Here is a 144,179-nt window from a genome sequence, read left to right on the forward strand (position 1 = left end):
CCGACTATAGCCCTTGATAGAAAAAATGTTCTGCACCTTTTACTCTTCTGGGTCTAATTTCAAAAACCACTCAAGAGAAAAATAAGATTCTGCCATCAATCATATTTTCATTCCGTTTTATTTATATCATCAATTATTGTTGCTGCTACAGCCATTTATTAGCACAAGTAGTGCAAGTGTGTGCCCTTCATACACAGTGTGTAGTAGACCAGATCAGAACTGTAGTCCTCAGGACAAAAACTAATCCTTTAGACAGCAAAATCTCAACAGGACCATCAATGTTTCACGAGTGCTGTGTACCAGAACAATGTAATATGAGCAGGAGATCTATGAGCCCCATGTTGAGGTATTGTCCCGAACACGTCTGGACTAATGGCACATGTCTTCATGTTTCACTTCATCTTTTTATACACACGCTCTTCTTCTTGCGGCACAAAACGTTTCTAAATTTGCCCTCCCAAGACAGATTTTGGAAACTGCCGGTGAATATATTATTATTACAGTGCCCACAATTACAATTTGTGTGATTGAGCAGTGACTGGGTGTGGGGAGGTGGGTCCATATTGACTCGCTGTGCCTCAGAGTTGATTTTATGAACTTCATTACTGTTGACCCTGATGAAGAATCTTGACAGTACATCATTTCTAATCAATATATTATGATTGATGTCAGTGGATGTCAAATTTTGTTCCATGATCGCCTAACTGTTTCAGACGGACACTGAAAATTGAAGATTAAGCTTATAATCAGATTATTAGCATCCCAGATGAGCCGACTGGCTTTTGGTAGCAAGTAAAAAACATGATTTTAACTCTGCATTAAAAAATTTATTCCATATTAACTATACATGAAATTACTATGTCTTGTATTAATGAAACCACAAAGAATAATCACCCACATATGCAATTCCCCATAGCTCTGCTGTGCTTGTTAGCCTCTTTTAACTCATCAGCAGGAGGCCGCTGTCATAAAGCCACTTCACACCACCCGCACAACACCGAGTGACAGATACAGTTATCAGCGCGCCGGGGAAGAAAATCCTGCTGACTCAAGTGCCAGATATTGTTCTGAGGAACTGTTAAAGACCAAAAAAGACAAAATACATATTTTTAAAGAATACTGGACTGACTTCAGAACACATCTTTAATTAAAAGCTAATGTCTGCTGGATGTTAAAATTGTTTGCCTTTTCCTTTGTTTCCTCTCCTTCTTCCCCTCCCATGTATGCCTCTTTGTGTTTTGCCTTATAGACTGTATTTAAAATTTGACACAGACTCCCGAGTCCAGAAAGTGAAGCCACTGCAGAAGTGTCTGAACCCGGTAGTCTCTAGGATGACCAGCAGGGGGCGACTCTGTTTGCCAAAAGAATTCAGTTCTGTCGAAGTCAATGAGGCAGTGACGCTACTTGTCACTCGATTTATAACGTATGCTACCATGTGATTGGCAGCCCAATGGGTGCAAGTCGCAGGTTTAGGTGAGCCGTGCACTGTCCTCCAGCCCTCAATCAGACACACCCCTCACTTCTCCCTAGCTCCGCCCTCTTGTCCAGATTTGGTAACTTCCATCCATCCATCGTCTACCGCTTTCTCCATTTAAGGGTCGCGGGGGGCTGGAGCCAATCCCAGCTGACATTGGGCGAGAGGCGGGGTTCACCCTGGACAGGTCGCCAGCCTATCACAGGGCCACATACAGAGACAAACAACCATTCACTCTCACATTCACACCTACGGTCAATTTAGAGTCTCCAATGAACCTAACCCCATTCTGCATGTCTTTGGACTGTGGGAGGAAGCCGGAGAACCCAGAGAGAACCCACGCATACACAGGGAGAACATGCAAACTCCACACAGAAAGGCCCTGGTTGGTTTGAACCGGGACTCAAACCCAGAACATTCTTGCTGTGAGGCGAAGGGGCTAACCACTACGCCACCGTGCAGGTAACTTCTAGTTTTTTAATAAAACAATATGGCGTGGTTCCGTGGCTTCCCGTTTCCTTCCAACTCACCTGCAGACCTGTGCTCAATCCTGAAATCAAGGATCCAGTTACTGCTGCTTAAAGAACTGGTTCATTCTCCAAGACTCCACCAGATTGTCAGTAACCCAACGTGATACAAACACTACAGCAGCTTCTCTGCTCAGTCTTAGAAGTATATTCTGTGCTTTGCTTCTTCATTCATACCTGCTCTGATAGCCTGTCTGGAAACCAGTCGTACACGCTCAGATCACTGGATCAGCAGAATCTCTGTCAGTATCAGAGCCCTGGCCTGGACCTGAACTTGATTGGTGACGGGGTTTGGGTTAAAACAGTCAAATGAGGAATAACATCACATGACGGTAAAAATGTGCAGTTAGTGGTCTGGAACTCTGCTCTCCTGCTGTGTGTGCTACTTCTCTTTCTGCCAACAATGTATCTAGCCATCAACGACGCCCACCGCCTCCAAATCCACATGGACGAGAGAACAATTAGCTTATCACAGGCATTTGGACTTAAACATTTGGGTTTTTTTCAATGCAAATTAAAAGTGTGAAGTCATGTTATTTGTATGCAGATATAAGTAGGTTGTGTTTATGAGCTGGATCGAACTGTCTCGCGTTCAGCTACGGTTCTGAGGTTCCGTAGACCGGAGGACTTATGCTCGTGTTGCATAATTCTAACCACAGGTGGGACTGTGGAAGCAAACCTTGGTGTCTGGTGTGACAGTCGTGTGCTTTGTGCACCCGCCCACTGTGCACCCCACCCGCCCGGTGACTCTGCTGCCATTGATAAATACAGCATTCCATTCATTCATTAAAAATGCCACCTCTGACCATAATCCAGTCAGCAATTTCCCTGCTGCCACAACGTAATTGTGAAAACAGTTTAGTTGGTTATGAATGAGGATATGAACGGGATTTCTAGGGGAAAGGGTAGCAGATGGGTTTTCAGCTCATCTTGCTGCCTTGCAAGTAGGAAAAACTTTTATTTAAATTCTAATATTAGATACATTTCATGTATTTGAAAAGTCAATACATTCATACAGCATATATTTTAGTCCTGTATCAATAGTTCTTTGCGTTACGTTTTAGTGAAAGACTTTTACAGGCAGAATGCAGTAACACTGAGCTCGAAATTTGGTCAGTATAAATCCTTGCATTACTTGGCACTTGACAGATCCCTCTGTGCGTTTTTTTCTTTCTGGCGAAGCGTCTGTGGTGTGCCAGCATGTCAAGTGTTATTAATGTCTGACTCGGGGAGGGGGGTTAGAATGAAGACCACAGCTGCAACTGTCAGGGCAGGCAATGTCGAGGTTATTACACACATCAGGGGGAAAGGGCAGCCTTCCCTGCTCGCCACGAGAACCTGTCAGTCCTCACCCAGCCGCGAGGAGCCACACGTGTACTGAAGGATTCTGCGAGTGACTGGCTCTTACTCTCCACTTCAGTTCGGTCTGTTTTCATCAACATAATTTGAAAGGGCAGAGGTCAAGTGGTTCACCATCTTGTGTTGGTTTGCACTTTGCACTGACCTGGAACTGCAGCTTTAAACTTGCAAGGCACATCCATGCTCCCAGGAGGAACCGACTGTTTAACTTTGGTGACCACCAAACTTTTTCTATCTTCACATACGTACGTCATTAAGGTGGTGCAGTAATATGATACAATTTACTAATAAAGGTAGACAGCAGTGGGGTAACTTATTAGGAATAGGACGAGGCATGCGGTCCATTTAATTTAAAACATGAGTTTTCTCTCTTTGCAGGGCAACTGAACAGCAGCTCAAAATCTTGGTTAGACCTATCTCCTCGCAGCAGTGATTACAGATTGCACTCCAGGGATTCTCACTTCACTGTGACCTTACAAATCAGGGATCGTGTACACAAATCATGTGTCATCTCATTCAAAGAGAAGAGCTGTGGTGCACTGGATTTGTGTGGATCTGTCTGTGTCCCCAGTGGGTCCTGTTTATGTGTGTGTGTGTGTGTGTGTGGAGCTGGGCATGGCCATGCTCTCCTGGAGGCAATCAAGCCTGCACATCTGCTGCCAATCCTGCCATCATCTCACTTCCAGTCTGCAGTATTTAAGACCGGCTCATTCTCCCACTCGGGGCCGGATCGTACAGTCGCCAACAGTGGTACTACGTCAGGTCTTCTGCTATATGCTCCAATCAAGTCTCCATTTTTTTTTCTGATCACTCACCTCGATATCTGTGTGCTCCAGGTCCAGCTTCCTTGACTGTAACACAAATTCCCTAACTTACCTTAAACAATCCTCCCGTCTTCTGTGCATGAGAGTTCTGCGTTTGGGTCCAAGCTTCTTTGTGAGATATCATAGCAGGATTCAGCTACTGGCGGATTTCTCTCTGCAGTTTGGTGTGGTAACCTCTGAAACACACTGTGAAACACTGCTTTTCAATCTGCCTGTTGCACTCGCACAAAGGTTCTGTAATATCAGTATCGTGACCTGTGTGTTTAGTGCTGAGGTGGAGTCGGGACATTCTTCTTCTTCTTCTTCTTCTCACTTCTGCATGGGATCAGGCAGTTTTCATACATAATGTGCATTTGGTCTTTGGATCCAAATGTCACCCAGAGATTCAGCCGTATTTCGGTAAAACGTTAATGACGTTTAAATGATACAAAAGGTGTTCCTCATTCTGTCCTATGAAAGGTAGGTCGAGGATGAATGTGAGAGACTCACCATAGAGAGGAGATGAGAGGGTCGGGGTGAAATGGGTGGGATAATTATGCCCGGCTCATATTTAATTGCTGTACAGTGTGAAGGCACCTTTATCAGTGGTGCAAGTTTAGCTGTGGTGTATGAGTGAACAGCATGTGTGCCTTCGCTCCAGGTGGCTTTTTACAGTTGCATCATACTAAATAGTTACCATTCAATGAGTCTAAAAATTTGCTTTAGATCTGGTATGAGGCTTGCTTACAGCAAATCACAGACGCTTTATTTGCAACTAACTCAGTGTTGTTGCCTTCGGTTTCTGTCTATTACATCATGCTGATTCAATTGCTAAGAGGAAAGCACCATGTTGAACTATCTTAGGGATATTGTAGAGATTTGAGGTAAATATACCGGTTCTCAGTAATTCAGCCCAGGTTTGTCTTAGAAAATCACACGATAAACTACCAAGCCCCATTAGCAACCAGCACAGGCTGCAATATTTCTTACAGCATGTCATGTGTGGAACTGAACATACAAAGTAATGTATGATTTGCCAGTGGCAAGGATGTAGTGTCAATCTGTCAGTCCAACGCTTTGGTTGAGAATGAAACTTTTTCCAGAAACTTATAGAGGAATTACCATTAGATTTTTGCATAGACTATCATGGTCCCCAGAGGATAACTCCTAATGACCCCCTGACTTTAACTTTATCACCATGAACAGGTCAAGGTTTTCAAGCATCCTCAGAAATATCTCGGACTATCATGTACTTGATGAAATGGCACAAATCTGTGCATAGACCAACGGTGGAGCAGGGAGGCAAATCTTTTGGGTTTATCAAATAACATCACATTTGTTACTTTCCCCCTCAGTGGCAATATGCCTAGATGTAGAGAACCCCCAGGAGAACAGGGTTTAGGACACAAGGCACAGTCCAAAGGATCATACACAAGATGTCAGTCCAGACAAAGCAGTCAAAAACAGTCCGAAACCACAAGGAATGGTCATACACGGAGAAGCAATTGTATTCTCCTGTTTCTGCGCTGGAATGTCTGAACAATCTGGCACAGATCAAAGGGAAGGGTAGACTATTTAAAGGGTTTCTGGGTAAGAAAAACAGGGAGGAAATGTTACCAATGTTCGAAATAAATCTAATGTGATGTTCTATTCTCAGGAATCATTGTTCGCAAGTCCACTATGACAACATGTTGTTCACAATTATTTTCAGGGCAGACACAAGTTTATATGAGATTTTGACAGACATGAAATTTAACCAAACCAATGTTTTATGAAAATATCTAGGATGATGGGTGTATGGGGGAATCCCAACACTTTTGGTGGGATCACATTTTTGTCATCTGTTTTATTTGGATCCAGAGACTTGAAAATAAAAAAGAGGGCCACAATATTGACAGCAGGCAATTAAAAAGTTGATCTAAAAGGGCATTACTTCGTTTACAATAACAAACTCCTTCAACTAAACTGTTCTTACAGCTTTCTTGCTGGAAATTCAAACTATAGTGGTGGTGCCCATATGTATAAAAAAAAAAAAAAGAAAAAAAAGAGCTGCCAAAAGGAGATTGCCTCTGGGAGGGATAACCAAGGGAGATAATGGATCCGAAGTTCTTGGAAATGAAAATGTGCAAATGAACCCTGGAGCCAACTAGCACAAGGTTCTGTCGTCACAGAGGTGGATCCCACGCGGCCGGAGGAGAGCAACCGCAGCGCCTGACCCGCTCCCGTGAGGTTTTAACATCAATGTGATGTTCCGCAGTGCCATCTAAAAGTCCGACAACATTTCTAACCAGCATGCATTGCTTTAAAGTCCACCCCTGTGCATAGCTGCATTCATACGATTGCACCTAATGAAGACTGGAAGACACTCAAGATAGGAGGTGAAACACTCATTATCTCTGCAGGAGGAGCATGTACTGTATTTGTGCTCAGCTCTTTTTCTGAGAGGTCATGAAGTGGCCACGCTGTAGTGCTCCTTCCAGAAGTGAATTGAGTCAGTGTAGTGAATATAATAGCAGTCGGACCATTACATCTACACCTTCATCAGTCTTAAGCGCAAGAGAGGATTTTTGCCTCAATGGCACAAGACGAAAAGGTAAGAGGTCACCAAAACATTGGGGTTTGTTTTTGTGAAGTCAATGATTCTCCATAACAAAGGGTCAATGAAACCTAGCCTTTGGGTTTTGAAATACCGGAGCCGGTGAGGAACCAAAGTGTTGGTAGTGCTCAACAAAAGGTCACGTGGAATCTCGTGCTCTGGATCAGAGAGATGAATGGGCAAACTGAACCGATGGATCAATAGGTAGGTATGTAGATAGATAGATAGATAGATCAATTAATTATTCCCTGGAAAATCTGTGAAAATGTCTATATAAAAAAGCTGTCTGCGAATGTTAAAGAAAGTGATAAAGTTTTGTGGAACTGTCCCTTTGTCAAGATCTGCACCAGAATTCAATGGGTTCTTTTTTGGCCCATGTTCCATCCTCCCACCAAGTTTGGTGAAAATCCATTCTGTAGCTTTTATGTAAGATGCTGACAAAGAAACCCACCACCCAACGAACCAAGGAACAATTGCACAGGGGTGAAAACATAACTTCCTTGGCCGGAGGTAATGAAACGTATCTATAAGTGAACTTGGCCTCATGAATTCAATTTTGTCTTAATCTTATTTGAGCAAATATTTAAAAAAACGAGGACATGCCCTCTCCGATGACCGCCAGTTTCAAGAAATCCCTCCACCTGTGCGCCGCTGTCAAACACTCCACCATCCCTCTGCATATATTGACCACTGAGCTTCTCCTGACCTGCTGCACCCGAGCAGCTGACCTTTCCATGAAAGCATCACAGATCGATAGAGCTTTCTTTGATTTTCATGTTCAAAGCAGCGGCGAGGGGCGACTGTACATTCCACAATGATTCATGAATGATTCATGAGTGGCTGATGTCCCTATAAGTGTTGCCTCTGTCAGGTTCCTGGGCATGTAAATATTTGCAAAGATTACCTGACATGAAGCTGTGAATGACGATATCCTTTTGTGTCATCCGTGACTTTTGTACAGGAAGCATTGTTCATGCTTCACACCAGGTGAGTGGTATAATGAGCTGTGTATTGAGCGGATAAAAAGCCTCTTAAGCATTACGCTTCCCATTCCTCTGACTCCTTGCATCACCATATAGTTCTATATATCTCCGGCATACAGGAAGACTGACCACTTAGCAAAGTCCGGAAAGAATCACGATCTTGTTTCCTGTAACTTATGCAGAATTAATGGGTTTTGTCCTTCCATACGTCGATGGGAAGACTTTGATGGAGTCTTGGGGGTGTACTGGATACGGGGTGTGGGTCCTCGCACTCCAAGATAATGACTCATCTTGTGCTAATGAACCTTTTTGGAGACGTACTGTCATAATAAATGTGCGGTTCAAGCCGAGCGAAGTCGGTTTCTCCTGACAATAGAGTTGCCATGGAATTCAAAAAGACAACCAAGACTCATTATAACCTATGTCTGTTATCTCATGTCTCCTCCTTCAGCGATAATCACAACAATAAGAACAAGTGTAATGATTGGTATTGTTGGTATAATTGGCTGGTTTAGTTTTCACCTTGTCCTTTATAAATCAGGGATCATGTACACAAATCATGTGTGCCTTGTGTTTGTGTGTGTGTGTGTGTGTGTTGTCATAGCAAGATGTGGTCCTCGTGACAACTACTCCAGTGGAAACTACAACAGAATGGATTGTGAGATCTTTGAGCAGGTGGTCAGGTGACTGGGACAGACCCTGCTTTCTGGCACCTCACGTCACAGAACCGTTTTTTTAAAATGTCGTTTTTCATTCATGGTCACACCACACGTATCCCTCGAATTCAGGTTTGTCTGGTCAGCAGGTAAAGTTAGCATCAATGAACTACAATCAAATCACTGTCGCTACTCATTCAGATGTCTGGCAACAGACAATAATTAACCTAGAAGAGCTGAACTCTGCGTGTATTAACATACAGTAATGTTAATAATGAACGGAGATTTGTCTGTTGCACTGTTCAAACATACGCCGAAAGTCATCAGCGTATGCGTTTGGTTTCTGAACTGAAGATGAACATGAAAGAAAGAGAAAAACATGTACTGTAGCCGCTGCTGAACGCGCTCGCCTTGCCCTGCTTGTTCTGACGCCGTGTGAAGAATGACGGGCTGACAGGCAGCGGGCCTGGATTGGCAGGAATGTTCGCTGCCGTGACCTGGTTCCTTCTGAGTCGTCGTGACCTGCTGAAAGACCGGGACACTTGCCTGAGCATATACACAGCACTTACCAGTGATATAGTGTATGTCCACCCCAACAACAACAATGATAAAGCTAATATAATATAATATAAAACAATGATCAAAATCTAAAAAATTATGAATTAAATCACAGTTATTACAAAATGTGTTATCATTGACACACATACACCTACACAAACACACATGCTATTAGCTGTCTGCCAAATCATGACTTCCCATTCATTTTATGAATGCTGTCTACATGGTGAACATCATACCTGCATCAAGCTGCTGCAGTTAGCCACAACAGTGGCCGGGAAACCAGAGAGTGTGCCTTCAAATTAAAAGCAGCATCTGGGCATCAGACGTTCATTCACACTGGCCAGAGGAGCTCGGTTTGCCTGCCTGAAGACACAGTGAAGAGAAGGAACTGGATAAGTCAGTGCAAATAAAAGCCGTACAAACAGCTGAAAGTTGTCGTGGGACAAGGTTCTCGGAATCCAAAATGCAGACGTGAGACGCGCAGACAGGTGCAGTGGAGAATATTTGATTTGAGTAAATACACAGGCCCACTGGGTCTCTGGTTGGCAGGCAGGAACACAAAGGAAAAACCGCAGGGACAAAAAAAAGGAGCACAAAGCAAGACCAGCAAGACAAACAGACAGACTGACAAAGAGGACTGGGAGCACAGAGACGAAAACACACCAGGGAAGCAGAGATTATTGGACAGGGATCGATAATTGGGAAATTAGGCATTAGGTAGATCAGCCAGAGACACAATGTAAGACATATCAAAACAAAACAGGATATAATAGGTAAAAACAAAATGTAAAAAGTTAGTGGATAAACAAATGAAAGCTAAACGTTGTGGATATGGTGAAAAGACTAAATATAGTGGATGGATAGTTAATCAATAGTTCATAGTGAGATTAGCAGCTAAATGCCACAGATAAATGTTTGAACTCATCAGCTAAAAGTAACAGATGATATCATCTTAAAATGCAATCATCATCTTTACTACTAGTAAAGCTAAACGTCATAATAGGAAGAAGTGAGTTCAACCGTTCATATGATTGTATGCAGCACAAAAACATGATGAGTCAGAACCATCAGTGTTGTCAACAATGTCCATCGACTCAAAGAAAGTATAGTAAATGTGGTGGTTTGCACAACATCATTTTCTGAAATTCTTCATGATGTCACATATCTTATGATATCATATGATGGGGAATTACTTTACGATCAATATTAGTTTTAGATTGTCTCTATGATTTTGGAAATATCTTATTATTATATTGTTTGTTGACCTTGACCTTTGACCAATCAGTTCCAAAAGTAATTATGGCAAATTTGGAGGTTCTTGGAGATGCTTAGAGCACAGCGCTGTCCAAGTCAAAAGGAGGACACACACAGAGAGGATGAGGACAGACGAAGAGGAGGTGTGGACAGGACGACAGCAGAAGGAGGGATGTTTAGCACGAGCTAATCTCTAATTTGCTGTTGGGGACTCAGAAATGTGACCTTCGGCACCCAAGGTACAGGCAGTGCGGCGGTATGTAATGAAGGAAAAGGAATCGCGCTCAAGAGCAACAGCCCAGGAGCTCCTGAACGCGATGATGAACTGATGAACCGAATTCCGCTGTTCCTCTCCACACTGTGTGTCCTACATTTCTCCTAGTTTCATCATTTCCAGTTTTTCAATGCATGTCAGTGCTTCTTACCAGTACCACACTCTTCTGTTCAGACCCACCCACACAGAGGTAACAGGAGGCGACTTGGTCGGAACAGCAGACGACACCAACATGACAGATTCACTCTGGTCCGGGATCATTTGATTGATTTTGGGCACTGAAGCACACATGATGTCAAAATAAGACGCATTCATTAGTATGCTGTCTTTTGCATATACATGAAACATAAAAGAGAATCCTTTATTAAGTCTCACGACGGGGAAAACTTGGCATGTTACAGCCAGAAACTTATTTACTTAAAAATACTGTATATAAACATAAGAGAAGTATAAAGATAGCAATAATATATACAATGTAAACAGGAAGGATATGTGTTATGGCCAAATGTACCTTAAAAAGTTAGTAAGTGTGTTCTCATGGTCAAGGATGTAGCTCCTACTTACTCCATATTATGTTAGATCAAATAATATTCAGGATTTTTATTTTTCAATTAAAACTAATGGAGACAGAAAACCTTGAGCCAGGTTCTTTTAATTCAGTCTAGGAGAGCTGGGTGGTTTCTAGATGCCATGCACTGGCGGTGTGTGCATTGTAATTGCTGCGAACTTCACTGTGCACAATGCAGCTCCTGAGTGTCTAATGTTTACCCTGCGGCCTCACAACCGGTCGATCTGGTCCTGCATGTGGCGACAAGCTTAACAATGCTGATATAGTCCGGTCCGGTTTAGCGGGCGACCGCCTCTGTAGTGGGCTCTGTCACCAAATTTACGTGTCACCCATTTCTAACACAGGGAGAACTTTCACAGCCTCCGGGTTGTATGGGGGCACTTGTGACGTAGTCCAGAATGAATGGGAGCCAGTGGAGCTGTATCCCAAACCTGAAATGCTTTCCAATTTTCTTTGTTTGCAAGTGGTAGAACCAATAGATACAGTTGCATCTGACTCAATTTGGACCGTTTCTCATAAGTATTCGTGACACCACGCACAACATGCTACTTTACCATATCCGCCGTGGGGGGGGGGGACGTGACGATCCCCGGCGAGGCTGCGCAGATCTGCGTGGGGGGCGACGGACCAAGGGACGGGAGAGGAGGCGTTGTGGGGTCTGCGGGGGCAGTTCACCTGAATATTCAGAGTTCGGTGAAACTCGACTCAGACAGAACCGTGAACAGGAGAACAACGCGCCTTTGTCGGCGATTGACCATTGGTCATAATTTGGCCTAGGGCGCCAAAAATGCCTAGTAAGCCCAGAATTTGTCGCATACACCCCTGCATGTGGCTGTAGCGCAGATCCACTTCAGTTTCTCATCCAGAAAGCCACACCCACAGGTGTCCACCTCTTCGTCTCGGGTGGGTGAGAATGCATGAGTCCATCCAATAATGTAAAAACGCACGGGGCACTTACATCAGCGCGCGTAACCTGCGCGCCAACTGCGCCGGCCGGTTTTACGCTGAAAGCGCGCGGCGGAAGCGGCCGCGGCGCCCCGTGAGCCGGCGCCTTCACGCGGCGAAACCCCCCCCCGCTCCCCGCCCCTCCTCCCCTCCCCTCCCCTCCCCGCCTCGCCAGTCGCTCCGCGCCGCTCCTCTCCTCTCCTGCGCGAGGTGAGCATGCGAGTTCCCACTGCGACTTGTGCGTCAGCGAGCGGGTACCCGAGCGGACGGGTCTCCACGCCGGCCACGGGACATGACCTGCGTGGCTGCAGCCGATCACCGTGACTGCCGGTGAGCGGACGTGTGTGTGCGTGTGTGTGTCTGTGTGTGTGTGTGTCTGTGTCTCTGTGTGTGTGTGTGTGTGTCGCGCCTGTTGCTCTCCTGCGTGATGCTCGTGCCGATGTCTGTCCACCGCTGCGGTCGCTGCCGTCATATATTCATTGCGTGAAGGAATGTGTTTTTTTTTCTCTCTTCTTCTTCTTCTTCGATTGAATTCGTGATTTAAACGTGGGATTTTTTTTTTCTTCCAAATGTAGACTTTTTATCAGCCGACAAACGCAAAGCTTCTTTCTTTCTTTTTTTTGGGGGGGGGGGGGGGGAGGTTCGGTGTCTGTCGGCAGCTCAGGTGTTCTGGTGCGTGATGTTTTCACAGGCGACGTCCCGCCGGACGCCATTGCGAAAAACGCAATTTGACGTGTCTGCTGGCCATTGCCGAGACGACGCGACGTGTGAATGGTGAACAAACCAGACACGTCGAGCGATCAAAAGCCGCACATTAATTCGGCGTGCAGTAATTGCCCCCCCCCCCAAAAAAAAATCGCAATCACAGGTGATTTTCTTAATTTTGTTTGTGTGCAATGTCCAACTTTCCTCCTGCTTCTTCCGCCTGCGGGTCTTCTTTGGCACCCTTGCCACAGCGCAAGGGCTGCCGGCAGCGACCAGTGCGATGGATTCATGAAAAGTTGAAACATCATTGGACCACGGACCTGTCAAATTGAGAAATCAGTCGAGGGACTTTTGGGTGACGTTCTCTTTGCATTCATTTTTTTTTCTGTTGTGTGAAACGGGGCCCCAGTCCCGAGGCCGTGCCACATGGAGGCTGATTCAGGAGCTGGTGGTTGTGCTGTCTGCCGCTGTTGGTCCTGGTCCTGCAGGACGGACAGATGCTGTGTTCAACGGAGCCCCGATTGTCTGTGAAATTCGCAAAGCGGCGGTGAAATAGTCGGTCCAGCAGGCGACAGCTGGATCTTCCAGGGGCCCTCGGTGTGGCCCTCGGGGTCAGGAGGAGCGGAGCCCGTTCAGGTTTGATCATCTCATGCCTCCCCGGCCACATTCACAGCAGCCACACTCCATAGTCTCGCCTGATCGGGGACCTGAATGAGAGACGGGCCCAGTTCAAATCAATCCATCTAGTGCTGTATTTTTCCAGACACAGTGTAAGTAATTATTCAGAGCCAAACGGCATTTCAATAACTTTGGGACATAGCTTGTTTTCAGAAGGTGCCTGCCCCCCCCCCCCCCTCGAAGGACAGGCTCAGGAGGTCGAGTCGTTCGGCCGAAGGTTGGCGTTTGGATCCCAACCTCCCCCAGTCCACATGCCGTTGTGTCCTTGGGCGAGACACTTAGCCCTTACTCGCCTCTGACGGCTCCTCCGACAGCGTATGAATGTGTATGCACGTGGCAGAAAAGTGCGCGGTAAATAGCAGCGCTGCGTGAAAGTGTGTGAATGGGTGGATGGGACATTCCTGTCAAGCGCTATGAGTGGTCTGTGTGTCTAGAAAAGCGCCATGTAAATAAAGTCCATTTACCATTGTTGGAATAACAGGGGAATCTAAAAGCTTGGATCCAAAGGCATAGAGTCAAATCTCATTCAAAACTATTGAGCATATTTGCCAGTGGGAACTTCACATCCGTGATACAGTTTGTACAATAGTGTGTTCATATTAGAATTCTTGAATTGACTATTTGCAGAGGAGAGGAGCCATATCCGAGGTTTCACGGTCAATTATTTTCTTGTTTAACCGACCACTTGTTTTTATCTATAAAATGTCCGAAAAATGTTTTAAATAATACAAAATAAAAAAGCCCATCACAAGATCCCAGTCCAAAGTGACGCCTTCAGTCTTGTTTGATCCGGCAGGAGGTCCTCAGTGACAATCCTCTGCCAATGTTGATCATTAAAAATGATTGACTCAATTAATCTGCTATCAAAATAGTTACTGTAACTGTCTGCAGACGAGGAGACCTGCGGAACAGAATTGATCTATGAATGATGATCTATTTATTAATAATTTATTCAGTTCAGTTATATGCTTTATTTCTGTAAATTTAATTACCCAACATGAAGGTCAGAATGTTTTCAAAGCCCTCCACCAGGAATATAACTGACAAAATGTTATACCGTCATGAGCTTGGTGTCAGACCTTAATACTTCCTTTTGTGCCAGATGAAGTGTTTTCATAGCACTGACTATCTTATTCTGAGCCTTCTTTTGTCTTCATATCTTGATTTGTTGTTTCCGTGTTTGAATCAGTAAAGTTGTGTGATTCTGAGACTGTGCTCGATTAAGGAAAAGCTTCTAATGTAACATTGACCCCCCCCCCCCCCCCCCCCCCCCAAACCCAAACCCAGTTTGGATGAATCCACACTTACTTCTGTACGACCAGAAGTCCCTACCCTAATCCTGAGCGCGTGGGCCGCATCAAACATCCGACAGACCTGAAGATGACAATCCACAGACGCTTCGCATTCAGTCTAATTGAGTTCGAGAGGTTCTGCCAGCAAGAATGAGATAAAACTGCCCAAGTCTGCAAAATGGGCTTATGGGTCTGAATATCGTTTATAAGCCTACTTCAATTTTTCATTTTCTAATATATTACAAAACAAAACAAACAAATTTTTCGCTTTATTATCGTGGAGTATTGTGCAGAGATTGATGGGCAAAAAAGTGGATGGTAGCCATTAAAAATGAATTTTTTTCTCTACCACACAGCTTTGTGAGGGAAAGGTTCTGAATACTTTATGAAGCCACTGTATAATACTCATCCTGTCTGGTGGTGGAATATGTTGTTGATGTTCATTAAAGCTGCATTCATCGATTATCTTTGTTGTCTTGGTCGCTCAGGGTAAGCGGAACCAGCTGTAAACACAACATTGTCAGTGTCACCTTTTAAAGTTGTTACCGCAAATGCATAAACAGTTGACAGCTGACACAGAGCAACATTAGCATTCAGAGCCTCGTCTTGTCTCAACGTTTAATATTCACCCCCCCCCCCACCCCCCACCCCCGCGCTCGGCGTGGTCTCATCAGAAGAATATCAGGCTCTTCAAATGCTCCACTGTGTTCACTGACTTTGTCTGCCTGATGCCGTATCGGCGCCTTTTGGGCTGAAAACCGCCGCCTGCTGTGACTGGAAATGACGGCGATGATGAGCAGTGCGATAGAACCAAAACAGTGTAACAGCAGATCATAAAACACTGAGCTGAAAGAAGAAAAGCCAGAAAAAAGCGCTGCGGGGAAGCGCAGACCCCTTTCACATTATACATGCTCATTAATAACATACAGATAATCATTAGTGTAGCTTTCTCCTCATCAACTGAAACTATATAATTACTCTTTAAGTGATCGTTTCAACATGTTTGACCAGAGTAGCTGCCTTAACTTTAATCTTATTGGCCTTTCCACCGATGTCTCAAATGCATTCACTGGTATACATAAAAACAGTGTTGTCCATTGACATGTCAGCCTCTCTGCTGATAGACAGCATGTAATCCCTCATCCTTAAAGGCGAGGGAAGAGCGGTGAAGCGGCTTTGCAGATTCTAGTGTGTTCCTGCCGCCAGTGAGGCCTTGTAATCCATCCCGCTGGGGGGAAAAAAGCCAGTGGTGAGCAGAGGGACAGTAAATGCCTCTCATTGGCAGGCTAATCATCCTTTGATTGCGATCTCCTCCCATGGTTGGGAAAAGCACAAACATACTGATTGCAGGCGACTTTAGGCGCGGGGCAATTGCTCGTCCGCTATTACACAGTGGCAGACTGTGTTTATTGATGTGTATGTATATTCATTTTAAGTTTGCACAATTGCATATTGACAGGTTGATGCAATAATCTTGCTTTCCTAAGCCCTGCTTACTGTTCCATCCAATGCAGGGACAATGTGTTACAGTAATGTGAAGATTGATTCTTTAAAGCAACATTGATTGATTTTTCTACTTGGGAACGGCAGAACAAGCTGTAAACACAACAATGAATATTTTTCACCTTATTAACTGATCCGTTTCCATATGGAGGACAACAAGTGACATTAAAATAGCAATAAAGCATTTCAATTAATTACTAACTAATTGTACAATAAAAGGGGGCACATCTATTTATTTATGAATTATAGGAATCTAAATTTAACGTAATGCATTATTTTATCATTATTATTTGATTGAATTATTGTTAAGAATTTACAAATGAAATATGAATCTGACAATAAATTAAATAAAAAAGCCATGGCAAAACAGTCTATATGTACACTATATAAAGCCCCATTGTGTAATTTTTGTAATATTCTGGCGGCATCTGGTGGTAAAGTTGCAAACCGCAACCAACTGAGCACCCAACAGGGGACACTCTATGGTGGCGCACTGCTAATTCCATTTCTGGTTTCTGGCAACCCTGAAAATTCAACGTGACGTATTCTGGACCGTTTTGTGCTGAACCCTATTCAACACGACGTAGAAAACATGCCAACTTACACGGAGGTTGGGTCCACCTCATGTAACTATATTTAACTCATTCAGAGTTGAAAAAGATTGGTTCTGTGTTGCAGGTGATTATACATATATGAACACATAGTTATCGACAATATATTAAATTTATGTGAATAAGTTCTTCTAAATATCAGACACTGTAGCATTAAAAATACATCAAATAATTTATAATAAATAAATTCTTGAATTTCCAAAATCTATTGATTTTTGAAATACAGTAGAGATTTGAATCAGGCGTTTAAAAGGACAATTGCCTTTTCCCATTTGCATTTTAATTTCCCTGCTGCTTTTCCTTTTCCTTTTCCTATTACCTAGTCGATAAGCCATTTAGGTCCTTCTTCTCCGACAACATTTTAATGACTAATTTTCAGTTTGTAGTGAAAACCTGCTTCACACTGAAATATAGTCTTTAAAAGGCTGTGGAAACAACGACTAAGGACTTCGGTGTGCTTCAGCGATCACCTCCAGCTCACACTGTGGTCTGCCAGCTGTGAGGGGGGCCCCATCACTTCTTATGTGTGCAACAGCACAAGAGTTCGCACCATGTTCCCCATTTGAGTGACTCTTTGCTTTAAAAACTACAAAGGCATCTACAAGAAAGCGTTCTTGGAGAGACCTGGGAGGCAGCGCCACGCGGTCACAAGGCAATTGTGCCACTATGCCTTCAAGTCTGCCAAGAACATATAAAAACATTTTGGATTTTAAATGTAGTGTTTTTCATGCAAACAAGTTCATATGAAGCACTCAGCGACCCCAAGATGCAACCTATCTAATGTGAATGAACTTTCTTCACAAATGTAGCGAGATTTAATGAAAATATTAAGATGACTTATAACCTACAAATCACCAAACCAGGGCTTACTGATCAACAGTCTTTTTTACAACTACACGTCTATATAATCTTTTTCTATGGCCATGGATTTGCTGCCAAAACTCATATTAATAATTAATATTCCAGATGATGTTTCAAACCTTACTTTAACTGTAGCGTCTATAAGTCAGGTCTATCCAGCATTAATAGACTCCAGTAAAAACAGGTTTGTTTTTTTCTCCTTTTTTTCCCCGTTTTAAATTGAGTGTGACTCGTTCTGACACCCCTTGGTAGCTTTCTTTTATTACTCTCTTTCACCTTAATTGACTGGTGTGTAATCAATAAAGAAGTGGGAGGCGTTGCCCGAGAACCTCTGACCTTAGACAAGAGATGTCTCAGTTGCACATACTGATCGAAATTCAGTGTAGATACTTTCCACCTTCTAAAAAAAATTTGAGTTCGTAGAGTTTTATACAAATCCCCATGTGTAAGGAATCCACTGGCAACCCTCCTGTGTTCAATTTGGGTCTTAACCAAATGCAACATAGAGATTTACACATACTGAACTATGGATTAGTTTCAAATATAACAGATACTTCCGCTGGAAATGAGGGAATGTAACTACAGACCTGAAGGTTATCTGCAGATATGCCTCAGGAAGGAAAAGAGAACAGAGAACAGAACATTCTGTGTCTGAAATCAAGAAAGGGCTTCATTAAGCCAGCACAGCACAGCAGTTTTGGTGGCATAACATCAACTGCACAGAACAAGAACAGAACAGAAGCTGTCAGTCCCTCTCACGATGGGCAGGGTTTTGAACTTTCCCCAGCTGTGCCCTTCCTGTTTCACACCAACTCGGTTGGAGATTTTTATGTGCATGCATTTTATACAATTTAGTAATATTTGAAGGACAAAAGACATCACAGCTGAACAAAAGAAACACATATGTAATATAAAGGGACATTTGTCAAATGGCCATCCAAAGGCAACCAGCAGGACTAAAAATGGTTCACATGCGCTTTTTTCTATACCTTAAGTTTGGTTAAGGTTGGATGACTAAAACTAACTACTTAGTTAAGGTCAAGACAAGACTGTGATAGGGTTAGGGTAGCGTTGCTGTAGATATTGTCACTTTTGGTAGTTTACAAAACACAGAAACTGGAGCAGGAGCAGACCCCAAAACACAATCTACACTAATAAGACGAAAGAGCTTCCAGGGCATGCCTGCAATGCATTTGTTAGCATTAATGCACTGGACCAAAGATGCTCATACACTTGTCAGAAAATTCAAGATTTAGATCAAAATATCTTTGGCAAACATGAGTTCTAGATCAGGAGGAGTATCTGTGCCCAGCTTACTGTAGGCTAAAAATACAGGTATGATATTATTTTGCATTTCCAATATCTTAATGCACAAACATAGTTGAACTATTTACAGTAATTTTGTGGGCCTGATCTACAATTTAGCACACACTGACAGCTGCTGTACTGGCTGTGTGAAGAACTTTGAACTCTATTGAGAAATATTATTTAATAATTGGGGAAAAAATGTCTCTGTTGGCCTCAACATTTTATATGGATTTTTGGGGGGACTGCATTTGCTGCCAAGGTCAGAAATGGAGATGTTAGACTTTCTACGTTTCTTTTTGTCCATTTCACTGCCCTTTTAGATGAACTAACTTAGATTTGTGCTGTATCATTCTGATATAATGCAGATCTGTAACAGATTAATAAAGTTGACCCGACCAATCCACTTTCCACTATTTATTTTCAGCTTTTATGTTTGCTTGGTTAAATGCCAATCCTTTATTTTTGATAAACTTGAATATACAAAAAATTAAAGCATTACTTGTTCTAACTTGTTGTTGATCCAGCATCTCCCAAGTTACATGTTAATCAGTCAGAGCCCCCAGCCCCCACCTGCAGCAGTGGGTGGATTGTGGACTTTGACGCCCCTCAAGGTTCCGCTATTACATTACATACATTCGACTTTAAATGGCATCTTCATAATTAGCTCAGAGACCAACCAATGCTCCTATGTTAGAAAACTACCTGCCCTCAGGTTTTCTATGTTTTCAGTTAACTTTAGTTTGTTGAAAATTGACAGCAAAAACCACACAACGGAACACAACCTATATGCACCATGTGAGCACAATGTAAAGTCCAAAATAATCAAAGCTATATTTTGAATAAAGTCCCATTAAAAATTAAGACTAGTACTGTGTGTGTCTTTCATCCTATGACCTCATCCATATTCTGTGTTTGGCACACATAACCATTTAGTTCCCACCTAAATATATAGATTTAGTTTTGGAAGGAAAGACTCCACATGTGGTGCTCCAGTGGGCAATGTGTGAGTTAAAATTAACTACGGCATGTGTCTGGTCACGGTAATGAACATGTCACCAATTGCAATGGTGTGGATTGTTGGTGTATTGTTGCAGTCTTTGAACAATTATTTCTCTCAGACTTGAGATGTATCAGGCTTTAGATATACCCCCACAATACATAATTGCTAGTTTTTACTACATGTTCAAGAATATGCATCACAGGGGCACAATATGACTTGCAATCTTAAGGTCTTAAAACCCTTAAACAAGGCTTCTGGTTAAGCAGATAAAAAAAATAATGACTTAAACTTTAGCATAATATTCATGTCATCTGAAAGAGCCCTCACGCTAAAGGCGGCCAATTCCATTTGACAGCACTTTTCTTTTTGTTAGTCACGGTGGCTGTGTGACTCCAAGGGATGGCTGTGTCAGTCAGTCCATCACTTTGGTTGAGACTGGAATGTTTCAAAATCTAATGGACTCATTCTGTAAAGACATTCATGGCGCTCTGGTGCTTTCCCCATTTTCCATCAAGCGCCACCAGCAGGTCAAAAAAAAGAAGAAGAAATATCCTGAAGACCAAGTGACTTTTCCCCTAGTACCACCATGAGTTTGACATTTGTATTTTACAGTGAAATGTCTTAACCCATGTTGGCACTGTTTGATGGCTTTGCATGAAATTTGGTTCGGATTCTGGGCTCTTTGTGCAAGGAGCAAGTTCATCAAGGGCATATCCAAATCCATGTTTGTTAGTTTAATGGTGGCATTAAAGGTTGTTGCGCCAGCAGCGTGGTACAAAAGGTTTAACAACCTCTTCATTAGTCATGGGTGTGTTTTTGGCACAACACACAATATACTAGTCAGTGCCATCTCCCATTCACATTAAAAAGGGTGGATTGCTAGTTATTATAATAGCCTGGTAGTAAGAGAAAAAGTCATCTGTCACTTGAGACAATCTGTGTGCAACAATAGTGTGTATACGTGATGAGCACGGGCCTATATAGGTGCATATCTCAATGATGCACCTTAAAATGATAGTGATAAACTGCGTCACTGACTTCTGACCAGGTCTTTATTGGTCTAAGAGCATTTGCTTTCCACCATCTCATCATGGCAATGCACCAACATTGCAGTGCATTGCATTTTTCTGCCACTTGAGCTGTGCTTAGAGCCGCTTTCCACCGGATGTAAGATAGGGCCCATAATGTTCCCCCTTGGCAAATTTCTACTGACCTTTCATCTACTTCCATCATCTGGTTACAATTTTAATTTATCTGTTTAGGATAAAATGCTGGCAAAACTAATGACATTCCCATCAGCACCAGCTGTAATTTGTGGGGGTTTTTGTGCTGATAAATTGTTTTATGTTTAACTAAGATTGTGAACACGAATTGCCTTCTAAACATCAGCTTTTAACGCTATCATCTAGGCATGGTAGCATGCTGAAATAAGCATTTAACTTTAAAGTTAGAACCGTTGAGATGCCAGTCCTGTTTGGCATTGGTCCTCATTCATCACAGTAACGGAGCGAAAGACACCAAACAAACTGCTGTTCTATCACGGACAATGCCCACCACCCACTGCACAGCACCTTCACTCGGCAGAGAAGCACATTGAGTAGCTGACTGCTGTCTCAGTCCTGCTCCACTGACAGACTGAGAAAGTCGTTTGTCCCCCAGGTAATAAGATGTTTCAATGCCTCCCAGCGATGACGGGGTGATGGCGACTGAACACTCACCTGTATTCTGGTACTGCTGTGTAGCTGTCAGCCAATCAGTTACTGGCTCTTGTCAGGCCTTTTCGCACAATTACATTTTTTATAATTATCCAATATATATTTGTTCTTATATGTTTGTGTTTATATATATGTATATATATATATATTTGCTTTTACATGTGTGCTCTATGTCAAACAAGGCTGAACAGAGTAAGATGCCACAGTGCCCGATGTTTATGATGGTCACGGAGTATATCGTGGCAGACATACTGAAGGACTCAAGGTCTACTTCACCTTGAATTGCCTTGTTGTTGAAATGTGCTCTACAAGTAAATTTGTCTTAAGACAACTTAAGATGGTTGTACCATTACTGAGGTGGTAATGGAAGCCAAAACAATACTGGGAATTGACAATATGAAACAATATCCATTCAATTTGTCTTTAATTGCCATGGCTGTGAGTGTTCGAGTGTCTATTTCCCGTGGTCCTGGCCTTAGACTTGGAAACTGGTAATTACGATAATTAAGCTATGACATGAATGTTGCATCAACGCTTCAACATGAGATTGATATTGATCTTTTCAGCTCTGAATGGCAATAGATATTAATATGGTGTTTTGTTCCAAAGACAGCTCTTAAAAAGCCTGGAAGAAATTTGAAAAAAAAACTTAACCCCATGATGTAGTTTTTGCCTTTTCCAAAGATGAGTTAATGTGCTTAATTGGATATGAAAACAATTTTTCCAAATATATTTTAATTCTCATAATTCTCTTGTTGGTGGCAAATGTGACCAATTTCATTTTTTCCAGCTTGCAACCTCTACTTCCACTCTGTTTATCAAGGCCAAGTAGATTTTAACATTTACATTTTTTTTAAAACATACAGCTCCTATGCAGTGAACCTGTGAAATGTGCCTGTCAGTTGTCAATTCAATTCAAGCTAAAGCGTTTATCCACATTTGAAAGGCCCATGATAGTGACACTTAAGAACAGAACAATTGAATTGAGTTTTATAAGAATTAAAACATTCATGGCTCAACTTGTCTGTTTGATCTTGTTTCAGGCCTGAAACCGGCATGATGATATCAGTTCACACATCAGTGTCTCCAGAGAGCAGACTGTGAGGACCAGCCGCCACTATGCGATGTGTGTAAGGGACCAGTGGAGGAGTTGTGACCCCAGGCGGGATGCTGCTGAAGGCCAGTCAGTATGAATCTGCTGGACTTGTGGCTGTCGCGCTCCATCCCCATGTGCCTGCTCCTTCAGAGCCTTGTCCTCATGGCCCTGTGCTTCCCCTCGGCCAGCATGTGTCCAAAGGGCTGCATCTGCCAACGCGACCCCCACCTCCACGGCCTCAACGTTACCTGCAGCCAGTCCCGCCTCAAAGAGATCCCCCCCAGCCTCCCTGTTGACACCGTCCTTCTAAGGCTGGATCACAACCAAATAGGAGCGGTGCCCGATCAAACCTTCCATGGACTTAGGCTGTTGAGGGAGCTCAATCTTTCATACAACGCGGTGGAGACTTTAGGGGAAGCAGCCTTCAGTGGTATAGAGGCGACTTTACAGGTGCTGGACCTCTCCCACAACCGTATTACTAGCGTACACAAGGATGCCTTTGCTCGGCTGAAGGCCCGCGTCATTGTGGATGATAACCCCTGGCATTGCGATTGCGCCCTCCAGCAAGCTATCAGTGGAATGGCCCACAACCACGAAGCTGCTGCCCGGGTTCTCTGCAGGAGCTCAGAGCTACGCGACCAGGAGGGAAGACCTTTCTTGGCGGTGGATACTGACCTCTGTAACCTGGCCAAAAGGACCACAGACTATGCTATGCTGGTGACCATGTTTGGTTGGTTTGCCATGGTCATTTCGTATGTGGTATATTATGTACGGCAGAACCAGGAGGACGCCCGCCGCCACCTGGAGTACCTCAAGTCTCTTCCTAGCAAGCCCAAGAAACCTGATGAGGCTGATGACATTAGCACTGTTGTCTGAAAGCTGTGTCACAGTGTCCACCACAAACCTAATGAACACCAAAATGTTTATGTAACATGACCCACTTTTAAAGTGTTTACTATTTGTACGACTCGTGATGTGAGCATCAAACTGCTGATAAATCTTTGTATTTTGGAAATGTTGTTCTATGTCCTTAACCAGGGTTTGCTCATGACTGATCTGAGGTAAGACGAGAAGGGAGGCCAAAAAGTAGTCCAATACCAACTTTATCTTTTCTACAGAAATTGATTATGGAGTTATGAAAAGTTGAATCTCAGGTTTAAATAGGCATGAAAATGGCTGTTTTTAAATGAAAATTTGGAATTTTTGAATATATTTTTAAGATGTGACACCCTATACTCCCATTTCCTAGAGCCCTTATTTTGGTAAATAAAATCACACATGATGTGCATTGAGTTTTGGAACCACTTATTAAACTAAGTGCATCTTCAATGCCCCATAAAATCAAAACGTAAATTACAACATACAAATTGTAGATATTACCGAGATGCAGAAATTTCCCCATCGGAATTCAATGTGTTTCTACGGAGACTAATGATCTATACATTGTGTAATATTTTAGTCTATTAAAGCTTTGAATGTGGGAAATGCAGATGCTGATCTGTCTTCACAAATTGGCAAAAGAGACAGATTTCACTGAAATACTCTCTGTGGCTAGAGAGAAAACTGGATTCTATGGAAGCCCATTTTTGCGAAGCAAAAAATAAATTTTGTGTTAAGAAATATCAAAAATATGCGATACTGATGATGAATGATGTGATATTAAGCAAGCATTTTCACTCTTGAGGGGACATGAATGACATCAAGAAATCAAGTTTCACAGCCATGGCAACAATAAAATAATAATTGAAATTTGCAATTGTATTTGGGCGATGGATTGAAACCCACATATGTAACATATAATCACAAGTTTATTGACATATTAACAAAGTTTCATTTCATACAAGAAATGGTTCGTATCGGAATGGAATATTTTGGTATGTAGCAATGATAAAAAAAAATACGTTATAAGGTGAAACGTTTAGCATTTCGTATGTGGAAGCATTTTCATTATAATGACAAACAGACCTTTTGTCATGGTGACGACAATAAATTGCCATACCAAAAACAACGTCAGACCCTGAATCCTTCCAATTGATATCCATATGACTTGCCACAAGAACATTCATGTGCAAAAGTACAATAAGAACTTAAAAGCCCTTAAACTTTAAAAATTTGGCCCTGACAAACACATCAAATCTGCGACCCACTAATATTTTAGTGCAGATAAATATGTAGATTATGTGGAAGAAAAGTCAAGCTGTGCATTTAAATTAGTTCTGGATATGAATATTGGCAGAAACTATAGTATTTGTTTGGTAATTGTGCTGTAACTGATGAAGACCCTGATTGTTTTGAAACATATATGTATTAGACAGCAGATATTCAACAGCATTTTAAGGTTTCCTAAAAAAAATCTCCTTCTTTACCACCAAAACAACATTAACTCAAGGTCCAATTACTAACTTTCTCTGAGCTATTGTTTTTATCCCACAGTCTTCATGAGTGTATGGAACTTTGATCAGATGACAGAAATTGGTCATATACTGGATCTACTCAAAAGGAGTCGGATGAACAATGCTAAATCAACAGGGACAGCCAGAAGCATCCTAGTGGGACTCACTTGCATGGCTCGACAGGACAAGGCTGCCTCCGGCCTCCTGTGCAGAAGCTATGGGGGACAGCACAAATTGATGCAGTAAGAATACAAGACAACTGTGTACACTTTGTACACTAAAGCCAAACTGCTCACAGCCTTGACTGGGAATGGGTCCAATCATCAACCAATTTTCAGTAGATGGCTGGAGAAAGATCAAGGAGGCAATTTGCGTCCAACACTAGAGACCAAATTTTTGAACCAGCCCAGTGCCAATTTACATTGGTTAATTCTGCAAGTCACTCTTTTACATCGAATGCCAACGTTCAGCGACAGTAAAGGACGTAGTATGCCCTTTGGGTAGCAAGTCGACAAGTAAAATCTGTAGGTTGGTGTGATGGAAGGTTATGTACCATGTCTGTCTATGATTTAGGAGACACGATTTGAGTCCCTTGGGCATTTTATTAACCCTAACCATGAGCTTTCCCTAACCATAACCAAGTGTTGTAGTCACCTAACACTATGCCTTAGCAACAAGCTTTCTCTAACTTAAACCATACCAGGCACAGATATTGAAGAAAGCAACTGTTGGCATAGAGAGTAAAGAACTTTGCCATTCCAGGATATTGCAGACAAGTCTAATATTGGCCTTTTGTCTGGTGTTTTTAATTTCTTAATTTCTTGTAGGTCATGATGATACTCCTGGATAACCGAGCAAACTCAATCTGCGGAAAAAGACTTGCATTGCAAGTGAATGCTCTGGAATAAGCTTTAAAGGGTCACAGCAGACTACACAATTTTTGCCAATATCAGTCCGCCCCAAACAAATTTCTTAGATAAGAGACAAAAACCCTGACGACCGTATGAAATATGCTCTGCCATCTGTCAGAAAAGGTCCTGTAGTTTGAAGCAGTTCTGTCCTGATCATGACATGAGCTCCATGACTTCTCACGTGTTCATTAGCTATCACGGTCATTTGCTCCAAAGTCATCTTGTGATCAGCACATCTTGTCTGAGATCAGTTGTGTTGCTTGTGCACCCCTCACGCCTACATGACAACAGTCAGGGACAAGTGCGGCTTGAGCAGCACAGCAACTGTGAGATGTTCAAATTCTGGTTGTGTGCACTAAGTAGACCTTGAGTTGAGATTGTTTGTCAAAGAAAAATTTGTGTCTATAATGTCTGACGTTTGTACCTGTTGTCTTTAGTCAGTTGTTGTCAGTGTCAATTGTATATGTACAGTATGTCTGCACAAATCAGAAGAAAGAACAGGACTAAATGTCCTTTTCACCCGACTTCTTGTTGGTGTTTTGAATCAGTCCTTGAAAGTTAAGATGGTAATTGTTAATTTTTGCTTTGCCATTACACACTCAAATATCTTTTTCTTAACAGACCTTTTTCAAGTGGAGAACAGATTTGTCAAACATGGAGATTGCAGACTACAGTATGCAGTCATCTCAGTCATCGCAATCTTATTTCAAGTCAAGCTGCCAATGCATCGATCATTTCCCTTTAATAACACCGTGGACGGTGATGTTCCCGGCAGCGGGCGAAGAGAAAATTGATGCGGTCATTTTCTCAAATGGCTTCTCTCTCATCTCAGTCACTGAAGTCCACCAAAGCATAGGATTAGAAAAAGACAATGAAAGCTACACGAGAGACAACATTGACGTGTAAAAGTACAATACATTTTATTTTCAATTAACAAGGTTATTTCAAAAATACTTCTTACTTTAGATAATAACCTAAAGAAATCCTGCATGGTTGTTGACATGTTGGATAATGGGTGTTGGTGGTACCTTGTGAAATTTCCTTTCAGTTCACGTTTGAGTTGTTTGTCACAGAATTTGTACTGTACAGTAATGGTTGTTAAAATGACGTCTTAGGGGATATGCAATGGGAATATGTAGGTAGAAAACATTAGGATCACATGTAAATAGGAACGTCCATGTTGTGTGAAATACTTGAAATCCCTTTAATTGGTTGTTCTTGAATGTGCTACACCCCTTAGCCTTGTCTTGTAGAGGCAACTTCATACTCCTCATGACAGGATCAGGATAGTCTATAAAATGCATGTACAATGTACTGAAGCACAGTGTAGCCAAGGACCCGAAAGTATAAGTGCCTGAATACTTGTCACAGTTATTTTTTTTTTCATTATATTAGTTATCCACCTCTGGTCTTTGTTTCTGAACACTCCTTTAGAACTTTTTTGTTTCATGTATTTGTCAATTAAGGTTTATTTTGCAAGTTGGAAAAAGACGCTGCATCAACTATGATGTTACAAGTTATTTAACTGAGTTATATTCTACCATGTTAGTTTTCTGTGCACAGACAGAGCGGCGTGTGTGATAGACTGATTAACAGTAAAGAATGGAAATGTTCGCCCTGACTATAATGGATTTGTTGTAATGGCATGACATACAGCACATTAAATAAAGGCATTGGTTCATGGTATGTTTTATTTCTCTGTTGATTAAAAAATACACAACCGCTGAGAGCTTTTTTTATCAGGAATGAGCAGCATAACACAGGTTGTGTTTATCAGACGTGTTATGTCCCGCGAGAATACAGCCTCCAAAGATTGTCTTCATTGTTTTTCCTCAAATAACGACGTGGCAAATGTGGCAAATAAAATATATGTTTGGTCATGGTATTGAGAGAATTACTGCATTCTGTTGTAATTGTGTTAACGTTGTGTCAAATGCCTTGTCCCAAAGGAGTTCGAATCTAGTGTCCATGTAGCCACTTGTGACATGAACATATTAATATTGCAATTATGTGTGTAAAACATGCATAAGTCAGTCAGATAATACTGCGTTGGAAATACATTGTGTAAATAGCAGGTGAGACATTGCCATCTGACATTCACACAGTATTGTGAATGTCGAGACAGTCTATGTCTGTCTCGACAATCAACCGTCCAACAAAGACAACAAAATGTCCAAATGTCTAATTTACACAAGTTTTGTGTTATGGTTTTGGGGTTGATTCAGTTGACCTTACAAAACAGTTCAGTATTCTTGAAAGTTGTGGTTATTGTATGCATTTTATGTCAAAGCAGGGACAATTGACTTCTGTTGAGCAGAGACTGTGTGCAAAGAGTTTTGAAAAAGGACTCAGCGATGTGATGGTAAAAAAAAAAAAGATCAAACACAGATTTCTGGTAAACTTGATGAGGTGAAGATGTTGGGAGTGGAGCCAGATTGGACAACGGAGTGAGGCGGCCAAGGAAATCCAAGTCCAGTGGCGAGGAAGATGGAGCAGGACAGGCCGGCGGACGGGGAATAACTGGAATGGCAGACAGACAGCAGAGCTGGACATATAATAGGCATAATGTAAGCTGAAATGATTTATTATCTATTACTGAAAACATTCTCTGTTGGCACAGACAAATTCTTACCTAATGAACATTTCATTCCACAAATATATTTGAGCCCCCGTAAAGCCTTGTACAATTTATTTAACAATCTGCCTTTGATTGAAACATCCATCAAGTGGGAGAAAGCAGAACATTTTCATTCAGTGTTTTCTTTTCTCATGGCGTTATATTCGATTAAAACAATATTTACCTTGTTGTCTTTTTCAAAGACATGGCTTCTGAATGAAAAGAAAATGAAAATGAATGTGGCCTCAAATTCCCTCCATCGTAGACTAATTCTGATTGAACAAAAGGCATTCAGTCTGCAGGAGCGGTGACTGTGAGAGGGTAGAAATAATGACCTTCAGGGCCGGAAAAAGTTTTCTCCGCGTTCCGTGGCATCCACAGGTTTACGTTTAGGTACATGTTCTAGTCATTGTTACCAGTCTTTAGTCCATACTTCCACCTACCTCTCAGGAGAAATTGCACTCCTGTTTTAATTTTCTTTTGCGGATAGTCACAGGAAACACAGTATGCTCTGCTATCGTTTCTTAATTGCACTTTATAGTATTACTTCATATGCAGCCTCGCCAGTAAATTCCCCTGGGACTTGTTTACCTTTGTGTCAACCCAAACCTGGACTTTGAAAGTCTAGTCTAAAAGCAGCAAAAATGGAAACTGAATGAGGAGAACAAGAAGTAGAGCGTGATAAAATGTATGGACCACAACATTTTAAATTGTGTCATTGAAAATTTTGGTCATGTTATTGGTCCAAGACTTGAGTAGGGATTATTGCTCACATCACCACGTCCTCTTGCACAGGTCCAAAAATAATCAATCAACAACAAAAAAAACATAGAACAATAGAAGAGGATGGTAGCCATCTGTGAAGCTGCGTCAATATTATTATTGAAGAATTCACTGACTAGCGAATGAGATCATAAACTCCTCAGGAAAATGTTTAATGAATTATAAATCAAGCGAAAGGCAGAGTCATTTTCTCATAGACTTCTATAGAAACAGACTTCTTATTGTAACCAGTGGAGTCACCATCTGCTGGACACTCCAGAGAATGCAGGCTTAAGGCACTGCTGCATTGGCTTCACTTTGTGGATCGGGTGACTACCTCCATTGTTAATTACAGTCTATTGTCTTTCCTGGCTAATGGCTGCTAGCTGTAAGCCGCTGCTTCATCGTTGGTTTGGAACAGTCACGTGCGATTCCTATTTCTGCCCACATATGTTGTATGTGGATTGACGACACAATTGCTTTTTACACTTGTGTAAATGTACACGTACTCGTGTTCAGTGTGGTCACAATGTGTCCCTGATCACCTCTGGAGGTAGTTTGGCCCAAAAGATCACAATCCATCCAAAAGAATGGCTTTTATTTGACTGCGTAGATGGTGCTTATTTACAGTAAATCCTTCAGGTTTCTGCAATAAGCCTAAATTCAAGCAATTCAAACTCATACGTGTTCACTATATAAACTGTGTACATGAAAGCTACAGATATAGACACACATCAGTGCTGGTAAACCCTGCCATATGCATTTGACCACAAGTTGTCTTTCTGCATCCCTGACCCATACCTGGTTCATCTTAGTATGGTGGAAGGTCAAGTGATGACATCACGGGAGAGGCTGTACAACACTGTGTGACTGGACAAGAAAGGCGAAGTCTTTAATATTCTTTCGAATTTCGTTTTCTGTTGAAGATGTTGGGTTCGTTTTTTTGTGACCACACAGTGGCCAATCACTGTCATTTACCTCAGGTATTTTAGTATTTGACAGAAGATTCACAGAATGTTAGATTGAACACATTGTTAAAGATTCGTCATCCTCTGAGATGAAGAGGAAAAAAGTCAGTAAAGGAAAAGAGCTGGTGAAAGCAAGGAAGAGGCCGGGGGGGCAAAAATGACTACTAATTTAACAGTTAACAAATGAAATAGTACGAAGAAGCCTTGAGATGAGTCAGTATCAGCAGTGTGCAGAAGATGTATGAATGCATTGGCATGTGTGAGGCATGTGCTGCAAATGCTGAACAAAACCAGAAGGTTAAAGCAAACTGGAAGACGACGCTTGGCACATGGAGGCTCAGTGAACCTGTGGGCAGGCAAGCAGGTTAAAAAACCCTGACAACCCTGGCCACGTGTTTCCAGTTAGAGCTGGAGTTTCCTTCAAACGTGCAGCGCAGACAAAGACGCGGCATCAAGGCAAAAAGCCGCCAGGGCCGTCACACAAGGTCAGCAATGACCAGGTCCTGATGATGGGGTCAGACATCACTAGAATAAAATAGAAAGCCCGAGGGACTGTCAGCAGCAGTAGCAAACAGAGAAAAGCCTTGATACCCGTTTGAATGTGATGCCTCAGTCATTATTGATTTGTGAGGACAATGTTACAGGTGTAGGCAGAAGATGACCAACGGCCCAGATGTTAAAGGTAGTCAGATAAAATGGCTTGATTAGCATTTTGATATACAAATGTTTTCCGCGGGGAGAAACAAAGGAAAATAATACTGTGGGTCTACATTGTAGGTCAAATGGAGAATCAGTGTAGACCATAGCTTAAGATGAAATGTCAAATCAGAGAATGAATAAAAAACCTATGAAAACGAGGTTTGAAATTCATTCAGAGATGAGGACCACCGTGGAGGAAGGCTTTCAATGGCACTGTGGGGCCAAGGGCAGCGATCACCTATATATTCCTACCTACTGTAGGAAATAAATGGGAACGTGGACATGCCCAAATTGAAGCAGTTTTTTATTTGCTGCCGCTAATTGGGGTGACAAAGGAATGTTGTGTGTGTGTGTGTGTGTGTGTGTGTGTGTGTGTCACTGGCAGGTGTTTGAGACTCTGACACACACACACACACACACCGAGAACACACAAGAGACTAAGGTGTAAGCAAAAGGCAAAGTCTTTGCTCACATGCAGTTTGCTCATACACAAAAAAGTAATTCCGAAAAAATGCAAACAATGTCAGGCCCAAATCTTGAATCAAATAACAACGAGAAGGCAGCTGAGAGGAAAATGAGGAGAAACAGACGTGTGTAGGGGGTTTACTGGAGGGAAAACGAGGCGGCAGGAAGTGATCAGGTGCAGGCAGGTGAGTGATTATCAAGTGACAGGTGCAGACACTGAGAAGACAGGAAATAGTAGTATAATGTCAAAATAAAACAGGAAATGCTACAAGAAACAAAACCAACTGGATGTTACAGTGTGCGCATTTAATGTACTGATTCACAAATATGAATTACTTAGATTTTACTTTTACTTCATAGTCTCCACTACATCTCAGATGGATTTACTGTATCTTTTAACCATTTATTTCATAGTTGAAACAGCTGTACAGTTTGTTACTATAAGATTTTGCACACGTTACACACAAGGAACTTCTAAAATTTGGTGACTTGAAAATAGTTCTCACAACCCAACACAAAGGGAAGTGAACTGATCTTTGATTGACATAACATTGTGGACAGCTATTTTGATGATCATGACCCCTCAGGCCACTGAGAAAAATTGACTGCCCAACTCAGCTCTGACAGGGCACGATTTGATTGTGAGGTGTCAGAGCTCAGCCCCAGCCCAGTTTAACCCCCTGATCTGCAACAAAATTCCATGGCTTCTTCCTTCGATCATCTGTGTCCCTTTTTTAAATAAACCTTCTGCTATGCTGACAGACAATGCAATGAAAACGCACTAAGCGGAGATGATAACATTTGGACATGGAACAGTAATAGTAGCAGTGCTACTCCAATACTTTCAGCAGCTAAACGCCAACTCTTCTAGTCGAGTGCCTGATGCTGGGGCAGGCGGCATGAAGCTGATTTATCAAAAAAGCTGCCGACTGCGGTTGGAAACAAGGTTTAGTGAAAGCAGTGAGGTTGAATCAATACCGCGAATCTGTGGGACTGGAAAAAACCTCAACAATAAACTGGATGCTGCTTTTGAGGGCTCAACGGCGCTCGGGAGAAGTGCACGGCTGAATGCCAATTGTGGGTTTCTTGTCACCACAAGCAACACCTCTCGCGCCACAAGCACACTCATTTGATCCTCGGCTGCCGTAAAAAACCTTCAACGGGGTGCAACATTTGACTCGCTTGGAGACGCTTCAGCCGGGCTGTCAAAGTCCAGTGGCGGTCCAATTGTGTTTAGCATTCATTAAATGCTGCTGACTTGAATGATGGAGATCACACTGCCGAAGCGCTCCACGTGTAGAACTTTAAGATCTTGCAGCACAAGATTTTTCTCTCACGTGAGCACCATTTTCTCATTAGTGGGTATAGTCTGAGTGTTGTGCCGTCCTGGAAGGAGCACACCTGACACCACAAATAAAAAAGAATGTAAAAAGTGATTATTATTCCCCGCACAAAGTATGGTACCCATTTCAAGCTGTACTTCTATAGGTCAGCGTCAACATCAGACAGCAAGTGTTGTTTGCCCCGTGGAAACATCTGTGTTGAGTCCAAGGCGCCGAGGCCACAGCAACTCCCACGGTGCTCCTGTTTTTACCAGTGCTGCTACTGTAGTTGTTTTACTTTAAACTACAAACAGCTCCCTCTCTCTCTCTCTCCTGTGTATGAGGTCACAGCTCCCGTTCCTGCATGCTGTACAGTATGTGGGTTGACCTGGAGGAGCCTGCGCACAGCACGCCCGTGAAACACAATCTGTTTTTAGTCACTTTTCACGCCTCATGACTGTCGACGCTCACTTGTTTCTCGCACTCTCTTTAACAGTCATTTCCTCAACTCCCCCCCGGGGCGCCGACTGAACTGGGATGCGTGAAACTTCATTAAGTAAAAAGAAAAGAAAAAAAAAGTAAATAGAAAAGCGGAACATTTTGACTTGCTATTCTACCATACAAGGGAAAATATGGCATTTTGGGTTAATACCCAATGGCATGAAGCAGAAGGCGCCAAGTTATTTCCTCTGTTTCTCTAACTGTGCCATAGTGTTTTATTAATGAGGATGTGCAGCCATTATTTTCACCAATCCCGGAACGATTACGAACGTGTGCACTGTAGTGGCGGAAGGCGTCCTGATTGTAAGCGACGTGAAAAAAGTCTTGTTGATGCTAAACATAATCATGCTGGCGCCGACGTGTCCACGCTGTGACCAGTATCTTGTTGAGGCCATCTAGTACGATGGCGCAGATGTGTCCTAGTTGTGAACAATTGAACAGGTGACACCTCAGGCCTGTTTCGTAGATGTTGGGCACAAAAGAACTGTACACCCATATGCGCTTTGGTTCGTCTTCGTTTTGGGCTGTGAACCACATCTCGAAATAAACGTCTCCCGCTGAAACTGTTCCGTGGCTGCTTCGACTTGTCTTTCTGCAAACCTCCTGAAACCTGAAAATCCTTACAGCACTTGCTCATTTGATGTTTCCTCGAAGGCAACATGGCTTTGGCAATCTGCAGGAAAACATTGGGAATGTGCAACAAAGTTTCAAAATCTGTCTTTTGTCCTGAGATTCTCTTAAGGTAAATATCCTGCTAGTTCATGAATAAATAAAGCTCCATTCAAAGTTTTGTGAAAAGCTGATGCCCTATCATCTTTCTTGAAAGTTTATTTGTTTGCTATCTTTGAAAAAGAAGAAGAAGAGAAACTCTTATTTGTAGCCTCCTCTTGTGTAGGACTGAGTAGGTGGCTTCACAGAAACCTCACTTCTCAGTCCTGAGCTCAGGTTTTTATTCTGTAGTTTTCTGAGAGTTCGGTGAGTGCAGGCAAGTTACTTAACATGCTGAGCAGAGGTGTTGCTGTGTTAGTCAACAGCTGCAATGCATACTGTAGAGTCGACATGTGAACGCAGAGGAACAGAATATCACCTTCCCTCGCACAGGCCATTCACATTCACTCTGTGTGAATGTCATAGCGAGAGCCAGGGCTCAACCTGGACAGGTCTCACAGGGCTGACACGCAAAGATAAACTGACATTTACACTCACATTCACATATAGGGAATTAAGAGTCTCCAGAATACCTACTGCAACCTGCATGTCTTTGGACTGTGGGTGGAGTCCAAAGACATGCCACCGGGAGGAAAACCACACAGGCACTGGAGGAACAGGCAGCAGACTCTCACTCAGAGACTACGTCTCAGAAATATATATATATATATATACATTCACTCAAAATGTCGAAATACATTAACTGTTATGTCAATCATATGTCAATATACTGTGCGGACACACTCATTTATATATACATTAAAATTAGTATATATAGCCTCATTTGTCAATACAGGCATTCATATGTGAGTATATTAACATAAAATGTCAAAAATATATACTAACAATATCTTGATGATAGAACTGGAGCTTAGTGTCAGACTACTTCATATTCCCTCCTTCGCCTTACTTCCCCGGAACTGAATGTATGAGTATATGTCTCTCCCTCTTATAGTCCTTCCTTACTTCCTTCCTTCCTCAATATGCCTCAGCTTCCCCTGTATGTACATTTCACCTGATCTTGTACCTTTGCTGCCAGCCGCCCGTGTGGTGATGTTCTGATCCAGAAGTATAATATATAATGACTAACCATTGGCATAGATAACATAGACACCGTATTTCTTGTTTACCTTTAATGATGATTACTTATCTGATGATGTGTGATGTCTTCATAATGTGTAGGCTACACAGGCTGAGTTCGATTCACATTGCTGTGGGGACCAACACCATGTGGCAACAGATGAGGTAAATCTGAGCTCTGGTTATCACATATGATTAATAAGAGAAACAACTGCACACACACACACACACACACACACACACACACACACACACACACCACATCACTGCATGCGTGCCTCCCATCTGTTCTACTCTTTGTTCATATGCGACTTAATAGTGATGTTTAGAGAGAGAATACTAATTCCAACATGAACATTGTTCTCTTTTCCGTAATTGGACTTCCCACACTGACGCACAACATGCTGGAGATAAGGGTACAGAAGAAGAAAATAATGTATGTCTCCCTAAAGAATGGACGTGTTCAATTATTTTGTTTAAAATAATTGTGGAGTGGGCCAGTAGGTATTCAGGGAAGACCATCAGTGTTTTGTTTTTGATTTTAAATATGTTTTTCTGTGGAGGGTTTGAAGTGAAATGAATCTCCAGGGATGATGGGAAAGGGTTGTGTCTGTAATGGCAGCACAGCTTATGGATTTGTACTGCTGCAGAGGGAAGATGAAACAGAAACACACTTTGAGATGGAAATCAATGATGACAATGTTTTCTCTCTTTTTTTTATTTCAAGTCACTGGAATATCAAAGGGAGACATGCGAATGGAACGTGGAACCAGGAAGAAACCAGGCCAAGCTGTGGTAACAAATGCATCTGGAATTTTTAAAAAAAGAAGAAATATATGGAAATTACATATTATGTAACATTAAACAGTATGTATATATAAATATATATATATATATATATATATATATATATATCAGTCAAGTGATCACTGATTTTTGGCTATGTCTCTGGTATTTTGTATGATTTTTTTGTATGTATTGTACTGTTTGTAAATGTTGCCAGTTGTTAGCTGTTAATCATTGTATTGACCTGTATTATATTGCATATTTTCCTGCCCAGGGACCCCAGATACAAAATATCTATAATCAACTGCACTAAACTTATTAAACTTTGCATGGGTTCAAGTCTCACTCTCAGCACCTGCGTCACAGTACCTCAGCCTTTACCAGAAGCAATAAATATTTCAGGATGTGTCCGCTATATTATGGTACAGTCAGAGTGAATGGGACTCGATGATAATCATGCCGATTGGTAACACTGGGAACTGTGTCACCAATTGAGATATGTGAGTTTTCCGGCTATCTTTGGACTTAACCTAGGTTGCTTTCTTGTACCATGAAGCTGGCTCACTCTTAGCCAAGGTGGATTACCATGGTAATTTCAGAGGATCCGAGTAAAACTGTCAATAGACCTCACTACTGACCAATCAAATCACTGGAAAATCATCAAAGATCAGAATCAAAGTCACGATTCCTAATGAGTCTGCAATAGTGACAAGTGATAATTCCAGTATAGTGTATGGTACAATGTATAGCATGACGCACCAAAATCACAGATCTACCAAATGTAATATCTCATGAAGGCCACAATGTTTGCATCATACAACTGTTGTGAAAACATTGTATTGCTTTATTATAGTCAAATAAAAACACATATACATGTTAGTGCAGTGGCAATGCCTCTGACAAGACATAACTGAGGATGAGACCCAAATCACAAAACCATCAGCTTACTGTAGCTGCACATTCTTTTGAGATGCTTTCTAAATATTTGATGGTGATTTCCCCTTGATCAGTGCCGTCCATTATTCAACGCCCTTGACTTTTGTGTCCATCACAATCAACAACTGAAAATCAAATTAATCCCATCCAAGGCCCGCAATAAAGGCTTGATTCAAAAGCGTTTATTTGGCGTAATACAAAAAAAACTGCCTTCAGTCAGTTTGGCTCCTAAGTAAGTAAAAACTAATGGAATACGAATCCCCCATCGCCCTTCTCTTGAGGTTGTGCGATTGAGCTGTTGGACTCCAACAGGCCTCCAGCTTCCCTGGGTCTGCTCAGGGATCCCCGCTCTCTTCTCCTTCCTAATGAGCTGCTGCTGAAGATGACAGGCGGTTTCTCTGCCACGCAGCTCCACTCACTATTCTGTCATACACCCCCGACCAGACTGCGGGACCACGTTGCTCATGCGTGAGTGCAAAATGTGCACCTGGTCCCCCGGCAAATAGATACAGTGCGTGAAATGAGCACCGGGCAAACCCACTCTACTATTGGCAATAGTAGAGTGGGTTGTTTACTGCTGAGCAGAGACAACACAGTGTTGATGGAAAACCATGGTATTTGTTTTGACATTTTTCCCCCCCACTGCTGAATATTAGACCAGGAGATATCTGCGTACGTTGGCTCATTTGCCAATATATGTTAGCACATCCTTTCCACCTCCGCCAACGAGATCCTTAACATCTGTGAATTACTTCCCTCAATTTGAAATTAGATTCAGGGAAGAAATAAAAACACCATTCGGATCGCAGATGGCTTTTTTTTTATGTGCAGTCATTTCATCTGAGTGCCGCTATCAAAAGGTCGTGCAGCCTCATCGTGGTGGTTGCTCCGTGCCCTGTGCGTCTCCATCTGTTTGTCACAGCCACAATTCCTTGAGTATGAGGTCACTGTTTTCTTATATAACTACGTCATTATTCACAAAGTGAGGCCTGTGTAAATTGCTGTATTATATCAGCCACACTGACACCTTGTGTGTGTATCGTGCCATAACCTGGGCTTTGACTGAGCAGCGGGGAATCTCGAGATAATTCACCGGCAACACAAACAACATGATATGTCGCTGCTTATTTCAGGTTAAGCATTAGGTATGAGGATACTGCACTGCTACTGAGCTTCTGATCGGTTGTTTACCTCTGATTTGATGAATCAATGAATTCCAAATACACATGCATACGGACGAGGATACCATACATCCATCAGCACAATCATTCAAATTCACATTCTCACCTTTTGGGCAATTAAGGGTCGAAACTAAGCCAGGCCTGTATGACCTTGGACCAATGTAGGAAATAGATGCTTGTGGAGGAAACCTGTGCAGATAACGTGCAGATAACAATGCTCACACGCACATGCTCTGCTGAGTTGATATCTGAAGCCAGCTGGGACTCTCTCCATTGATGATTTAGGAACATTTTCTTTCTTGCAGATCTCTTCACTCTCCAAGATATTTTTAGGCTGCCATGCACACACACACACACACACACACACACACACACAGTATGTCAATGATCTACCCACAGATTTTCAATGATGTTTAGCTCAGGCCACTGTGAGCTTGTTTTTGGTGGATTTTGAGTGAAGATACAGTGTTTCCTGTGCAGAGTTTGCTGAAGAGCGTACCCCGAGAGGCGGGGGACACATCCTGGACAGGGCACCAGCGTATCGCTTTGGCCAATATGCAAAGACAAACAGCCATTGATGCTCACATTCACGCCTTTTTTTAAACAATTTAGTCCCCAGTTAACCTAACCTAAGCTGCAAGTCTTTATACGGTGAGACGTAGCCGGGCTAAACAGGGAGAACATGAAAGTCCACATAAAAAGGCCCTGCTGGCCCTTTGGTTTGAACCCAGAAACTTCTTGCTGTGAGGCCTGCTTACCACTGCTCCACTGTGCCGCCTCTCTCTACCCTTTTTTCCCACTCTGAAATTGTACATAACAAAAATAAAAATAGTACAATAATCTGGCATTGTACTACAATTTTTAACTCTTTTCACCATTCACAGCATTTATAGAGTTTGTGCGCCTCAGTGAGGAGGCTGTTCAGGCTGCGTGCATTGATTTTACTGCTCACGTGTGGGATGGTTGTGTGATTGTTTTCTTAACACACTCGTCTTTCTTTCTTTCTTTCTAAGTTCAGTGTAATCATTCAGGTTCCAAAGACAAATGACTGATTTAGGGAAATATCACATCAACTATTGTATGGATTGATAGAAAACCACTATTCCAAACCACAAGGAAAGAAAACAGACAGCTGGAGGTCAGAGAAAGATGCACAAGGACACCATCACTAATATCAACCTTTAAAGGTTCCTCTCCGACACCAGAAAACTGGGATAACAGCGCGCAGAACAGACTAATGTGGAGAAGAAGGAGCTCTGTTTCAGACTACAAAAGACAACAAAGACAGGAGAACTTCCCTGTTTGCAAGGCCCTTCCACCTTCAGCTGTCATCAGCACCGTGCATCTAGACCCACTCTATATTAAGTTTGTGGTTCCAAGGTAAGAACTCGTCACCCATGTCAAGACCCACAAGTAGAAACCCTTAGTCAGGACGATCATACACAACCCTGAAAAACTGCTGATGATAAATATCTGGAGGTGACACTGCCTATTAGAACTGGTCAGCCTACGTCGTTGACATCTTTCAACACTATATGTACAAGCCAGGTTAATAAAGTGTATATTTTGAATGGTTTACTATGTCCAATCCTACTAAGCATACATGGTGGTTTCCTGTGGGGGGTTTTTTGTGCCTAAACTTTACAGAATCTTGACCGTTAAACCACTGTAACCACATGTTTATTGTTGTTACCATGGCGATGAAGGTCCAATATGTCCACTGCTGATATACTCCTATGGGTCGTATCAGAGGGTAAAGGGGCAAGTTAGAAGCCACCCATTTCATATTGTGATTGCTGTGAAGCTGCCATCCCTTCTTCTACAGCCATATTTAGTACAAATTAAGGATTTTGGCACTCTGGAGATCTGTGAATAGAAAACAATGAATAATGGAAAAAAAGAGAAAAAAGTTAAATATTACATAAAGAAAAGGTTTTACATTTTTTTTTGATGAATTATACATGAAACAAAAGGTGTACAAGGTCAAAATCTCTGCTTTGAGTTTGGAAAAAAGAGTAGAGCCAGAGTGAGACTGGGAAAAGATGAACTGTAAATTGTATATAATGTAAACCACCTCTAGATGGCGCTGTTGGTCATCTCATTCAATCCACGTTGCTCTGATCTACTGACTTTTCTGAGGTCAACTCTGACATTGTTTAGTACAAAGGTAAAAAATACTTCTCACAATTCACTAAACCTCTGATGCTGAGAGGGGGCTGCTGCAGGGAGACTGTAGGGAGGACACTGTGCTGGGGGATGACCCCAGCATGACCCTTGTTTCCCAGCCACAACATAAAAGAACATTGCTGTTAGTTACAGCTTCAGTTACGTAACAGCAGACCTTGCTGCTGTAAATGCAGGAAAGTCTGGACAGATTTTCTCTTGCCATAGTCCTAAAGCGTACAGTTGAGTTGTATCATTCAGAAAAAATAGCGAAAGTCTTATATAATTTACACCTAGAGACAGAAGCTGTAATTTATAGGCACCCGAGGCACAGATGGACAGTAACATGATATGAACATTCAGGTTATGTTCTATATCATATATCCTGAACGTGGGTGAAACCAGGATAATGGACTAAAGCGCGCAAGTAAATATGTCCAACTAATATACATATGACATGGATGTCGTGACACAGAACCGATGTAGAACGCATTCGAATTTGAAATAATTTCGCATTATGAAATCATAATTATAGTTGTAAAATATGCATGATTAAAAATAGTTCTTATCACCGGCACACGGCCCTGTCTCCTGTAGTCACTGTGCTTGAAGCTGTGCGTGTGTATGTATGTATATGTAGGACATGCATGCGCTGTTATACACACACAACCATAATTAATGATTTATCACATGCGAGTTGAGTCGTTATTATCCGCATGAATTGAGTCAGTACTATGAGTATGAGGCTGAAGCAGTGAGTGGCAGTCGGTTCAAGCAAATCTCGCGATACGTCCGCGGCCGGTATTCTCCACGGAGAGCGTACGCACTTTGCTTTGAAGTTCCCTCGTCAATCACTCTGCCGCTGCGTCGAATAATGTGCGTATCCCACCGCCGCAACTTCTCCGCTGAGTCGAGTTAGTTTGAGGGAATGTCAAGCGGAGGAACAGCGACCGGGGAGGCAGACAGGAACGGCGACAACATGGGTGAGTCCCCCCCCCCCCCCTTCCGTTCCCGCTCCTGTAAACGTTTTCGCCCAAAAGTGTCGCGTTGACTTTTCGGAGAAAAAAAAAAGAAAGAAAAGAAAGAAAGTTGGCCCTTGGTTGGCGAACAGTCCCTCGCGCGCGGGCGACGCGACGCGACGAACGGGAAATCCCGCTCGTCACTTCGGCGTTGAGCGCTAGCTTAGCCCCCGGGGTGACTGCTGCGGAATCCAATCTGGCTTGAACTGTCTCGGTTGCTCTTTCGCGGGGGAGCGTCCGTACAAAACCTCGCCAACTGCTGTGGTCTTCCGGTTCAGTTTGGCGTTCGACCGTAGCGCCTCTTTTCTTTAGTTTTAGTTTTGTTTTACACAAACTGAAGTGAAGTTAACCCAGGTCGCACTGGCCATGCCGTGTTGTGGCGTAACCGTTACCGTGAACGTGAATGTTGATTTGCACGAGCAGGAACCCCCCCCCCCCACGGGCTGCGGTGGGTTCTTTGTGTTTCCCACGCACGCCGAATTGAAACGCGTCTCTGACTGAGTGAAACCGTCACTCACACAACACTAAGTCGACGACTGTCGGTCGAGTCGAACGCCCCAGCACGGCGCCCTTGTCCGATTTATGAATTGACTTTCGCCCGCAGTTGTCTAAAAGACCACTTTATTGTTGGACGTCGCTAATTGGTTCATGCGTTAGCCTGGCATTTCCGGTGTTTTTTTGTTGTTGTTGTCGTCGTGAGAGAGCGGCTACGCAGCTGGAGCCTGCTCACCGCGGGAGGAGTGTGGAGCTTCTTCTGCTGCTGCTGAACGAGCCCGGGGGGGGGGGGGGGGGGGGGCGTCACCCCGCCAGGTGGTGAAACAGGTCAGCCCGCGATACTGAAGGCTGCGACGCTGTCAGCTTCACCCGGCGCGGTGCCAAAAGTGATCGTCCGCCAGGAAGTGGTCGTCCGTTCTTTTTGGCAGCTTGTAAACTGTGTTTTATGGGTTGTGTGGGCCATTTAATGGTATTTCAACAGGTAGAACCAACTGCATGGGTTATAATCGAAGACAGAGCAGGTAAAATAAGGCAGGTTTAAGGATAATTGCAATCATTTTTTTTTATTTTAAACATAACTCATAACCATATATCATCATGTCAATCACAGTGTACTTATATTAGACATACAAACGCATATAAACCTTCAAAACGATAGGATCGCATTTCCTGTGAGCAGACCCCGCCTGATAACGCTGTAAACGGCAAACACAACGGCCACAATAGAGATTATTCGATTACAAGAAACAATTAAGTTTCACAAAGACCTATCTTTGATATAACTATGGACATAAAATTGTGTATATGTGGCCATTATGAGAGTTTGAGCCACATAAAACCACTTTCTGGCAGACGATCACTTTTTGGCACCACACCTGCATCTATTAACCCAAAACTGAATATTTGTGAACGAGGACAACCTCCCCCGTGTTTGCTACGTTCATACGAGACAGTGGTGAAAAGTTTGTAAATTTTAAAGTTAAATCTATCAATCTTGTGTACTTTCACAGCATTAAGGAGGCTAGATCTGTGGAGGACTTTATGGTCTTGTCAACAATTGTGTGCTGTAGACTTACAACATATACACGTGTTGTATGGACACTGACCCCCTCCCACATACAAGTACAAAATGGGGAAAAGTAGCTCCTTTTGAAAAGTGTGCTGCTGGGTGACAGACTGAGAGCTGCTCTGCAAAACACTATGTCACCACATCACATTTTCTCCACTGCAGGGGCATCCATTAGGAAACATCCCACACATTATCACACATGTAGGGACTCCCTTTACAGCACTGCATCACATTTAATCCATTGGAGGGGCACTTCTCCATTAAAGTAGCACAGAATTATGTTTTTTCACCTGTAGGAGAACCGTATACAGCACTGGATCCCATTTTCTCTACTGGAAAGGGCATCCTTTGGGGTACTATCATGTAGGGGCAGCATATAGGCCACTTCATAACGGCACCCTTTTCCATTGGAAGGGCACCAATATTGGGAACATCAAGTTTAGACCATTGGAAGGGCACCTTATAGGGCACTGCATTATGTTTTCTCCACTAGAAGGGCACTCATTAAGACACGTTATTACAATTTCTTCACTAAAGGGCACATAGTCATAATTTATTGCATGAAAGGGCACCCTAGAGGGCACTCAATCATATTTTCCCGTGTGAATGCCCCCCCCCCCCCCCCCAAGTCCGCCAGTGATACGAGAAGTCACACTTCAGTTGCGGCAGCTTATACACCCAAGGAGAAGAACACATCTTTGAGTTTATCTGCAGGAGAGCCTACGGATGAAATAGTCCCCACATCTGAGGCTGTATCACAGGAAAAGAATGTGTGTCGTGCAGCCAGGGCCAAGTGATACATTGTTTGTTGCTGTTTGCATGGTGGCAGTGACGGAGCACAGATGGCACAGGTCAGGGCGCTCAGCCAGGCTGACCCACAGTGTCAGATGGCACGGCAGTCAAACACTGAGGGGAAGACCCATTGGCCACCACGCTGAGTGTTCTCTTTGTTCAGGTGGTCATACAGTTTAATATGCCTCATAAAGAAAGCAGTAAAATGCTTGTGTACTTATCTGTCAAACTGTTTAGTCTGCAATGGCACCACCCGAATCGATGAGATCCAAACAAACCCAAGCCTAATAACATTTTGTATGGACAAGTGCTACAGTGCCAAAAAAATAGTAAAGCTTATTTTTTCCATGGCAATTTTAAAGGAATTTTCTGCATCTTGTGCTGCAACTGTGCAGCGTGAAAGGAGCAAAGTCGCATCAGCAGAGAAGTCTGGAAGAATAACAGTGTGGTTTGATGCATGCAAATGTCTGTGCTGTCCTAAGGTCGTGGGAAGGGATTTGTCAGAAAGCAGCGGTATCCTTGCTCTTGTTGAATCCGCACTCTGTGCTAAGGGCCCTGCCTCTGGGCTGGTTGAAACTCCCTGTAACCCCAGCTTCCTGGAGGCTCCCCACAGTGTTTCCTGTAGTTCAAGAGACAGCAAAGGAGACTGTGCATTCTTCTGTTGCATTGCTGAATTTTCATTTGTCGTGTGATGGCGTCTTGGAGCTTGAGTTCACACACACACACACACAGCTGTCGGTTCGTGTTCTGACTTTGACAGTGGTATCTTAACTATTTCACGAGCGCCCGCTTCAAAACAAGCCATGCCTTCCTTTGCTTAACACGTCTCGATGTGTCAGGAAGCCGTAAACCATCTTCTCTGATTACGCTTTACACTGATTTTGTGTCGTGCAACTGTAATCACCACAATCAGGTTGTCTCAGTTGTTGTGTCTATAATGTAAGACCAATGCAGTGACAAATAGACTCAATATTGAGACAACTCTGCTACCTGCAACTGAAACTTGATGCACAATCGCACAGTTACTTTCTGAAGCAACTTGTGTGGTGACAGGTGAAAAGTCGTAGCCTGCAAGTGTATCGGTGTACGTGACACCACTTCACCCACAAAGCAGAATATAGGAGTAAAGTTGCTGCTAATGCTTTTTATGAAATGTTTGTGGAGGTACAGTGTTTGCAGAGAGACCTCATTTTCAAGGCAGTCAAGACCAACCTTTTTACTGTCCCGTCACATAAGATATGAAGTTTTATTGCCAGTACAGATGCTACAGCACTCTGTGTTCACTGTTACATGGTTTTCAGGTAAACGCCGATCATATAACTTGCCCTCCGGCCCCTCCGTCTATTTCATTTTTCACATGTGTGGTAGTATGTGTGGTAGCACTCCAATTTAACCTGAATGTCAAAAGTGAACCTGATAACATTGCTGAGACAATCTGCACAACCTTTGCAAGGATGAACACTTTTAATCTACACATACACACACCTTCACCAAGTGCACCACAAGAGTAACAAAGCACTCACACCACATGTTCGCTTGTGAGTGGAAATGCTGCTCATTCACGTTGAATGGGGAGACGACGTCATACGTTGCAGAACTGCATTGTTTGGTCTGTTGCTCGACTTTGCCTGGCCTCCTGTAAACTTTAGAGTTCAATTTAAAATCCTGGATCTGACTTAAAGATTTACTTGTTAGCATGGCGCAGTAGCACGGCTGTTGTGAGTCCGTGGAGTGGGAAACACACTTGATGTGGGCACATTTTTTTTTGGGGGGGGGGGGGGGGGCTAAAAATGTCCTGTGTAAAAAGTAACACCAGCGTTGTCACGAGTTTATTTCCCGGCTGGAAATTTTCCACACCATGGCATTACTAGTTTTCAGTCGTTTCCATGTCGATTCAGGGCCGAATGTTTAACTGCTCTGCTGTTCGTCAATTGTCTCCAGCACAGGAAGCCGTCTGGAGAGCACCCACGGGTGTAAGCCAGTTGGCTGTTAGTGTGTCAAAAATGTGTGTGTAGTTACAGTGAGGCCGGTGTGATGAGTGGAGGATGCACCATGTGAAGGGCCCAGATGAACTGATGACAGTTCTTATAAACAGACAGGAAATAACTGCTCAGTGACACTGTACGAGTGCTCTACTGTAGGTCTGACTATATCGGTGCGTAGCGTTTTAGCAACACGTTGTGTAACAAGGAAGGATGTTCACTGAACTTTCCTTGATTCACACTCTTGTCAGATTCAGCGTTTTTCCTTCCTATATTTCCTTCAGAAACTTAGGTGAGGTGAACTAATAACACAGATATAAATGTGTTGTTCCTGTCCATATTGAACACATCATTGAAACACTGTGTAGTTTTGGAATAATTAAATCAGGAAAAGTGGAAAAGTGGAGGATTGAGAAAACCCAGAGTCCAGTCCGTGAAACCAGATTGGAGGTGTGGTTTTGTTAGCGCTGCTACAAAATTTTTAGTTTCCTGTTCACAAGAAGCATCTGCTGATGCCTTACAACAGATAAATCCCAGTAGAATTCTCATCAAGAATTGTTGATTTGCATAAAGCTTGAGAGTTACGAAGAGTTTAGATATTCAAAAGACCACAGTTAGATAAAATATAAATGGAGACCGTTCAGTTTTGAGGCTACTCTCCCCGGGTAGTGTGTACAAAAGTTTAAAAACAACCCCAGTGTAACAGCTTAAAAGAGTGACTGCAGCTGCTGAACATTGTGACTCTACCATGTGCACGTGGAAGCTGTGGATCTCAAAAAATATCCATTATTCAAGATTTGAAAACATCATCCCAGAGGTGAAGTACGGTTGAGGGAGCATCATGATTTAAGGCTTCGCTGCCTCCGGACTCGGACAACTCATCGTCATCAAGGGGAAATTCCCTCCCAAGTTAATCAGTGTTTCCTGCAGAATGATGTGAAGGTGGCTGTTAACCAAAGACCTGCTGGAGTGGCCCAGTCGGAGCTCAGATCTTAACTCAGTAAAGATGCCTGTGAAGTGAACTCGGAGCTGTTCACACCACACATCTGAGAATGTGGCTGATCTGAAGCAGCTCCACGGGAAGACTGGTCCAAAATTCCTCCTGAATTCAAGAGCATTTTTGAGGTTATTGCTGCCAAAGGAGTTATTAAATTCAAGGGTTGACTTTGCAGCACTGGGAATGTTTAATGGGTGCGTTCCACCACACAAAAGCTTGTCATTTTTGGCGGGTTATTTGCTGAAGCACATTGTGACTTAAATGAAGATCAGATTAGATTTTGTGACCAAAAGGGTCTATGAATGTACTGTTTCCTGTGAATGAATATCCACACAGGGACCAAAAAAATATTTTTTCTGAAATGCAGCAACTTATATTAGATTTTTAACACTAATACTAATATTTGATACTACAAAAAAATCTATGTGAAATGTATTGGCAGATTTTTTTCAAACCAAAACAGAAAGCATTATATTTCTTGTAAATTTATTGAAATCATGACCTGATTCAATTCAACGTAAAAAAAATTTTTTTGCCAGTGATGTTTTTGATATATTGACATTTGGCACTTGTCTTTGATGCTACGTCAGTTAGAACCAGATGGTTTTAACCACTGGTTTCCAACCTTTTTGTCCACCTTTTTTTCCGCCTGCTGTGACCTATGACCTCAATCCCGGCTCCTCCCATCCATGTGTTGATGTGCCCTTGGGCAAGACACTCCTTACGTGTACTGCAAAGCACCCTGAGTGGTCAATAAGACTAGAAAAGAGCTATATTAATACGGTCCATTTTACCATTTACATCGGAGCAGTGATCCCTCAGTAACTGTTGCAGTATGTCTTTGTGTGACCGTTCCATACGTTCCTCATATTATTACATTTGAGGAGACCTGATATAAGTTTTTTTCAAGAACAAGCCAAAAATAGAGCATATTTGGAAGAAAAAAAACTTTAGAATTAAAGTATTTGACGTGTGAAATTGTCCTTCGTTGAACTGAGAATGTGACTTTGTCCTGACTTTAGTGGAGGAGGTTGTTAAGCTGAACACGCTTTCATCATTGATGAAGACTGACTGAACATATAATTCTTGCATCATTCATAATAGGTCTGTTGTTAATATCTGCTGTTATGGTGAAAAGGGTAATTGCACTCTTTTCACAATGTTTCCACTGTGATGTACCGTAACCCATTGAGCTTTAATTGATGTACATTCCTGTGTCATTTCAAGTGTTTCCTTTAAGTAATTTCTTACTCTGCTTCTTTTCTCCCTGGCTCCGTTCCTGCCTCCTGGACCGGCCTGCTTTCAATGCTGCCTTCTTCTTTCACTTTTTCATCATCATGACATCCTGCCTGCTCCAAAGCAGCTGTAAGTACTCATCAACCTGCAGGGCCTCTGTATCTAAAATGTAGTTAATGTGACTATGAAAGTCTCTCTTCACCAAATGATCATAAATTAACTATTTTTTTCTTTTTTGTCAATTGAGTCTTGCATCTAGACCTTTTTAAAATTTTAATTTGAAGCCCTTTAAAATTATGAAAATGTGTTAAATATAAAATATGCGATTTTGCCATTTCTTTTAAAGGTGCTCTCTGTGAGCTTTGCTATCGCTACATCACCACTGTTAGCATTAACAGCTGTTCTCCAGCAGTGGAAAATGTTTTCTATCATTTCTCTCTATCCCAGCTATCCCAGGCCTTGCTGGCTCATCTTGTCACTTTCCGGTAGCTAGTCACTGCAGTTTCCGATTCCAGGATGTACTTAAAACTCTTGATATGTAAACGCAGTGATAGCTGACGCTCGTAGCAAGTGACCGTCACCACCACCCGTTCCAAGCAATGACATTTTACGGGAATCCATCTGAACTTCAAGCGTCGGACTTTCTGACTGGCAAACTATCATGGCTCAAAACACTCCACCATGTCTTGAGTGCTTTCTGAAATCTGAGCTAGCAAATATCACATTGTGCCACATTCTTTACTCCACTACAGTCCTGTCTCTAACTGATAAATGTATCATCCATGCTTATTTTCTGTCCACAGCTACAGAAGAACGTGGTGGCCTATGTTGGCTTTGCAGATCTTCCCAACCAAGTTTACAGAAAGTCAGTGAAGAGAGGATTTGAGTTCACTCTCATGGTTGTGGGTGAGTAATTATCTTTCAGAACCTTTGTGGTTGGACCGACTCGGTTACAGAAATAACCCTGAACGAGAAACCACATTGGTGAAAAGTAAGAGCAGGGAATTATTTTCTTGGAACACCTACCAGGTGGAACTTTTACTGACCATAGGTGTTGGCAACGTTTTGTATTCACCGCTGGTAGTTGAGTCGTGACTGATAAGAAACAGGAAGTGAATGCAGGGGACTGTCATTGTTTCCAAATGTCTCTGTTTTTGTCCGTCCATACTACAGTCCGTCCATACTACAGTGTTGCCCCAAACTTCTCTGTTTTTAATGCTCAGAAACTCTGGAGTACTGTTAACGGCAAGCGTAAACGTAGCAGCAGTGATGTGCTTTGAAGCGAAAACTTCGAAATGTGGATGTAGCCTAAGTTAAATCATTGGTCGACTGGTTGAGTGCTGGGAGTTTCCCAGTAGGCTGTTACTGTTTTAAAATGACCCGTTCCCTTTCGTCAGGGGGCATTAACAGGCTGTGTTTCCAACTTAGCGTGTTTTGTTGGTACATTTACCAACTTTTCAGACCCTTTTTAGCAAGCACCTGGTGACAAATTTAGCAACTTTTTGGTCAAACACCATCCAATTTTTGTACAAGACAGCAGCCTGCACTGCTCCTGGCAGAGAGGTGGAGCAGATGTTTGTTACCCAGATTGAGGCTGTGCACTGCGCGACAGACGAAGGCTGCTCCCAGACATGCACTTCAACCCTGTACTTCAGACATCACCCCAAGGAGAGCTGTATATGAAAACATTAATGTCAGAATCAGTTGAACTGGACATTTGTGTGGACTTTAGACTGCCTAATACAAATTGACTGAATAGTTTGTTTACAGGTTTTGAGATCAGGATTTTAGCAGCAGCTTGGAAATAACTTGTAAGGGACTGCTGTTTAACACGTAGTGAGCTGCATTTCAGTCACTGTTTCATATTAATTCTGTGATCAGGGACCAAGTATTCATTTGAAAAATTACAAACACTGATGGGGTTACTGTGCTTCACGCTGCTGATTCAAATTAGAGTATTAAAGGGATGTTGATATATCTACATAATGCTAATCTGTGTCTGTGTGAGAACTTGTAGCTCCTTATAGCTCCTGCTGTGCATGAACATATGTTGAGCAATCTCTTAAGAAGAGTTTTTGTGAAACTTTGTGGTTGAAGGTGCGAGCAGTTGGCTTTCCAAACATTTTAGAGGCAGTTTTTTTCCAGGAAGAGAAGCTGCACATAAAACAAGACTTTGGGAAACCAAATTTGAAGCAAATGTTTGCAATCCAGCAGCACAGGCAGCCCACTACTGCTCTGTGCATTTGTGGTTTTGTGTGTGTGTGTGCGTGTGTATGCGTCTTGTGTGTGTGTGTGTGGCTTGTGTCTCTTGGATTGTGTGGTGGGAGGAGGTTTCCTGTCATTCCATTAATGCAGCCAAAGTCAAAGCCTGAGCAGCTGATCTGAAGGGAGGCGCACCCAAAGAGCCCTTCCTCTCTCTGCTGCACGCTGTCCAGGGATACCTGGGCAGGAAGCCACCCCGAATGCTTGCATGATGTCACATCCTCTCTGCTGAGACGGTGGCTTTCGGTGTCTACCTTCCTCCCGGGCTGAGGAGCCCGTCTCCCTTAGAGTCGGAGCACTCTCCTCCCCTGTGGCTGAGTTCATGTAGTCACGCCCTGGAGTTTCCCCCCCTCTGCGCACTCTCAGGAAAGAGGCTGTTATGTGGCAATTTTGTGTGCAGCATGTAATTAGAATAGCAGGGTAATTGGCAAAGTCATACACATGTCATGCTGGAGTAGACAAAGTGTCAGATCGTGTGCATTCTTTTCCTTAATGTTTTCAGAGTTGATGGGAGTGATATAAAACATATTTACCAAGTAGAGAGGGGAGGCCCCTGCTTCTGGGATTAATTGGATATTGGAGAATTTATCAGGACTTGATGTCTGCTTTTTTCTCTAAGAACATGTGCTCTTAACGTTTTCATCTTAGGAACATAAGACCATTTGGAGCAGTATTGAAATGCATGAAATTATGTTTTCCTTTACATTTAAAACCAAAGATTTAATTTATTTGAATACAAAACGTACATTAGGATTTTAATGATTTCTGCTACAAATTGTTTCTATATAATAGTTAACTGCCATGAATGGTATGACCACCTCTGCAGATGTAGATGCGCACTCCAGAAATACATTATGTCTACATAACAGAACATACAAAAACATAGAAACACCAAAAATAATAACTAGCCGTAGAGTATATTCTTTCACTGACCCAACTCAATCAGGAAGGAAAGAAGATTGCTGAATTTTTTTAAATGTGGTTTCAACAGAATTTTCAACATTTCTTTTTACTTCTTTGAAAAGTTTCCATATGTTTTCAAAACTCCATGGCAATGCCCAATTTTTTATCTGGTTTCCTTTGACACAATTATTTCAAATTATTTGATTTCTCGCCAGGCTCCAGATAATTTGAGAGGTGTATTCACTGCTGAATGGTAAAGCATATCTTATCCATAAAAAGCACTCGACCAACATATACCTAACTATGTTGCAATTATCCTGACTTGTCGTGAAAAGGATTTAGCATGAAGGATTAAATGTCAAGGGCTTATTTGCAAACCAATGTAAAAGGTCACAGGACCAACACATATGCAAACTTCCTCATATTGGCAACATATTGAAACCATTTCAATAATTGTTTTCATCTCTTTCTTTAACATTGTGAGATTTTGACATTTCCACAAAAGTCCCAGGGTATAATTCATGGCTCTTGATGAAATAACTCAGGCATATTTGAGAGCTGTTATCAGTGATTCTGCAATGTGGTGCGGCTTGATTGAATTTAAGGGGACAATTGGGCCTTGGAGGAGGTATGCGCTCTACTGAGTGACATACCAGCTCTTGCTGATTTTCTAATTAATACTTTGGAAAGAATAGAATTATTTAAAAATAAAGGCTATCTGCAACCAAAACTACTGATTTGGAATTTGTATCCCACAGCAATGCATTTAACTAAGTAATAGTCAAAGGTCCTGTGAATGCTTAAGTGTTGGTGTGGGGGGGGGTCAGCTATTGTTTGCAGACCAGTGAAAGTGGGCCAGAGCTATTTGTTGGTCAAAGTCAATATTTGGCAGTGATTTACACATTGGTAGGAAGTGACCTTGATGTCGACCACCACAGCTGGAGCTCATTGTGTCTGGTTGTGTTTGAGAGTTGAATGCTCCATGGTATGTGTCTCTTTCTGGAAAGAGCTCTCTCCCATAAATGTGAGGGGCTCTCAGGAGGAAAATGGATGGCTCCGCCAACAGATATGTGTGTAGCACTTTATCTTCATACCCCAGACTTGTTAAACTTTTACTGGCTCCTGCCCCGTTTCAAAGGAAAGTCCCATTCATAAATACAGAGAGGTGGGGAGAAGATGACTACTTTTAAACGATGGTGTTGAACGAACAGAATTTCCCTTTTCATAATCTAAAAGCCATATCCATTTCACCTCCACATTATCAGCCCAGTGTTTTGGAAGCCCTGTCACATGAATTAACCTGACGGGGGCTGCCCTCCCTTGCGAGTCAGACTTACCTGCTTCCCCACAACCAGCCTCTTCCATACAGTGGGAAGTGCCTTTGCATAAACCCCCGTCGTTTACACAGCTGCTGGAAATTTCCTTTAAAGGAAGTGAGTTGGCTGCAAAGTGAGCGATGCAGCGAGCCAGCGGGCCTGGGCTTGAAGGGCCTGCTCAGTGAGATTGTCTTCTGTGGTGCTGCGACTGGGACGCCTGGCTGTAATGACAATGAATGACTTCTTTATCCTTGTTCAATTAACTGACATGAAGGATTCTCATGAAACTCTCTGTGCTTAACACTGGACCGCTGTATTAATCCGGATACCGTGTGTCCTGGAAAACTCTGTTTTCCAGTCCTGGAAATCCCACGGGAAACGAGCGAAACAGCACAATGTCCTGAAAGATATTGTGTCATTCTGGGAAATGAATTTGACATTCCAGTCTTTTCCTTTTGCTGACAGCAAACCGTCAGAAATGTGTAACAGCTGGCAGCTGAAATAAGGGTTCAGGGAACAGATGAAGTCAGATTGGTGAGGGTATAATGTGCTAAACTGTAACAGTATGATGGAATATATGTATTGTTAATCTGCTGTAGGCCATCCTACCACTAAGGCTACATCCACATTGATACATTTTTGTTTTTTAAATGCATCACTGTTGCTGTGCTCACATCTGCCTCAAAATGATTTATACCAAATGTACCTGCTGGTATCAGTGTTTCTTCTCATAAAGACCTTTATTCATGTCTCTGATGATGTTGCTTGTATTAAATGACTCTGCCTCCAATTTCGTAGAACATTTTATCAGGACGGCCAAACAAAAACATCCTGGGTATGTTGAACTTGCTTCTTAGTACAGGCTGGTCACAAATATAATAAAGGGTTCACATATAAGAAACCGTTTTAAAGAGTAATTACTGTTGCCTCCTTAATTTAGTCGAAATTTGACCAGTCTAGGTGTAGTGGTTTTTGATATAGAGCTAATCTGATGCAGTGCAAATTGTAGTATTTATTGGAGGAGAAGTATTACAAATTCAAAACTCGTGTTTTGAATTTGAGTGGAACATAACTTAATTTACCCAAGCCTTTGAATCTGAAGCCAGCATCAGTGTTTGTCTCCATTATGATTCAGAAGAAAAAGGAATTGATGAAATCAACATTGTTGTCCTCTAAGGCGCCATAAATTAGAATTAAAATTCACCTTTAAAACATGTGATGTTTTAACGCAGACTTCCATAGAGAGGAACTAGTCGACCTCCAGTGTGATCGCCCTCTGACTTACCAGTCTTATGTCATTGAGGATTTCTTGGAAAATGATTTGAATCTCTGAATTGTGCTGAGTGATGTAACAGTATAGTGATCCCTGTACTTATTACAAAGTTCAATCAATCTTTCAATATATTAGTTGTCTGTTTGAACATATTTGACCCTTTCACTTTTTCTAGAAAATTATAATTTCTTACTAAGAAGTTTTACAGTTAATCTAAATTAACCTTACTACTGCTAAGTATCATAGAGGAGATGAGGATGAAAACTCCTAAACGCATCTGACCCCCCTGTATTACTGCACATAATTACTCGAAGGGTGATGCAAAAGAAGGACATAGCAGCTAGTGAGATTGGGTAAACTACCACTGAACCAGAGCAGAGTCTGGCACCGCCTCCGCTGCTGCAGTGTGATTGGCTGACGTTGCCGTTAGCCGTGCAGGAGAGGCACTTCACTTCTTGCTAATTTTAATGTTGCATCATGGTTTATTTGTAGCATAACTATCTTGCTAGGCGAGCGAGTGCGAGTGTTGCTAGGCTATAGACAGTCACCGAAAATCGGCCTCAAAGGCGCAATGCGTGGCCATTCAACACATTTTCTTGGAAAATGTGTTGAATGGCCACGCATTGCGCTCGTCGCAGACAATGAGCTCAAAAAGACTGAAGTCTGACAAGTGTTACCTGTTAGAGAGGAATGAGAGTGAACGAGGAATTTACCCATCATAGTAAATCATCTGGCTAGTGGCAACTGGGGCAGTGAGCTGTCTACAGACCAGCGGCCAAACAAAGAAGATGGTCCAACTGTCACATTTACTTCAGGATGCATAGCTCATTTGAACTGTGAGCATATTTTTCCCACGCTTAATTCTTGGTCATGTTTGAGTGCACCGTGACAAACAACAACTTGTGTTTGTTGTCATAAGATTTGCAATGAAAATGCGCCACACCCAAACAAAACACGCTGCCTCCCTCCAACCATCCCTCTCCCTCAGCCATATGGTTCAAAATGTGGCGCAAGCAGCGTACTTGCACCTACTGCTTCGGCGGCTGCCATTTGCTTTTTTTGTGTGATAGTTCATTCAGCTGAATATCATAATATCAGTGTTGCGCTGTGGGTCAGATTTCATACATTGGGAGGGAGCAGCAGGGGTGGGGAATGTTTTCAGTCAGTCAAAGCCACTTATCATCTCGCTCACATCTCGACAGCTGTTGCTGGTTGGAGTCTTGCGGCAGATTCACAACCCGCCTCCCTTCGAAAAACAAGCGACCACAGCTCTGACCAACCATGATAAGCATCTTCACTCAACCCACCACCACCATCATCATCATAACTCTGTTTGATGAGTTTGGTTCTAGTATAACCAGAGCTCGTCGTTTTCCCTCTGCTTACACCCGACCCAGACATGGACTTGATTCAGTATCTCAGTCCTGCTGCTCTTGTCAGCTCTTAGCTTCCTTAAGTCAAGCTGGCGTTTTTTATCACGTGCATTTTCGCCCACAGTTTGCACAGAACCACAGCTTCACCCTGGTAACCATCAGGAGCCTGTAGTTTTCTGTTCCCTTTCAGCCTCGAAGAATTGTTTACCGTGGTCTTGCATGTTTCGTCACAGACCAGTTATAATCGCTGGATTGTGTCCATTGAGATTGCAAGACAAATTTGGCTCTGCCCTCTTAGGAAAATACTTATGACTGCGAGTGTGCGTTGAGTGAAGGATCCTATTGTGTGATGATTTCTTCATCGTACCGCCCTCCTCCCATGGAGCATTGGGGAGCTTAGCTGTTGGCAGTTGTGGTCCATTTTGCCCCAGGCCACTTGTAAAGGTCAGGAGCGGCTCTTTGGCTGCAGTGCCAGACCAGCGTATGACTGCCTCTTCCCTCACACTGAAGCTTTTGTTCAGCTGCTCAGCCCAGTCCTCCCAGGCACACTGCTGATGGTTTTGGATTACACACAGCCAGGCACTCCTGGATCTCGCAGAGTTTTTGTTATTATTCAAGCTAAAAAAAAGAACCAGATTTTTTTCCGTAAATGTCTTGGGTAATTCATTGATTACCGCCAAAAGTTGGAGGTGAATGTTAATATATGCTGCTCGTCAACAATTTTGACACCAGTCTTCAGAAACTCCTACAGGTTAAACTGAGTTATTGAAATGAAAGACTCACTATAGGCAGACTTAAACACTCGCTAGCCTAGCAACACAATGAACCTACAAACGACCCATAGTGCAACGCTCTGCAAGAGACTTTAGTTTTACTCGCTCCATTCAAAAATACATCTGTTGTAATTAAAGAACCTCGATACTCTGACTGGACTCCACCATCACTTCTGCACAGATTCTGGCAGAAGTCGCCTGCGCAAGATGGCGGTGCCTGTATGCGAGATTTTTTGGCTTTTTGCGCAGTGTGAGGAAATGTAGACGAGTTGTCCATCTTTATATGTAGTCACTGGCTTCTCTAAATAAAATTGCCGTCACATTTGTGTTTAGCAGATGCTAGGAATCTGTGCTGTGTAGCTGATGAGTAAAATGTTATTGTAACTGAGAGGGATCAGGGATAACAAATCAAGGCAGTAAGTGAATCATCGGGAAGTGATGTTACAGATCTTTTAATCCCAAATGATCTGATATCAGTCTGTCAACATCTGTGTTATAATCAAGATTGGACCTGCATAAGAAGATTGAGAACACAGTCTGCGGCCTTTGATTTCAGTTTTCCCTCCTTTTGTTTTAGTGAGATTTCATGGCTGTGGTGGTTTAAAATCTTCCTTCCCCTCTCCTCAATTCCCCTGATTCCTAATTAGATTCCTGAAATGCAGACAGGAAAGAATTTTGGAGGTTAGAACTTCCACCTTGTCCGTCTCTTCCTTTGTCTCATGTTAATGCTTGGGTCTTTAGAAAGAAAAAGAAGAAGAACAAGGTTTAAGGGGGGCCATTTCCTGCACTGAAAGTTTTGAATCTCAAACATGTAAAGAATGTCCGACAGCAAACGACTTCAGTAGTAATGGAGTTGATAAACATCTGGACAGATTGTGTTGTGTAGGGTGTAAATCTGGCATGAAAAAGAGGATTAAAAAAACAAGTATAGCATGGAATGCATCTCTTGTGTTCACCCTGGCTCTGTCTTTTGTCTTTCAGGGGAATCTGGCCTTGGGAAGTCGACGCTGATCAACTCACTCTTTCTGACGGAACTGTACTCCGCTGAATACCCCGGTCCTTCACACAGAATAAAAAAAACTGTGAAGGTAATGTTTTCTATTTCCTGCAGGAGGAGACCACGCCTTCCTTCTCTGTGTGTCAACACCGTTGTACTTCCATTATTTACCCTCTCTGCTGGTTTTGACACAACCCCTAATTTTTTTTAATCTTGTAAAGAGTCGAAAGGTGTTTCAGTTAATTGAAACTGACACTTGCCAGTTTAAGTGTCAGAGCCTGAGGCTGCTACAACACAGGTGTGCCCCCTCTCTCTCTCTCTCTCTCTCTCTCTCTCTGTGTCACTGCTCTCAGCTGAATAGTTGCAGGGTGAGATTTTGTTTTGTGAGGCTGCTCCTTCTTGCTGTCGCCACCCAGTGAAACTGGTCAATCTGCTTTATCAAAGACAAGAGTTTGTAAGCTGAAGGCAAAATGTAAGAATTTCAAATTGGCCAATGTCATTGGATTGTTTCACGGGAAAATCTGGAATCAAAACTGATTAACACTTTCATTGTAAAAAGAAGCAGGATTAAATGACATTTCATAATCGTGTGTAGAATTAAAAAATATATATTTTGTACCATTTCACCATTTATTGACCTTGTAATTCTTTTTATTGATATGGAGCCTTTTGGGTGTCTATATTGAGCCATGGTGTATTTGTGCACTATGAAATTGTGCAAGTTAAAGCTAAAAATCTATCTATGTCCCAAAAGTGGATGTCTGTTGCTCTGCCCATTATTATTAGCGTAATTACCTTTGACAAAATTATCTCACCATGTTATAATAATATTGCTCAGTAATGACTGAGATTAAGATTAAAGCGTCCTGAAACATAAGTTTATTTATTTTTACCATTTTCTTTACAAAGTTAGGTGTAAAGCCAGAATTCCAACAGTTTTTAGTGGTAGCTTCTAAATTTATTGACAATGCCAGCCTAATCAACTTTCACAACCTGTACATCTGACCTGAAAATGAAATGGGCAGCAGAAGATGTGAAATATTGATTGTTGGTTGGTACTTATTCGTTTGTCAGTGATTCGTATTATTCTGTACAGTTCTCAAAGTAAAAAAAAACAAAAACTTTCATTGCAGGGTTTTTCTGTGTTTCTTCGTTGTAGAGCCTTGCAGCATGATGATTTGCTCATCACATTGTTATTGACTAGCTATTTGAGTTACCGTAGACTTTCTTTTATCTCCAACCAGTCTGACCATTCTCTCTCATCAACAAGGTGTTTCCATCCAGAAAAATGCTGGTCATTGGACGTTTTTTTTCTCTTGGCACTTTTGTGATATTTAAAGCTAAGCATTGTCTGTACATTGGTCAGACAGGACTGAGCTCAATGCACAAGGCAGTTTGCTGACTAATCACCAAGTCCCTGTCCTCGAATGCGCTCCAGCCTAAGCAAGCCTTATTAACTAAAAACAACAGAGGCGTGAGCCCTGGCCTATCACCTTCAACACGTAACACCCGCTCTGTCAGTCTGACTGGCAATCTTTCTCCTTTTTTTCATAATGAACAGGATTCTATTGCACACAGCATTTCCCCTGGGTTTCATCACATTCTTGGGTATGACTGGGGGAAAAAGTGGTCACAGTTATTCGAGATGTAATTATTATGTGGCTTCTGGAGGGAGAAAAAAACAAAGGGGAAGGATAAACAAGCAACACATTCACATATAGTACAACTCATTTCAAGCATTGATTTGGGCGTAGAAGAATACAGTGACAAGCTTGAGATGTCCTCCAACATTCAGTCTGAGAACAAACAGTCTAAATCTCATTTAAGCTGAGGAGGTGTAATGGGAAGGTTAACAAATTGGAAGCAGCAGTAGGGCGAGGGCAGACGGAGTCCCTCAGTGTGTTGCTGAGGATTAGAGGAGATTTAGAGCAAAGCAGTAGATCACAAGGAACAGGTGAAGGGAAGATGCTCAACTTGCAGCTGATCTACTGTACATTGACCCAAAGTGAACACTTGTACTCCCCTGTGAAAGGCACAAGACAGGAGAGTGGGAGAGAAAGACTGTTGATGCTCCTTCACACCAACAGTATCACCTTTCACTCTTCAAAAGGCATTTTCAGTAAAACTATGCAGCTGTGAGCTCTGGTTGAGGAAACTGCCAACCCCTTATCGTTTGCACCGTCACTGCCCAATGACATCAAAGACTGAGGACCGGGGCATAAACTGCAAGTCTCAAACATTGTGTGTCACTCTGGCAACGCCATTCTTGGCAGAATCAAACCTGCAGCTTTGATGCCTGTATGACCTGTGATCCAGTTAAACACAGTTGGGGACAGTTGGTATTGACGTTTAACTTTAGCGTCCTTGTGCGACATGATGTAGGCAGCGTTGTTGTTCCTTTTTCCCATGAGCTCACTGTCTGAGGGTAGCATGTCTGGGTAATAGCCATGTCTGAGACTTGACTCATCCTGTTGTGCAGAAGAAAAAGAGGAACACTGCGGGATTCTTAACTGCTGTTTACTCAGCATTTCACCCACTTGGTTACTATGTAAATGTGATTTGTTCCGATCTGTCAGTTTGTGCAATATGGTGCAGATCCAGATAAAAATCAGGCTCTAGCGGATTTAAATGTGGTTTCATAGAGGGACTGTTGTGCATCCTTGATGGAGATATGCGCTGTATTGAGTGCCATTCTGGTTACGAAGGTTTTTAAGATATTGCAGTGTCTTCTTGGCATTATGATTTTTTTCCCGATGAGTCACACAGACACCCAGGAGGTGAGTTTAAAAACACTCAGCCTGTGGTAGATTACAGTACACAAGACACCCCAGTAAGTGGTGGGTGGGAGTCACTGGGGTTGATGTTTACCACAAAAGCTTTGCCCAGGAATTAGGTGTGTGATAGATCGGACAGGCAACAGCTGAAACAAACCTTAAAGGACCTTTTACACACTAAATACATGACTGCATGCACTGAATAAAATCTATTATAAATTACCAGTACTTTAAATTTTGTATTGCAATAGTGATGATGTGATTGTAAATTTGCTGGAAATCTAATAGATATAGATTAGATTAGATAAGATTCAACTTTATTGTCATTTGGCAGAGTACAAGTACAGAACCAATGAAATGCAGTTGACATCCAACCCGAAGTGCAAAAGAAGCATTAAATACCAAAGTGCAGGGTTACAGTGACAGATAAGGAGTATGGAGGGTTTTGTACAGAGATTATAAGTAGACATTCTATATAAATAATATAAACAAACAAATATTGAACAAGACAATCTGACCAATCACCAGTTGTTGGTCTAGGGAGAGTGCACACATTTTCATCCCAGCCTCAATAGGGTCCAGCGATGACTACTGAATTTGCATATGATTATGTGTACAGCGAAATCTTGTGATGGGCAATGACATTGGAGAAGGATGGGTTTGCTGCAGTCCAAACAAATCCAACAGAGTGAAACATCATAGTGTTTCAAATCCAAACTGACCTTCATTCATATAAATAAATTAAACTGACAGACTTTATATTTTTTATCCACGACTTGCAATACTTGGAGCTAAAAGCTCATAAAAAAACAGGGTGTGTGAGATGAGCTAGTCCACAGCTGTGTTATTTCAACGTGTCAGATACACATGCTGTTTAATCCACATTTGAAGCATCGTTATGACACATGTCACATTGGTACATGGCCAACCAGCAGGATTCACTTCCTTCATGTGACTTGACTCATCCTGTTGTGCAGCAGCATCTGGCCTGCATACCTCTTATAATTTTAACTATTTTGTAATTGAGATGTGAATCGCATAGTATTCTTTTTTTTAAATCTTTTTTATTTTACGTAAACGCTGTAAGGAGTTCATCAACTTGAACTTTTACATGGAGAGTTGGAACAGACTGGAACTTAACCACATTACTAATCACATTATTTGTATTCTGAAGTCATCAGCTCAAAAGAAAATGTTTGTTTTGACTTGGATGCAGTCAAAGTCTTTGCATTTTTACATATTTACTTTTACAGAGTGATGCATTGTCAATGTTTGTCTGGTAACTGCTGTGTGAGCCTGGGCCTGTGTGGATCTCAATCGGTCTGTGAAATCTCAGAGTTGCTCATATGACAGAGCTGTCAGATCCGGTTCAGATCCGCTGATTAAATCAGAGTTCATCTGCCGATCATGAGTTCTGCCTCTCAAGAAGCTGATCAATTTCACATTCAGGCCTTTCTGATGTCCGACAGCCTCAGTCCGCCTGAGGCTCGTGTGCTCCGTGGAAGGAAAAACACAGCGGTCTGAGCTGGCTGTGATTCATTGGTTTTCAACGCTGTTTTACTTCTGGTCTGTCAGTGTATCCTATCCTTCCACCGAGCTTGTAGAGGAGTAGCCCGCTTTAGGCCAGTGGTCAGGCCTCCTTAGGAAAATCATCTGATATTTCATACCCTGTCATTTTGGAATCTTTGAGTCCCTTCAAAAAGGTGACATACTATGCTCATATTCAGGTTCATACGTTTAATTTGTGTTACCTACCACTTGAAAAGGTTACATGCTCAAATGTTCAGAAAAGGCATCAGTGTTCTCATACTGCACATTCCTGCAGCTCCTCTTTTCACCCTCTGTCTAAAATGCCTGGATTTCTTTTTTGCCCCCCCCTCCCGATAAACCCAAGTCTGCTGTGATTGGGCAGCGGGCCCAGTCTGTTGTGATGTGTCAACCGATTCCAAAATGTGCAGGAAATGTCACGGCCCTTACCAGAAAAGTGGAGATTCTCAGATTGCAGGTGGGGTTACCACTAAAGACTCCAACTGTGACATCACAGTGGGAGACAAATCTCAACCAGTTGTTAAGAGCCAGGCTGTAGGGTTTAGACAGGGTGGTCTTTGTTTGTGGGCCGGGAGGCTCCACAGATGCACACATATATGTGCACAAACACTGAAAATGGATTTTTCCATAATATTTCATCTTAAATGAATTATTCATCATGACATCACATCATGTTCAACCATCTGAAGTGTTTACTTCAGACTAAACAATATATTTTTGTGAAAAACTCCTCACACTGCTATCAGAACAAACAATTTTACATATTAACTTGAACATTTCACCATTAGCAACATCAGTTTTGTGGGACCTTTGGGTGCTGAGATTTACAGTGTTCTGCTTTGAATCTCAACTCGAATGTTCATTAAATCAGTCTTTTTGTAACCACGCTGTTTTGTCACTGATTTGATCACACCTCTAAATCATTTCTGCACATTTACATGTTTCCCATAGGTTTACAAAGGGTGACATGCAAATGCAGGCTGGAAAATAAAGTTATTTTTGTAATTACTTCCAAATTTACCGACTGATTTGCCGTTCTCGGTCCTTGCAGGTGGAACAGTCAAAGGTTCTGGTTAAGGAAGGAGGAGTCCACCTCCTGCTCACCATCGTCGACACCCCTGGCTTCGGTGATGCTGTAGACAACAGTGACTGGTGAGCTTGGCTGTCTTTTATGGGTTAATACGAGTTACCGCAACGCTGTACCTGAAAGTGATGTTAACAATGTGCGGTCCTCAGCTGGCAGCCGGTCATCGACCACATCGACAGCAAGTTTGAGGACTTCCTCAATGCAGAGTCCAGGGTCAACAGGCGACTGATGCCAGACAGCAGAGTGCAATGCTGCCTGTATTTCATTGCCCCATCTGGACATGGGTAGGTACTACAGGGGTCCTACTTAACAAAAGGGTCGTTTAACAACCTATTTTAAGGTTTCTTTTACATTATTATATTAGCCTTAGATGATGTTGAACTGACTTTTGTTTTTAATTTGTAAAATGTCAAAGTAAAATATGTTCATCACAATATCCCAAAACAAAAAATGTTCCGATTAAGTTTTTGAACCTAAACAACACCTAAACAACCATCTAACTAACACCTTCAGTTAGAATTCAAAAGAATAGGTTTATTGTCTGTTCTCAGTGGGGAACTAAGGAGAAGCTGGGGGTTAGCGAAGCAGTGCCGTGAGCGTGGCTGGGTGATGATCGGCAGGCACGAAAATGGGCAGGCATGCAGAGATCCTGTGGCGCAGGGAGGCGAGGATTAGTTCAGTGTTCCAAACAAAACTAGAGTCAAAGCTCAGAATGCACAGCTCTGTGTGGCCTGAGAACGTGACCCACCACCACTGGCTGAAACAACAATGTGGACATGAGTGGATGAAGAGCCGGGGGGGTTGATGTACTGTTGGGCTGATGTCGGGCTGATGGGCAACCCGAGAGCCGGGAGAGTGAGAAGAGCACCACGCTCACAACACAGACTCACACACATCCAGAGTCAGAGAGACACACACACACACACCCAGGAGCAACAGATGAAATGGACATACTAGAAACCCAAGCATTAACTCTAGGCTTGGCCATGACTGTGACAAAATCTGCACCTACAGGATTCCTTTTTCTTGTTCGAGCAGCAGTCTGAAGGATTTTAAATTTACTATCAAAAAGATGCACAACCAAATAAAGTATGTCATTTTTGCTTGAAACAAAAAGACAGTTGCCAATAAATAGTCTGTAATGTAGTCAGACAGTAGCTAAAGTTCAGAACAGCATTAAATTAGCCATAATAATTTCCAGAATTAGTTAGTGGCTTTATTAAAGCTCATCAATTACCAGACCTCAGGTCAAGTCCCTTTACTGAGAAAGGAAATTTAAAAATTACAGAAGTTGCAGCTTTCCAGGGCCTTGTAAGAACACGTGACACAGATGTAGAACACAGATGATGGGAAAAATAGTTATGCAGGTTCAAATGCCAAACAAGCAAGTTCAGGAAGGTAGAATTAACTGAAAATGATTTGATGATCAAAAATGACACTCAGATGTTTGGCAGCGTGTTTAACATACCCTGACAACTTGTTACAGATTTTCCATGTCTTGATAGATGAGTCTCGAGTTCAAATGATAAGAACTTGAGACTTGGCTTTGTTTAGTTGGAGAAAGTTACCTCGCATCCAGTCTGTGATCATAAAGAGTCTTTAAATCACCCTGGCTAACTGTTTTCTGGGGCAAAGAGTCATTTACAATCCAGTGAAAAGGAACTTTTGTATGTATGAATGATTCATCTGAGAGGATACATTTAGTGGGAAAAGAAAACGGGACCTATGACATGTCAATGAGGAACCTCACAGGAGATATTTTACCAGTAGCAGTGTGGGATTGAACATTCCTCCCCATCGCCAGTTACCTGACAAGGTGTGTCTTAAACACGCCCACTAGAGTACCATTCATTCAATTGCAGGGTTTGTTCACGAGAACATATGGCACATGAACCAGAGTGTGATTGCCAACATTACACTGGCACAGTCATCATTCTTTGTTTGGCTGTAATCTGCACAGGATGTTTCCCAGATGTACAGTGGTTATTATTAGATTCATAATTACCTTTCAGATATATTTAACAACATAAACCTTGATTTTCACCTTCAGAAGTTAGTTTCTAACAGATGTGCAGATCTTTTTTTATGTATTGTGGCTCATGGGCTGATTTCCCTTTTTTTATTTTGTGTAAACATTGTGTGGATTCGATCTCAGACAATTGACCACACTCATTAACTAGAAGTAGATATGTCATAATAAACTGATAGTAAACTGAAACAAATGGCTGCTGCTCTTTATGGATAGATGAGGAGCTAGCTTGCAGCCTCCCACACATCCAGATCACATCCCAGATTACTTAGGGGTGTGCTGCAGTCACTGTGTCATCAAGGGTGGGTCACATACCAGCCACACTAAGGATCAGCCAGCATTTTTTTGCGGGCTGCCACATCATGGACTCACATGAGAAGTTAGCAACAGAGCTGTAGATTTCAGCTGCTGTGTGTCAGTGTTGCTCCCCTGCTGCCTCTTTCTCAGAAGGCCAGGAGGTAAGTTGACCAAACCCAGCTCCCTCTGCCTGTGGCCTCCAGCCAGCTGACCAGGCAGAAACAACACTTGTGTAATCTGTCCTGAGCTCACTGACCTACAGATGCCTGTGTCTTGGCCCTGGCCGCTGCCAAGCATGCATACACACAGATGAGGTTGTTCTTACTCACCATGCCGCACTGTGCTGCCTACAACAAAAGGTGGTTGTGCAGTCCAGTGCTGTAGAGCGTGCCGGCGCACACTGAGCCTTTGTGGGGAAACCACAGCCTTGTTGGCTCTCTTGGCAAATGAAAAGCACCATATGGTACCAGTCTCTTTTAACATCTGCTCTGGAGCTGTGTGTGTCAGTGAAACGTCAGAATATTCTTAGCCTTGGCATCTTAACAAAAAGTGCTGAATTCACAGCTTCAGGCGGGATATGTTTGTTAACAGGGGAGGATCGGTTTATGAGGGAGGGGTCGTGGTGCTCAGCCATTGCAGTTGTATCATGTGTTCTGAGACTCATTAAGTCAAATAACTCCTGATGATGTCATAGTAGGTTTTCTTGGCTTGACTAAACGGTTTGTAACAATAACAATAACAACAACAACAACAACAGCAGCAACCCTGTGTTACGGACTTGAAGCTTCGAGGATGTAGGTGTGAACCAGGCAGTTAGATACAGGGTATGACTATGAAGTCACTGACTCAATGAGTGATGTCAGTCTGTATTGCGACCTGATTGGTCCACATATTTAAGGTGGTCACTCCCTGTGTCCTGTAAAATAACCAAGTAGTACTAAAGGAAATGCGGGATCTGGTGTAAATGAAGCTTTACCCTTACTAGTGACAAAAAGTCAGGACATGTTAGTCAGACGGTCCTGCTTTTAGATGGAATTCTTGATTCAGTAAATGGAAAATGCTGTGCTAAATAACATTATTTAATATAAAGTTTTTATAATGGTAAATTTTCTGTTTGTGACATCAATTTTTTTTTTAATGAAACCTGATTAATACTCCAGTTTGTTTATTACAGCCAGCATTGTGCAGATTCTTGTTTACTTAATAAAAATCTGCAGTTGAACTGGAATGTACCCAGTTCATCCAGGTCGAAGCTGAACAAATGAAGGCGTAAATGTTACAATAACCATAGTAACCATCAGATTCCCTCTCACATTTCCATTGGATGTTGTGGCTGCAAGCTGCTACGATCTGCATGTGTCTTGTTGTCCTGTGTCTGGTATGCAAGCAAATGTGGCTTCACTCACCACAAGTGAACCTGCCAGTAACTGAGGGAATGTTTGAACTTGTCAACACTATGTCCACATTACCTGACCATCCAACTCTTACACAGAACTGTAGGACTCTCAACTGTGTTCTTCTTGTACCCAAGGACCGGGAAGTGTTCACTTTATATTGCAAGCAACAATCTTCCAACTGTGTGTGAGTCAAAAAGTAAGAAATCATACTGTGATGGACTGAGCTGGCAGGCACGAGGAGTCACCGGTTGACTTTCATGAAAGAGGGTCTTTATTTACCCAAAATGAAAAATATAATGTTATTATACAAACTTTACAACAGAGCTAGTCTCAGGCAGTAGTACACTATCGTCAAAACATGAATAATAACTGAACAGAACAAAATGAGTGAACAGAGACAAACTGACTTGCCAAACGGAACACAAGAGGGACCGTACTGGCTGATCTGACTATTTTAAAAGAAATTAATGAATACAACACAATATTTTAATAGATCAGTTTGAATAATCTAAACACGGTCGAAAGAAATAAACAAAATCCCAGCTCCGGCCGCAAAAACAAAGATATAATAGAATTTGTTAGGTTTTTTTTTGTCACTGCTTTCCATTGTGTGATTGCATCAGCACAGCCGATACAGATATATTATTTAAATGATTACAAAGCCAAGCTAAAATGAAACCTTAATCTAAATCCAACTACTGAGACAATAAGAAGTGTCATCACCTCTGTGCTTCATGTGATTTACTGTTGGACATTTGATAACAATGTGTTTTCAACTCTCTGCCCTGTATGATAAATGCACCATCTGTACCTAATGCTGTCATCCTGTTGCATGTGGGTACATCAGCTGTTTTTCAATATTCTCCATCAGTTCTGCTACATTTTCCTTTTTAAATACGCATTTTTGTGTAACTGAGAAGAGTGGACCTTACCTCCTTGACACCCTCCCAACCCAAACATTTGTCCACAGCCTAGCTCTCGCGGATGGAGCCTATGGTGGCTGATGTTAGTGGGATTAAATCAACTACCATGAACGTGGAAACTGCCAAGAACAACCTTAAACAGACTTTGAAATCATTCAGACGCATATTATATGACCAAACGCACAGCGCAGGGATTAAAAAGACATTTTCCAATCAACCCTTTAAATGTCTTTATAGTCCATATATCCATAAGAGTCTATACCATGTATAAATACCCATATAACAATAGGAGGACTGGTATTCCAAACAACGCTCATTCCAAGAAGGAGTGTGCTATAAAAAAAAAAAAATCCTAAAAACAAAACATGAATCATATTTCAAAAATGACATTACACACAGCAGGATAATGGAAAATCTTCATTCAAAGCAGAGACATTTCTACAAAGAGTGTTTCTGGTTGTCCTGCCACTTTAATGCTGTCTGGCTGGAATGAATCCTGCTTTTTGCAATATGGTTTATGTTTAGTGGGGTTCTGTGTGTTAGGAATACCGGTCCTACTGTTGGCTGCATTGCTGTGCTAACTTATGTTATATAAAAACGGGATAATTATTTTCCAATGTATCCGCTGCCACCAGTAATGCCAACAAAGCCAGCTATTTGTTTTCCACCTGGCCTTCCTCTTCTTTACGTTCTGGGAGATCGTTATAGGTGCAGCGCAGTGAACTGGGTAGCCAGAGACCAGTCATCAGATTTTCATTAAAAAATTTATGAATAAAGTTCATTCAGTCATGCAGTGAGTGTGGTAGTAAACAACTTTGTGTTATTGTTCCCCCCCTAGAGATTATCTGTCGCTCGCACGACTTCCTTCTTCGACTTTCTCTCGTAGCTCGGCCTGCAAAGCCAAGTCTTTTTTTCACGAGGAGCAGCAGCCTTCGCTGTCCAAGCTTTTTGAATCTTTGTGTCAATAGACCCTCACATCAGAGCCAGTCACTGACATTCTAACCGTTAAACTGTCTCTTCTCTTCCCTTTTCCCCCACCCAGACTGAAGCCCCTCGATATTGAATTCATGAAACGATTACATGAAAAAGTAAACATCATCCCCCTCATTGCCAAAGCCGACACAATGACTCCCGAGGAGTGTCAACAGTTCAAGAAGCAGGTGTGTTTTTCTGACTGAATGCAATTGTCTTTACTGCGTTTATGTGGCTCGATGAATCAGTGGATGTCCACTGATAATTACTGATAATTCTCTATATTTGTCTTGGTGTCAGCAAAGACCAAACAAACACTAAATGTATCCTTCTATTCTAAGGTTATATGTATCCAAAAACTGATTTAGCTCATTCGTCTGTGCCTCAGAGCTCCATTGTTGTCCATAAGCCACTCCAAATACGCCAGTGATCCCCACTGTTACACCAGGCGACATATTACCTCGTGTTGAAACGTATGCAATCTGTAATTCATCTAGAAACGACTCTTTAGGCCTATGACAGCCATCACCGCCATTCTCTGGAGAGTCGTTCTCGCCAGACCTCTGCACATGGATACAACATATTTGTTTAAATAGTAAACAGTCCAAGTTTCTCTTTGCCTTTTTTCCACTTCTGATCATTAGAAATGAAAGAATCAGCTATGTACTTGGTTGCAGGAAAGCACAGACCATACAATTATCCACTTTTTCCTTTTTTTTGATTCTTGTCCAACATGAAGGAAGTCCCGAACACTGTAGGTCTCCGCTGAGCTGAGAAGCTGGCGTTTTTACAAAAACGGGACACGTGAAGACTAAGAGAGCTCACTTTGATCTTAAATGTCAAGGAGATGACTAGTACTAGTACTGAAAATAAACAAAATGGTGGGAGAGCTATAGGTATGTGACTTAACAGTGTTGCGGCAAAGCAAGCTCATACTGGTCCCATTCATCACATCAACTACATTCTGCCTCGGACGGTATTGATGAGCCATGACCACAGCTGCACAACCAGTCGTCCATAGTTCTGTTTGTGCTGCCCAGTCAATGTCTGTGTCGATGGGGTCATGTCTTGGCCGCTGGAGCTTTCCACACCCTCCTCTCTGTTGTATTTCCTTTTCTGAATACTCCATCTTATACATCACGACTGATAACATTTAGACATATGCAAATTCATACTTACTGTATTGAGCTGTCTCTGTCCCTGCTCTGTGCATGCTCTCCTGTGTGTGTGTGTGTGTGTGTGTGTGTGTGAGTGTGTGAGTGTGTGAGAGTTAATTTCCAGTACAACTATTGATGTTTATGGACCCGTCTGTTCCACATGCGGCTCACTCCACCGCATTACCTCTCATGAGGATTTTCCATTTCATGCTGCCTCTCCCCGTTTTCTCTCTGCTGTGCGCAGATCATGAAAGAAATCCAGGAGCACAAAATCAAAATCTACGAGTTCCCAGACACAGAGGACGAGGAGGAGATGAAGGTTGTCAGGAAATTCAAGGTGTGTTCCTCTTAACGCAACCCGCTATCAAACTAAAAAGCACCAAACCGCTTGGTTTTTAGTGTCTTGTGACCAATAGACAAAATATCCGTCCAGTTTGATCCTTGACTCAAAATGTTCTTGAAGGACGCATGTAAACAGACAGCCCCAGCCCACAGTGTATTTTTAGCCATGATGTGTGAGCCATGTTACAGTTGTGTCCCCTCCCCTCTCTCTGCAGGATCGTTTACCCCTGGCTGTAGTGGGCAGTAACACCATCATCGAGGTCAATGGACAGCGAGTGCGCGGAAGGCAGTATCCATGGGGTGTGGCTGAAGGTGAGGGACTGAAGGTCAACTGATCTGAGCTTTAAAATTCATCACACACATACACGTGCAAACATACCAGTGTCGGCAGTCTAATGGGATTATAGAGTTGGCAGTGGGTGTCAATGTTTTGCAAAGCAAAAAACACAATCCATGTGCTCTTGTTTTGCTCTCATCCCAACATTGAGTGTGCGCACGCACACACACACACACACACACACACACACACATACACACACACACACACACACACACACACACTGCATGCACACACTTTATGAAATAATGGGCCGTAGATAAGAAAGATATCATAAGGAGCATTGTAGCAAAATTATTAAAATAATTGCTTTCTTTATATTTAATTGTTTATTTTCTATGTATATTTGAAACAATACACTCTATTGTCCCCGTGGGGAAATTTGTCTTGGACTTAAGCGCTGCACATGTAACCACCATTAATACATGATGGAGATAGATGATTTGATCTAAATTACCTTTAGACCTCGTCTCTAATGTTATTTGTTGCAAAGGTCAGTGCATTACTACACTACACAATGTAATGATGACATCATTCCTACATCCAGTAAAAGAATAAGATTCTCTCTCTATTGTTTGCAGAGATATCTTGTAAAATGTGTTTTTTTCTTACCATATTTTTGTTGACCTTTGACTGATCAGCTCCAAAAGTCAATCGTCTGAAGATACCCTTTCAATATTTATAATCCCACCAAGTTTGGTGAAAATCCATCCATGTGTTGTAGTTTTATACACACCCACACAAAACGCACAGGGGTAAAAACGGTATCCTGGTTCTTGGCTGCGCCGCCACGCAGGATTACAAAACTTTATGCAAAGCATATTTAATACAAATCACACCGACATTTGACACAACCGGGGATGAGAACAGCATGAACCCATCACCCAACTCCTGCAGCCTCAGGCAACAAATTAAAATGTTAATTGATTGTAATGTGGTTGAGTTTACGTTGGAATACTCAGACTCTTGGATCTTGAGTCTCTGGTCTGCTCGCCTGAGAACAGACTGCTCACATGTCGACTGCAGGGGACATACTGTACCAGGAGAGCAAGCTTGGATTTGAACTCTTCTGCACCATGCTGACATCCCATACTTGACTGTGCTCTCCAATGCAGCCTGTTACAAAGAAAACATAACCCTCTGGTCCTGCCCCATACACCCTGAGTCTGTGAAGAGAGCGTAATCTCCGCTGTAAACGAGAACACATTGTTCACCATGGACCTTCCAGCTAAAAGGTGTTGTCCGCGTGATGCCAAGGTCCTGGTAGGAGCAGACCTGATCTATAAACATCCAACAAAACAGATTTGCAAATGTTTTGTCATGGAGAAAATATGTTAGGCCTCAATGATACACACCTTATGAAGGACTGCATTAAACAACAACTGTTTGACCACAAGGAGATTATAAGATTACTCCACAGGGTGTCTTTAATACTTCAGTATCTGCCACTTAGCCGTAGTCCTACAGGTCTGATAAACATAACTCCAGTTAATGTAATCAGTTGTACGCAGTTTTGACTTTATGACTGTTTTTTTATTTTTTTACTGCCAATTAAACTAATTGTCATGAGCAAACTGGAAAAATCTAATCCTATATGAAGAAAACAACAGAAATCACTACTGATTATACAAAAAAAAATAAAATAATGCAATGTAGGACCCAGCAGTGTGAACCCAGACATTTTTCTCTTCCGCACAGGATATGAGAATCTGTCTGACCCGACACAGGAAGCTCCTGTCACATTGTGGCATGGTATGAAACATGCCAACACGCTCAGTTTACAGTGATGAGGACTCCGCCGCTTAATGAATGTGGCTGGATGTGTGTACTGTAGCAGATGATTAGAGCTAGGGGAGGGAATATCCCACATCATGTAGACTCTGTTCTTGTCAGCAGCCGAGCACCATACAGCCTGGTGAGTGCTGCAGTGAGACTGTAATGCCACAAGTGTTTGACGTGTTTGGGGGGGGTGTAAGTTTTGGAATACCAAAAATGTTTTTGCCTCCATGACAGCATAAATATAGAGAGAGGGTGGGAGAGAGAGACAGAGCGGGAGAGAGAGAGGGAGAGAGAGGGGGCAAGGTTCCTGAGAAGATATGCAAGTCAGTGAACCTCAGAGGAATCTCAGAGGACTGGACAGAAATGGAAGCATAGGATGCCGCCTGCTGGTTGTTTCTGGAACTACAACCATCCACACTTCACTGTGAAAAACCAGAGTAAACCTTAAAACAAATTACATGAGGTTCAACCAGTCCATGGGTTTAACACTTTAAGTCGTTAAACGATTACAATCCTTCAACATGGCAAAAGTTGGAAATGTGACAAGGAGGGCAGGAACAGGGACCAATAATTCCTTCCAGTGAGCAAATACCAACAGATAGTTGAAAGCTAAAATGCACTGGTAAAAAGTGTGAATTTATTAAATGATTGGAGGAAAAGGGGGAAAAAAGATACAAAGTTATTTGACGACCATACAGTCCCAGGTCAGTCCGACTGACGCGTGGGGAAATGATTACCCAAACTGTAAAGGTCCGACACAGTTCACACACGTTCTGGATCAACTTCGACCGACAAGACTTTCTGTGTAGATGTGAGGTTCAGTTGGACTCAAACATGAGCTGATAATAATTCAATGGTCAAAGGTCAATGGTCACAGTGACCTCACAAGACTGGTTTTAATCATAATTCAATAATTCATACACTGATGATGAAATAAATATTATATCCTTTTTTATTAAATTTCCCATTACATATTATGAGTCAGGACAGACATGGATGTAAACTGCAACTTGACTTGTTTATGGAGACACCAATTCTAGCTCTTTAGTATGTTGAAATGGAATTGTCAGCTGCATAGCATTGATAAACATAGTTTGCCGTATTGCCTCTTTTTCTTGCTGTATTCATAATCAACTTTGGTCACATGTTACAATTTTTCTCACTCTAGACTTACATATTTACATTTAAACTCTGCTGTTTGTCTCCACACAGTGGAAAACGGAGAGCACTGTGATTTTACAATCTTGCGGAACATGCTCATCAGGTGAGCAAAAACATTGTTTTCCTTTTAATTGGTTTGTATGTTTGTTCTAATATTGTATGTTTGGTATTTGCTGTCAATTTTTAAATCTCCCCCTTCACAATGAATAAATATGGTATTTTATAAAAAAGTTAAGTAAAAAGATCATGATAATGTATAGCTAGTATGTATCTTGGTTTATGAGTCCATGATGTGATGATAGATGGGACTGTAAATGCCTCGGGCACCATCATGATGAAACAAAGATGGCTGAAAAACTTTGGCGAATACATTTACATGTAAAGTTACATTAATTAACCTTAGCTTGAGCCGGTTTTATGAAAATGCAGTTCAAGTTGACTAGTTTTCCACACGATGTTGATGGAACTTGTTACATAGTTAAAAAATGTAATTGAAATGTCATTGTGTTTGAAAATGCACAACAAAAGTATGTGAGCAAATGTGCTTGTGTACAAATATTTACTACTGAACGCAATTTTGTTTTCCAGGACCCACATGCAGGACCTGAAGGATGTGACGAACAATGTTCACTATGAGAACTATCGCAGCAAGAAGCTGGCCGCCGTCACCTACAACGGTGTGGACAACAACAGGAACAAGGGACAGCTGACCAAGTGAGTGGAGCTGTTCTTTCCTCGAATGCACATCAGTAGTGTGAACTGATGGGATTATGTTGTACTCAGAGTATCAGAGTAAACTGTTTTTTATCAGTGAGCACTTCATTCGCTGTGGAGGAACTTGCAGCTCAGAGGTCAAAAGTTCGCAGCGAGCGACCTACAGATTAAAATTGGCAAGCTGTCGCTAAATCAGCTTGGATCTTTAAACCCAAACACACCGACACTAACTTGCACCCCCACACACTAACTGGCCCCCAGTATCACTTGTGCCTAATCTGACAGCACTAACTCAGGCACCATATGACACCTAATCCCCCTGCTGGCTGCAGGCATCAGTAATCAGCAGCTAATGCATGGTTTATGGCTGCATGCTAAGTGTCTGTGCATTTGTGTTTTTTTTGTTTTGTTTTAGACCTGAGACGACTGACGGCATGTAAGTGTTGTTTCACTTCCTCATAACCTTACTCATCTCTCTGACCATTTTCACTTTTCTCTACATCGTGCGATGTTCTCTTTCTCGCTTGGCTCCTTGCTTTGCTGTTTCGACAACATCTCTTATTAACCACTTGAAGAATTTACTGTGCAGCTAATAGCTTGCTACTGCACAACCACTCTACGCTTATACATCTTCCAGTTAGGCAATGGACAAGGGAACTTTGTAACAAAGGTTGTATTAATGCCACATTCGCGTCATGTTAAAATTTTCATTCATGAGCAGTAAAATGAAAAGCCATTGATCGGCCTTATTATTTCAACTGAGGCTGTGGCCCAACAAGTGGAGAGGTCATCCACAAACCGCAAGGTTGGCGGTTTGATCCCCGCTTCCCCCAGTCAGCAAAAAGCACCAAACTGTTTTACACCAAATTTAGCGGAGGGAGGATTTGTGTTGAGATCTATGAGTTCACCCAGTTTGGCACAGTTTATCATTATATTTCTTTTACTTTTCTTTTTCTATTATAAGAGCTGGACATATTTGTTGGACTGAGTTATACTACCAAGTATCTAAGTACCATTTTTATTCTCCAAGTGTAATCTACTAATGCAGTCAATTCATCTAAAAAAATCCAAAACAAATTTAAGCAGCTAACTTGTCAACAGGCTAATTTAGCATTCATAACAATGTGAGCTCAAGTGTCTCCAATGTGTCTGCATATAGGTGTTATAGGTGAATTAGGGTTCGTTTTCCGCAAGCTGGACCTTTCCTTCCGCCCTACTTCTTTTCTTGCTTCTCATCTCTGTAGTCACAAAGACCTTTATAAGTGGGAGGGGAGGGGGTGTCCATTTAAGGATGTCGCATATGCGTGGCCATCCACATGCCTGCCACTGTGTGCTGTTCGTATGAACGCGGTTTGTGTCCTCAGGAGTCCTCTAGCCCAGATGGAGGAGGAGCGACGGGATCACGTGGCCAAGATGAAGAAGATGGAACAAGAAATGGAGCAAGTGTTTGAGATGAAGGTCAAAGAGAAGCTCCAGAAGCTCAGAGACTCTGAGTTCGAGGTAAACTAATGAGGCTGCTTGGCTGATTTAACATATATGTGTTGTGTTTATTTGTTTGTGTTCCTTTAATGCACTCTGTGCTTCCATCCCCCCCGCAGCTCCAGAGGCGTCACGAGCAAATGAAAAAGAACCTAGAGGCCCAGCACAAAGAGCTGGAAGAGAAACGTCGCCAACATGAGGAGGAGAAGGCCAGCTGGGAGGCCCAGCAGAGGATCCTGGAGCAGCAGAAGCTTGATGCTTCAAGGTAGACACACCAGCACACCTGATGATCACTTATGGTTTATAGATGATCATGTTTTTTCACTACTGACATGTTTGGAGTCAGCCGCTCCAATAGTTTAACAACATTTCTATAACACTGAGTCAGATCAACATAAATGCAGCAACAGCAACAAAGTTTAATACGGAGTTCGTGCTCTACCATCTAAGATCAGTGTATTAAATGTTTATCTCGGTCTTCACATCTCGTACACAAAAAAAGAGAGCTGTCTTCAGAAAAAGGTATCATCCGAAGTGATTAAGTGATTGTGTCGGAATCGGATATGGTAACGAATGAATTGTAATCTTTGACTGAACCCCCAATACAGAATTGCATCAGCATTTAGAGATGCATCAGACAAACATCAGTGTTAAGGATGAATGCGTCAGATTCTGTTAAAAGCTTGACTTTTCTCTCCCGTTATTTTCGCAGGACCCTGGAAAAGAACAAGAAGAAGAAGATATTTTAATAACTCTGAAGGACCTACCCGATGATACAGTCTATTTTTTCTTTCTTCTTTTTTTGCCAGCGTTTGATTGTCAGAACATCTGTCGATCAAACTACATCAGTTACAGTAAATAATTTGACCGTATTACTGTGTAATAATCAAGTGAAAGCCGGGGGTCAGTGTCGTCTGGACTTACGGCCTTATTTTTTTGGGGTCACGGCTCATTTAAATGAATACGTTCACATAAAAGAAGTTCAGATGTTCTTAACTCTTTTCCTCTTCTACTTGTGCTGTCTCCTTTTTAATGCCAAACCCCCCCCCCCAAAGAGGTCAGCCTTTCCTCGTCAGGCTGCAGCTCACCTGAGGCACTGTTCATATATGTATTTACATACATACATGTATAGGTAACACATTTAATTTCTTCCCGAGATATAATTCTCCTCCAGCTCCTCCCGTAAATCGTATAACCATAAATCTGCAGTGTTTAACCTTTTAACATTTTCTTACTTTTTACTCCTTTTTTTTTCTTCTTTTTGTATCGGCCCCAGTATGGAACTTGTGTCATGGCCAGTGTTTTTCTGTCCCTGCTCTTGGGAAACATTTTCCTGACTTGACTCTTGCCGAGTGTAACAAACGAAAAGAAATTGCTCATGAAGTCCTTCTAGATAAATTCATTAGAACCTCTTGTGCAGATTCTATATCAAAAAATGTTTTCCGACACAAAAAACCCTTTCCGGGGACAGGTTGTGGAAAGTCTTCGTTAGGTGTTGGTGGATGGGTGCGATTCTTCACTCAAACAGGTGTCAACTTAGTAACTGTACCAAGCTGGCTTTCTTAATATCACATTTAGCACTGTTTGTGTACTGCATCTTCATTTTGTAATTGTTTCTTGTTTCTGTTTTTATTGTACAAAGTCACATTAAAATAAAATTGTGATGGGGTCAAAATAACAGGTGGTCATGAAGTAGTAAGCATTTTATATGTTATGGCAAGAAGGTACCAAAACCATAGTCATTAATGTGCAGCTATACTGGCTTCCACTCTCTGGTTTCAGATGTTGGACCCAGGCTACAGGGATTTGCTCACATTGAGCCACAGGAGATAGGACTTGCCTCACGTTCGCTGTTCCAGGTCATCCCAAAGTTGGAAGGGGCAGGGGTTAGGGCTCCGTGCAGGCCAGTTAACTTCTTCTGTACAAAACTGAGAAAACCATTTGGGTTGAAACAGGAGGGTCTTACCCAAACAGGTTTGAAGCTAAGTAATCTCAAAGTCTAAGATATTAATGTATGTTGTAGCATACAAGATTTCCCCTGATTGCAACTTAAAATTAAAACAATAGCTGTCTCAAGTCCATACTGCACACTAAATCAAAACAAGTTAAGGAAAAGTGACTAAATACAGTAGCTCTAATTTCAGCGTGGGCTGTTGGTGTACGACGATGCACATGGGAGTTGGAGTTGCTCACAGCCGGTAAAAATAAAACCTTTAGATAGTGTAGATGCTGCTGAAATTGCTGCAGCCTTATGTAAAAACATAAGATCTCAAAAAAAGTTTAACCGGCTATGTCATTGTCATATTGATGTCTGTCAGTGTGTGTATTGTGAAAAAGTACTATGATACCCACATATATTGTGCATGTTTATACAATTAGTATTTGGATACAGCAAAAACCTGACCAAAAGTATGCTTACTGATCTCGAAACAGATCTTCTTTGATGTATCAAATTTCAGGCGTTCAAAGATTGTTGCAGTGGGGCATCAGAGGTATTTGCCACCAGCAGGTGGCAGCACGTGGCTTCACTGAACTGCCTCCTGCTGACAGACCCAGAGACTGCCTTTCAGCCTCATCAGTGAGTCTCCGAACTTTAATCACGGGCAGCCTGTTTTTGTTTTGATGTACTTAAAACCCTGACCGTGTTGAGGACTCGCCATTAGCTTGTAATGTCAAAGCCTCTCACCCTCTGAAAAGACCTCCCTCCCTAATCATCTGCACACAGTATTCTTTTAATCGCAGTGGGGGAGGATTCTGGGGGGGTCATGTGAGGAGTCCAGGTGAGCTGTTACAAAGATTATTGACAGAGTCCCTTGAGATGGTTCTTGGGGTCTTGTAAGGTTCTCATATAATTGGGAGTGTTGGATTGTTGTTGGAGTTCTTCAAACTCATGTGAGTTTTGCGGATGCTAGTAAAGGTCGGCTAAGAGGTTCCCAGTGTTTTGTTTTGTTTAGTTAAAAAAAATCTTGAGAATGTTTTGCACTATCTAAAAGTTCCTATTACATTGCTTCGAAGGGATCCTGAAGCTGTCCCCTGGGTTATTATGTGGTGAGTAAGGGATTTTAGAGGTTCTTGAGAGTTGTCTTCAGGAAGGTTAAGGAGTTCCAGGCATTCTTCATGAGAATTTGGGGTTTGCAGAGGATATTCCAAGACTCAGAGGAAGAAAGTGTCGGACATTCTATCCCCTTCGCATTCTTGATTCTTTCTTTTTTGACACACGCCCATAGCTAACCATCATCATTCTTTCCAAAATATTACGTTTTATGTATTCCTCCTTGTCTGTTGTTCTTGTTGGAATGGGGGGAAAAAAATGAACTACATTTTGACCATTCTGTGACACTCCCTGCCGAAACCCATTTCACAGGAATTGTGTTGCTAGGAAACGCCTTGAGTCCATGTTTACTTCCTGTCTACTGTTGAACAGGAGATTACTGTTGGACCATTTTGGATGTTTATTACTCCGAGTGTTGCATTTGAATAAGTGAGCTATAATTGAAATTAGATTAAATCAAAGTGAGGTTTTTCCAAAGACAGTACCAGGGGAGTGTTGTATCCATCTCTCGTTTTTTATAATAATGATTAAAAAAAAAATCAATATAGAGGTAACCTTAGATTCTTTCTCTCTATCTTATTTAAACAAAAGCTAAGCCCTTTGGACTTCCAGCTAGTCTGTGCAGTATAAACACACACACACACACACTGCCGCATCACACCACGGCCTTCCCAGCCTGACAGAGAGTCAGCTTCGGTCTCTCCTCTTGCCGATTGGTCCGCTAGTTTCTCGGGTCACCCAGGCGAAGACACTCAGCCAATTGTAGCGGTGTACACTAAAACCCATCACAACCCACATGACAATGCAAAATGTGGTCACAAATCAAATTCTGCTTGGGGGCTTCCAAAATGGCAGGGGCCAGCCCAGGCTGCCTTAAAAGGATTCACCTTTACCCTCGAATTGTCTCGGTACCCCACTATACCCCCCCTAAACTTCATCCATGTGTCCAAGTGGGTCAAAGTGCTGAACAGGCTAAACAGACCTGCTGATAGCAGGGAATACTTACTGGCGTTTCTACAACCACGATAAAAACATAGACATTGATAATGCTAATTTTTTTCCCTCATCTCATCAAGGACGACAAAGTGAGTGACCAGTCACCTTTGAACTCCTTTAGTCCATTGCCTAAAATAAGGATTCACTTAACAGGTCAAGTGGGGCAAAAGCTCCTGATGCCAAGACCTACATTATTAGTAGTATTAGACAACAGGCAGAAAAAGGTCCCATTAGCGAAGATGGATCTTAAGCCTCCACTGTGTTCTTCAAATTCATATCACTGTGAAATCTAAATCATTTTAACTTATTTGGATGAGGATCAAACCAGAAAATCATTCCTATTTTTCTTAAGTTCTTTAGAGGGATGTTTATTATTACTTCAGTTTTGAGTCCTTTACAAATTCAGTTGGATCTTGCCTGATCTTTATCCATGTTGCATAAGCAGTGAGGCCAGACAGGGGTGATAATGTCCAGTATTCATCCCACGGGTCATTCAGGCTGTAAATAGAGCTGCGATGTGAAGAGTGGCTGATCCTTTCACTGGCAGAGGATCCTGTGACACAGCTGACTGTCTGCAACAAATACTGTATCCCTGTCCGTACCAGAGATTCATATCACTGGTTACTAATTGAAATTACACCCGTTTGATAGGGTTCAAAGGCGACAGATATGTTACATAACGAGTAAGAACACGGCATCAAAAGAACATGTCATCAAGATGAGGGAAACCCGGTGGCAAAGTTGGTCACTGACAGGGACCTACCGAAACCTTCGGATTCCTATGTTATAGGGATCTCAAGGACCCTTGTAATAAAGCCTGTGATGAATCTGTAGAGCAGCCAAAGAAGCTTTTAGATCCCCATTCAAGCCAATAGAGAGTTCTTACAAGTATGCCCTGATTTCCTTCACAAATAACCTCAGTAGGGTCATAAGATCCTCTTTGAGAACCTTTGGAACCCTTCACAAACCCCTGAACCATTTTAAAAACTCTGAAATCACTTGGAATCCTCTTCTGAAATGCATCCAGAACCGCCTTTTGAGAAAACTTTGGGAACCCCTCCACATAGAACCATGATTGGGAATCTTAAGGTCTCAAGAACAAATGCAACCATGTCAAAAAGCCACCAAGAACCACAAGGAACCAACCAAATAAGTCTAAAAACCCACTTTAGGATCACTGGTATCCGCCAAAGAAACCCTGCAGGCTTGTTAAAAGAACGCATTTAAATTTCAGTTGGCGAAAATAAATAGAGTATATAAATGAGACGTTTTCAACACCATTACAGAAGTGAAAAAAATGCATTAGGTCAAAGGATAATCACAGGTTTAGTTGATAAAAACTGAAACCAAAGCATTCACCTTGTCTGAAATTACAGTAGAATGATATGCTGATTGAAACAGGCAGGATCAGAACAGAAGGATTCAGAAAAGAAACGACCAAAACGCATGAATGATAGAAAATGTCTTACCTCTGTCATTTTAATTTTGCATTACTGTAGGAAACCACCTTATCAAGTCACTTTTAAAACAGAAGACTTCACATTGAAAACAATAAAGTTAAGAACAATTAAGAATTTGTGTCAAAGGTCAATTCTCATAAGCAAACTGAAAATAAACAAGTTATAATTCAATATTTTTTAATATAGTTGAATATATTGAGTTAACAATACATCTACTGATGCACAGACTTGGACACATCATCAGTGTTGTTTCCTGGAGACACTGGGTGTTTCGGGTCTTACAACACACAGACCCCGACCCGTGTCCAAGTGGCATTCTACTGCCCCCACTGCTCTCCCCTCTTCAACCAGAGCCCCCACTGCTCTCCCCTCTTCAACCAGAGCCATCTGGAGGCTTTTTCCGCTGCCTCCACGTTGTTGCCTATGGCTCTTCTTCGGTTTGCACCTGTTATTCCCAGTGTGCTGTGGGCTTTGCTCAGGGAGTGACTGGCAAACCCCCGACTGCCCACCTCCACTGGCACACACCTGGTCTTCCACCCGTTCCTCCGACAATCCTCCACCAGCTCCTGGTACTTCTCCCTCTTTCTTTCTTGAGCCTGCTCCATCCTCTCCTCCCATGGAACCGTCAGCTCCAGCAAGAAGAGTTGTTTTGTGGCCTCTGAGACCAAGATGATGTCGGGTCTCAATCTGGACTGGGTGATGTGTGGTGGAATATTCAGCTGCCTCTCAAGGTCAACTGACATCACCCAGTCTTGGGCCATGGGGAGCAAAACAGCAGAGCGGTTCTTTGGTGTTTTCTCCGGCCTTTGTCCTTCCTTGACAAAGTGAATGACCTTAGCTGTGGCTTGGGTGTGTCGGCTGCCCTTGATCCCCTTGCTGATTGCTTCAGCGATGGACTTGAGGACGTGGTCGTGCCTCCGTCGATACCGGCCCTCACCCAGCGCCTTGGAGCGGCTGCTCAGGATGTGTTCCAGTGTTCCTATCTTGGAACACAGGGGGCATGCAGGTGTTTCTGCTTTGCCCCATAGGCACAGGTTGGATGGGCTCGGGAGGACATCATCACCTGAATCAAGAACTCGATCCTCTGGGGGTTCCACTGCCAGATATCCTTCCAGGTGACACTCCGCTCCATCTCCTGCTCCCACTTCATCCAGGCGCCCTGCTGCCGCATGGTCACTGCTCTGCTGGTTCGCTCTGCCTCGACTGAAGCTCGCACCTCCTCCTGCACCAACCTCTGCCTCTCCCTTCCGCTGGCAGAGGCATATCGGGCCGCTGCTAGGCTCCCAAGTCCGGCTCTGCCTTGCGCCACTGTTCCAAGGAAACTTTATTAACCTGACTGACAGTAGACATGCTTTGGGTTGATACATCAAAGGGCAAGGCATACTTTAATTCTGTAATATTAACCACATCACCACCAAATTGAATTTTGTATATAGCCTTTATTAAAATGTACATGCACGTAATCAGCTCCCTGTCCCAGAGAAAGACTTGTTAGATGCAGTTTATGGTCACAGATAACATTCGGTTGCCATGGCTGGAGCCACGCCTCCCGCTGTTGCTGATAGAGGAAGAACTACACCAGTAGGCGAGTGTCTCATTTCAGAATAAAAGCCTGGTTGACAAATTACTCATTCCTTTATTTTCAGGCACATAAATAAATGCAAACATTTTCAGTACGTATGTATAAAGATAACTAATACCTACACGATGACACACATTTTTTTCCCACATTATTTCCCTCCATGTGTGACTGTTAAATTTAAAGGTTATGAAGTATTCCTGTATCGTGAAGAATTGATCAACACGGGAAAAAAGAGACGGGATAAAATAAATGAAAAATAAAAGTAAATGCATAGATGAACGAATAGTGGATTGGCGTGTTAAATGGAAAATGTGTACCTTTACTTTTAACTCAGAAAATTAGATTAGCAATGGATTTGGAATATTACGTCTTATGTAATGGATGTGATTATAAATGTGGAAACAAACGTTATGAATACATGTGAAATGACATGTGGAGATAGATGTACAATGAACCTTTGATATGAACATAAAGGAATGATGCAGACATAAATGTAGAAATGAAACAAAAATGTCAATCAATGAAAATCATAATATGTATTCTTTATTTAGCGTGTGTGTGTGCGTGTGTGTGCGTGATTTATCCTCGGGACGATTTGCACCAGCTAACGTGAGGTTTTCTGTTATTTTGAAGACTCGTGGCACAGTTTCCGGTCTGTGCCTGTCTGAACCCGTGCCACTTGGGAAAGATGGTGCGTGTGCGAGTGCGTGCGTGCGTGTCGACCTGTGGCCGGGGACACAGCAGTCTGTTGGAGGGCAAAGTTCCCAGCGGGGCGTGTGTATGTAAGCTCGCGTCCGCCACCCAGGACGCACAGAAGGGCCTCGGCTGCGCGCACAGCGGCGACACTCCCGAGCCGGGGCACACGCAGCATGTAGCCGCGGGACCGAGGACCGCCACTGTATGGTGCGTAGCCCCCCAAGTGTGACATCACCTTTACCTCCGCTCAATGCGAGACATGGTCGAAGGTGTGTGTGACTGTCACTCTCTGCGCCGTGGTCGCGTTTCAGCCCTCTCTCTCTCTGTCTCTCTCTCTCTGTCTCCCCGCCGTGGCCCCTCCGTGTCCGCACTGATCCGCACACCGGTGTGCCGCCGCAGCCATGGGTGGGAGCCTGGGCTGCCACCGCGCCATTCCCAGGGACCCCGCGGACCTCAGCTGCGGGAAGCGCAAGTTCAGCGCCGCGTGCAACTTTGGCCACATCCTGGTGAACCAGGAGCGGCTGAACATCAACACGGCCACCGAGGAGGAGCTCATGACTCTCCCGGGGGTCAACCGCGCGGTTGCGCAGAACATCGTGGAGTACCGGGACTGCATCGGGGGCTTTAAGAAGGTGGAGGACTTGGCCCTGGTCAGCGGCATCGGGGCCACCAAGCTGGAGGCGATCAAGCTGGAGATATGCGTCTCCAGCAGGACCAGCTCGTCCCAGCACTCCCCGTCCTCCCTGCGCAAGGACCCGGAGCACCAGCCCTGCACCGGGATCAACATCAACACCGCCACGCCGGCGCAGCTCGTGAGCATCCGGGGCATCACGGAGAAGACGGCGAAGAACATCGCGGCGTACCGCGCGGACCACGGCCCGTTCAAGAGCATCGAGGACCTGGTGCGGGTCAGCCACATCAACAGCTCCCTGCTCGACAAGATCCGCTTCCAGGTGTACGTGGCGCGCTCCCGGGCGCCGTCCACCAACACCAACGGAGGGCCGACCGGCACCACCAGGTCGCACCCGAGCCCGACCTCGCTCAGCTTCCGCAGCGACGAGCTGGACCTCCCGCCCGGAGGGCCGACCCAGATCCCGTCGGCGCGGCCCGACGTGGAGCCGCCGCCGGGCCTGCGGGACGGAAAGCCCGTGGTGCGCCTGGCCACCTGGAGCCTGCAGGGCTGCTCCTGCGACAAGGCCAACAACCCCGGGGTCAAGGAGGTGGTGTGCATGACCCTGCTGGAGAACGAGTGAGTGGAAACCTGCAACTTGCACTGCTTATCACTGCCCTTCGTGCTTGAACAAAAAGGTGGGATTGGTGGAAACCATCACAGGGCTGTGTCATGGTGTGCCCAAAGTCAAAAGTGACCATGTTATGTCAAGGTTTTCAAAAGTGTTTTTTGAGTGCTGCTGCTGCAGCTGCTGCTGCAGCCACATGTGGGGATGGTTTCAAATAAACACACTAGAACATTCTGGATTAGTGCTGTGGAGTGATCAGCTGACTGAATTGTTCACACAGACAGAATGCAAACCATTTGCGATACCAGGAGTGGAAGCGAGTGAGCTACAGTTTAGGTGCAGGGTTGAATGAACTTCTTAAACAGGACACCCCACTACTTGGATCCACATTTCTTAGTGACGCTTAACCTCTAAATGTCACCCACAGCAGGTTATGCCTCATTACTTGCTGAGTGTCTCCATGTCGAAATCAAAATTATAAACCTTATTTTAATTCAGGCTGTGCTCACACAGTGCATGTTCCCAAATGAAATCAGCTGACGCAGAAAACCCACGGTCATGTAGTTCGGTTCCATCATGTGGGTGTGATGTTGTTGGTTTTTTTGCTGACTTGGTGTGCACTTAAATTGATGAGACGGGTCAATCTGACCATGGGTCCACCACAGTTTTAGAGAGGAAGGCCTTTGAATTGTGCAAATGTGCAAAATAAGAGTCAACTGAACTCAAAGTCACTGGTAGAAAGAAAAGAACATGGCCAACTCAATGACTCTGGCTCACAAAATGAACCTATTTATAACATAATAATAATAAAACACTTTGGTTTTTTCTTTTCCCAACCCACTGTTAATTGACTCAGGTCTGAGAATTGGTATTTCTAGTGAAACCTTGTGATGGAACCATTATGACCAGAGTGAAACCTGCAGCATGCAGCAGTGTCGAATACACACAGAGCAAGAAAAGCAGCAGGTTTCTGGGAGTGAACCTGTTTTATTGTAACGGGGATGAGTTTTTTTTTTAAATGTGATGAAAATATCTCTAACTCTTTGGATACACAAAAAATGAAGAGACGGAGACGGCGCCTTTTGCCCCGAATGCAGCATTTGTGCAGGTTAGCGGGAGACGTGGCCTCTTTGAATTCAGATTCACCTGCTCAGATAGACCTGAGAGCAGTGTGAAGTTGTACAGTCGGTGAATGGTGAGATTACATCAGCGGGATTCTACACCTCCCCCCACCCTCACCCCTTTTCATCCGGCTCGTAATGGCTCAGTATGAAACGCTACTTAACATAGTTACTTTATCTGTTCGCGTGACTTCTCACATGGTCTCAGTGTCTTCAATTTGTTGCTTGTACATATTACACGCTTCTTGCGCAGGGTGTGACCGACAGTTTCTCAGTGTCTTGTCGCCACCAGGTTACATCGGCCTGGAGCTGTGCGGTATATCCCGCCTGGGCGGTGGGCCTCAAGCTGCATGGAAGGCTGGCGGAGGGTTCGGTCGGGTGGGGTCACGAGGGGGCAGTCTGTGCAGAATGTGCCGTCACATCTGAAACTATCCCCTGCCAGTGAAATTTGTATCCTCTGCTATGTAGCCCAATTCTGTTCAGGCAAATGGTGAGGCTGCCATACCCGACTCTATTTGAATATGTTGAAGTTGAAAAAACCCCAACAGTAAAGTTGCTCGAGGCCGCTAGTGAATCATCCGCCTGTGGTCATGAATGAGTTAGTGGAACTTAAAAGAAACTTAGAGGGACGGAATCAGGATTTCAGTTACTATTCCCCAATCCGTCATTACAAAAATCATTCAGACGTCATTAAAGTAATCGGTTGTTTGTTTATCTCATTGACCATGTTCTACAAGGTGTCCGAGCCATGTCAGACCCGTGTCAGACCTTTCTGGCAACGTAAGCAGAATTTGACTCCTGCAGCATGCATTCCCCTCTTTTTCTCACAACACAACCAATATAGACCAAACAGACTGCAAGTAACATGGACGAGTGCTCCGACAAGGGGACACAAAAGAGGAATCCAAATGAATGAGCTTCCTCTCTTGTGTTTCTTTGTTTCTCAAGGTGCAGGGTGTTGAGCTCCCTGGGCCTCTACACTTACAGGGCATTTAGCAATTTCTTAGTCAACCAATACAGTAGTTAGCAGTTATCCGAGGCCCTTCTGCTATTTCGTGTAAAATCCAACAGAGAAAAAATATCTGAGTGATTTTTCACTCTTGTAAAGTGCTGATTTGATCAATTGTGTGCCTTTCTCTCCTATAGCAAAAGACTGCTGGCTGACAACACCACTGCTAAGCAACTGACCAATACTTTGATTCCCGATTAAACTCATCACATTTTCTCAATCAGTTGTTTTGCCTTTAAAATGTTAGAAAACGGTAAAAGGTTCTACAAATGTCTTCTTTTGTTGGACCAGCAGAAAAAAAAAAGATGTTTAGTTTACTGTGACTTATGACAAAGAACAGCAGCAAAATTCGGATATTGAAGACGATGGATTCATTACATTTCACTTGAAAAGTGACTGAAATTATTTATTGATTATGCAAATTGTCGCCATTTATTTTCTTTTGTCAATCAAGTAATTAGTCAGTCATTTGCTCCTACTCTACTAGCAGGACCTTACAGTGGTAGGTGCAATTTTTCTAACACGTTACAATTGCATTCTTATAATAGGACTAATAGGTCTAATAGGTAGCTCATTTATCTCCGCTATGCTCTTCTGCAGGCACAGGACAGAGATGTTGTTGGACTCAGTTGTTTTTGTACGAAAAATGACAAAGACAATTATGTCAGGAATTAATAAGGAGAGAGGGGGGGGGCTCCTCCTGCACCTCAGCACAATTTTCCAACCACAGTGTGATTGATGTTTTGATTTTTAATTTCGGAAAGTTATTGAAAGGGTTGGAGTTGGACACAGTTTGCCCTGTCGAAGGGAGAGAGGTGTGTGTGTAGGCAAAGGGGTTTGTGGAGGTTGGGAGGCAGCCGATAAACTATCTGACAAGCATTTCTGAGAGTGCACACCGGATGCTTCATGCAAGTAGTTAGGGTTTGAACTTCTCCCTCAAAGCATCGTTTTACATGGATAGATAAGCGCATGATCAAGAAAGCTCTCAAGGAGAGACTGTTATCTCCGTCACTCTCGATGACTTTTCGCCTGGCCGAACAGCTACATCACTCAGTATGACACTTTGTACTACGTTAGTATGTCGAATGCATGCTGAGGCTTGAAGGTGAAGCACCTGGAGGGATATCGTTGGTGCTAGAACTTGAAAGATGAATTAAAGCTGTGGTATACTTTGATATCACGACAGGCCTTCCTCACATCGCAGTCACATCCTTGATCTCTGTCTTTGATGCGACCTTGTGGTCTCGACACAATCGGTCACACAAGTGATGCTATCTTTGAAGGCAGCCTCTCCTCGAAGGCATTCATGGTGTTGCACTTGACTGCTAGTGTGACAAATGGGATTGAAGTACCTGTGTGAAATGACCAAAATCTCATGTCCAGAATCCAGATAATGGTATTGCTACACAGTACTTTTGACCTTTTCTTGACTGTGTAAATTGAGGCCATTGAAAAGCATCTGCTAAATGAATGTAATGTAATTTGCAACAGTAGCCATTATCTAGCCTGGCGTAGCCAGACCAATGGTGAAATGAGATCAAATCTGGGACCTCTCGGTTCATCTTTTATTCCCAAGAGGCAGACCACAATGCCTCCGGACGCAATTGGACAGACGTACAACCAGTGAGCACAGCGAATCACGTGACGTCTGTGACGAGACATGCAGAGAGGAGATGCCTGCGATGATGGTTCCACAATGTCCGCGAACGAGTGTTGCTGTTTTTGTGGGGCACATTTGAAAATACCCGGTACTTTTAGCCAAATGCTCGTTCAACGACAACATTGTTTACAAGAGTCGCTTCCCTCCACCTCATGGTATAAACCCCGCCCATTATCAGATGATCGGTTGTGATTGGACCGGCAAGATTTCTGCTGGTGGGAAATCACTTTCCAATGGAGGGGATCCAGACGCAGTCTGGCAGAGCAAACGAAATGAGCTCCCCGAAAATGTCTGGGTCCCAGGCTAGCCATTATTCTGAGGGGTTCTCGACTGTACTTTTGCCACTCTCAGCTTTAGACTCTCTCTGCACTGTCTGACATTTGTGTCTGTTCCTTTTCTGCATCATGTTTGCTCTCCGCCGTGTCTGCTTGTGTTGCCTTCAGCTTACCTGCTTGCGTCTGTGCCTCGCGGTACAATGCGAAGCACCATTCAAATGATGAAATGTTGTCCCTTTTGAAAAGGGTTTGTTGGCGTCACTGCGAAAAAAAACCTGATGAAGAATAATGTGAAATTAAGGACGTTTTTGTATATTTATACTCTGACTACTTTCTCTCCTCTACACACCTGGAGTATCCCTCCGGGATGGAAGTAAGATTGTTATATTTTAAAAGTGAGAAAATTGATCAGCTACAGCAAGACAGGAGTTACAGTCATCCATTTTTATTGGGGCACCTATAAAGCTCCACCTGGACATTCACATGACTGATCCATTTGAACAGGGCGTGACTGTCGTGTGTGTTTTGATAAGAAATGTCCGATTGCATTCGGCGCCAGCCCCTCACTCTTGCCTCCCACTTCCTTTGTTCCCAAGCTATTGGTAGCAACACCAATGGCGATGTAGGGATCATTGTTATGGAGAAGGATGCCGTCGAGGAGATGCCGTGTGTTTGCACAGCCCGGCCTCTGTTGTTTTAGCAATCACAAGATCGCGGCTGAGTTTACACACTTCTGGGCTTTCCTCCAGGCACAAGCGCAGGGCTTTTAGAGTTCAATGAACTCCCGCTTACCGAAGGTTACACCGCAATATGCGCGCAGCCTCCAAAGCCTCCCAAGCCTGCTGATGTTAGTATTAAGACGGCGTTTAGTCAGCCTCACACACTGGGCAGGAGGGAAGTGAAAGAGCTGTCACTAGCCAACGGGGTCAATACGGACCGAGCTGTGGTCTGTGAGCTGACGGCGCCTCACTTGCCTCCGAGACAATGTGGCCGCAGTGGTGAAAAGCAGTGTCGCTGTCAAATCTACTCCAGGAATTTCTGAATGATGTTTGCTGTGAGACTTTTCTCATCCACTCAGGTGCTTCTCTTCCTGCGTCACACAGTGGAATTCACTGTTATCTAAAATCTGAGGAATTGAGATTAACTGAATAACTCCCCTTGGCACCACGGGTTCATCATTTTTACATTTTTAAGTAAACAGATGGCACATTAAACAGTGAGCTTCACTGTGTGTGCTCACACATTACGGTCAGGTGACCGGTCACCTGCCTAATAGATGTGGTCTAATAGGTGTGTCTGCCTAATAGAAATTCTGAGGCGAGGAAAGAGGAGAGGGAGTGGAGGGGAATAACAGAAAGAAGTGGACTTGCAGCTGGTGCTTTGGCTGTTGGGAACAAAACAGTCCGACCGTCAAATTCGAACTGTCGCGGCTAATGCAGGGGGCTAATTCATGCAATTCGAATTAAGTCAGACTCAGAGGCAAGTGTTTGGGCCTCTGATTGCAAATTTTGCAGGACTCAAATTCTAAAAGTGTGCAATTGTTGCCAATCAGTTTTATTCATGTATTTAGTCATTGAGGCTACTCGGCAACTTATTTTCGCACAGTGTCGGGGGGGGGGGGGGGGGGTCGGTTGATCAATTTCTCTCCACTATGTTCTTCTGCAGGCACAGCCAGGAAACCTTTGGCTGTGTGTGGTGTTGTTGTTGAGCTCTTGTGCAACTCTTACAGAGGGCGTGAGACAGCTGTGAGGTGGCGTGAGGCGATTCAAGGGCCCGGTTGTGCGAGAAAAAGGATCGGTTCGCACATAATGTTGTCAGCCAATGCTGACATTATTTGTACTTTACCAGACAGGCCCCGCTGGAAGGTAGAGTGAAAACCCTTCACAGTGATGGGAGAGACGCAGCATCGTTTGAATATCCATTTAATGGCCCTGTTTTTTCGAAAGTCTCTACTGGATGGCATTTGTTGCACTCAGTTGTTTATAGAGCTGCAACAGTTAATCGATTAATAGATCAGTAATCGACTACTGAGTTAATCGGCAACTAATTCTATAATCGGTTCAGGTAGTTTTCAGCTTCTTATGTGTGAAGATTTTCTGGTTTCTTTGCTCCTCTGTGACAGTAAACTAAATGTCTTTGGTGTGTGGACTAAACAAAACATCATCTTGGGGTTTCGGAAACACGATCGACATTTTTTTTAACCGTTTTATGACATTTTATGAACCAAACAACTTATCGATTAATCGAGAAAATAATCGACAGATTAACCGATTGTGAAAATAATCGTTAGCTGAAGCCATAGCTGTTTACATGAAAAATGATGGAAGCAAATGATGTCAGGGATGATTAAGGAGAGGTAAAGAGAGAAGGTCAAACCTTTGCTCCCGCGTCACCTCTGCACAATTGTCCTTGGGATCGGACAATTGTCCAGGGGTGATGCATGACTGAGTCCAAACGGTCACGAAAACAATACGATACTGCACTGTCCTTAAAGCCACAGTTCCAGTCAATAATAAAAACTGTCACACTGTTGTTGATTGAGCGGAGCCACTACCAGGGTCTGATTACGAACCCTTGTCTTTTAACCAAACAAATAACTGCTCAATACAACTACGTCACATCACTGTGAAAGATACTGTGAGCACACTTCATTTTCCCTCATGGTGACACACGAGTCAAAGTGGAATTAGCGTGTAGATGGTGGAACAGTTTCAGTTTCACGACCTGAACAAGCTGAGCCTTAAAGCTGCAAGGTTACTCCAGGTCGCTTTTTTTGTTTTCCCTCTTATTTCGTCGACCCGTCGAGTCCAGAGGGTCTCGCCTTCAGCAGTGTTGTGTCTGTGGTCGACCTCCGACCTTGCTGACAGGGCTGGTGATAGAGCTGCAGGCGATGGTCGGCTGACTTGGCACACAGCGTGGAGATGTTCCAACTAAAAGCAAAGCTGTAGTTTCTCAGAACAGGGCCGACTGACGGGGAAAGGAAAGAGAGACCAGACACAGAGACCAAAGCTGTCTCATCCTGGATCGTGGCTTTGTTTGGGTTTGTGTCAAGTTTTGTTTCATTACTGTGTCCGACAGATCACGTTCGCATTTTTGGCCAACTAGAGGCTTCTGTAGCTACTGTACAGACTGAAGGCCAGGGGAAATGAAGAGAAGAGCGGTGAACACATTTCATATCTGCGCCACTCCTTCATGTTGTTAGCAGAGACGGCCCTTGATAGCCCAACCTGCTGTGTTTACACTGCAGCCAGTAAAGCCTCTTATATCATAATGATGTTCCTGTTCTTTGCGGGACAGGCGTTGTCTTGGTAATCATGGCACCGTTTATCAGATTTGCTTGTGCTCCTTGTTTAGCTTGTCGTTAAACTTCCCGAGAATATGAGCTTATGAAACCACTAGACCGAATCTCTGAATGGCTGCATTCACACAGATCAGTTTATTCTATTAGTATGCTGACTCATAACCAATTTATTGTATAATATTTTTTTTTCTCCATTGCTGCCTGTTTCACATAACCTTTCGATATTTTGCTCAGTCTCACTGATTGAAGTTGATGTTCATGAAGAAATATCAGTGAATTAATCAGCGGGAGCGATGCCTTCTCTCAACATATAGGCAATCGGGTTTATTTCAAACATATTTGCATGTAACATTCAATGTCACTACTGTATGGTATGCAAACCCCAGTTTGCAGGCTATGTAGCGAATTATCTAGTCTACTGTAGCACACGGAACAACTCCAAAAATCCTACCTGCGGGATCTCTACGTATAGATGCAAAATTGTGTTGTCCTAATTCTCTGATACCACTGCTAACACAATACACTCCTGTCCAATGCACTTCTCCTGAAAACATCCAAGAACTTTTAACCTTTGTCAAGAACTGTAAATGTAAAAATCTAATTCTCATTATGTCTGACCGCAGTAAGGGAACAGTGCACAGGACATCAGGTCACCAGGTCATCAGGTCATGTGTGCTGGTAACATCTGGACATCATCTTCTGCACAGTACAGCATCTCTGCCCTGCACTCTGTTTAGATTGATTGGGAAATCTTACACAATCAAGGAAGGGAAATTTCTGGGAAATTCAGGCGACGGGGTTGCCTGGGTTGTGCACCCATTGGCCCGCCAAGAATCGTCTGGAGGTTTTCCTGCTGTGGTCTCACATGGGCTGCAGGAAAGATTCCAGAAACTGTCCTGGGCAACACTTTGTCCTCACATACAGTCCAGGAAAATGTCCGGATTTCAATGCATGTCTGAAAGCAGCTGATTTAACACACGGGCATGGTTTATTTTCGTACCTTTGAGAATAACAAGCGGCGACAAAGCTGCCGTGATCTCATTTGCTTACAGTGATCACATCGAGGGAGCTCTACACAGAGCACCTTTTGGATCTTAAACTACAGAGCCCCCTCCCAGGTTTGGTAAGCGACCCAGACTGCGAACATCTATGCCTACAAGTCTGCCTGTTGACTGCAGAGATGATATTCCCAACATCTGTGGGCTGCACATGCAGTCCCAGCAGGCCTGGATTATGCATCTCATAATCCTGGCGCAGGGTTAGGCAGGAGCGCCACACACTCCTTTATAATCCCGCCACACAGACATAACTACAGCATCAGAGAACACACACAGACCGGCGTCGGTGAACGGGATCGCTCTCATGCAGCAGGGGGATCCCGAGGGGTTGAGGCCAGCAGGGGTGCTGAGGTCACGAGGACGGGGTGCTGCACAGGAGCCCTGCGCTGAGCTGACGCAGGGCGCTGGTTGCTCATGTGGAAATTTCCATTGGCGCAGCACGTTACAGTGTCCAAGTCGGGGTTCTACACTCGGACTCTCGAGCCCACGCCGGGCTCCCAACCCTGTTTCTTCGGCTCAACAAAGCTGATGTGGGCTAGTTCGTCTCCTGCAGCAGCACTTTAACACAACGCAGCAAATCAAACTGACTCACTCGGCTCAATTGTGCAGCTCCCTCTTAATCAACAGGATTGAAACCAAAAAGACACATTACTTTAGAAGCATTGCGTTCGCAGAATTATAGATTAATGTCAAGTAAAGACATTGCCAAATTGAGAAGCTAATCTGAGTAGTAAATCTGAAAAGGAATACTCCACTGAAAACCTGTGTTTTGATTATAAAACAAGGCTCTAAAAAGATATGTTAGCTTGCTGCTTTGGATTTGAACAGAATTGAATCCAGCTCTGTTGTGATTAGGTTGCAAACAAAATCAAACAAACTCCATGGATCGAATGCACCTCTCTGTTCAATTTCTGTACGAGCAGGATCCAAACACTCATAGCGTCGCTAAATGAACATCTTACATCCGTTGCGAGCATGAATTATGAATGCAACTTAAAAGGAAGACTACTCTATGAACATACATTATAGACAGTATAATCTGCGTGCGTGCGTGCGTATGTGCATCCGTGTGGTTGTTGTTTGACTTGCAAACAAACCTGAATAATTGCAGTACAGAAAACTCCTGTGATTCGACTTGCACTCATTATACAGTATTTAAATATTTTTTTGTAAAAGGCATTTGAATTACAAATGTTTTTTTAAATCTTTGCATGTAATACTGATTACATTTAGACAGTAGAACATCCTGCTCTTTGACTGTGTGCTGCTGTGGGGAACTGCAGCCTCTGGTCCCTTTCCTAATGCGGAGGAAAGTCCTCAGTGGCGTTCTTCACGTTCAAGGTCGTCTACACCGCGCTGCTGCCTCCGCTTGTCACTTCTGATTATGCAACCCCGTGCGAGTGTGTTTCCTTAGATGTGCCTCAGCCGGCCAAACGTTGAATCAGACACTCGCACTTTAGCTCGATCGTGTCGCGTTTCTGTTTTTGCATATAGCCCAGACTTTCACTGTTCAACATCTGTCATAACATTGACAGCCGTTTGCGTTGTTACGTTGACACTGACAGATCAGGCTTCATGTCCCCGCAGTCTGTTTACAATCTTACTTAGCATTTCTTGGGCTGTTGTCTCTGTGGGCCCGCAGATCACAAAAGTGGCAATGTGTCTTGCTTGTGATCTCACCAGCTCTCTGTGTTTGTCGTACAGTAAGTTCAGCAGAGTGGGGCGGAACGGCTGAGCAGTAGAAATAGATGGTTTTGCAGTAAAAAAAAAAAAAAAAAAAACTGCAGTAAGGATTATTGATTGAATTGGCCCTACTTGTCTCCGAGAGTCCGTTGTATTGTTACGTAAGGTCTTTTTGTCCCATTGTCAGGTTTCTTGGGAGAGTCTGCATTAAGTCATTAAGTCTGCGCTGTCTGAAGTCTTTGGATCATCTGGTCTAAACATACACCGGTGAGTCAAAACATTATGATTATGACGTCCTATAATAAGCTGTTGGTCCCTCATGCGCCACCAAAACAGCATCAAACCACGGAGGGCGTTTTACTGTACAAGACGTCTGAAGGTGCCTTGTGCAATCGGGCTCCAAGATGTTATCAGCAGATCCTTTAAGACCTGGGAGCTGTGAGGTGGAGCCGCCGCGGGTCAGACCTGTTCCGGCATGTCCCCCAGCACCCTGTGTCTGGTTTGTGGTTTGTCACATTCTGTAAGCCTGCGACCCTGGCTCCTGGCCATAATGATTTGTCTCTCTTTCTTTACGCCTGCTTATTTCTGCCTGTTCACTTCGGTATGAGATGAGTGAGTGGTTGTAATGTTTGGGCTCTCCGATGGCTGCCGTATCAGACAGTGAAATATCTCGGTTGTGTTGCCAAGTTACAATTTGCATTGGCTTCATGCAAATTTGCTGCTGCACCAACATTTTGGAAAGAACATTCTTCAACTGGCAATCAAATGACTTGTGGCCAGCAAAGCACAAATCTGCCCCTACTGTGAAGGTCATTTTTTGAAGGAGCTGTCAAAGATTCATTTTTTTAATGGACAACAATGAGCTAACACTGGCTTATGTCCACCGACAAGTTAACTAAGAATTAAAGGTGGCCTGTAATGTTTACATTCAGTGTTGCGCTACAACCACTAACAGTTCATCAGTGGGAAAGCAGGAATGTATAAATATCATCACCCACACGTGCTTACAGGTACAACAGGTACAAGTGTGCATGTGCACCCGTGTGTGAGGATCAGACAAACCTGTGAGTGGGGACCCACTCAAAAAACATTGCTCTACAGCGCCACCAGTGGCCAAATACCAGATACAGTACCTTCTAATTATTTAAGACCCCTGAAACAGCAGGATTTATACACTGCTCATTAAAACTTGAAGACATGATGTTGTTCATAATTCATTCTTAATCATGTTGATAGTTTTTGGTGAAAATCTCTGCAAAATCTCTGTAATATCTGAATATATATAGATATGGTTCCCAGAGGATAAGCCCGGTCTGTTTTTCCATAATTAATAAGTTTTCTTCTAGCCCTATACTTTGGTCAAAACACTTTAAATAAAGTATTCCATGATGTAATTACCAGCATTAAGAATGAATGTATTGATTCATGCTCCCCAAAGGATGAACCTTGGCTTTAGTCTTGTCTTATGATTTTAATGTATGATTGGCTGGCTCATCATTGAGCCTTGTGACGACAACAAAGTTGTCACTTGTAAAGATGCTTTTCACATGACATCATGCCAGCACATCTTTACGCATCTAGATCTACTGTAACTGACTGTACTGGCTGTGGTGTGCTGAATATGCATCAGCAGCTGCTGTGATTCATTCTAATTCAAGTCACAGTGAACGGGGGAGGGTTTTGCGTCAAGGATTCAGATGTACAAACCTGGAACAAGTCAAAAATGTGGCTGTAGAACTCCCACGCGGTCAAACATGGGGTAGCCCTAACCCTAACCCAAGTCCCTTGAGGACATTTCATCTTCAATTCGCCTGCTTCCGCTCAAAACAAATCTAATAATTTTGGTTTGGTGAACTGTTTGATAGGCATCAAAACAGTCGTCTGTTGCAGCACCTTGTTACAAAATAACTGTAATAACAAGTTTATTTGGTTGACACAATCTGTCCCATTTCCAAGTATCATGATTAATTACAAGTCGCATCTAGTTGCAGCCTGTCATAGTAGGTTAGAGTGAAACCGCCCTCAGCAAAAAACAATTACTCTTGTATTCGCCTCATTCATCGACAGACCTCAGCAGGTGTGCCTTGCATACCTAGGGCAACTGTACGTGGGATCTGCCCCTAGTCCATAGTCAACGTCAATGGCAATGACACGACGCCATGTTGTTCTGTAAAACCTGAATTCATACACATCTATCTCCGGATGAGCAGTTAAGTTTATCAAAAATAATCTCCCTCCACATTAATAACACATGAAAACACACATCACATGTCCATTAACGTACACTGGGGTATGCGTGTTCCCAACGGGCTATGTCTCAGATTCCTCGAATTATGGAATTCCACTGCACAACAAAATGCCCACAAAGAGAACAAGACCAGCAAAGCTTGTAATCCGTTATCCGTGTTGCATCCACCACCGGTGGCCGAGGTTGGTGCCGTTTGCTTTCCTACGGAACGTGGCCCCGCGGTCAGAGCCCGGGGGCAATGTCGTGACCTCCACGGGAAGTGGGCGTCTGCGCCATCGTTTCCAAAAGTCTCAATTTCCGGGGCTTGAGAACTCTGGAGTGTGAACGCCAGAGAGCGAACGCAGCAACGGTGACATGTTTCTCTTTCCTCCTCATGACTGAATTTGCCCTTTGCTGCTTCACAGCCAGTGACGCGTACAGCCATGTCGGGGATTTGTGTTGTGACTCGCCCTCGTTCTCCTTCACAAGTGCTGACAGATTACACAGTACATTTATGCTGGCGCTGTCACCGAGCCGGAGTGGAGCGGCTGCACTCGGCTCGGGTCAATGTGAGACCCCAGCAATGCCAGCGGCAGCAGCGGCACTTTGCGGACAGAAAAGACTGTTATGCAACGTGATTTTCATGTGTGGCTGATTTCGGATTAGTAGGTTAGAGGTGAACCGGGTCAACGCGTTGCCAGCCACTTCATTTCACCGTGTTGTGCCACAGTGAATCAGTTCGGCATATGCGACTTCGGCCTGGGCTGAGGGTGTGTGTGTGTGTGTGCTATGTGTATTGGAATACTATAGGGCGTGCCCATCAGAAGTTCATTGCCTTTTATTGTGCTGACTGTTGGTCTGGAAAATCATTTGAAAACCAAACAGATAAATGTTTATTGGACTGTAAATCCGCCTCCTCCAAACTCCCCGCGGTAAGACTTAGTCCGATCTTTCTCAGCTCTCGGATAGTTTGGAAAACACGGAATCCGCCCGGTCTCTACGTGCCGTGAATGACGAGGATCCAGTTTGGCCAGTTACACTCAGTAACTGGTGTTTGCTGTGCCTCTTTGCTGTGCACAGGATAACGAAAAAATTCAAAAAACTCATGTGACATTGCTGTATTTGTATATTTCCAGCCCGTTAACAGTTAGCAGACCAAATGTGTCCAAATGGAAAACTTTCAGTTCACCCTCACAAAACTGTTTCCTTATAAAGCCTCAGCTGACTCATATTAGACCTCCCCGTGTCGTCAGCTGGATGCAGTTCCTGCGAAACTGGTTGGGTAAAGTCTTGTGCATTTTATTCAGAGGACCAGGAGTTCGGTTCTGGGAAGACAAGTTCCTGCTAAATGTGTAAGAGTAAATACCGTCTGCTGACTATACCGCCATTGTCCTGGAGTAGAGGCACAACTTTCAGTGACAGCTCTCCCCGAAACCATATAACACCATGATAGCTGTAGGCGAGGGTAATGTCTTGGACCCCCGGCGATTCTCATCTCCATCCGTGGTGCAGACTAGCGCTCGTTGCACTTCTGCATATCAGAGAAGCCGGCTGTTAATCAAACAGCATGGGTTGTGCCGACACGCATCTCTTCCTCCTGTTTTATGACTTTTAATGATGTTTGAGTTTGTTTTGGTGCGGCGTTTTTTTTTCTGCCATTGTCTCTTGTCTTATCCTTGGGTTTCCTGTTTAATGATCTCAGGTCAGGATTGAGTGAATTTAATGGGTTATGTATGGAAGTGTTCCGGCAGGTATGAAATAGGACTATGAATTTGAAAGAGCAAATAAGTCAGCCATCCTAATAAAAATAAAAAAGCAAAAACAAATCATCAGGGGTTTCCCAGCCTGGCTTGTTCTGGTAGTAGCAGAAGCTTATGATAATGTTAATGTTTGCTCACTATAGCAAACTTTAACAACTTTGAGTGTCGCTCTATTACAAAACAAGATGTAGACACAACACGCTTGGCTGGAGAATCAATAATAGCCACACAACCCGAGAATATCTGCCCGGTCTCCGTCTGACGCGGACGCCAGTAATGTCGGGAGGATCTCGACGCGAATTGGCTTTTCGTGACATCGCGCCGCTCGAATCTTTCGCGTTCGAGGTTAAATATTTGAACTCCAAGTTCAAATAGTTAACTCAAGCGAGTCGTGTCATTCACGTCATTCCCGTTGCCCGGCGACTTTGACTAGGGACATTGACCTTGTATGTTATCTCGGCGCGTGACACATTTGCGTTTTGCGTTTGGTGTGAACACACCATTAGTAAGTTCCCCTACTGATGATGTCACTGAAGTGACTGACCCAAAAGAATTTGTGGAAATAAATAGAATCATCCTGCCAAATGACACAAATGTAGCTTTTTTTCCTTACCAATTTTTCCACCTTAGCCAGATGTGAAATCTTTGTTGTTATTTGATTTTTGCACTCATTTTTTTTTATGCACACATATATTATTTAGGATAATGTATAATATATGCAAAAATGAACCATTCCTATACTGGCAGCTGTTCAACAAAGTTTGCACAGTCTACCTGCTAAAGTCTCAAAGAAGATAATTTGGTGGTCAAAATTCAGACAATCATCCCTCCACATTTTTTTCTATGATCAAAAACTTTTATAGTATCGGTATCATGTAATATAAAGGCAAATGGAAGAGAGAAAAAACCCAATGTAAATATAATGTAAAACTCATCCTCTCTCTCTTTCTGCTTCCAGCATCAAGTTACTGGCCGTGCAGGACCTTCTGGAGAGGGAGGCTCTTGATAAGGTAAAGTAGAGATGTGCACCCCACTGTTCCCTGACTTGGATTGGGACTGTTGCTGCTGTACTGTATGTGCCAGTGCCTGCTTTGATTTGATGCAGTCTTGTAAATGAGATGACTCACGGTTTAGGGAGACGCACTGAGAAAACGGTCGCTCAGTGTTTCCCCCATTTGTTTAATGTGTCGCTGTTATGCAAAAGTTCCCTCTGTCCGTCCACTCGCTCCGTGTGTGCGTGTGTGTCTCCGTCTCCCGAGTGTTAACTATTTCCAGGCCCACATTTGGGTTTGACCTGTGTTAGTTCTCTCCTGTGCTTTCATTACTATAAATATGTCGGCAGTTGCTATGGGTCGGAGGGTATACTTTCCTGCTGTGGAGGGAAGGAAACGGCATAGAGTGGCTTCTAGTTCATCACTCTGTTACGGCATAAAGCCTGGTCCTGACCAAAGTATACAAAAATACACCCACCTACCCCTCTAAACCTCACTGATTAACACTGTATTTTATTTGTTCATTTGGTTCACAAACAGAAAAGAAGAAAAAAAAGAGAGAAAAGTTGTGATTTCAGTCGACTTCTGGTCCCTGTACGGCCCCGTCGGTACCAAACATCGCAGCCTCACTGTAATGACAAGACTCCGTCGTTCACCTGGAAATTGTTTCCACAAATTGTAATTTTTCAAAGCTATACTGTAAAATGATGGCGCAATCTGTGACATGCTTCAACTTGTAAATCATGGTCTTAAAGGGGGAACGTACTGTATGTATGCGTATTTGTGCAGTAGCATGTGTATAGGATTGTGTAATATGACCAATTAAGTCATTTCACATCCAGATAAGGATACATTTTGGCACTCGTCACTCAAACATTTTCTTGACCACTTAAATTGCATCCATGTCTTTGCAGATGTTAAGTTGTTCCAGCAGCTGTTGTCTCCTTCCATCTCCGTGCTTCTTTGTCAGTCTTTAGTAAAAGCCTCTTGCAATATGGTGATTCTGGGATTGGTTTTTGAGCCTGTAGACTCTCCGTACTGATTGACATGATTCTAACGTGGGTAGTACAAGAGGTTAGTGTTGTTTCAGTCCGTTGTGATCACCGGTTGGAGCTTTTCATATCCAAACCATGCCAAGTATGTCAGTATGGATGCACAGAAAAAACCCCACAGTATTAACTCACAAATGCGAATACACAGTAGGTGTGGCATGAAGGCGCATTTACTCTTGCTCAGCACAGAAGTAGGCCGCCTGCATTAATACACGGAGGTTTTGACGCATCAGTCTGTTGTGAACACCGGCCTGAGTTTTAAAAAAAAAAGGTCAGAGTTCAACAGGCCGCTCTGAGCAGCGTGATGCGTTGCTGCTCAGCCCACGCGCTTGCTTTCACAGGCCTAATGTCGTCTTTCGTTTCGGATACCAGGGTGAGCCTCGACAGGGAAATCAGAGCTCCGTGGAAAATGAATATAGGTCAGCAGCAGAGTATTTTGGAAAGAGGGAGGGAGCTGGTGGGAGGATGAGTTACCTCTGGACATGGAAGTGGTTGCCCACATAGCAGTGTTTTCACTCAGCTAGCCTCCCACACTGGTTGACTGGCAGTTTTCCCATCTCTTCTCATCCTCTATCCCTACAGTGTGTCTTCCTGCAGAGTGAACATCTGTGTTCTCTCTCAGCTCGATCACTCTTTCCAAAATGATTATATATATATATATATATATTTTTTTTAATATATATATATATATATATATTTTTTTTTTATTAAGCACCCAGCATTAAAGAGCTGCTAACTCTAAAAAGTATCTGAAAGTCTGTTTATCACTGGAGACTTCATTGACACACATGATCAAAATTATATTGAATTAGATTCAACAATTTGCAAGAACCCAATTTCCAGAGGAACTTAACTTAGGAAAATAAATGATGTATTGGCATTGACATTGACAGATCTTAAGATTAAATAGATTAAATTAAATACTTTCATTATTTAGAAAATGTCTTTAATGATATTCTGTTATTGATTTCAACTATATTGCTCAGCAAACACTGCATATCACAAATGCACATAAATCTATCACTGTGCTCGATGAACTGACATTTCATAGTTTCTATCGGCATTACTCTGAAAAGAGGATGTGTTGATGCAGTATCCAAGCGAACAAGCTCTTAGTTCCTGTTCTGCAACTGGATGAGAACATCTCAGTTCCGGTGGTTTGACGTTGTTTGCTAGACGTGTCGAGATTAGTCACACTCGGAGTGTGTGCCGGGTTTAGACTGTTGTCCTCTGAGTGTGTGTTCTGTCACTTAGGAACCCGCCGTCTGTCGTTAGGTTGCAACGCCACCATCAATCATACTGAAAAGGGTCTAACAGGGCCCTGTCAATAAAACCTTGTCCAACACACACACACACACACACACACACACACACACATTGTACTTGAATGGTGCAAACTCCAAATCAAATTTGTACAGGATCACATTTGCGAGAAATAGTTCCCGACCACACTATTTTATTGACAGATAACTGCAGAGGGTTTAAAACACTCTGTAGTCCTCATGACTGAAACCCACACACCGATAACACTTTAATAAGAGCAACAAAAAAGCAAGATAACACAATTAACAACGAAGCACTGTTACAATATAAAAATGTGTCAGGTCATCTCAGGCTGTAGTGAGATATACTGCACTACAATCAGGGTGACCTGCATCCTGCTTTCACTGGCTCATGGCTGAGTGAGTAATAATATCCATAATAAATAATTTCATAACTGCCAGGAGGTTAGAGTCTCCCTCACAGGATGTACAGTACTTTCAGCCGTAGTCCCCAGGGGCCGTTGAGCCTGTAGCGCATACAAGGACGAAGTATGATTTGACCTAAACACAAAACAGACTCATAATTCAGCCGGTGAGGGCGACACTGGCGCATCGTGCAGTCAAGGTCCTGGCAGTGAGCCCCAGACCTGGTGGAGTCACCTGGTAGAGTCCCACTGTAACACCGGGGGCTAGACCAGGAACAGCCACGACAATGCAGTTTAAAGTTCCCACTGCCAACCGATTACCCGAAAGAATGTTAATCAGTCGTCCAGACAGAGGATGTAGAAACCCCCTGTCTGACAAAATACACTATTGAGTTGCATGATGGGTAGTGGGGGACGCATGATTTTGAAACTTGACTCAACTAGAGACTAGAGGGTATAGCTCAACCTCTGCTTGGAAAAGAGGCAGGCAGGATATGGCACAAACTCTGTAGATACCGCTTGTTCTGTTCGCGTTCACGCGCCAAGCATACAGTTTTCAGCAAGCGAAAGGAACCTGGGGGGCCCTACACCGAGGGGGTTATTCTGACCACGGTGTCGCTGCAGTCTCCTGTACATGGCAGATCACAGAATTTTATTGGGGTTCTCACCAAATTGTCCTTGCTGTGGACTCACGTTATCAGCCCGTTCTCGGGGGGCCTCCCTTGCCAACCCGGTTGCAATACCCCATCGGTGAACAAACATTTTTACTTTGTGACACCGAGCATTATCCTGCCGGAAGTAGCAATTAGAAGACGACAATAATCACATCCGGATACGACGCACTGTATTCAGTCTAGAAGATATGCTAAATGTGCTGATTGACTGCCGATTATGTTTATTAATAAACTGTTGCACAATTTCTCTTTAAATATTAATCGGTGTCAGCTTTTCACTGACTGGGCGTCACAGGGAGAGCCCATGTGTGTGTTTGTGTGCACGTAGGTGGGGTCCCTCTTTCTCTCCCGGCGTCCCACAGGGAGCCCGCCAGGTTAAATTTAGATCACCAGCAACCTGAGCCTTCATGAGCATGTTCTTCTGTTTGAAAAAGAAAAACTCTCAGTCCTTTCCTCCTATTTCTTTTATTTCCACACTACGTTGCCTTCACCCGATTTTTAGAATATTACGCCAAAACTGGTTGAGCAATATCTCCCTGTGATGTCGACATGAGAGGCTTCCTCTCGCTCACTGTGTTTCCCCTTCGAGATGAGACGGGGCTACTTGAGTTCACTGAACTCTATTGTTTTAAAGGAAAGACTCCCTGTCTACTGCACTGTGTCATGTATTTCACACTGATTATAAACACAAGCAGAGATAAAGTCGTGTTGGTATTTAATTATCTGACACATTTTTTATATTTTCATGCTGTATCCTTTTAGGTTTCTGTCTCTCTTTCTTCTTTAGTGTTAACAATATCATGCACTGATTCTCATTTTACCTCTTGGCACTGAAAGGCACTTGATGGTGTCTCACGATCTGCAGGTCTGTGTTTATAGACATAAAGCAACATTATTTCTAATATTTCTCAGACAGAGCTGTTCTAAAAGCATCAATAACCTATATGGTTACAGTCATATTACTGTGTAGAACCAAATATGCTCTCCTTTATTTAACATTTCATAACTGTCATTTTAAAACAGACACACGTAAATTCAGTGCGGTCAATGCTGACAATATTATCCGTCTTTGTGTTCTGCTGCAGTTCTGTGTGGAGTTAAACCAAGGAACACTGGCCAGCATACGGAAGTGGAAATGGCCACGGGGGCTGTGGAAAAGTGTTGTGTCCGAAAAACCCACCGGACACACCAGCAAGGTATGGCAGCAGTCTTTACCAGCGCTGACGTCTCTCTTTTTTCCACTGGACGTAATGGCGCGGACAACCGCAGCCACACTGCTGAGTTTACGACTGGTCACCAAAGCAACTTCCACAAACATTAGATCAACAGCCCTCAAGCACCCAAATCTGCCAAACCCAAACCTTCGCCGGTTAGCATCCAAATTTGACAGATCAATCCTCACAGCAGGGTCTGTTGTTTGTACAGATTAAACAGACAAGATGTTAACTTGTGAGATCAGAGGGGCTAGTAGGTAGATGTAGTTATCTTTGTGAATCAGGTTAGGCTGTTTCTTTCTGTCACCAACCTCTCTGATGCAGTAGAAAGTTTCATGCATTCAGACCGTCATTTTTAATTTACACAATCATATATTTTCCCTCTTAGCATCATGTGTTCATTGCTGCTAAGAAGCAGTTTCCTCGCAGAGATCACTAAAGGGTCGTTTAACCTCAATGAATTATTTTCACCTGCCAAATTGTCTGTTTGACAAGCAGGGAATGCTGCACTCATTTGGCGACCGCTGATCTACAATACATCTCTACACGTATAAAATTAGATTTTCTGTAACACAGAGAGGATTACCTGGAGACTCATACAGTCAAAGTAGCTCTGTAGAAACGCACTCACCCAAGCCATGGTCAGAAATCGAAGTCACATTTGCATTTCACGGAATGCTCTTCTTTCTCGTCTCTATAACAGACTGATAAATAGTCTCAATTCAGCTGTTAATCAAGTAGGTCATACACAGAAATACACAATTATGTTTACTGTCCCCTCTTGGCCTGAATTAGAACACAACAGCTTGATTGTTATTCAGTTCAGTAAGCCTAGGGATGGTCCATATAGATACCCTTGTGATACAATGAACTATGGTCATAAGCTGTTTGTTAGTAATGGGGTTGAGACTGGTGTGACGTAAATCAGCAAGATCGGACTGAAACAAATAAAGATCAGACTTCATTTCCCATGATCCTCTGTTCCCAGGGAGCGAGCTACTCTGGTTTCCTGTGGGACAGCTCGTCTGGCATTGACCTGAAGGATGCTGCGGTCCTGGACCCCCCTGTTGTCAATGGCAATGGGAATCACACCTACCCTTTCCTCTACCTGGCCCACTTTACAGTAAGTCATGATTTAATTCCAAAACAGACTGTAATGCTCAGATGAACTGTTTTTGCCAATGTATCAAGCAGACATTGGCCTTTTCACGTCCCGTCTACCTTCAAATTGATCAGACCAATCTGGATTCAAAATGATTGCAATAATAGTAATAATAGTTATTTTAGAATGTTTCACATGAAAATGCATTGCACATATACATACTGCAAACAATATAAAACATGAGAGGTCAGAAGCTTAGGGCTCGTAACATAGGTCTCTCTTTAAAAAACTTGACATCCAGCATGAGAAAATGACATGGATTATATAATTATTACATGATGGAAATTAAAGGTCAAACTGAATAGAAAAACCAGAGAAAGTGTCCTAGTATGACTATCCAACATTGACAAGGTTATTGGGAAGTGTCCAACATATTATTCTTATGATGTTTTTTAGATTATTATACATAACACACATATTGCTAACAGTAACCTGCAGTTCTCAAGCATGTGCATCTCAGTGTTATTCTTGTCCTAATAAATGTTTTACGTTGTGTTGTGGATGTTTTCCAAAAAGGTTGGTTCTTACGAACTGACATTGGTGAACGTCCACATGCAGGCCACAGCCTCACCGGGGGAGTCCAACGGCAAGAACCACAACACGGATGAAGTCAAGTGTCAGCGCCTCTGCCGGAGTATCCAGGAGACACTCAAAGGTCAGTCTGTCACACCGGAGCCAAGATCAGCAGCTGTAGATTGTACAGCAGCTAGACTGTGGGTGAATTCACACAATTTGAGCTGATTCAAAGAAAAAGGTTCACTAAACTATGTATAAGTTAGTCTTAATTTCTCAATTTCTTAAAAAAATTTTAATAAAAAAACCCATTATTCTCTTTATGAATATAGCCCCGGCAAACGTCCGACCAATAAGAATCTTCAAATACAGTAAATTATGAGAATGTGTATCAATTTCTCTCCACATCTTTCTCCGCAGCTGAGAAAGAGTTGGTGGTGCTGGGAGATTTTGGCTCGCCCCCTCAAAGCTCGGAGCTGGACATTCTGAGGAAAGAAAAGCTCTGTGCCCTGGTGCCATCCACCCAGTTCACCAACATCAGCACCCGGTCACCCCAGGGCACCCAATGCCTGGATAACATCTGGGTCAGCCGCTCCCTCAAGAAGCTCTGTTCTGGTAGGTGTACGTTTTGTGTAAAGCTTAGGATTTCAATTTGAAATTTGAACAAATTCACAATAGGTCCAGTCTCAAGCCAGTCAGGTGAAACCAATCCACATCAAGTCTCTGCTATTTAAAAAATAAAAGAAGAAAAAGTTCAAGTTGAGTCTCAAGTCAATTGAGAAAAGTCTACTTCAATATCCAAGTCACTTGAGACAAGCACACGTTCAATCTTGGGTCACTGAAGACAAGTTCAAATCAACCTTCAAGTCAAAATCAGTTGAAACGAGTTCAGCTGAAGCCCCAGGGTATTTGAAACTCATTTGAGACGAGTCTGAGATGAGTGTGTAATTATTCAAAGTTCCAAGTCATGTCTCTGGTCATTCTACACAAGTCCAGGTCAAGTCTCGAGTCAAAGTCAGGAGAGACAATTTAAACTTCAGTCCTGTTCCTCAAGAAGGGTTCAAGTCAGGTCCTGAGTAATTTGAGAGAAGTCCAAATTAAGTCTTATGCCAAGTCCAAGTTGAGTGTCAAATTATGCTGTTCAGTGAATCAAGACGTGTTTCTCAAATGACTTCAGTCAATCAAGAGTAGAATTGAATGTATCTAAAGTAACTTGGGACTTGTCTTGAGGAGTCTTAATGCTGACCATTAAAATGACTCAGCTTTAGATTTTCCTCCCAAAGCTGTGTACATTTCCTTCATAAACAGTCGAGTCTTTAGAATCCAAGTTAAGTCCCAAGTCTTTGTCTTTGTGTTTTAAGACTGACCCGACATGCCAACTCTGGTGATCGCAGCAGGAGCTTTTCTGACTACTTTTCAGTACAGTGATTCCTGGTTTTCTTTCTTGTTTGTGTCGAATAAAGTCCGGCTGCAATCTAAGCTGAAGTTCACATCCATCTGTAACGAGCTTGTGCTTCACGATGGTTGGATGTGAGCTACAGCAGCCTTCTTTTCACACCTCGGAGTGTAAGTGCTCCGGTACACTGCGTCTGCGTTGGTATGATAACGAGCCTGGTATGCGGTCTCACGTTTCTGCCGTCTTCTCCCCCGACAGGCCACTGCGTGGTGGTGCGGGAGGGCTTGACTAACCCCTGGATCCCAGATAACTGGTCATGGGGCGGTGTGGCGTCAGACCACTGCCCGGTGGTGGCGGAGTTTTATGCGGACGTGTCCCCCAAGGAGCTGAGCAGGCCTGGTGTGGTGGTGGTGGACAGAAGAGACATGATGCCCAAACATGAGCGGTGACAGCATCCACAGTGACAGTAGAGACAGTGGTGGATGACAATGGAATGACTTTTTCCTGTCTGGATCCTGCTTTCTCTTGGTTTGCCAATGGAATAAAGAGTTTCCTGATGAATGTGAAGAAGCGCCGAGATTGCCTTTTGGGTTTCAGTTTATCAGTGAATGATAGTGACTGGTAAGTCATCGAAGCCTACAATTGTTCAGAGAAATATACACACATATATATATATATATATATATATATATATAGAATGTACTTAAAAAGAAATGTGCCAAACATTTTCTATATCTATATGAAATAAAGACAAATTGAGAGATGTTCCTGCTGTGTCTGAAAAATACTCATTTATGCAAATAGTTGCATTATCCATATATAAACGACCTAGCTCATCATCTTGTGAGTGCACATCTCCACTGTAGAGGTCATGAAGGCTCCGCTCTTAAATTATGTAAGCCAGGCCGCTTTGTGCACACGCACGGGCTGCCGCCGTGCTCTGTTATGGAAATGAGTCGCCTGCAGAGGACACTGCTGCTGCCTCAGCTGCTCGTCAACCTTGAAATGATCATTTTTTCATGTTTCTTATATATGACATAAACAGTGTATCACGTGACGGCACAGACAGCCACTGGAATTTATGGGCCCAGAGAAAGCCTCTGAAAATATACAGTATTTTTTGGGCCTTTGTAAATGTGTTGAAAATACAGATGAACCCATGTTGTGCAGCAACAACAGTGACTTCATCTCTGGTTAAAAGAGAGCTAACCTCGACAATTGGCCAATGATGAAAGGTTATGTCATATTGCATTTTTTTGCTTTATAGAGAATAAAAATGCTATAAATAAAACCCAATAAGACAAACAGTAAAACAAAACAGAATAAAAAGGGGAAAAATACAAGAGGGGAAACAAAACAGGTGGCGACTATAAACCTCTTAGACTGATGAGCAAAGAAATCCAAACCAGAGCAGCAAACAACTAACACATTATGATTGTCTACTTTTTATAGTAGAACTATAAAATAAACAAGGAAGTGGTCTGAAAAACCTAAATTATATATTTGTCCCAAAAAGTTTTGGACCCGCCCTTAATCCACATCCACACCAAAATTTAAGTTTGGTGGAAGTAAGCTTATTAGTTTTAACAAATAAACCAACAAACAGAACTGGTGAAGACATAACCTCATTGGTCGAGGTAGAGAGGGGGAGGGATTGTTAATTTTCGAAATGTGTGATTGTTGCCAAGTGCAGCATCGTAATCCAAATCTTTTGTTTTTTCTATTTTCTTCCAAAAAATGTCAATAAGAAACAAATTCACTTTCCTGTGCGTACTTTGGAGACGACACCATGATCGATGGTTTCATCCAGTTGTATCACAGATGCTGATCCAACTGGTTCAAAGGTAAAAAATGGGCACTGAGCTTTCAAAATAATATGTGTATTTTTTGCCAACTAACATTATCTTCCATTTCCTTAATTTTGAGATGTGCTCTGGTAAAAAACTGAACAATTTGGTGAGTAAATCTTTTTTTAATAAACTGATTTCAAAGTGATTTGGGAAAAGAACTGTGTTGCTCCTCAGTATTACTAGTTTGGGTTTAGCCATCATCGAGTTTTCATACTTCTTCTATTTTACTGAGGTCACTGTGCTCCAGGGAAAGCTCAAAGCTTTAGAAATGGTTTCAAAGCTTCGCTCCGACCTGTGCCTTGCCACAGTTATATCACAGAAGTCTACAGAGAGTTCTTTGGACTTCATGACCTGGGTTTTTTCCTGACATATGCAGTATACATACAACTTTTCTGAATGATGTCTCATCAGACATTTACTCTGAGGCAGCACAGTGTATGCAGTAAAGAAATGTCCTTCTATTTCGTACTGGAATCTTGATTAATGCCAAATACTGTAATAATATAATATTTGTCAATTATATAGCACTTTTTAAAACCCATGTTACAAAGTGATTCACACAGTGTAGTAAACATGAAAACAGGCAGGCCACACATGGTAACAGATACAGAACAGCTCTGTGTGTGTGTGTGTGTGTGTGTGTGTGTGTGTGTGTGTGTGTGTGTGTATATACTTGTACTTGTAATTGTACTTATCTTTGTGAGGACCATTGAATATAGACTTTGCGGAGTGAGGACATTGTGGCTGGTCCTCACAATTTCAAATTCCATTTGGGGTTAAAGACTTGGTTTTAGGGTTAGAATTGCTGTTGTGATGGTTAAGGTAAGGGTAAGGGGGCTAGAGAATGCACTATGCCAATGAGTTTCTAAGATAGAAGTGCGAGGTTGTGTTGTGTTGTCTGTTCAATGCAGATCAGAATAGTAGCACCAAGAGAGGGAAGACGGACAGGATCAGTACAATGGTGCCCCCTGCAGGTTGGAGCTCTCTCGACCTCCAAATTTATATTTTTTTGTGTCATGCCGATGCATTCAAAGGACAAATCTAATTTACAAAACCTACATTCTCTTCTGGTATTACTTATACAAAACATGTGGAAAAAGGAAAAAGAAACACACACACACACACACACACACGCGCACAAAAAAGAAAGAATAATCTAAATAAATCCAAAAATGCAGTCATCACTTACAAAGTCATTACATATTCATTATTTGACCCGACAGAAAGCTTTTTTTCTTCATGTACTCTCCAGATAACTGGCCAAGTCAAATATTTCATTGGAAAACAGCCAACTCAGTCTTTTTATGCATCATCCATATTACAAAATCAATATACTTTTTTTAAAACTCATTTACTACATCATTTGACATCACACTAAACAAATCCACTTTTTCACATCCAATCCACTTTAATTTTTTCTAAATTAACGTATCATCTTAGTTCCCACAGTCAAAGGTAAAATTCCTGTTCTCAGCTGGGCACACAGAGGTCTTTGCCTTTATTTTAGAACAGATTCTATACAACATAGTTCTTTGTACCATAGTCAGTTTTTTATGAGTTTTGTAAAAAAAAAAAGAAGAAGCAGTTTTGGTTTTGTCCATATATTGTCAGCTTACTGTCCTTTGTTCTGGACAAGAAGATTCTCTAAACTCACAACTGTTGATATAAATATATATCAACAGTTCATATCAGACTCTGCAGAATCCACCGCAATCGGGAGATCATTTTTTCCCCCAGTTTTCAGGATCGGAACTGCGAACTCCGGTGGCTACATCAGCGTTTGCCTCATCCAAGCTGGAAACTGGCAGCACAGACTGAAATAAGAGCTGTGTTTATATTGAGCCTGAAGGTGTCCAAAAAAGAATGGATTCACTTTCACACAGAGCCACGGGGATTTTATCAGCAGAGTTCACTGTCAGCGGCGATGCAGAAGTTCACTTTCACAGTGTCAGTGTCCTCGACGTTACAAGAGAAACCAAACCTGCTCAAACATATGAAAAACAAGTTAAAAACATCACGTGTGTTGCTCCACACGCGTGTTTTTCATGAATCATGTTCCTTTGAAGAGGTCAGTCTCACTTAGTGTGAAAATGTCACCGCTCATTTACAATGAAAACAGGGATTCTGGGTACTGCTGCACACTGCTCTCTCACCACAGGCCCGGCAACGCGCCGCAGTCGGCTCCTAGTGTTTACAGCACAACCTCGACTGCAATCCTCAACGCAAGAAACTGATTGGTTCTCCTGATTACAGAACAACACTCTCCCGACATGTGGTTTGCATATATACGGGTAGCAGGCCACACCTCAGCTTAATTGCTTTCACTGGGCCTCAGACCAGTATCGCTGCTGCGAGAGAACTTCTTAATTCTGGGTTTCAGCCGAGAGATTTTAGTCTCCCAAGATGATTGAGCTGTACTGAAAAGAACAGCAACGTCAACGTTTTTATTTTAAGTCTTTTGAAACACCAAACTGTGACGATGACAAATGTTTCAGCTTCTGCTTTGCTCAGCATGGAGTCAGAGTGATTGTGTCACAATATGGTTTCTTGAACCAGGTAAGTAAAGAAAAAACAGCATTAAAGAAACAAAAAAGTTAAAAAAATAAAAGGAGAGGCAACATTTAAGATTAAATGAGAAATAATATGTATTCTATTGTGCTTTTCTACACTAAAAATACTATGAGACTAACACATCATATTTTTATAAAAACAAAAAGAAAAACACCAGGATTGAAATCTATGCCTCCAGAAAGTCTCTGCCATGTCAGATTTAAAATAGTAGAAACTTAAAGAGGGAGATGGCACATTTGTGGGAAATATTTGTGAACATTATGTTTCTTTCTGTGATTTCAGGGAGCAATCTTTTTTTCCCCAGAACAACCACATTACACTGATCCATGTTCTCTGAGCTCTTTGAGCGTTCAGTCAGAGGACTTACATATACAGTACACAAACAGTCATATACCGTTTAGTCATTTCACAGAAATCTGTGGGAAAACTGACCTATGACCTTTACATTATGAACAGACTATAGTGTTATATGTGAAGCACAACAGCAGAGGGCAGTATCAGAACATCCAATAATGTGGAAGTGGAAGGAGACAGAAGAGCCCATCCTTCACGTCTTCCAAAAATAATATTAAACTGTACTCTTATAATATCAAAGATATGTGTGGATAATGTCGGATAAACGTTGAAAAAAACCCATATCTATATTCAGGTCAATTATTGTAACGTTCATTACTTGAACACAAAGCCAATATTTGTAGCTTCAGAGCCTCCATTCCTCAGTTTGCCAGTATGTTCATTATTGTGGTTTGCGTTACATGTCCTTTGAGCAGTTTTTGGTGGATTGTTTTGTTTCTCGGTGGACTTTATTGTTCATAATTGTTTGTGCCTCTTTTTGATGTAAAGTAACTTTCTTGTGATCCACGGTCTTGTACATCTTCAGCTGGGTATTTCCTGTTTTATGTCACTTCCTGTCGTCCTGCGTCTTATTTGGTCACTCGTTTGTTTTCTTGCCTTTTCCCTTGATTGTCTGCACCTGTTCCTAATGCATCTCACCTGTGTTCAATTAGCTCCGCCCTCCTCTATATATAGCCCTTGTGCCTCCCGTTGTTCTGGTTCGTCTGTTGAGTTCCGTGTCAGCGCTGCAGTGTGTTGCTCTGTTCCCTGCCGTTCCCTGAGTTGGAGTTTACTTTCTCCTTTAAAGACCAGAAGTTTTTTGGGGGGTTTTTTTGTTCCTTTTTTTAATAAATACTCCTAACCTGCATTTTGGGTCCTGCTGCAACCGCACCCTGACAATATATGTCCTGTATGGATGAATACCCATTGAAATCAGACAAAAGTGTGATAGTGCTGTGTAGTCCAATGCAGTGGCACTTAAAACCACCTCAAATCAACTGTCTTCTTTCTTTTTTAAACTAAACAAAATGGAACAAAACCATAACTCGTGTCTCCTTTGATGGAAATTCAGGTTAACAAAATAAAATAAAACCAGAGGTTATGAATGTAAAACCAAAATTGAGATATAAAGCTAAGATACAATTCATTGCAAATAACTTACAATAAATTGAAATTTTTTGGAGAACAGCTACAATGAATTGAAATGTCCCAGCACTACAGCAGAAGGTTGTTTCAATATATCTATTTTTTAAATATATGGTATTTGACAACAATTTAACATGACAAAGATTTTTCCAGTAAAACATTTGTAATTTATTTTTAGAAAAGAGCCATGATATTATATGATTAGAGACATGGAATTTTGAATGTTTGTCATATTTCACATCTTTTTATGTTTGATCATTTTATGTTTGACAGACATTACAATTTCTTATTTCAATAATAAAATACGGATGATGAACTACAAAGTAATGGGAGTAAAGTTGCAGCTTTTCGAAGTAACAGGACAACATATCTGAAAGTGTTCATGTTGATGATGTTCATAATTTCCCTCTACTGTTTTATTTTTCTCACACAGCGACAGGCTGCATTTTACATGATACACGTGTTGAGCCCCATCACAACAACAAAGTCCACTCCAGAGTCCAGAGTCAACTCTTCACAACTGCTCTGCATGTGGAAAGGTGACATTCATACACGTCATTACAAAAGCACACAGCCATGAAAGAGCATTTTAATAAATAAAACATGAGTTCAAAAAAACATTAGTCTCTGATAAACTTTCTAAACCACACATCCTGCTGAAAAAAAAATTTCAACTTATTCCATTACAATTTAGCAACACTAACATCACGACTAATGCATCAGAATTCCCAGTATTTTTATTTTCTTTGAATTGAATCTGAATTAGATAAATTAAGAAAAAAACCTTTTCAAAACTAAAATTGGTCTGTTCCTCCTGCTGCAAACTGTTTGACCAGCACTGTTCCAAACACCCATCAGACACTCCACTGGCATCAACGCGCAGCAATATCTTTTTTCGTTCTTTTTTCCTCACCATTGTGTGCAATACTACACTTCATGTGAGCGACATGCACTGTTATTCTTCCGAGACAATGTTCAAAAGCACTGCTGTAATATCACGTTTAATGATAGGTCAAAAAGCTTATTGTCAATCAGTAGGCTTGTTCCAGATGAAAGCAGCAGCAGATGGCAGAGGCAAAACTCTGCAGGCAAGGTGTGTTAAAAAAAAGTTCAACTTAATTGTATCTTATCTTGGTCCAAATTCTATGATGAGTTTGTAAACTCATCATGGAATTTGTTTTCCCCTTGGTTCAATTTCTTTTCACATGGAGAAAAATCCAAGCGAACCAAAATGCATCGCTGCAAACCATATGCGGATGTTTACTCCACTTATTGGCAGACGTGTCTCATACTGGAAGAGAGCACTTTGTTCTCCGCTGTAAGTCCATGTGAAAACTTGATTCGTTCACCAGCTATCTGCTACAGTTTGCGTTCTCCCACCAAAAACCCCCAATGGAGAGCACGCCTGGCTACAGGAGCCACTTAGCTCAAAGTTGTGAGGCGCACCAGGTCGCCGGGTCAGACTGAGGTCGAATCACTTTCCCTCCAGAGTTAGTTTGGGACTGGGCCGAGACCACCTCCTCTGACGGGTGTCTGTTGGGTTCGTTGTCTGCACCCGAGGACGATTACTGTGTTCACACCCGGCCAAATGAATCATGCCAAGGGATAAAAACAATCCGGCGTCCATTTTAACCAGACCAAAAAAGGGCAGGTGTGAAAATACCCTTAATAAATATTGTCCTGTAGAGGCCCATGCCAGTATGTTCATTACAGAAAAAGGGGGGAAACAGCTTCTCTGTCTATCCAAAATCAACAGTGGTCTTGTTTTTTTCTTTGTCATTGGGATTTCTGCATTTGTGAAGCTGACACAGCCAGATTACGTGATAATATTAATAAGACAAATACACAGTCTAGTGTTTCAGCTCACACACACGCACACACACATGCACAGACACACACACACACACACACACACACACACACACGCAGACACACAAACACTAATGACAGTAGCTTGAAGTGAGCTCACCTGAAGAAAACTTCCTCTCCCGAGGGAGCTGTCAAACTTCAGGTGAGAAATGATTGGAGCCTTGTGGTGCTGACACACGAGGAGCGGGGAGCAACACATCGGCCCCCGAAGGCCGAGCTGAGCTGCTGCTGCTCGGCTGCATCAAAATGAAACCATATGAGCGTCAACACGCACAGTGGGCGTACGCCCGCGGATTACTTTACACAGCTACTAATTATCCTAATTTGTTAGGTAAACACAGTGTTTTGCTGCGGGACCTTGAAACAGGACCACCGGATGAGTTGCATGTGCAGCGCAGGACTGAGTGAGCCCCCAACCCTGCTGCAGCTTTAAGTCCGTTTGTCCGAGCAGCTCCCATCAGTTCCTCATGTGTCTCCTCTGTCCCACTTTTCACCGCTTCATGTGTGTGGTTCATCTGCTGCTGTCAATTCAGTTTTAAAGCAGAACTCACATATTGATACTTCCTCCTCAGGCACGCAGATGTGTATATTTGTAGAGATGCTTCAGCAGGGACAGTCAAGCAGTGAACTAAAGCTTACTGATGAACCTCCTCTTCCACCAATATTAAGTGCATTTCCACCACAAATGAGTACTTGCCTTTGAATGACACTGCCAGGGGATAACAAATCACTTCACTCCTCAAGGATTAATAATTTCATTCTAAACATGAGCCAGTGAATAACACATTTCCCTTTCTGTCCATGCCATTGTTGGTTCACAGGATCGTTTTGAACGGTCTCAAAATACTTGGAAATTTGATATGTCATATTGCAGAAAGTCTTGACATTGAGAGTCCAGCAATTTTTTATTTGTGGACGTCGATGCGGAGATAGGATCATTTTAGTTGCAGAAGTAATGTGTGATTAAAGCATCTTTCAAATTATTTTGAGCAGATAACTGGACAAGACTTGAAACTTTTGGCCGATTTTTACCCCTGCTGCAAAGTGGTTTTGCTAGTTTTGCATCCATCTATGCATCCATCTATGCGTCCATCAAAGCACCAATGGGTGTTTTGGTCTTAAAATGACGTGTGGTCAGGGGCTTGTTGGTTAGTTGACCATTGCACTTTTGACCAACAAAAAACTGGTCTTAAGTCAATGGTGCAGTGTTTTACTGTTGTTGTTTTTTTTTGACCAATGTGCTCGGAAACAGTTGCCAATGTACTTGTCCAGGAGATGTTACCAACATTATCACTTCTTTGGAAACAAACTAAAAAGCTCTGAACAACTGAGGTGATACTTCTCTGTGGCTTCGTCACTTTGACTTTAACATTACACAGTCATTTAATCCATTCCATTGTTAATGTAAAAATGATTGATTCAGTGATGCTTTGTTCTAACGTGTGTATAACAGAACAGACTTTGTTCAGGGTTGTGTATAACTGTATTAGACTGGAAAAAAAGAAGAAACACGCCTGTTTTAAGTTAAGTCTAGAGTCCTTGTAGGCAAGTCCAAGTCAAGCCACTAATCTTAAAGAACAAAGTGCAAGTCAATTACATACTGTCTCGGAAATCACGACCACAGAATATGAACATTCTCTTTTCAAATCTGTGGTTGTAACTACATAAATAAATAGTCAAGTGTAGGCTATGCAAGGCATTTCTGTTCTGAGATTTTCCAAGGTCAAAATAGCAGCCTTTCAGATTTCTAGTCAAGTGTTTAGGGAGACAAAGTTCAGTCCAGTCTTCACCAAGAAATCTGTAAAGTAGACTCTTTAGGATGAAGAGTCTCAAGATAAATCTACTCTTTAGGGAAGCAAGTTTTTGGAAGAAGTTGGAAAGTTTCAAGTCAAGTCCTTAAGTAGACAAATCTAGTTAACATATCAGAATTAAGTCCATTTTTCTAATCCAATGAGTCTTTAGTCAAGTCTTCAGAGAGACAATTTAAGGTTACATTGAGTCTTTAGAGAGAGACGTGTTGATCAATCTGAGTCACTAGGGAGATACATCTTTAGTGGAGTGGAATCTTTAGGGAACAAGACCTCAAGTCATGTTGAGTTTTAAATATGTCAAGTCAAGTAGTTGGAAAATCAACCGCAATTATCTAGAAAAATCTGAGTTGGATCTTACAAGGTTATATCATCTCTGTCACTGTACTTGCAATAATTTCACCAAATGCAACCAAATATTGTGTCACTTTTAACTGTCACTTTTAAATCAACAGAATAACAGAGAATGAAAAATCAGTTCTCCGGCGCTGCATCAGAAAAGCAAACAGCTGATGCGGCGCAGTTCCTGCAAAAGTTTCAGCAGAAGTTTCAAACAACTCAGGCTCCAAAATAAGTTGCCCAAATTTCCCGAGGCATTGCTGTAGGAATGGTTCAGATTTATTGAGCATTGCATTTTGGAGGATGATCACATGCATGTGGTCAGTAGCAGTGAGCCAGAGACCCAGCCTACATCTCAAATTTCACCCTATATATAACCCCCCCCCCCTCCTCCTCCACCCTCCCTCCGTCTCCAGCACAACTTCCCTGGAATCGCCCACTTCTTCCACACTGGTCCTGGCGTTCTCCGCTGTCATCTGAGATCCTCCTCAGCTTCTCAGTGTTTACCCACCATCTGCCTGGCAACCGTCTGAGAGCCCAGGATTACCAGAGGCCTTCTCTTTCAACACCACCATCTCCGCCTTCCTTCAGCTGGGTTTCTCTTGGAATTAGGGGGGTCTGGAGGTCTGAGCTGAGAGGGGCTGCAGAGGAGAGCTGGGTCTGAGGCTGCCCACATCCCTGATTCTTTCTTTCTCTTCTTTTGCTTGCTTGTTATTTCGAGAGTTTTTTGTTGAAAGTCACAGGAGGAGTGGGGGTTTGGAGGACACCCCGAACCATGGATCACTCTCTGTTTGGTTGTCTACGTAGCCCTCATGCCCCGGCCCAGGGTCTCCACCCTGCCATCACCCAATCACCGCTGACCCTGCACGGCCGGAGTGACCACGTCTCCTACCTGGACCTACCCAGCTCCTCGCCTCCCTGTGGCTTCCCTGGAGGAGAGGACAGTGGGTTGTTTGCCAGTGCAGCCCACCAGGGCCACCTGCCCCATCCTCAGCACCCAGCCAGCTGGCCCGTCCCCCCACAGATGCTCTTGCCAAACATTCGGAACAATGTATGCCTGCCGCTGCTGGAGGCCATGGCCCCAGAACTGTGCTCTGAGGGGCCCAACTTGTGTGGCACCAACCCCGGTTTGGGCAGTGGTGACCCCACGGGGGTGTCATGTGGTCCTGGGGAGTACGGCCAGCAGAGTGTGTCTTCAGAGGACCTGGTTAGAAGGAACAGAAAGGGCAAGAATGATAGCTCTGGTAAGATGAAGTAGTTGTTTAATAATGCATTTAGTTTTGTGCAGTTCCCCAACAATCTGCGCTGTTTTTGTTGACATGAAAATATCCTTTTCTCAATTTTGCAAAATGTAACTCTTTTTTTGTAGAACCAGTTCCCTGAATTAATTAAGGTATTCAATTTTACATCCTTTGTGCATACAGCTCCATACAAATGTCCCTTTAAAAGTATCTGGCTTACCTCATGACAGTTTTCTGCTGTTATGCAATGTCATCGTCATCTTAAAAAGTCATGCAGCTTATTGTTGAGGTCTAAACTCTTATTGTTATTAAGATAAGAAAAAAATGCCAGTGTGCTGGAAGAGAATTCCATATTTCCAGTACAAACGTATCAATTTCAAGAAGTGATTCTCACACTTTCTGGATTTGTGTGATCAACTTTAGTATGTCCTGATTTCTAAAACTTAAAAAAAAAAAAAAAAAAATATTTACACTATTGTTCTTGTTTGAAGAGTAAAGGTATGCTAGCTGAATTTGTGACCAAAAACTTTTTGCAATGAAGAAGTGAATACTATTTTCTTTTTACTATGAATACCTGATTCCTTATATATTATAAACTGTCATATATTCAGACCAGGACTTTTCTGAACTTTACATGTAAACTGTGTGCCAATTACTATTAGTATTTCCAAACCGCTTTAAACCTAAATTCAATTCCAAAGTAAATACTGGCTTAAGTCTAACATATGTTAGACCTTGAAATGTAACAACTTAAACAATACGATTATTATTCATGTACGAGTAGAACAGATCAACAGGGGATATGGAAGCCATCTTAAGCCTCCCTTTTAATCATGTTTAGCTCACAAGCATATTTCTCTCAAAATATTTAAAAAGATTAACTTAATACATTGATCATGATTATATAAACTCAGCACTCCAAACATGTTTTGCCTGATAAAGAAAAAAGGTGCCATATATGCTAGAATGTTTACTTGATAAATACTGCATGTATAAAATGAACTCTGTATCGTATTTAAAAAAAAAAAAAAAAAATTATAATGGCAGTCACAAATGACTTGTACAATATTTCATGTTAACTGACAAAAAAAAAAAATCGAGAATTCTAAAAATAGACACTGCAAAAAAAAAGCAATTAAGTGGAGGAAATATTTCTTAAATAAGCACAATTTTCTGTCAAAAGAAAAAAGGAAAGTTTCACTTTCCAAGATTTTTATAATAGTAGTGAAAAAATAAACTCGTCACACAAGTAAAACAGACAAAAAAAAAAAAGCATTCTGTATATTGACCTGGTTTTAAGGATTTAATCTAATTTAGATTTCATTTTTTTGCCGTGGAGCTAAATCACGATTCTCCAGAATCTGTAATCTAGTGTTAATAATAGTTGATTTTAATGAGGAAGATCTGCAGTTGACTGCTTTGCTGTTAGGTGTGTCATTCAGCTAAGCCAGACTACGGATAAGGAACCCAGTCAGGGTCCGTTAAAATGCACTTAGGGGTCATCAAAAATGTCTTAAAAAAATTAAAAAATAAAAATAAACAAAATAAACAAAACTTTGCCATCAATTGACAACTTTACAACTAACCATGGATGGAGATTCAGTTTAGGACTAAAAGAGAAGTTTGTGCGACAGAAAAGATTACAATAACAAATAGATTTTTCTAACTAAGATAATGCAGATTAATATAAGGCTTTTAAGCCAATGTGAATAAGAAACCCTTTAAATGCTAATAAAAATGGAAATACCACCACCAAGTGTTTTTAACTGTAAATATTCCCTCTCCAGGTTGTTAAAATCCCAGCTCCTTACCACAGAGGTCATGACCTCAATGTCGTCTGTGGCACCTATGACCCTGAACTCATTCATTTGCACTGTTGGTGAGACTCAATGATGAAATAGTGGAGGTGACGGTGAAAGTGCAAGTCATATATCAGAAGCATAAAACTTAACTTCCAGACATAAATTTCAAAATCATACATCTGCGCAAATATGCTCCACATGAACAGCGAGGACACAAAATCATCTGCAGGATATATCCACCAGATTTAAAAGCAGGCTCCATATCATATCATTTCAACTCCGCTCACAAGCAGTGCAGAGCGGGGTGCCAAATGGAGAACTTTCCGATTCCCCCGACGCAATGTCCCAGCCAGGACAGAGGGAGCCCTGAAAGACAGATTGAAAACTTTGAAAGGATATGCTGAGGCTGCCAGCAGCCAAACCCAAATCCAATTTCCTAACTCTAACTTCATTGGCACTTAGAGAAACCACAGCTCTTTTATTCTTTCTTTCTTTCTTTCTTTCTTTCTTTCTGAAAAAGGATCTAGTGATGAAATATACATAGTTATAGGATTATACTGCCACAAAGAGCGGTCTGTGTGGAACCTGAGGCTAAAAACGATGACCTCATTATTTATGGACTGCTCTGATTTTAACTGTCAGTGACTGAAAAAAACAAATCAGCGGTAATTTAAAAGACTAAACTAACATGCCAAATAATAACAACAACAACAATAATACTAAGATAATGACACAAACCATTTATGTCAGGACAGACAGTCGCTCTTTGCTTTACTGTGCCTTGTCAGCACATCCAGCACTTACACCACTAATAAATTGTCAGCTGGACTGATACACTGCAGACTAAAGAAATTATTATTTATTGTTTTTTTTCCACTATGAAGGAATGCTCTGTTCATTTTCACCATAAACATATGAAATTGATGCTTTAATCATGCATGACAGTGATTTGGGGGTAAACACGATTTCACACTTTAAGCAAAAAACAATTAGGGAAAATCTTACCTCTTGAAATTTATATAAACTTGCTTTTACCTTTATTTTGAAATGTCCAGGTAAAATTTCTAAGACACCACAATTCATAGTTGTAAAGGATAATTCCAGTTTCTTTAAGTTCTGCTGTTACTTTGGGTAACAACAAATTCCTATCCTCCTATTAGATCATACTCATCAAGTTTATTGCTAAGATTTCACTAATATGCTTCCAAAAAAAAAGACACTGATGTTGGATGATTTGGCAAAACCCAAATTAAGAAAATCCTTAAAAAATCCTTTCTGCACTATGACTTTTTGACTATGGCATGGAAAAGGCTGAGCAAAGACTGTGGGTGTGGAAAATGAAATAAAAAAACAAAAAAAAAATATCAGAGTTGGAATAAACAGGATGTTTCATTTGTATTTTAGATGTATTAATCTCGAACAAGACTGTGTCTAAATAGCGTTTTCAGCCACAGCATTTAAACCAGTCACCGATGTATTTGCAGTACAAGGTAATTGGTGCTCCAAAGCCTTGCGTTTATTTTTTTCTTCAAATGAGCCCCTGCAATTTATCAACGCCACCATCCCCTAATTTTTTCAACCCCGCTCTTTTTGTTCTTTCTCCACCTCCCTATTTTTTTCATCCCCCCTCCCCCTTTTTTTTGTTCCCCCCCCCCTCTGTTTTGGAGACTCAACTGTGGCTGGAAAATGTTCTGTTTTTCATTTCAGAGTCCCAAGACAGGAGTTATAAGTCAGACATGAATGGCAAGCCCAGGAAGGAGCGCACAGCCTTCACCAAAGAACAGATCCGAGAACTGGAGTCCGAGTTTGCACACCACAACTATTTGACCAGACTGAGACGCTACGAAATAGCCGTCAACCTCGACCTCACGGAACGACAAGTACGGTACCTGCTGAATGACTGTTACTCCGTGTGAGGACAGAAGGAGGAGGAAACAGGGGCAGCAGTACAAATAGCCATCAAAACCTCATTAGCTAACGTGCTCCATGGCATGAAATACAATTAAAGGAGGATTAAATGAGCCATGACTTTTATTGACATCCTTTGGCAACCATTAGGTATTGCAACAAAGTCAACAAGCCTCACTGACAACACTTGAGTCATAGTTTGACACTGGGGAGTTATAAAACTTGATTTTAAAGCAGATTGCCAAAGGATGTAATAAATCACCACTGCAATACTGCTGTCAGTCTTTGGCCTCTCAACAAGAATTTTACACCTTCATCCTTTGTAGATTAAATGTGCTGTGGTGCGGTTCAGTTGTGGAACAGGGAGGAGAAGGACTCTGACACTCTGGTTGGGGTCAACAATCTCATGAACTTTGTGTCTGATAAAAGCGACATTTGTACATTCAATCTTTTAAAAGGTTAGAATAATAAATACACTGTAACAAAGTATGGGTTTAGACCAATTATTTGCAAAAAATAGATGGAGATGAGGTGACGTACGAGGGATGGACTGAGGGTCTGGTGGGACGGTTCAGGGACAAAGAGATGTGAGGTGAGGGTTGAGGGATTAAGGGAAGGCGGGTGAAGGAAGGAATTAGGGTCCTGGATGGATAGATGGGGAAGTTGATGGACCGGTTTTGGTTGGTAGTGGGAATATGGCATTGGTCCAGGGGGGTAGAAACTCTGAGCCCGGCGTCCACTAACTGGAAGTTATAGTAAGGTACGTATGACTGATGTCTGATTGAAAGAGCTTTGTGTAGAGCAGCGCTGTTAGAATGTGTGTTTGACTCAGTTAAAGACATGCACTGGGAGGTGTTTCATTTAGCGGTAAGACAGGAAGCAGTGGTCAACTGTCGGCTGATCGAAAGCTACACACAGTTACCCTTGCAAAGATCTGTGAGCTGTGAATTTTACATTTTGTATTTTGTTTGGAGGAAATAGAAGCAGTCCTGTGGCCAGGCAGCTGTCAGTGTTCTTTAGGGGTTGAAATTACCTTTCACCACAAATCACCCATTTTGCTGTTGTTATTCAAGCGGCGCTGAATATGCAGATATTTGAGGGATTGAACTGTGCCATATTGTGTGATCCAAAATGTGTTCTTACAAAAATTTGTTCATTCGCTTACATTCAGAGCATGGATATGGGTCTCATGTCTACCAGGTGAAGAACAGGCCTCCAGAGTCAGGACGAGCTTAGCAAGAAGTGGTCACACCTCAATCATTAATAAACACACTGTACCCCATTAATCCACATGTGAAAATGACATTCTGTAGTTTGGTTTTAGGTGAGTTGTAACCTCAGGTCACATACACTCAGCTGGCAGTTGATAAGGTAAAGTGTATCTGGATTAAATAGTGATGTAGAAGTCCGGAGTCCGGACAAATATCTATAAAACGCCAAAATGTCCTGATTTTTGTTGAACTATATTGTGTCATATACATATGCTGTGTCTGGTTATTTTAGCATAACTTCATTGAAATAAATGGGCTTTGGTAAAATAATATAAACGGTTCCCCAAAGCAGTTTCAATGAAAATACATATACAGGGCGGCAGACGATGATAGGCCAGCTCGGTCAGGGGAGAAACCAATGACCAGCCATGGTTGAAACCAATTAGCCACTTAACACCTGGAGAGAAAATACAGAGGGAGAGGGGGGGAAACAAGATGGGAAAGAAAAAAGTCAAGCACTGACCCTGCCTGGCATGTAACAGTATTCATGAGCTGACCTCCCTGACAGTAGCCTGTCTTGGCTGGTTGGTTCTGATTAGAACCTCTACACCTCACTTCCCTGTAGCTTTTTTTTGTATATATATATGCTATACATTTATGTATATAAATGCTGGAATAATTTCTTGATGAACAACAGAGAGCCAGATGCTGTGACTGTGTGCGTGATACCAAGTACTCCTGTTTTGTTTTGGTGCCGGTTTACCCATACAGAGAAAAAAAGCATAGATAAACTGTTGTCTCTTACAAAATTAAATCCTCATAAAACCACTAATTGTTGGGTTTTACATTTTTGATGAATTTGATAAATATAGGACATTTAGATGTGTTGGTACTGTAGGTGTTATTTTGAACGTTGGACGGAACAAGGCTTCCAGTCCTAATGCTAAGCTATTCTAACTATGTCGTGACTCAAGGACACAGACAGGCTGATATCATACATACATTCACATACATCATCCATCTCATACATTTGTAAAACCCGTGAAGTCAAAGATTAAGTAATAATTGCTCTAATTGTCTACATTTCCTGCTTAAGCACTGCATTTAGCACCCTCAGTGTTCTGACATTAGCAAAGGGTTGGACGTATGAATTAGTGCCCAAACCGATGTGGATTTGTTGGGCCCATGCCGATATCGATATTAGGTAGTACAACATTTTTGATACCGATACATCGGCCGATTTATATCTATTAAGCTGTCAATGATTCCTTATTATCAAAGCTTTGTGGTAAAAAAAATGTTATTGAGGCTTGAAATTTAAGTTTAACCATAAACTTTATCATTGATAACTATAAATAAAAAGAAAACACAAATACAACCAAATATATAGAACTTGAACTAAGAAAGTAAACATAATTTATGTTACTTAAAATGTCAACATTTTAAGATCTGCTCATATTGGCCAACCAATATATCGGTCGACCTTCTAATATGAATACTCGGAGGCTAGTCGAACACATTCTTTTAAATGTTAGGTGTTAGATGCTATGTTAGTTTGCTGCTGTCATAAGTGGGTGAAGTGACTTCCTGCTGCCTCGTGTCACAGTCCACATGGTTTTCTTAATGCTCACAAAGGAACACTTGTTGGAAGTTGGAGGTAATGTGGATGTGGACGACATCCACAGAGGAAGTTAAAAGTGTTTGGAAACCGTTGTGTGAGAATTGTCACAGTGAAAACTGCTTCGGTGTATTTCTGGAAGGTAGAAGGAATATGTGTCATCTGCATGTCATTTCTGTTCGCACAGTTGGCAGTGGCACACTGAGGAAATATTGCATAGAGGAGATTTGGTTGGCTAGTTCGTGGTTTGAACCTGCCGGCCAGGGACTTTCTGTGTTCAGCTTCCTCCAGCAGTCCAATGACCTGCAGATTAATTGAAGGCTCTAAATTGCCTGTCAGTGTGAATTTGAGCACAGGCCCCGTTCAGACCTGTGATTAACATCCCTCCTGAGAGATCAGATCACCAGAGGACAGCTCCGATGTTCATCTGTTCACACTTGTGATCGGATCTCACTTCCATGCTCTATAGTTACATACCGCTGCCTATAGTACCAAGGATTTGGAGTCATGGGTTTTTACATTTTTGCTCTGGCAGGGGAAAACTAAAAGTGCACATAGGAGAACATTTTGACTCAAATTTGTCAAATATGAGTCAAAATGTACTAATAAACAATAATCAGTGACTCACTGGCCATAATATTTACTGTAAAGATTACAGGTGTCAAATGTAGCCATTTTATTAATGCAGACATTTAAAATTTTCATAACCTGACAACTACAGACATATTTAATAATATGAATGATAGTTGCATTCCCTTTTTGCCATGCAAGTTTCAGGGCCCTTTCAGGGCACTTAAAGGAATACTTTACTGCTGAATTAGTGAATTAAAAAAAAAAAAATTGGTGCAACATGACTATGAAAAAAAGAGGGAGGACTGTATTATTTCTCAATAGGTAAAATAGGGAGGTACCCTACTTCAATTCGACAGTGTCAACAAAAAAGTTTTTGTTGAATGAAAATCAGTAGCTGCTTTCAAATTCATTTCCTACATTCAAATCCTTAGTCAGCTATATTTTGGTCAGCAGATATTTAGTAAAGTAGCCTATGCTATAGATGCTATGTAGTGAAACATACAATGTCACTACTGTGGTTGTGTAATGAAAAAACTGCCTCACTTTGTTATTCAGCCTGGATGGATTTGTGCAAAAATAATCTCATGTAAAGCTTTATCCTAAAATCTGTCACTTCCCGTGTGTGGAGAACATTTGATTCCAGTGTCTTGGAGGATTTCTGTGTACAGTACATATCAATCTTTAGCACTCCACTTTACATTGATCCTCTCCTGCACTTCTGTCCAACAACAACCCCACAGTCTCACTGCCCCCACACGAACAGAGGTCTGTTGGCCAGAACTAATTTGTGTATTGGCTCAGGCAACAGCCCAGGACAACTCACCCAGGATTTTGTTTCTTCCTGTCTGGAGCCCGGTCCCTCAACACTCCCCCTCACATTGGCTGTTCCCCTAAACGTCCCCAGTGGTAGTCTAATAAATCTGTGCTTGAGAGAGTTGATTCTGGATTCTGAGACTCTTAACATCCCTTAACTCCCTTACATTAAATCATGATTGAATTGGCAGGAGTACAGTAGCATCAAATACCTATACCTCAATGTAGGCTTTTTTGTGATCAAACATTTAAGGTCAATTGTGTAGGATTCAAGGGGATCAATTGGCTGAAATTGATTATAATATTTTTACTGGTGTTTTATTTAATGCTTACCAGAAACATTGGAATGATCCCTTTATATCCTAATCGGGAGCAGGTTCTCCCTCCAAAAGAATCTTTCTACAGCAGCCCAGAGTGGACAAACCAATAGTCTTAGTGTTTTTCTGTCACCTTAAGGCTACTTTAGGTTCTCCTACACAGGATTCAGTTTATGTCCACTGTAATTGGTAACAGAGTGGATACCGGATAGGGATACGGATGGTGATGTTTCAGTGGCATCACCAAGCTGACACGTAGGAGTACGGAGTATTGTTATAAATCAGACAATATATGAAACAGATTATCTATTGTGTAATTTATGGCTTTTTCCCTGCTGCTTTGCAATGAAGACTATGTACCGACAGTCATATCTCACAGATTTTTGTTTCCTCGCAGGTGAAGGTGTGGTTTCAGAACAGGAGGATGAAGTGGAAGCGTGTGAAGGGAGGCCAGCAGGGGGCAGCAGCACGGGAGAAAGAACTGGTGAATGTAAAAAAGGGGAGGCTACTGCCATCAGAGCTGTCAGGGGTTGTGGCACTTCAGTGCTTGGCCGGTTCGCCGAGGCGGGTGACCGAGGAGGATAGTCACGACAGTGATCAGAGCTCGGAGCACCCTCCACTATGACCTCCCTTGGTCTTCCTTCTCCGATGGGAACTGTTACTGGACATTGCAGAAACTAAGGAAACATTGGTGACATATGTTCAACTTGCTCTGAGCAAACCCTCTCAACAGACAGTTAAATGAGACTCAGAACATTCCGGTGATGATTTGCTTCGATGAAAACTCTTGGATTTTGCACTGTCGAAGGTTTTCTTACAATCAAATTCTACTGCACTTCTTTGAACAATCAGTACAAAAAATGTTGTTATGTGAAACTGAGCAGATATTATGTTTTTGAATTCAAATAATTTATCGAAATCAAAGCGGTCCCAAGACTGTAACCACTTAAAACCCAAACTTTGCATTGTAACATAGTTTAAAGATGTGTTTATCTTCATGTTTTGCATCGTGCTCTCTCTGAATGTTTACATGCATTTTACTTGCAAAAATCTGGATTTTCATTACAAATAAATAAAGACAAATCCAAATAATGGCTTTGTGCCAATTTCTTTGCATGTGCACATACAACTGGGCAAAGCAACCAACTGCCTGGGCCCTAACAACTATAAAACACAAGAAATGTGTTACTTTAGTACTCATATGTACCAATTTTACAAAATGCTTTCAGGGCCTTTGTCTTTTCCTTTTTATCATTGCCTCTACTTGCTACGGAGTACTGTCTTTATGTAACATTTTTGTTGTTAGACGACCTCTAGTGGCTGCAGTGATTATGACAGAAGCAAAGGAGAAAGTTTGCTGACTTGTCAATAGTCGTTAAATTAGGTTAATCAAATCTATCATTGTAACCATAATAGATCCAGCTTGACAATCCCTGTCTAGCTGTATTGTCAATTTCCAATAGCGAGTCACTGTAGCATCTTGTCTGCCCTGACGGAGTAGCGCTGCCTATAAGACGTATTATATATTTAATACGATTTAATAGGATTTCCATTAACAATGTTTTCACAGTGTTTTATTGAATGCTTTACACTGGTATCACTGCCAATACAAACATTCTCCATTGGAGAAATTGTGAAAATAGCCCCCATGCCTGGAGTTTGTCTTAAGTTTGTCCCCAACACATTAAATCCACCCCTGCAGGATGCGGTTCCTCATGAAGATGTCCTCCTCTTTGTGTCGTCTACAGTATGTGAGTGTGCATTCTAATTCATGAAGCAGTGTCTCGGGCACAAAAGCTGCAGCCTCTAACTTGTAAAAACAGCGGGTGATTCATTCACTTGATTCAACTCAGGCCTTTAGCTGCTTTGTGGCTTTCCAGTTCCCTCAGATGCAGCTCAAAGCTGACTTGTGGTCAAACGCTGTACCCAGTGTTTTCTTTCTGTGCATGTGTTTCATAAGTTCTGAGGAATATCCCTTAAGTTTGGTTCAGTTATTTATAGCCACCATGGGCATTCGATCAAGGATAAGACACTTCGGTAGTCCTGTCAGATCTTTGTCCCGAAGTCGAATAAAGGACACTCAACTGACCACAAATACCTTCCATAACAGTTCACTAATTTGAAAATGAGGATATCTTTCCATTTCAATCATCTTCTTTTGGTACTACCAAACACTTCCAGACATGAGATAAGTAAACAACTACAACTAAATAACCTGTGAATAATGTGAAGGAGTCATAATACATTTTCAACAGCCGCCTCTAAATTTGTCCTGAGACTTTGCCGACAGAAAATGCAAACAACTTGGACAAATAGTCGGAAACATCAATTGTGCTCATTTTCCCTCTGCAGTTGGGCTGGCTGGGAGGCACACAAGACTTGCCAGTGGCCTGACAGGAGTTTGTAGAGCATAGGCTACAGTTCCATCAGTTCTGATCTGCCACTTCTTACGTTACGTTTCAAGCTGGGCAGGTAGTCCTTCACAGAGGGATTCCATAACTGTTCTGCTATTGCCTGGCTGTGCCTTGAGTACCGGCCGGTCAGCAGTTTAGACTCAGGCTAAATGACCTGAGGCAAAGCAGCATCTGGCCTCCCCATCAAGAGGCAATGCGGGTTTACTGGGTCCAAATCTGCATTAACTGACAGCACATAGCAGCTCAGAGTTAAGTATTCCTTATACTTCCTATTTCAATCAGTACACTTTTCAAGAATTCTTCTATGACTATCCGTTCTTCAAGGAGACCTTGGGGTCCTTTTTAACAACCTTAACTTACAGTATACATTTCATGGCGCTAGTGCATTTAGCGCATGTCCAAATCCACTTTTGCTAGTTAAATGGTAGAAAACAAAGTCCGTCTTAAAAGCCAGATGTGTTTGCACCTTGGTGGATAAGTATATCACCGGGGATTTGCCTGATAGTAAGTGAAAATGCTTCTCTGCAAATTAAATAGATTAGCTAGTTCCCTTTTGAATGTACAAAGTGAAAGCACACGACCATACTATCTGCATGTTAAAAAAAATAGATAGTAAGCCTACGAGGGCAAATATTCCGATCTTGATAATGTGCCCCTTAAAGCCCCAGTGTGTCATTTTTGTAATTTTCTGGCGGCATCTGATGATACAGTTGCAAACCGCAACCAACTGACCGGGGACACTTTATGGTGTCCATTTCCAGTTTGCGAATGTGAAGTATTCTGGACCGTTTTGTGCAACTGTATTCAACACAACGTAGCAAACATGGTGACTTACACGGAAGTCGGGTCCACCTAATGCAACTATATTTAACTCATTAAAAGTTGACGAGAAACATTTTTTGTTGTTGCAGGTGATTATATATATATATATATGAACACATAGTTATGGACAATATATTACATTTTTGTGAATAAGTTCTTATTATCTTAAATATTACACACTGTAGCTTTAAACTGGCTTCAGACCAAAGCACAGTCACCTTCCTGTTGCCTCAAGGTAGCAATATACCAAGAATGCAAATAAAAAGTATAAACTTGCCAACAATAGCAATAGCTGGTAGAGAGAAGATATAACTAATTTAGCCTAACATGAACATGTATAGTCTTAGTTAGTTGACATTACATGAAGATACCTTGACTGAAAAAAACAAATGGATATGGAATATGTTAGCATCTAATGTGGCTTGAAAGCTAAACAAAGCTGCTGGCTGCATTCACCATCGACTGTATATAAATATGGTTTGACACGTCTCTACTGTACATAAATGAAGCCAAAACATCCTGTATACGGGCACTGACGTCTAGTGCTGGTGACGTCATTTGGAGCCATGGTCTGTGTAGTAGTGAACATGGAGGGGAGCCGCAGTATCAAGGTCAGCTGATAAACTAGACCAATTGAGAGGGGATAATATTTTGCATGATGACTTTTTAGTTTTTCTCATGTCCCATCGTCTAATATGGAGGAATGAGATTTATGGCCTTTATCCTTCAGACAGCCACCAGGGGGTGATTGAGATGTTTTGGCTTCACTTTTTGGAGCGTTCATGTGATCCAACATTATATAAGGTAAATGGTATTTACAAGTGATGTCTATTCCTGATGTAAACCGCTGGTAAAAAAGTGTTTTCCATAGTAAGAAAATACTGTTCCAAGATGGAGTTGAGAGCATCTCTTCTTTCCATAACGTATGCTAACCGGTTACAGACTTGTTTTTTAGCGCCAGAAAATAAAGTCAAACTCCAAGAATATGTCACTCTAAAAATATCGGTGATACTGGTTGACTGTCATGTCATATATTTTGTTTCGCCACTGTTACCTTATCAATGTTTGACAATGCTATTGGAAACAACATGGCTCACTGCTGTAAAGGTTGAGGTTATCCGCATATATTTACATTGACTCTCTGAGTTCAAGTACACAAATACTATAAAGATTATAATGGAAAACATGAAAAATAATAACACACATACAAACATTTCCTGACAGCAACAAGACAGTAACTTCAGAAAGCCCTCTTATATCCCTAGAAAACTGACTTATATGCTTATATTGCCATTCATATATGGACAGGTTAGGATGGCCCAGAGGCCCATTGTCATGTTAAATAATGTAATCCAGCCCACTGTGGATATTCTACAACCCCCCCCCCCCCCCCCCCCCCCCCACAATGTGGAATCATTTAGCAACACTGAACAGAATTTGAAGAAAAAAGTTATTGGTGAGAAGTTGGTTCGATGATCCATATTTTTGTTTGTAGTGAGAAGAGGACAGGAGCGCCGGTCTATATAGAATGCATCTGGCCATTGTCACTGCTGATCTTGGATGAAGCTCATACCTTGACCGCTGAGGGAGACGCAGGGAGGGTCACATTGTCGTCACATCCTGCCATGCCAAGATCAACAAAGCCAGCTGAAGACTTTTCCACATTCGACCGGCTCGCCTGCTTTACTCTCCCAAAGAAATTATTCTGTACGATTTACAGCAGTGCCCTGGTGTTGATAGATGGTGCACGCTAAATTGGGATTCTTTAACTTTTGTGAATGTCTCAACAGATCTGTTTTAATCCATGTTGCAGGGGTGAGATAATTTGATGATTCACGAGAGCTGAAATCTGTGTGTTAAAGTGGGCTCTCAGGTTTTCCTCAGTGAGTCAGTCACTTTGGAGAGAAGCTCTGACCTTGTATGTGCCTGCGCTGGATTTCTCACCATTTCTCTCATTTTTCTTTTTTCAACAGGCATTTTTGGCTGCTTCCATGGCCCGCCCATCTGGGAAATATTAAGAATGACACTGCATGAAAAATCAACAACAGTTACATGTTTAGTCGAATAATTAGCATCACTGGAAGATCAGCTATGTGGAAATCATTTGAGGCAGGTTGCGGATCTCTTTGTTTTTCTGTGGGGGAGAAAAATAAATCAAGAACACAATTTGCCACAGACACTGAAAGGGAGCAGAGTCAAACGTCATTCAGATGTTTATTTTTTCGGTCCTGGTTAAAAGTATGTCATAATGTGATGGCAACCTTTTGTAATTCAAATACCGTGGTGTGACGGTGGAAAGTGGCATCTGGTTCCAAAGAATTTTCTTGTGCTCAGGAAGTTGTTCAGATTCTGCAGATTATGGCCGAATGTGACGGAATGACGAAACACAGGAAACCACAGGCCCTCCAATAAACTGGCAGGGGACCCTGACTGACAGCTGTTTTACCCATTTAGAGCTTCAGTTGCTGGACTGAGTTCCACTCTGCGGTAACAGGGAGACTGGCTGCTTGGATGGAGAGAGGAAGGTACAAAAACAATGTGACTTCACACCTGGAACGCTCACATATGAAGACATATTTATACTGAGCTCATTTTAATTTCCGTAACAAAAAAAACAAAAAAAATGTGGTGGACTATATTTATTAAAAGCCCCCTTTTTTTCCATGATGAGACATGATGTTGATGAGATGAAACAGTCTTTTGGAAACCAATCACGAGAGCTGAGAGGGCCCTGAAGCATATTTTTATGGATCATACTATTTCTCCTGCTGTAATATTTTTCAAGATGTTACTTTGCACATTTGGCTTTAAGAATGGGCTCCACGCGAGGTGTTTATTCTAAGCATCTGTGCCCCCATCACGGGCAGCCCCCCGACTGAAAATAAGTTTCTGCATGCAGTTGAGTTTCTACATTACCGCTGTGTGTACTTCAAACAATGGCGACTGAAACCGAGTGGGGTTGGGGGTTATACATGTTTTACAAGAGTTCTACTGTGGCTCAGATGGTAAAACTTCAGAGCTCAACACCGAGACGGCGGCCGTAGAATTTCCACTTATCTGGCGGACTTTAATGGCTCCAACACAACTCAATGGTCTCATTCTGCTTCTATATTGTGGAGTGGCTCAGGCGTGCAGGTGAGACGGCAGGAGGACAGGAACTCAGAAACCGCACCCACTCAGACACTTGAACTAGCAAACATGAACACAGACAACACTCAGCAGGGAAGTGGAGAGGCTGCTCCTCTGTGCTGACATTGTCATCTTCAGTCACCAACACCAGCATGGCAAATTTCATTCAACTAAACTTTGAACTTTGAATGGTAACACTGCGGCGACAACAAAGCCAGGGAGCCTTGTTGGCAACACATTGCCAATGGAGTACATTCGTGGGAAAAGGTTGCTTTTTGGCATATGTACTCATACAGTCTTGATTGGTAATACCCTTGAGATGTAAAGACATGTAATATATGTGAATACTTGAATTATAGTCCACACATGCACTCCATTTCCGTAATCGGCCCGTTACTCGCTGACAGTGAATGACGATAGTTAGAGACACTTAGACTGTATGTGTGTGATGCTGTAGTGTCATCAATTCATGTTAACAATCATTTCAGCTGCAACCCCAGCGAAATTCACCTGGGATGACATATGACAACATTCAATCGAGTGGTATGCATCAGCTTTTCTTAGTACAGCACAAGTTGTCCCTCACAAATGTGGTAACACTTTGTCATTGGCTTCGCACACTTTTTTGTCACGCTCCTTCGAAACGGTGAACAAAGAGCCAACACTCAAAAGGAAATCGTCTGCTCACAGCTGGTACAAACGACTTGCATCAGTGTGAATCTAATGCACCTGCGCGAAGCTCGTTCACCCAACTCTCCAATCAGCAGTCAGTCTTTGTCCACATATAAAAGGTGGCACCTATAAAATACAGAAATGTGGTTCTAAAGCTCGACCATACTCAATGTCCACATTTCCAGTGTAGATGCTCACTGCAGGTCCTACACATGTTGAAGACAGTTCATGGGCACATGAAGGAGTGCAGACAAGAATCAAGTGAAATAACCTTTTTTATGAAAAGTGTCTTTTGTCAACGCATTCCAACAGGGCATCTCATAAGTGTAAAATCTGCATGCCTTTTTTTTTTTTTGGCACATACTGTAATGTGAGAATAGCACAAATGACAGTGAGGCTGAACTGGTTCACACTGTATGTAATCGTAATGATTGAAAGAATATTGTCACTACTGCGTGAGGTAACAGCAATAACATCCGCCGTCGGGTGATGACGGAGTTTAGTGAAAAGTCGAGTCAGATTCTCTGGGCAGCGCTGTATGAGTTCTCCTTTACACCTTTCCTTGACCTCATGGCATTTTCCACTGAGGTCAAGGAGTAGTAGCTAGGAAGGACAATTCGACCGCACCCCCTGTGTGTGTGTGTGTGTGTGTGTGTGTGTGTGTGTGTGTGCCTCTCCAGCCAATCAGCAGCTCATTCCCGTCACCTGTGGAGGCAGCCACAGGTGGAACTCATCATGGTCTCTCCTGGCAGTATAAAGACGCGGCCCTCGCAGAGGCACGTCGCCAGATTGTCACACGGTAGAATGGGGAATCTGTGGCAGCGAAACATTTAGTGCAGTGTCTTTGTGACGAGTTTAAAGTTAAGAACTAACTACCCGTGTGTTCTCCTTTCTCCACCAGTGTTTGGAGTCTGCATTTCTGGTCTGAAATCCACCCCCAGCTGTAACAAATATATTCAAATGATCACAAGTTGTTGCGTTTGAGGGGAGTTTTGCGAGCGTTTGGATGATTTTGCAAACAAAGTGTCATTTTGGACGGACAAAACTGTTAAAGCAATTGAGAAAATCTAAAAATCATGAATACGGAGTAAAAACGTGTTGAGTAGTTAAAAATAACGTTTTAGTGTGGTCAGAAAGGAAAAATGAAATCGAGTAAACTGGAGGAGGTCCACCTGCAACATTCTTACAGACAGAAGTATGGCCCATAACCGAGGGGGTTGAGGGGGGAAGCAGTTCTGACCCTGGTGATGATGGTTCTGGAAAAATACAGTTGTAAACATACTTGCATTTATCACTGAAAATGGAAAAAGAACAGTTGCTGCTTTATGATCTTCTGACAAAAACCAATAGCACAGATGAATATAAAATGAGTTTCATTTTGATGGACTGTGACAGTGAGAGACAACTGTGTCACTGACATTTTCCGTTTCTCTTGTTTTTTTGCCCCCTCCCTCCTCCCTGCTTCCCTCTTCCAGAGACCTAGATTCTCCTCCATCCCTCATTCGTCTCAGTGTGTTCTCCCGAGTCACAGTGAAATTTTCCAGGGTTTTGTTTTCCAGTCATCAGGATGTTTCACCACTACTGATCCAGTCTGCTCGGCTGCAAAGTGCCACATGCTGTCATTGCCCCGCTGGCTTTTTCCAACCGCTGGCTCCCGACACCACACCAGTCCTTCATTAAAGCTCCTGTTCCAGATCTTCAGTCGTTGTTCCGCATTACCTCAAATAACCAGACAGCGTGGAAGAGGCCATTTCCTGCCTCTTTCCCTTTTCTTCTTATGGTTAAGGTGCATGGCACCCAATTCATTGAACTCATTGCAACTTTTAGGAAATGTTCTGCAATAGCCGAAAAAAGAAGCAGGAACATCAGTTGCGGACACAAGGGACTTACAGAAAGGCTGGTGGAGACTTGTAGTGAAGTGCTGGCTGGTCCTTGGGGACTAAATAAAGCAGAAGGAAAAGGAGGGAAGTTAATGAGAGCAGGTTGTTGACAGATAAACCTCCAATGTGGCTATCATCATCTACCAGAATAGACTCCTGCCAAAGATACAGATCTCCAAATGTCTGACTGTAGGAATATAATAGCTATTTTTCCTTTCAAAGAAAATATGTTAAAATTCTTTTTATTCTCTGCCATTCAATGTTTTTTTGTTTTCTGAGAGTGAAGTAAGGTCAGGACGTGAACAATTTTGTGGTTTCAACGTTTTCGTGAACAAAGTTTTAGCAAGGTTAGGAAAAGATCACCAAAAGAAACCAACCTTGACTAAGACGGGACACAAATGAAGGTCACCCATCTCAACATCACATGCTTTGTCAACCCAGCCATCCTCCCAGTAAGGTTTTATAGCACCACGACCAATGTCAAATCCATTCTGCCTTTGTTTCAGACCGGCCTCAGTTATTTTTGGGGCAATTAAGTTGCCACTCTGTTTAGTCTCTTGGCTCAGATTTATCTTGGTTGTGTGGTGTATTTACCTGGTTTTGATTTGGTTTTGTGCGTAAAGGTATACTAATGTGGCCTCTGTCTTGTGTATGTTTTGACCCTGACTTGTCTTGTTGTTTTGACTTGGATTTGTTTCAGGACAGTGGGTATTTGGTTAACTGTAAATGGACTGTGTTTATAAAGCCCTTTTCTCATCTTATCGACCACCCAGAGCGCTTTACAGCCACATTCATCTATTCACACACACATTTGTACAGCACTCCTATACACTGCGCTTTTTCTATCATCATCAGGTCCATTGTTTGGAGTTCATGTCTAAAAACAGTTCAGGTTTCATGGAAACCTGTTCAGTTGTTTTTGTGTAATCCTGCTGAACCAACCAACCAATCAACAAACATATGGACGGGGGTGAAAGTCCTTTCAATCTTTCATTGTTATCTTGTAGAGCTGATGCTGCTTTTTCCAAAGTTAATGGAAAACTAAAAAAAACCAATTATCTTTTCAGCATTGAAAGAAATCATCCATGCTGCCATAGTGAGGGCAGTCTCCACTTTACAACTGCTAACCCTGCATCTATGCTGCACAAATTACCTTCAAATATCAACCACAAGTACCAAAGAAATAGTCCCTAGATATTAATATCAAAACGAAAAACCAAACAAACCTTTTCCCCCGCAGTTGCACTTTACCACCAAGAGCCACAGCTGACAATCAAATAAACTGTGGCCATTGCTCTCAAAGTTTGAGAAAACCAGAATCGAAAATATACATATATATGCAGGAACACGTGTGCAAACCAGTCTTTCATCACTTTCTCCTTTTCCCCCACACACATTTCAGAAGAGGTCTGCCATATGTGTTAAACGAGTACAAGGAGGAGAGAGAAGAAGAGACCTAGAGGAGGGAGGGAACATTGGCCAAGGTGGGCGGAAGACTGCTGAGGAGAACTGGGAAGAAATGAGGGGTGGAATGAAGCAGAATCAATAAAATCTTCTCAGCCTCGGTCAAAGCGCCGCACTTGCATGCAAGCCCTTATTCCAATGCCATGGTCAACAGAGGATAATAAACTACAAAGAGGGTCTGAGCTTGGCGCGGCGCTGCCTGCCTGCTCATGGCCGGAGGTGTGGTTGCAGGGTGCTGCTCTGCCGGGTCAGGATGCTAAGATCACAGCTGGGCTTTTGAGGACAGAGGCTTTACGAGAACTTTGCAAAGGATCGCGTGCAATCTCTCACGTCTCTGGTTCCAAAAAACCAAGATGGCGCTGGTCAAAATGCTAAACTCAAGGCTTCAAAACGGCAGTTCGCAAACTAACTGGTGCCGCCGCGTTGGTTTGCCACTTGGTCAAAACGCGACTTGTATTTACGACAGTGATTAGATATGAATTACGCCTCCCACCTGTAGGATAACTCTGAGTGTACCTCAGAGCAAGTCTTACATTGTGTTGCTGTTTGGTAGTAGTAGTAGATCCAAGCATTCATTTAAGACTGTTAGTGTCCCATGGTTTTTTGCTCCCAGAAGAAGATTTGAAGAAAATGGCCAAATACTGTGGTTTACTGGTGTTTGGAATTTCAGTGCATGAAAGTATGCACCAGAATATAAAATAGTTTCTACTGGCAGCTGCCATTCTAGGAAAAGCAGCTTTCAAAATGCACACAGCTCCTATACTTCCTTCTATATGTGGACCAGGGTAGCTGTTGCTCTGCCTCTGGATGTTATTGTTTCAAGAACCAGACCCTTTGACCACTGTAGAGGAGGCTCACCCCTGACAACAAGGGGCTTCATAAATCTTCAACCGTGACTGGAAGTTCCTGGCTGTGCAGGTTGGAGGGCGGACAAAAGCACCAAAAACATTCGGGGAACTGCAGTGCAGCTGCGCCCCAGGGGGACGTAGAATAACATCAACACCGGTCCCGGCCGCGGGGGCTGACGGGGTCAGGAGGTGTGGTGTTAGTTTGTGCGGATGAGACGGTGTGAAAAGTCAAATGTGCTGCTGTCTGAGTGTGTGACTACGCTGGAGTGTGCTGCTGACGGTTGTGTTCACCCTCAGATGACTGAGCAATGAACGTCAGACAGGTCCTGAAGGTGACAGTGTCTTATTGGCTGGGCGAAATCAGTAGATGGAGCCAAAGAACTGCTGGTTTTCTAAGTAATATTAGACTTGAATTATGAAGGATTCCTCCTTCTAGCCAAACACAATTTAATCAAATACAATCTACAGTATATGATTTAATTAAATGTTTTCTTGTTTGTTTAATCTGTACAAAACAGAAATTAAAAAAGTGGTTTTAAGGGGATTGTGTTCTTGAACCAGGCCAGATAAACAAGCTGTTCATCCAGAAATTGTTCCAACTTCCCCTAAAAATGTACAGAACTGCAGGCAAAACCAATTTGAATGAAAGCATCCTAATCTGTGAGCATTAGAGGTGTTGGTAGGTGCAATATGTAGTGAAGTGTTCACAAACCAGTTTTTACGCTGCGCTGATCTCACCACCTGACCAAGTTCTGTATTCAACCATTGACTGTGTATGAAAGATCAATTAATTGACAGTTCTCCAAAAAAATAAGCCAACACATCTTGATTGCTCCCTGGTGGCTGGCTGCACTATAGTTCACAAAACCCCACTCCCTCCATGTGAGCAGATGGTAAAGCTGGGTAGAGTTTGCGCATTTACTCCAGTTGTTCCACCATCTTCCACCAAACATACATCTACAACCATTAAAGTATTCAGTCAACATTTACCTATAATAATGAGTTAAATGCCTCCTAAATGTTTGTGTACTGATGAAAACTGCTAATGATGAGTCTCGGCCTCCTCCCTGAGGGAGCATCATGCTTTCCCTCAAGTCAAGATGGTTTTTGGGTAAAGAGATGATTTAATCTTTGCAGTAGAGGGTTTGATTCATGTGTTTAAAATCTGAAACAAACAACTGAGCAAGATTTGTTCAGTTTGAACAAAGTGACTTCTGAAACCTAATTTGTCGTCCAGCCCCATTACAAGATATTTCTACGATGAGACCTTCAATTCGAAGAATAATGTCATCTAGCTTTCTTTTAAGGCTGTTATGAATTTGTCTATTTGTGTCCACCTGAAAAAAATCACTGTTAAAACACTTTATTTCTCGAATGAGGTAACACAATGATGACTGAGACTATGGCCCAACTGAGGAAAGTACTGTAGAATTTATATATTTGCAATATTGCAACATTAACAGCAGGGGAAAGAAAGGTTGCTGCACCAGGCACATGGTTCAAAAGTGTTGTACTTAAGCAGGTTGCTATTGTAAGAGCAGATATGCCAGTTGGCAAGAGAAAACGTTTCTCTGCATAGCAAACCGTTTCACCTAGGGCACATGCAGATCATGTTCAGAGTGTGCACACATTGTGCACCCGCCAATGTATCTCGATAATGAATCCTCCAATAACCCTTCTGGCAGTGAGATTAATTGGACAAACACTGTTGAAGAGAAAATGTCCCTATAGTCCCAAGACATTAATTCATTTTCTTAGGTAGAGTAAATGTAAATAGAGACAGTGCACACTCCAACTCTAACTCATCAACCTGTCGGAGAGCAGTAAGGAGACATCTGCCTCCCCTCAGTCCCCACACCAGCGATTGTCCTCGCTGCCCGGTCACCCAGTGTGGGATGACGCCACAGACACCAGGTTAAAACCTCTGGTGGAAAACTCTGGGAAATACAGTGAGTTTTAACTGGCGCTGATAGACTAACACAGTGTATGTAAAAGATTCCCGCATTCCAACTTTAAATAAATGCTGGTTATACCGTATGTTCTGAGTAAGTGAAGCAGGTTGTGGCATTTTCATCCCTAAGCACTCACGCAGATAAAATGATATAAAGATGATGAATTCCCTGTTGTTGTTTTCTTTGGTTGGCAGGTCCTCCACTCGGCGCTGTATTTAACGCAGCACTTGCATACGTCTACTGAAGCTGCCTTTTGTGTGTGTGGCCCGATGATGAGATTACCTGCTCTGTGAGCTTGGGTGTTAGTCAAAGGCCTTAGTGTTGTGTGTGGGATGTGCAGCTGAAAAGATCCGCAGCAGAGAGACGGGTGCACGCCGTGAATCCATCTTCTTCTTCAACTGTATAGTCATAACGAGGGTACGGCAGGATTGTCGGGTTGGAATACATGAATCGTGATGGAAAAGGCCTCCGTTCTAAGCCAGTTACAGGTGTCTAGTTTAGGAGCAACTCTACTGCTACAATACTATTATCTACACAAAAAGTTTAGGCTCATGTCGACACTCATACGTTTTAGTTTTAAATCGCATGAGCATTTCTACATTTGCACCTGGCATCCATTGGAAACTCCAGGGTTGCCATTGTTGTTTCTCGTTCACAGTATTTTCTGCAAACAACCAACTGCATGACACACAATGTACTTCCTGTTTACATTGGGCTTGCACATGACTAGTTTTGTTTTTTATTTTTTAAAACAAAAATGTGTGATCGTAGCTCAGAGCTTTGCCTGCAGCCCTCCTAGAGGCTACAACCTTCTTTACGACACATATTGCAAATATACTCAACAAAGTCATGGGGAGATTATGAATGCAGAATATGGACAGAGTTGTTATGGAGCAACAGTTATGTGAGTTTGTAACTCCCTGCGAGGATACATCATCCTCATCACGGGAGATATTTATTTTCATACAGAGCAAGGATGGTTCCACTTCTTTGCAACGTATGATATAACCCATTATCATAGCCAGAGTGAGTACTGCACGAACAAAGAACAAGTTGTCAGACAATCTGAAAAGGTCATGAACCAGATTATTTAATCCACTTTATTTAAATGATAAACCTATACGCAAATAAGACCAAATTTAAAATCAAGTGGAAATACCCTTTGAAACTGACAATTATACTCTAATATCTCATATTAAAAGTTAACGATGAATACAGGATCCTACAGGCTCCTGTCTAACTGAATGGGGACAGGGCCACAACTTCACTGTCAATGGTCAATGGGAAAGACCTAAAAGGACGCAGAATTAACAGATGATGTGAAATTCAATGAGTCTTCATCTGACCGCGTCAGCCCAAATATCTCTTTACAAATAAATGTATGAAGTCCGCAGCCAAGTCCGCAGCCAGAGACGTAAACATTTCCTGTGTGGATGATTGGGAAACAGAGGTTTGGAAGTGAACACTCCTCGGTGGACCTGGTGGGAGTTTAAATGGCCACTGGGACTATCGCGGGATCGGTGTCTCATGGTAACATGAACACAATAGGGCTTTTATTGATCCACAGAGAAGCTGGAGTGGACTCTTTCCTTTAAGTGGGCGTCTGCGACTGTTTTTGCACTTTGCTACTTGGCTCAGTGAGCCGGTGAAGATTTACTGCCTGAGCTCTATCATGCAGGATACTTTTCATGATATTCAATCACAACTGTGATAATTGAGAAGGTTTATTGGTTACAAATTAGGCTTTCCTGATTGTTGAGAGGCAAATTTATTTTTAAAGGGAATGATTAACACTCTAAAAAAAACCCCGGTCAATATAGGGGACCGGTATCTATGAGTGTATCCAATTTGATGTGACTTGATTGGATTAGAGGAGACTGTTGGGCCTAGGGGGAGGTGTGTGGTCTACTGCTTGAAATTCTAGTTAAGTGACTAATAGCTTTTGTAATTCTGACAAAAAAGAAGGGTTGGTGGTATTATGTACCACTAAAGTCAAGTTCAGAGTACTCAACTTTCAATGTCGTTGAATCCCTGTGCAGTTCACACCACATGACTTGCTGTCTTGACTTGCTGACTGTTCAGTAGTTGTGAACTCGTACTATATGACTGACTTGTGCAACAGGGGTCTCACATGACACAATCTTTCACCCGGAAGAGACTATTGGTCTCCAAAAAACAAAAAAAAGCTTCTGCAGCTATATGTCGTTGTCTGACTTCTTCCTCCTGCACTTCACTCCCCTTGCAGCTGGTTTGCAGATTTCTGTACGCATTTACAAATCTGATCACGGATTGAAATACAGTTTCTACACAACTCTCCACACACAGATGTGTGATATTACTACCGTAGTGGCCCCATAGGAGACCCAACGATCCCCCCGCCTTTGTATCATCAGTCTGCATCTATTCTGCAAGTCACCTTGTTTTTCCACTTTCCCTCAACGTGACTTGTGCACTCCCATTTCAGTTCCGTCATGAAGATTCAGTAGTGTGTAATTTAATTCGGTGACACTGTGAACAAATCAAACACAATTTCATAAATTACCACTTCCAGCCATGCACAAGGAACATAAAGCTGTATAGATTTACTTTTTTTGGCCACTTGGGGGGGAAAAGAAACAATCTGGAAACACAACACCGACAAATTATTAACTTAAGTTATGGCCAAAGCGTTCGTCTCCAGACCTGTAGCGATTCTGCACCACTAAAGTAAACTAAGAACTAAAAGTATGTCTGGTATCATTAGGTGATTTTGTGGTGATGTCTTGAGGGCACTTTATAATCTTTATATGGTGCTCTCACACACGCACACACACATATATGTAGTCCTCTTTTTGATGCTTTGATTTATTATCTTTGGCCAAAACGTAGAAATATACAACTCTATTTATAATCTAAGGCCGCCAATAACAAAGCCTGAAAAACGTGGGAAAGTGAAGTTATACTGTGCTGTCATGCTATATGTATGACCACTCCATGTACAGTAATATGTCAAAAGTACACCACTTAACAATCAGCGTCAGTCGGTCTGGAGTGTTAAAACTGTGCATGTCTTAAATCTGCTTTAGTTTTATAGATAGCAATATCTTCTCTGGCAGATATGAATATAGAAGTCGTGCAGAATGTGAGGTTCAGGGAGTATGTGGGCCTTTAAGTGTGTGATGATGTAACACCTGGCCCCCGGTGTTGAGCGTTTGATCAAGTTCTGGTAATTACCTAGCGAGGCTGATGGCGTCTGGAAAAGTCCCACCAGTGAGGTCACCACTGCCACCACCACCACCGAGGAGGGGAGCCAACAAAAACCAACCTGCCTGGCTTTACCGCTGACACTTCACAGCTGGACACCTCCAACATTTTCATGACAGTCCCAAATAAACCAACAATAAAAATCGACTTTTATTATATTAACAGGATTTAGCGAAAAGACTGGGAGGATTACAGTTATTTTTATTACCGTGGTTTAGTACAGACTTTCCTGTTTTTCATAAAATCAATGAAAATCAAACCTATGTTAACAAAAGTTTTTCTTCTGCTGGGGTCAGAGTACAAAATATTCTAGTCTGTTTAGATGGTCACTGTGTTAGATTAGGTGATTACAGAGTCATACATTGTAATTGTGTCATGGCCGAGAGACATGACAGGACTTCAATTTCCTCCCTGACAATGAATTGCATAATGAATCACAATAATTGAATCATACCCTTAAAAACCCCAATACATATTGAAGTACTGTAATTGTATTGATTAAAAAACTATCCAGATGTGTTTCTGTTGAATCGTCCAAGGATCTTTGACAAGTGTCCAACAGCAGCTTCTTTTACTACCAAGATTTTATGTTTTATTGTGAGCCTGGACCCCCCTATCAACAGGATGTCACGCCATTTTTTTCTTCACTACTCAAGTCTTGTGATCTGGTGTGGTCTTTCTCTGCTGCCGTGTGTGTGTGTGTGTGTGTGTGTGTGTGTGTGTGTGTGTGTGTGTGTGTGTGTGTGTGTGTGTGTGTGTGTGTGTGTGTGTGTGTGTGTGTGTGTGTGTGTGTGTGTGTGTGTGTGTGTGTGTGTGTGTGTGTGTGTGTGTGTGTGTGTGTGTGTGTGTGTGTGTGTGTGTGTGTGTGTGTGTGTGTGTGTGTGTGTGTGTGTGTGTGTGTACACAAAGTGGACACGGTTTGAATTCACCAGGAACAACATAACAGTTTCTAGCTGCTTTTTGGTGTTTTTGTTTTTTTTTACCCCATGTGCACACTTCTGAAGGTTGTATATCATCACTGTTTCATTACAACTCTGAAAGTGCTGAACACACAATTAATGGCTCTGGTGTATCCGTTCCAGGAAAAATAGTGTCAGTGTTTTTTTCTTCCAGAAACCCCTTCAGTTCTTTGTGCAGACTATAAAGACGATGCCCTCAGTGGTTAGGCCACTTGGGAATCGGTCAATCGCGTTGCTCCGACAAAACTGTGGGTCCACACGCGACTGTGAGGTGACCGTATATCATCTATCCTTAGTTCCTCGTCCAAGTTGCAAACCAACTCGTCGGTAAAGTCTTGAGGACACCGATCATCACCAGTTTAAGAACCACGAGCTCAGAGTGTGAGGCCAGGGATATATTCCAGATTAATGAACTAGGAGGCTGTGTTGGCAGTGTATAAATGATGTGATGGAAAAATCTTTGTGTATATAGCAGCACTGTATATAATTGTGTGCGTGTGGATGGGTACTGTAAAGCATTTTGGGTGGTCAATAAGACTAGAAACGCGCGATATAAATACAATCCATTTCGTAAGAGCTGATAAAGATGAAGTGTACGACCATTGAACTGATTGAGGCCAAAGGGGGGGGGTTGTGAGCTTGTCTCAGAGACACTGTCAATACACACTACCGAGCGAAACCAATCAGAGTTTCTTTCCATCTGCACTGCTGCAATGTGTTTTTAGATTTCTGGGGAGGTGCTGTACATGTCTGCACCATGGGTTCGCCCAACCCCTACAGCGTTGATTCATTTCTTGCACACAAAAAAGGTCCCTCTCGCTGGGAAACATCCTCGTCCATCCATT

General features: G+C 42.4%; 4 protein-coding genes and 1 long non-coding RNA gene across 10 annotated transcripts; 4 read left to right on the forward strand and 1 right to left on the reverse strand.

The window, feature by feature from the left end:
• Positions 1 to 4,249: 4,249 nt before the first annotated feature.
• Positions 4,250 to 10,766, reverse strand: LOC118292374. The gene is made up of 4 exons (XR_004786885.2): positions 10,639 to 10,766; positions 9,196 to 9,322; positions 8,784 to 8,923; positions 4,250 to 4,370 (listed from the first exon to the last, which is right to left on the reverse strand). It is a non-coding gene; the product is annotated as an uncharacterized LOC118292374 (long non-coding RNA).
• A 1,388-nt stretch (positions 10,767 to 12,154) lies between these two features.
• Positions 12,155 to 27,759, forward strand: lrrc3b (leucine rich repeat containing 3B). 2 transcript variants are annotated; one of them, XM_035621279.2, is made up of 3 exons: positions 12,155 to 12,330; positions 13,115 to 13,341; positions 22,717 to 27,759. In XM_035621279.2, the coding sequence occupies exon 3, from the start codon at positions 22,863 to 22,865 to the stop codon at positions 23,643 to 23,645; it is 783 nt and encodes a 260-aa protein (XP_035477172.1). In that variant the 5' UTR covers positions 12,155 to 12,330; positions 13,115 to 13,341; positions 22,717 to 22,862; the 3' UTR covers positions 23,646 to 27,759. The 2 variants fall into 2 exon arrangements, with proteins under 2 accessions (XP_035477172.1, XP_035477171.1); XM_035621278.2 differs by lacking the exon at positions 13,115 to 13,341.
• Positions 27,760 to 41,062: 13,303 nt separating this feature from the next.
• On the forward strand, positions 41,063 to 76,422 carry LOC118291757 (septin-7). Of its 4 annotated transcripts, none has more exons than XM_035620132.2 (15): positions 41,065 to 41,244; positions 44,369 to 44,370; positions 48,655 to 48,757; positions 56,733 to 56,839; positions 62,122 to 62,222; positions 62,307 to 62,441; positions 67,846 to 67,963; positions 69,177 to 69,269; positions 69,490 to 69,586; positions 72,603 to 72,654; positions 73,140 to 73,265; positions 73,681 to 73,701; positions 74,630 to 74,765; positions 74,864 to 75,009; positions 75,457 to 76,422. In XM_035620132.2, the coding sequence occupies exons 1-15, from the start codon at positions 41,190 to 41,192 to the stop codon at positions 75,491 to 75,493; spliced, it is 1,329 nt and encodes a 442-aa protein (XP_035476025.1). In that variant the 5' UTR covers positions 41,065 to 41,189; the 3' UTR covers positions 75,494 to 76,422. The 4 variants fall into 4 exon arrangements, with proteins under 4 accessions (XP_035476026.1, XP_035476025.1, XP_035476024.1 ...); XM_035620131.2 differs by lacking the exon at positions 44,369 to 44,370 and adding an exon at positions 47,976 to 47,980; XM_035620133.2 differs by lacking the exons at positions 44,369 to 44,370; positions 73,681 to 73,701 and adding an exon at positions 47,976 to 47,980 and having other exon boundaries at positions 41,063 to 41,244.
• Positions 76,423 to 82,517: 6,095 nt separating this feature from the next.
• On the forward strand, positions 82,518 to 107,319 carry eepd1 (endonuclease/exonuclease/phosphatase family domain containing 1). Of its 2 annotated transcripts, XM_035620130.2 has the most exons (8): positions 82,518 to 82,737; positions 82,930 to 83,779; positions 98,821 to 98,872; positions 103,353 to 103,463; positions 104,470 to 104,604; positions 105,160 to 105,298; positions 105,577 to 105,771; positions 106,811 to 107,319. In XM_035620130.2, exons 2-8 carry the CDS (start codon positions 82,932 to 82,934, stop codon positions 106,999 to 107,001), a joined length of 1,671 nt encoding a protein of 556 aa, XP_035476023.1. In that variant the 5' UTR covers positions 82,518 to 82,737; positions 82,930 to 82,931; the 3' UTR covers positions 107,002 to 107,319. The 2 variants fall into 2 exon arrangements, with proteins under 2 accessions (XP_035476023.1, XP_035476022.1); XM_035620129.2 differs by having other exon boundaries at positions 82,518 to 83,779.
• Positions 107,320 to 116,888: 9,569 nt separating this feature from the next.
• LOC118291758 (homeobox protein MOX-2) lies at positions 116,889 to 127,458 on the forward strand. The gene is made up of 3 exons (XM_035620135.2): positions 116,889 to 117,712; positions 121,219 to 121,391; positions 126,349 to 127,458. The coding sequence occupies exons 1-3, from the start codon at positions 117,244 to 117,246 to the stop codon at positions 126,574 to 126,576; spliced, it is 870 nt and encodes a 289-aa protein (XP_035476028.1). The 5' UTR covers positions 116,889 to 117,243; the 3' UTR covers positions 126,577 to 127,458.
• The last annotated feature ends 16,721 nt before the right edge of the window (positions 127,459 to 144,179 follow it).

This window comes from Scophthalmus maximus, chromosome 22, assembly GCF_022379125.1.
Source record: "Scophthalmus maximus strain ysfricsl-2021 chromosome 22, ASM2237912v1, whole genome shotgun sequence".
Classification (NCBI taxonomy): Eukaryota; Metazoa; Chordata; class Actinopteri; order Pleuronectiformes; family Scophthalmidae; genus Scophthalmus; species Scophthalmus maximus.

Coding starts and splice junctions, on each gene's coding strand:
- LOC118291757 (XM_035620131.2), top strand. CDS start 41,190: ATGTCAAGCGGAGGAACAGCGACCGGGGAGGCAGACAGGAACGGCGAC. Junction 62,442..67,845: donor ATTGCCCCATCTGGACATGG/GTAGGTACTACA, acceptor TCCCCCACCCAG/ACTGAAGCCCCTCGATATTG. Junction 75,010..75,456: donor CAGAAGCTTGATGCTTCAAG/GTAGACACACCA, acceptor TTATTTTCGCAG/GACCCTGGAAAAGAACAAGA.
- LOC118291758 (XM_035620135.2), top strand. CDS start 117,244: ATGGATCACTCTCTGTTTGGTTGTCTACGTAGCCCTCATGCCCCGGCC. Junction 117,713..121,218: donor GGGCAAGAATGATAGCTCTG/GTAAGATGAAGT, acceptor TTTTCATTTCAG/AGTCCCAAGACAGGAGTTAT. Junction 121,392..126,348: donor TCGACCTCACGGAACGACAA/GTACGGTACCTG, acceptor GTTTCCTCGCAG/GTGAAGGTGTGGTTTCAGAA.
- eepd1 (XM_035620129.2), top strand. CDS start 82,932: ATGGGTGGGAGCCTGGGCTGCCACCGCGCCATTCCCAGGGACCCCGCG. Junction 103,464..104,469: donor CCACCGGACACACCAGCAAG/GTATGGCAGCAG, acceptor CTCTGTTCCCAG/GGAGCGAGCTACTCTGGTTT. Junction 105,299..105,576: donor TATCCAGGAGACACTCAAAG/GTCAGTCTGTCA, acceptor CTTTCTCCGCAG/CTGAGAAAGAGTTGGTGGTG.
- lrrc3b (XM_035621279.2), top strand. CDS start 22,863: ATGAATCTGCTGGACTTGTGGCTGTCGCGCTCCATCCCCATGTGCCTG.